Source organism: Camelus dromedarius, chromosome 7 (assembly GCF_036321535.1).
Source record: "Camelus dromedarius isolate mCamDro1 chromosome 7, mCamDro1.pat, whole genome shotgun sequence".
In the NCBI taxonomy this organism is placed as follows: domain Eukaryota; kingdom Metazoa; phylum Chordata; class Mammalia; order Artiodactyla; family Camelidae; genus Camelus; species Camelus dromedarius.
In genome coordinates this window covers 11249813-11393669 of record NC_087442.1, presented here as the reverse complement: position 1 = coordinate 11393669, position 143857 = coordinate 11249813, and the positions used below count along the sequence as shown (strand labels likewise).

Genomic DNA, 143857 nt, shown 5'->3' with positions numbered 1-143857 from the left:
TCAAGACTTTACTGGGGAGATTCTGCCGTATGAAAAGATCATTGTTCACCCAAACTTCACTGTTACTTCTCCTAAAAATGATCTTATGCTGATCAAGTTGTCTGTTCCTCTTCACCTTCTTTTCCATCAGCATTTTCAGTTGCCTACTGTCAAGACAGAGAATGTTAGAAATTGCCTGGTTTACACCTGCTTAGAGAATGAAGGATCTTTTGTTGAGTGACTGCCAAAAAGAAGAGTTAGCTGCCTCCTTAGGTATATTCACATCTTCAGGATCTCTGAGGAACTAGGGAAAGGAATTGGAATTTATTTCTAAGCACATGTGTAAAGCTAGAAAGAGAGCAACAAATTCGGAGCTTCAGAGTGCTTTGGGAATCAAATCTTAAATCAAAGTGTTACATATATCTATCACATGGGCACACAGTGCAGAAATCTGGGATTCAGGGACTTATGTTTGAGTTTTGGTTCTGCCATTTATTCTAGGGTTATTGACAAATTCTTTAACTTCTTTGAATCTTAATTTGCAAATTGATGAAAATTATATTTTTCCTTTATCTACCTATCACCTTACAGCGATATGGTTATCAATTACGGTGATATGGTTATCAATTACAGCACGATGATAACAGCTACCATTTGTTGAGCACTAGTTATGTCCCAGGCACTTAGCATCCTATATAGGTCATTCAGTTGTCATCATACATCAAGTAGATAAGTTTTCTTAGGATTAATTATTTTTTAAAAATTTATTTTATTATTTTTTCATGGGGGGAGGTAATTAGGTTTATTTATTTAGTTAGTTTTAGAGGAGGTACTGGGGATTGAAACCAGGACCTTGTGTATGCTAAGCATGTGCTCTACCACTTGAGCTATACTCTCCCGTCTAAGTTTTCTTAGGATTTATCTTATAAATGGGGAAACCAAGACTCAGGGAGATTAACTAATTGTCCAAGGTCACAAACTTGATGATGGCAGAGCTTGGATTCAGATCTTGTTTGATGTGTGGAGTGTCTTGGTTGGTACCACTCTGTGATGCTGATCATCTTTCAAAGATGATAAGTGAGCAGGAGGATATGTTTAATCCATGGTATATTCCATCAGTTCTTCCTCTGAAGCCCATTTTAACTGAAAAGAGGCCGTGAAGGAGAGAAAGGCAAGATGCCTTATGAAAATGCAAATTGGAATGAAAGTCTCCTTTCTTTCTCATACTTAGGAAATTCAAGAAGTAACCTGTATAATTTTCAGAAAAATTATTGGGTGAAAAAAATTACTGGGTGAAAAGTTTCTTTAAGACATGTTCTGTATAGGAAGCATAGCACAAATCTGAGATAAATGCCAAGTAAACTTCTTATCTCATTTGCCTATAAGCTCAAACCCTCTTTGCCTTTGTGTCTCCATTACCTCTCATCCTTCATTGAGGGTCTATATTTTGCAGTCAGGCTAAAAGCACAGAGAGCTGAAGAAAGATGACTCTGTCTCATCCACCCTGTTAGAGATGAGAGAAACAGATTTTTTAGATTTTTATATCTTCCAGCTACTGTTCTGAAATTTTTGTCTAGGGATGATTGGGAGGTAGGGGTAGTCAGTGCAGTGCAAGAAGCTTTCACACTATTATATCTGGGGCCCTTTTGCAGGTCAAATATACTAGCGTTCATTTTTGTTCAAGTGTTAAGGAATTCCCAGGTGGGAGGGAAGTTCTGATCCCTCTGCTCTGTCTGGCAGGCGGTCACAGCTGCACCACTCATATGTGGCAGCGAATTACATGGAGTTATGTCTGGGCAACCGGATGTGTTCTGAGAGATCGTGTTGTTGTCTTCACTGACATCCACAGCTACATGCCATGGATCAAGAACATTATTTCTATAAAATAAGCTGATAGAGAACTCCACTGACACCCTTACATCCCAGCTGATCCATGGCAACCACACTGAGTATTTCAGTCTCAGTTTTTCCTGGGATTTAGGCTTGATTGGAGTTTCGAAAGAGATCATTAATGACTCCTGGGTGTTGGCTATCCTCTCGTTTCTCTAACTGCTTCTTTGCTTATCCCCAGCTCATGAGTAAGTGTTTATAATAATGAAAACATGAATGCTGGTCTTAAGAAGTAGAGTTCACCCAGGAAGCTTTTTGGATTCTACCAACTCAGACACTTCTGTTAAAATACTCACTGTTTTATCCTGAGAACACAGAAAACAAGTAGAAATGATGGGCAGTAACTATCAGGAGTCTATTTGGGCTATAAGTGCAACCACATAACTGAGCAGTAACTGGCTGAAATGATTTAGCAATTCTTCTAATGACCAAGTGTCTCCTGGGTGAATGAGTGTGTGTGTGTGTGTGTGTGTGTGTATCTATGGGGGTTGTGGTTAATGTTTCCATTGGCTACTTAAAAGATCTATAGAATTCAAATTTTGCTTAGGTTGTCTGAGGCCACCAAAAGGTCAGTATAATTTTTGGATTAAGGATTTCTGTATTTTGAGGTACAGCTGTAATGCATATTACAGATATTGAAGATTTCATGAATGGTAGGGTGGGTTTTTTCCAATACACTTTCCTTCCAGTTTACTGATTTTTTATTTGCTTAAAATCACACATACTTTCTTAAAGGGGGACAAAGTGATAGAGTTCATGAGGATTTTGCTTGGGAGTGTTCATCCATGACCCTGAATGTACCTTCTAGGCCATGCAGGGATTCATGGGCACACACTTCCATCCAAAAGCACACCCAAAAGACACTTGTTTGTCATTCCAAAAATGTGTTCTCCACATATGAAGGTTCATTAATCCATGATAGATTAAACTGATTTTGAACCAAAACCTGTTAATTTTCATATAGAATATTGAGCATTCAAGAAATTTCAGAGTATCTGAAATGTAAAATGCAATTTTGTTTTGTCCAGTGCTGTGAAGTACTGGAATTCATTTGTTCAAACTGCTATACAATTGATATAAACCACTGACTTTCACAAAGCTTCACAAAATCAAAACCATCCTTCCTTTTGAGACTGTTATGGGGATCAGATATAATGTGATGAATGCTCAATGTGCTTAGGAGGGGTTCAAGAATTGGCCACAATTAATAATTTTAACAGTTTCCACGTGTTTCACCCTTTTGTTGACTTAATTCCTACTCCGAGTTGTTGGAGATACTCTCCATCCTTACACCATATTCCAGATGGTGTATTGTCCTGAGCAAATAGCAGCCTGAACTTTTCATTGGTAATATCTTCCCAACAACCTACCCATACTTCTGTCCTCACTTTTCCGGTCACACACACCTGACTGCCTTCCTCCGTCTGCGGTTGTTCTAGATTGAATCAGGCGCTTTAATTCTAAGCCTTCTGATTGATTGGGTCACCAATTCTTCAACTACTGGGCATTTTTACTTCTTCATATCATCTGGATTTGAGTTTTCCTGGTATGAATTCCCTTCTGTCCATCTCATCTCACTCCCTGCTATAAAAAGGAAAGGATAAATCATCCCCTCATTTATCTAATTATCCATCTATCTATCTATCTACCTATCTAAACTATGATTGGACTGTTAATGACTCTACTAATTTTTGGAGAATGTCAATATCTTTCTAATTATCCTGTCAATTTCTCCTAAACTCAAATCCTGTAGATAATTGACTCCAAAGCCTTTTCTTTTCTATCCCACATTTTAACTTGGTTTACCAGTAACTTCACGAAGCCTGTGCTCTGTCTTCTCTCACAATCACATCCACCTCCCTCTACCTGACATACCCATCAATCACTGTTGCATTCCCTTTCTGGTTCCTTTTTCTCATAAGCATGGGTTGGGGCTGATACTCCATGCCTATCTCTTTAGCTTAAGTCCATTGCATTGAAACGGATCTCTGGTACAAAACAACAAATTGCAGTATGGTAAGTGGAGAACACAACACACAATGGGAACATGAAGGCTTGCCCTGTTTGGTCAGGTGGACGGTTCCCCTCTGCACTCTGGTTCCCATCTTGTCTCCAACCATCTGATTCAATCATATGTGACCTTCAGCTCAGGAGAGAGATCATTTTTTGGGGGGTCTGTAGCTTTATTTATAGATTACTTCAATGATCCTTTCTAAACTCGAATGTAAATGTTATATATTTGGCTTCTATTTACCCCTAATTTATTCTATTTTATTTATTCATCTCAGACCTATTCCAGCTTCCTGGAGAGTTCAAAAATCTGATTGTGGGTCTTCATTTCTGATGGTTCCCTCGGTAAACTACTCTAATCTCATCGTGTTTATCGCCACATAGTTGCCTACTTTTACATACTTCTAACATCACATCTTTTCTTCCCCAGTTCACCTCCTTCTTTGGAAATATGTAGGGGATAGATATACAGTAGACTGTGGTTTGATTCTTAGCCTAGAATTGACAAACTGTGAATTTAGAAAATCATTGGGCTTTGGTTTTTAGATTCATTTTATATACAAAACAAGAGTTAAACTTGATGCCCTCACTAGTGGACACTGTGATTGCCTCCCCAGCATCCATTCTACCTCTCCTCTGTTATGTTACAGTCATCCTCTAGAGGTGTGTCCTGCTTGTCCTAAGCTTACCAGTGAAGTCCCTGTTTCTGGTTCAGGGGTGGATATATGACACAATTTGTCATATTGAACGTCAACCCCTCTATTTATGTTCAGTGTTGAGATAACCCTGTAATAGCTATGTTGCGACATTGCTCTGGGCAGTGTGGCATGTGTTTGAGAATCAAAATTGCTGCTGTCATTTTGCAACCATCAGGAAAGCAACCTAAGGATGAAGGAGTCAAAACAAGAGAATCGTCCAGAAACATAGCTGAAGTCCCAACAAAACCATGCCAGAATGTAGGTCTTCTCTCTAGATATTTTTAGTTATCATCTACTAAATTCCTTTCAATGTGTTTAAGTCAGTTTGAGTTGGGCTTTCCATTGCTACAGTTAAAAACATCTCAAATGATATAGTTTCCAAAATCCCTTCTGTCTCTGCATCAAGCTAGACTTACTGTGTGTGAGGTGCTTTCTATGTTTATTCTTATTTTCATGGGATATTTGTGAGGTCATTTTAATGGACACAAATCTGCAACTCATAAGATCTTAACTGCCTCTTTCCAAAGGCATTGACAGCCTCCTGGATCATACTGCTGTCACCTTTCCTGGGCTCTTTCCAAGCTGGCTGGAGGCCACAGGAAGCTCTCATGTCCAGAAGCTGATCCTATCCAGGCCAAGTTGCCACACTACTTTAAAATTTGTATGAAAAGTCACACTTTCAGACCTTGCTTTAGGCTTCCTGAGTGATTGTCAAGGGCAAGCTGGTACCATCGTGAGTTCTGAATAGTTATATCCTGGGGCGTGAACCTTGACCAATGAGAAATGAGATGCGGGGTGGGGGAAACCATACAATTAATACCATGTTCTCTCCCTGCTATGGGCTGCCCTGAGCTGTGGTTTTGTCTTTCACATCTTCCTATAGGTTTGCTTCATTTCTCTCCTTGCCTCACTTCTGCTTACTCTTCGCCCTTACTTTCCTGGGTTTGTAACTTTCAAATAGTGTCAGTTCTTTAATCCTTGCCTCTACTTTCAAAAGGACCATCTTTATTCTAATAAAGCAACAAACAGTTCAGGGTTACTTTGTTCAAAATTAGTCAGCAGCAGCTCTTGGATTTGGGCTCACGACAAGCCAGATTATCGTAAATGTTTCTAAACGTTTACTTTTTGGTCTGTACTTTTCTTGTCACAGAACAGTAACAAACAGTTTAGGGACCAGACCCATCCATGGACCACACTTTACATCGTCCTGTTTATACTAGCACGATGAAATCTTCTGAGTGAGTCTCAAGTTACATTCTTTTTGCTGTCTTTACCCCCTGCCTCCTTCCCACAACACTCGCGGCTAGTGGACTTGAGTGGTTGGGAAGATGTCAGAGGGACTTATATAATCCACTCATTTATGCATTAAGTAATTCACACGACATTGCATTCCTTATTTGGAGATGGAATTAATGCTTTAGGACCCTGGAACATTTCCCAAGAGTTTGGTATGACATGTTTGATGGGAGAAAAATCAGCATTTGTTTCCTAGGCTTTTAGATGTCTATAGGTATCTAAATCTATCTATATATAATATAGATATATAATATAACATATAATATTATAGATATCTATAATATCCATAAATATTTTAGATTATCATTTCACTTAGGCTCCGTCCTGTCTTCCTGAATTGAGGCCCAAAGCTCTACCACTCAAAATACTTTTAAGTTTATTAGACATGAGAGGAAGTTCATTTGTAAGGGAAATAGACGATGTTAGGGGTTGATATGAAGCTGTATAATCAGATAAATCTAGTTTCAGAAACCAGCCTCACTATTAATTAGCTATGTGTTTGGGGAAAATTTTTTAAACCCTTGGAACCTCAGTTTTGTCATTCCAACAAAGAGGGATAATAATAATAATTGTTCACTGTAAGGGCTTAGGCTATGGAGTCAGGCTGCTGGTGTTTGCATCCTGACTCCAAAGCCTATTTACAACTAATAAGAATCCTGGGTGTGTTACATAACCTCTATTTCATTTTCCATATCTGTTTTTTTTTCTGGGTTGTTTTATAATATACTAAAACTCCTCACTCTTTACAAACATATAAGGGAAAAAAAAATCTCCCTGGAGTCTCAGTACCAGGAATTGTTCTGTGTCTCAGAGCAACAGATCTGCTTTTTTTGCCTTTTGGACACTGGCAATCATGTAGAGTGATCATTCTTGGCTGGTGAAAAGTTCCAAACTGAGTTTGCAGCCCACTACTGGCAGGTGGACGGGGACTGGTGTACTGTGTACACCCCCGGCTTCTGGTTTTATCTTCATTTCCTGTTGTATAGTGTCCCCACTTATCCGATGTATTTTCTTATAAGCAATTTTATATTCCTTTTGGGAAGAGGGTATAAATAAATATACAAATACGTAATAATGTTAAGTGCCTCCTACAGAATTATGCCCAACAGATGAGTTCCCCTGGTCTTTGCCTAGTGCTGAGCTTTATTGAGAATATTAGATCTCGGCAGCCTTGCCTGTGTTCTGCACTGATGGAGTGCGGTGAATGGAGCTGTAATAGAACAGCCTCTGTTGAATCCCCCTTTCCCTTTGCTGCCCGTTTTAAGTGAGAGGTGGGCTCCAGCATGGTTTTGAGGAGGACCGGCCCACTTTGACCTGGGCCGCAATTCTGAGGACACAGTACGTGTATCCTTTGGAATGTGATGAGGGGTGTGGGCAGACCCAGTTCAGATCATACCACTAGTTACTCTGAGGCTTAACATTTTATTTGCTGAATTTCATGACTGAGATCTGTAAATTTCTGTAACTCTGAATCTTTGGTCTCTCTTAACACAAATATGTCATCAGCTTTAATAATCCCATAAGGTAAAAATTCTACATGGTGGCAACTTCTGGTAATTGTGCCAAGTTTCTTTGTGAGAAATAAGAAACCTTGTGGGGGCTGTCAGAATAATATAAGAGAGCTCGTGGTATTCTTTTTTTTTTTTTGATTAAAGAATAGTTGATTTGAAATATTATATGTTTCAGGTGTACAACTTAATGATTCATAGTTTTTAAAGATTATACCTCATTTATAGCTATTATAAAATATTGGCTATATTCCCTGTTCTATACAATATATCCTTGTAGCTTATTTATTTTATATGTAGTTAAAGTTGCCTCTTAATCCTCCACCCTTATCTTCCCTCTTCCCCTTCCCTCTCCCCACTGGTAATCACTAGTTTGTTCTCCATATCTGTGAGTCTGTTTCTTTTTTGTTATATTCACCAGTTTGTTTTATTTTTTAGATTCCACATGTAAGTGATAACAGAACAGTTGTCTTTCTTTGTATGACTTATTTCACTTAGCATGATACCCTCCAGGTCCATCCATGTTGCTGTAAAGGGCAAAATTTCATTCTTTTTTTGGCTAAGTAGTATTCCATTGTGTATGTGTCTGTGTGTATCTATCTATCTATCTGTCTGTCTGCTGTATCTATCTATCTATCTACCTACCTACCTACCTCACACCTTCTTTGTTCATCTGTTGATAGACACTTCGGTTGCATCCATATCTTGGCTATTGAAATAATGCTGCTCTGAACATTGGGGTGCAGGTATCTTTTGGATTAGTGTTTTCATTTTCTTTGAATATATACCCAGGTGTGGAATTGCTGAATCACGTGGCCTTTAGTTTTAGTTTTTTGAGGAATCTACGTCTTGTTTTCCACAGTGGCTGGAAATTACATTTCTACCAACCATGTACAAAGTTTTCCTTACCTATTAAAACAGAGGTGATACTATTACTACCACATAAATAGTTGTGGATTATAAATTATATAATATATATCTAATTCTTTGAAGAGGGCATAGTACTTAGTAAGATCTCAATAAATATTAGCTACTACTTTAGTAATAGAATTGTAGTGGTTGAATGAGATAACCTATATAAAGCGTCTGATCCATAATAATATGCTGTAAATTGAAATCATTACTCTCTTTTCTTAGATCCCTAAGAAGCCCATCACCTCTTTTTGAAGACCACAATATATGCATACATATATCAAAGAGCATTTTGGAGTAGGCATAGTTTTTCTAGAAATGAGCACCTGGGGAATTCCTTATTTATTCATACATTTATTCCTCTTTTAACGAAAACTTAATACATGCAATGTGTTAAATACTGCATCAGACTCTGTGAAGACCTGAACTAAGAGCCACATAACTGGGATAAAGCATATCCACAAATAACTATGGTGCAGTGCTGAACCCTCTAAGTACTAGAGGAGAGTTACAGAGCACATGGGAAATTCCAAGGAGGAAGAGATCACATCTGGATGGAAGAACAGGTTACTTGAAAGGGTAATCATTTGAACTAGTCCTTAAAGTATGTGTACAATATTAATAGACAAAGATGGGAAGAGAATGTTAGCAGATGGACAGATCTGTAAATTATGGGTCCCATGAAAGTGTGGGTGCTTGCTGTTGGCTGTGTAGGAATTTGGAGCAGAGCGAGAGGGACAAAGTGAATGGCTGTTTTATTGCTCAAAATAGGAAAGGGAAAGAAGGTGATCGAGCAGCAAAAAGGAAAGAAAGGTGCTTGAGCAAGGAAGAGGCCCTCGAGTGGGGAGCCATCAATTAAGATGGCCAGTAGAGACAGCTCCAGCTGAGGCTTGGACCATGCGGACTTTTATGGGAGGCTTCTGCCATCATGTCCTTTTTCCTGGTGTGCTGAACCCAATTGCCTTATTTTCTGTCCTTGTATGGGCTTTTCTGGTTGTCGTCATGGCAATCGTCAACTGTCATGGTGCTGGTAGGTGTGTCATTTAGCATGCTAATACGTTATAATGGGCGTATAATGAGACTCAAGGTCCACTGAAAGTCAAATCCTCCACCATCTTGGGCTTCTTTGGTTCTAACCAGTTTTATTTCTTCTTTTTGCATTTGCCTCCTGAGATTTAGATAAGGGTGACCGGTTTCTATTCAAGGGAGGGGCAAGGGTATGATCCTGCAGGCAACAGCCTTAGTAACAAAAAAGGAAAGTTGCTTTTAACCAGAATGCCAGCAATTTGGTGGACCCAGTGTTCCCCCCAAAAAACTATCTCTGAAGATTCTGCTCAGCCATAAACTAGAGGGAAGGTTAAGGAGGCTGCCTGAAGCCTATAACCTATGAAAGAAAAGTAGGGGACAGAAAGGATGAAAGGATTTATATCAGGGAGGGCTCACAGTGTCCTGCTCCCTTTCAAGAAGGCTCTTCAAGAGTTAGAATCAGCATGAACAGAAAAGTCTGAATTCAGAGAGATAGGAACAGCGTTTGGTAAGTAAGAATTTGGTAAACAGTAAGTACTCCAGGATCGGAGCGGTATGGGGTAAGTGAACACAGATTAGCAGACTATAGCTGGAACGGTGGGTTGTGCATAGTGTGGTAGATAATTATTAGGATAGTTACATTTATTCTCTGCCTCATTGGCTCCTAGGAGGAGAGATTGTCCCTAAGCCCTCCTAACGACTTGCCCTACTTCCTCCCCTACTCCTCCTAATGGAAAGTGGAGGGATCTTTCCACTTGATGAGTTCAGAGACCAAATTCAGCCTATTTTTAACTTTCTATGGCTTCTCTGAGAGCCAACAACCTACAAGAAGCCTGGCAGCTCCATGCTGTGAGCATGCAGGGCCTGAGAAGGGGTGGGGGGTGGGGGGAAGCCTGCATTTTTTTTTTTTCTCCCTGACTGAGGTTCATTGATCCCGCCTGAGTCTTATATTTCAGCCAACTTTTATTAGTGATAGGCTACTGTATATTTACTTATGTTTACACGTTTATCTCCATCAACCTCTCTTCCTTTTATGTGTGCTCTTTGTTAGGTCATAAGACATAACCCAAAAGTATCAATCTCCTATTAATATAGAACAGAATGCACTTTAAAGTTTATCTCCAAATGCCACAGGATACCAGGTGGAAATACCTTTACTCCACCCACTCCCTCTGTGAGCATCCATCAAATGGATTGGTCATCAGAGAAAGCAGTTTTGTTCTGTTCTGCCTCAGTCTTCCCAAAAATCATTTTTGCCAATCTGAGAGATTAGAAATGATATTTCATTGTAATTTTAAGATCAATTTCTCATAATGAGTGAAGTTGAACATCATATGTGTAAGGGCCATTTGTGTATTTTCTCTGAGGACTGTTTATTTATATTTTTGCTTTTTCCCTTTAGGTTTTTGATCCTTTTTCTTGATTTTAAAAGCTTTCCATATATTAAGGAGACTAGCTTTTTAATCTGTGATAGAATTTACCAATATTTTCTCCAAATTTGTCTTCTGTCTTCGATTTTACTTAAGGTCAGTTTGATAGGCAAAAGTTAAGCTTTAAAAAATTTTTATGTAGTCAAATTTAGCTATCATTTCTTTTATGCTTCTGGATTTTGTATCGTATTGAGAAGATCTTTCCATACTCCCAAATTATAAAGGAAATTTTTCTTTTTGCTTTTTCTTGTTTTCACTTTCAAATCTTACTTTTAGTTTTCCTATCTATTTGGAGTTTACTCTGGAATAAGATGCATGGATAAAATTCACTTAGCATTTATTATATGTCAGAATGAAGCAATTTCTACAAGGATATCTTTGAGTCTTATCAGAGTTTGTAGCTTTTAAAGGATCATCCAGGGCAATTCATTATTCACAAGATATCCTCTACAAAACAGTATTTTGTACTAATGAACACTTATCTAGGAATCAGGAGACTTTGGTCAGTAAACTTGTTTTGCTAGTAAATTACATGTGACCTTGACTTAAGTCATTTTGTTGCTGGTGGATCCAACCGGTGTTCCAGGTTCTTGTCCCGTCCCAGAAAGAATTCAGAGACAAGACTTAGAGGTTAAAAAAAAGTAAAGTGAGGATTAATTAAAGAGTGGATAGTACACTCTCAAGGGGAGAGCGGGCAGCTCAGGTGAGCGGCTGCCCTGAGTTTCTTTGGCAAGTTAGTTACATAGGGTGTAAAAATGAATGGGCGGAATATTCATTGAGGAGGGCAGGGCTTGGGGTCGTATTTCCTGATTGTCATCCCAACTCCACCTTCCCAAAGGGAGGAGGGATTGTTGTCCTTATTTAGTCTGGATCAGAAGTGTCCTGGCGTCGGTGAATGATGGGTACTTCTGACCTACAAGGCTAATTTTATTGAAATGAGGGCATAATGAGCAAAAGGTTATATTAGAACACTGAAAACTCCTGCCTTTTCTGACCTTTCTTTGTTGGTCTCCAGGCCAAAAGGTGTGGCTCCTTATCAGCCCAAAGATTCCTGCTTTTCTTTCTCTGCCCAGGGACCCCTGGTGCTTATGTATGTTTCCTGCATTTGGCTTGTGCCCCTCCTTTCTGCCCAATTCCTGCTGTTTGCTCTACGTCCCCCTTTCTCTGTCATATCTAGCTATCTGTCTGCTCTAACAATTTGACCTCATATTAGATATTAGCCACCTTAATCTTCAAAGATTTTCTTAATTTATATGTATTACCTATTGGTCAAAATTAAAATACTCCTTTAGGAGAAAGGCAGCGTTCTTACAATTTATTATGATAGTAATGAGTAACTCAATTGGACCAGAAATTAAAGTATATTGAATGTATGTAGGTTGAACAAAAGTCATACATTTTTGCACCGAACTAATAAAGGCTCTTCATCAGAAAGTTTAAAATAAATGTAAAATTAAAAAGTTTATTGCTATCTGTTTATAAGAATAGCAAAGCTTATTAAACAAAAACTAAAAGATAAAGAAGAAAGGAAACAATAAAGATCACTCATAGCATAAAAAATAGTACAAGAGAAAACATTTAACAAAAACAAAAGAATGTAATCTTGGGAGAGGGAGTTTGTAAACATAACACAAATTCGAAAGAAAAGATTGAAAAATAATACGGTGTCATTCAAAAAAAAAATGGCAAAGCATGATCACAATTAGAAGGGAAACAGCAAACTAAGAACGATATTGTTGCCAAAAGATTGGCCCCTGTCCCAGACGAGCCGAATAACCCAGAGACAAGGTCTTGGAGCTTAGAAGAAAAGAGGCTATTTTATTGCTTTGCTGGGCAAAGGGGGCTCACAGCAGGCTAGTGCCTTCACAACTGTGAACCCACCTTGGAGATAGGGTGGGGTGGTTATATAGTCAGAGCTCAAACAATAAAGCATCGATAACAATCAACAAAATCATTTTCTCATCAGAAGACTTAGAATGGCATCATGATGCCTCCAGGCAACCAATTCTATAGAGGCCAGTAGTTAGATCTCTTTATCTCTTACGCACTCAAGGTGTGGTCTTCTTGGTAATTCAGGCTATTTTGTAAGGTTACAGTCCTGTGACCTCCTTGGAGAAGGACTCAGAGACCAAACTTGATTATTACTTTGAATTACTGGAATAAAGTAGAAATAGTAAGATCAATAGCTTTAGTTTTAACAGTGGGCCTGGAACTGTGAGTAGCAACTGGTCAGTCAGGTCAGTTGACCGTTTTAAGGGCGAGCATAAGAATAAGCAATCTGTTAGCCTAAGTGTTGCTGGAAGATCAGTGCCTGTCCCTGATGAGCCCAATAACCCAGAGACAAGGTCTTGGAGCTTAGAAGAAAAGAGGCAGCTTTATTAATTTACCAGGCAAAGGGGGCTCACAGCAGGCCAGTGCCTTCAAAACTATGAATCCGTCTTTAGGGTTGGGGCTTAGTGATTATATAGTGAACAAACTGGAGAGTAAAAGGGGATATCAATCAACAAGAGTCTCTGGTGAAGCTTCTTCCTAAATCTTGGCAAGTCTGTCCAGCATCATGGGACCACCTGGTGGTCTGGAGGGTCAGCAGCCTGTGACCTTCTTTATCTGATCAGGCTCATTAGGTGCCAGGAGGGACTACAGAGGGTCTGGTTCCTCTCCTGAGGTTGTCACCCGGTAACTCTCTAGGGGAATGACTCAGAATCCAAACATGATTATAAATTTCAATTGCCAGAGTGAGGTAAAGCAAACAGGAAAGTTAATAACTCTAACTCTAATTGTAACAGTGGGCCTGGGGCTGGGGGCAGTGTCTGGTTAGTCAGATTTGCTGACCGTTTTAAAAGCAAACGGCAAGTATAAGGTCAGGAATTAGTTAGCCTAAGCACAGCCATTTTATTTTTTCTCTTTCATAAGTGTGGCCATTTTATTAATCCTCCTTCAATATTGCAAATACATATAGAGTAAAAGAGGATATTTATTATATAAAAATCTATTAAAAATCATAAGATAAAAGCCAAAAAACTGAAACAGCAGGACCCTGCGGGGTCCTCTCTGGTACAAATCCTTTCTGTGTCCCAGGTTTCTTATTTGTAAGAAGAAGGCTGCATTCAGCCTCTTTGACCTTTCCTGAGTTCCAAAGGGCAGATTCAAACAGTTGCTAATCAGGGACAGGAGGGAATGCAGAAATGAGGGAGGAAGAGTTAAGACACAATAATGTAGCCTCAAGGCAGCATCCTGGTTCCTCCTCAGGAATATACATCACAATATTTTTGAGTTCTTCTGCAGGAACTAAGGCCCCCACCCGGGTGGAGGATGGCTACTTCATGCTGAACACAGATTCCTGGAACACCGCCCTCTTACCTCACCGCCAACGAATCAGAAGAAAGTCACATACCTTGTGCCCTCACCCCAAGTTTTGCCTATAAAAACTTTTCTCCAAAATCAGACAGTTTGGGTTTTTCCGAGCACGGTCCACCCATCCTCCTGGCTTGGCCCTGCGACAAACTTTTCTCTGCCCTGAATTCTGACGTATCGGTTTGTTTCACCTCACAGTGCGCCAGTTACAGGAAAATCTATTCTGTTAGAAAACTAATAGAAAAACAGCAAGTATGTGAGGAGGCAGTTTTCAGAGAAATATGTACAAATGATTTTAAAATCAGTGAAAATATACCTAACCTCACTTATACTTAAAGAAAAGCAAAAATATATAATCGAGCCCTTAATACACGCCAGGGACTGTGAATATAACAGTGAGAAAAAAGAAAATGGAATCTTTCCTGATTTCTCCCCGTGATAAGGAGTGAAAGACCAACATTAATCATTAACAGAATGGGTCAGAGGAAGCCTTCCTGAGTAAGTGACCTTTGAGTAGAGGCTGAAGAATATAAAAGTTAACTAAAAAATCTGAATGGGAAGGGAAAAACATTTAAGATAAAGGAAATAGCATGTTCAAAGGCCCGGAGTCAGGCAGAGGAAGCAAAACTTGGTCAATGAGCTGAGAGAAAATCAGGGTATCTGGAGGAGAGAGAGCAAAAGAAGTGGGAGTATGAGATGGGAAAGAAGTGGATGGGGGCCATATTACCATGTAACACTGAAGGGCTTGCTAGGGATAGGAGAGTTACCCTAAGAGCAATGAAACGTGTTGGAAGAGTTTTAAGCAGGGGAGTAAGATGTTCCAATTTGGCTTTTAGAAAGGTTACTGACCACCTTATACCTACTGGGATCGCTACACAGGAAATAAGTGTTGAGAAGGATGCAGAGAAATTGGAAGCCTTGCATACTGTAGACGGGAATGTAAAATGGTGCAACCTATGGGAAACAATATGGTGGTTCTGTTAATGAAGATCGGCCCCATCCCTGATGAGCCAAATAACCCAGAGACAAGGTCTTGGAGCTTAGAAGAAAAGAGGCTATTTTATTGCTTTGCTGGGCAAAGGGGGCTCACAGCAGGCTAGTGCCTTCACAACTGTGAACCCACCTTGGAGATAGGGTGGGGTGGTTATATAGTCAGAGCTCAAACAATAAAGCATCGATAACAATCAACAAAATCATTTTCTCATCAGAAGACTTAGAATGGCATCATGATGCCTCCAGGCAACCAATTCTATAGAGGCCAGTAGTTAGATCTCTTTATCTCTTAAGCACTCAAGGTGTGGTCTTGGTAATTCAGGCTATTTTGTAAGGTTACAGTCCTGTGACCTCCTTGGAGAAGGACTCAGAGACCAAACTTGATTATTACTTTGAATTACTGGAATAAAGTAGAAATAGTAAGATCAATAGCTTTAGTTTTAACAATGGGCCTGGAACTGTGAGTAGCAACTGGTCAGTCAGGTCAGTTGACCGTTTTAAGGGTGAGCATAAGAATAAGCAATCTGTTAGCCTAAGTGCAACCACTTTATTAATCCTCCTTCAGTTCCTCAAGAAATTAAAAATAGAATTACCATATAATCCAGCAATTCCACTTACAGGTATATGCTCAAAGGAATTGAGAGCAGAATTTCAAAGATATATTTATATATCCATATTTATAGCAGCATTATTCACAATAGCCAACAAGTAGAAGCAACCCAAGTACACGCTGATGGATGAATGGACAAATGGGATATATATGTACACACGTATATATGTTATATATGAATGTTATTCACCCTTTAAAATGAAAGAAAATTTGACACATGCTACAACATGGATGAAACTTGAGGATATTATACTAAATTAAATAAGTCCATCACCAAAAGACAAATACTGTATGAGTCCACTTACATGAGAGTAGTCAAATTCATAGAGTAAGAAAGTAGAATTGTGGTTGTCAGGGCCTGGAGGGAGGGGAATCGGGAGTTATCTCATGGGTGCGGAGTATCAGTTCTGCAAGACGAAAAGTGTTCTGGAGATTGGTTGCATAACATTGTGAATGTGCTTAACAGTACTGAACTGTACATTTAAAAATTATTAAGATGGTACATTTAAGTATATTTTACCACATTAAAAAAAATCATGAAGTTGCTTTGTGCAGAATGAAATGGAAGGAGTTGAAAATGGACATGAGAGACCATTTGAGGAATTTCTGTTAAATTTCAGCCCTGAATAAAGGTAGAAGACAGTGTTTACCAGCTTTAGAGATCTTATTTTTCCCTGACCCATGATCATTTTTCCTCTCTCATCCTGGACAGTCTCCTCTCTATATTTGGGAGAAAAACAGGGGACCATGAATTCATTAAGTCAGGGAAAGAATCAGTTATAGACTTAAGAACAATAGATTCCTTTTTCTAATGATCTGATGTGGCCTTGAATTTAGGATCTAGGATTGAATTAAAGGAATCAAGGCTCTAGGACTGATTTAAGGAAGTTGGTTCTGAAAAAGGAGTTCTGAGAGAAAAGATCTTGGTCTATGATCTTTGGATTTCTTCATTTGCCAGCAACCTTCCTTTCACATTCGTGCTCCCCGCCCACCTCTCCCTCACCCCGGGTCTGTTGTCACATGATCCAGCACAGCTGCTTCAAGGCTAACAGGCAGGTATTAATTAGCACAGACTTCCTGGATGGCTGTCAGCATGGTTCCATGGAATAAGGACCTCTGGGATGTGTCCTTCTTTCCAAGGCAGTCTGCAATTCCTGATTTCTAGGATCTGCATAGTTAACACTGAAATGGAAACATATACCTGTAGGCTTTGGGGATAGACTCAATATATTTCATTCCAAGAGATTATAAATTGATGCAATTTTTTGGAAGGCAATTTTATAAGAGATCGGAAAATGTAACATAATTTTAAAAATTATACATGTATTTTAAAAAGTATAGAGGCTTGTATGCAAGAATTATATTGCAGTATTGTTGGTAATGATCAAAAATTGAAAACAACTCAGTGTCCATCAGTAAGGAAATGGTTAAACAGTGATTACATATTCATAAGGAGAATATGAAGAAATTATTGAAAAGACAGTAGACCTAGATGTGCTACAGTATATTACATGGCAAAAAGGCAAGTTTCAGGACAGTGTATATGATGAAATACTACTTGGAAAAAAGTATATGGTTATACATCCAGTCTATGCATAGATAATTTCTGTATGGATACATGAGAGATTAATAAAAGTATTTAGCTCTCAGATGGAACATCTCTAGAGAGATATTTGATTTTTAACTTTATTTTCTTTTATACAGTTTGAATTTTTGACATGAACTTTTGTTGGTTTTTAATATATCAATAATTATCCAAAAGCAAAGATAAGCATATTTGTCATTTTTGTAATTTTCAGTCCCTGCATTTTGACCCTTCACCCTTTACCTCTCACAGCAACCAGCTTAGGGAGGTGACCCCATAGTTTTTGAAGACCTAAAAGGGAAATGTATGACTGAAAAGCCAGTTGGAATGCATGAATGTTGTTGGACAGACTGGAAAGGGCAGTAGCATTAGCAGACCATGGGGTTGGATAGGTGGCGGATCTTCTATTTCTTTCTTACCAAAGTTCCCGTATCTATGGCCAGAGGATATCTCTGGTAGAGGAAGTGCCAAGATCATCTGGGAAATATGGATCTCATGAGGGCTTCAAGATAAAGGGAAAATTTTTTGACAGAAGCCTGTTTGCTATTGGTCCTCCCTCCCTCTCCTCCCCACCCTCCCTTCTCTTCCTTGTTTAATACTCCTCATCTCAAGATCTTTTTCTTTTCTCGCTCTCTCTCTCTCTCTTTTTTAACTGTGGTAAGTACATATAACATTTACCATTTTAATACCAATTTGCCATCTTAAGTGTAAAATTCAGTACAGTTAATTACATTAATTACTTTCACAATGTTGTGCAATCATTACCACTGTTTTCAAAACTGTTTCATCACACCAAACAGAAACTACTCATTAAGCAATAACTCTCCATTCTTTCCTACCCCCAGCCCCTGGTAACCTCTAATCTATTTTCTGTCTCTGAATTTACCTGTTCTTGCTATTTTGTATAAATGGAATTATACGGTATTTGTCCTTTTTGTTTGACTTATTTCACTTAGCATAGTATTTTCAAGTTCATCCATATTGTAGGCTTTATCAGAACTTCATTCCTTTTTATGGCTCAATAAAATTCCACTGTATGGATATACCACATTTTGATTATCCATTCACTTGTTGATGGACATTTAGTTTTTTTCCACCTTTTGATTATTGTGACCAATGCTGCAGTGAACATTGGCATACAAATAAGTGTTTGAGTCCCTGTTTTCAATTCTTTTCGGTATATGCCTACAAGTAGAATTTCTGGGTCATATGGCAATCCTATGTTTAACTTTTTAAGAAACTGCTAAATTGTTTTCCACAGCAGCTGGACCATTTTACATTCCCATCAACAATGTATGAAGGTTCCAATTTCTCCATATCCTTGCAAACACTTGTTATTTTCTCTTTGTTTTTAATTGTAGCCATCCTACCTAGTAGGTGTGAAGTGATTTCTCACTGAGGTTGTGATTTACATTTCCCTAATGACTGGTGGTGTTGTGCATCTTTTCATGTTCCTATTGGCCATTTATATATATCTTCTTTGATGAGATGTCTATTCAAACTTTTGGCCCATTTTTTGATTGATTTGCTTGTCTCTTTGTGGGTTGAGTTGTAGGAATTCTTTCTATATTCTGGTTAGTAAACTCTTAGCAAATATTTGCAAATTTTTTAGCCTCTCATGTAAGTTGTCTTTTCACTTTCTTGATTGTATCCTCTGATGAGCAAACATTTTTTATTTTGATGAACTTTAATGTATCTTGTTTTGTTTTGTTTGTCATGCTTTTGGTGTCATATCTAAGAATTCACTGTCAAATTCAAGGTTATAAAGATTTACTCCTATGTTTTCTTCTAAGATTTTTATGGTTTAGCTCTTATATTTAGGTCATAGATCCATTTTCAGTTAATTTTTGTAAATGACATGAGGTAAGGGTCCAACTTGATTCTTTGCCATGTGAAAACTTAGTGTCTCAGCACCACTTGTTATAGAAATTATTCTTTCTACATTAATGTTTTTGGCACCCTTGTTGAAAGTCAATTGACCATATGAGTTTATTTCTGAACTCTCAATTCTATTCTATTGGGCATGCATCTATCCTTTTGCCTGTGCCCCGCTGTTTTAATTATTGCAGCTTTGTGGTAAGTTCTGAAACTGAGAGGTATGAGTCCTTTAACATTGTTCTTCTTTTTCAGTATTGTTTTGGCTATTCAGGATGCCTTGCAATTCCATATGAATTTGATGATCAGCTTTCCCATTTCTGCAAAAAAAGCTGTTGGAATTTTGATAGGGGTTGCTTTGCATCTGTAGGTTACTTTGGCTAGAATTGCCAACTTAATAGTATTATGTCTTTAAATTCATGAACATAGATAGTATGTTACTTCTATTAATTTAGGTCTGTTCATGTCTATGTAAGGAATTTTCAGAATGATCTAAAAAAAGATATGACCATGAACAGTAGTGACACACAACAAAATTTACTGGTCAGTGCTTAGACAGGATTTCCATTAGGGGCAAGTCCCTCATAGCGTTTATTTGCTCTAGTAGCTTTCTTGTGGATTCTTTGGAATCTATATATAGGTTTTTCTCTTTATAAGATTTTGTCATCTGTATATTTTCTATGTATAGAATTATGCCATCTGTGAATATAGTTTTACTTTTTCTTTTCTAATTTGGATGTCTTTGAGCTCCTTCCTTCCTTCTTTCTCTCCTATCTTCCCTCCCTTTCTTTTACTTTTTCTTTTTCTCCTAATTTTTCTCACTAGAACTTCCAGTACAATGTTGAATAGCAGTAGTCATTCTTGTCTTATTCCTGATATTAGTGGAGAAGCTTTCCATTTTTCACCATTGAGTATGATGTTAGCTTTGAGATTTTGTTTTACATGTGTGTGAATACTTCTAAGCATGTTGAGGAAGTTCCCTTCTGTTCCTAGTTTTCTGTTTTTATCATGAAAGGATGTTGAATTTTATTAAATGCCTTTTCTATATTCAGATGGTGATGTGGTTCTTTTCATTTTATAATGTACTATATTAAAATCTTTGATTTTCTTATGTTGAAACACTTTTGCATTCCTGGAATAAAGACCTCATGATCCTGGTGTATAATCCTTTCAGATGCTGCTGGATTCTGTTTGCTGGTATTTTATTGAAGGTTTTTGCATCTATATCATAAAGGATATTAATCTTTTCTTTTCTTATGATAGCTTTGCATGGCTTTGGTATTAGGATAATGCTGGCCTTGTAGAATGAATTAGGAAGTTTCCTCTTTAATTTTTTGAAGGCGTTTGTGAAGGATTGGTGTTAATTCTTCTATAAATGTTTGATAAAATTCACCAGTGACACCATTTGGTTCTGGACTTTTTTGGGGAGATTTTGGTTACAAGTTTAATCTCTTTACTTGTTATAGGTTTGTTCAGATTTTCTGTTTTGTAATGAATCACTCTTGGTAGATTATGTGTTTCTAGGAATTTATTTATTTCATCCAACTTATCCAGTGTGTTGGATACAATTGTTCATAGTGTTTTCTTATAATCATTTTTATTTCTATAAAATAGATAATGATGTCTCCATTTTTTTCTGAGTTTAGTTATTTGAGTCTTTTTTTCTTAGTCTAACTGAAGCTTGTCATTTTGTTAATTTTATCAAATAACTAACTTTTGATTTTGTTGATTTGCTCTATTGTTTTTCTATCCTCCTTTTAATTTATTTCTAGTCTAATTTTTATTTCCTTTCTTCTCTTAGTTTAGGATTTAGTTTTCTCATCTTTTTCTAATTCCTTAAGGTGTAAAGTTAGGCTATTTGAGATCTTTCTACTTTTTAAAATGTGGTCATTTACAGTTATAAATTTCTCTGCTGCATCACATATGGTATGGTATATTGTATTTTTATTTTTATTTATCTCTCAGTATTTCCTACTTTCTTTTTTGACTCATTGGTTAAGTATGTATTGTTTAATTTCTATATATTTATAAATTTTCCAATTTTATTTCTGTTATTGATTTTTAATTTCATTCACTGTAGTCAGAAAATATACTTCATATGATTCCAATCTTTTTAACTTTGTTTCGACTTGTGGCCTAACCTATGACCTATCTTGGAGAATGTTCCATGTGCACTTGAGAAGAATGTGTATTCTGTGTTTGTTGAGTAGAATGAACTATGTCTGTTAGATCTAGTTTATCCTGTTGTTCAAGCTTCTATTTCCTAGTTAATCTTCTGTTTAGATGTTTTGTCTGTTATTTAAAGTGAACATTGAAGTCTCCAACTGTCGTAGTTCTCTCATTCTGTCAATGTTTGCGTCACATATTGTGGGACTTGTTGTTGGAGCAGATATTTTTTATAGCTGTTATATTTTCTTGCTCAATTGACCTTTTTAAACATATATTTTGTTTCTTATAACAGTTTTTGACTTAAAGTCCATTTTGTCTGATATTAGTATAGCCACCCAACTCTCTTTTGGTTAGTATTTGTATGGAGTGTTTTCTTCATTCTATTCTCTCTCAACTTATTTGTGTCTTTGGATCTAAAGTGAGTTTCATATAGACAGTATATAAGTGGATGATTTTTTAAAACAATTCTGCCAGTCTTTGACTTTTGATTAAAGAGTTTAATCGTTTACATTTAAATTACTGATAAGGAAGGACTTACTTCTGGCATTTTGCTGTTTGTTTTCTCTATGTCATATGTTTTTCTTTCATTTCTTCATTACTCCATTTCCTTCCATTACTTCCTTCTTTATTGTTTAGGTGATTTTTTTTTTATATTGAACTCTTTGATTCCCTTCTTGTTTCTTTTTGTATATATATTTTTATACATTTTAGATATTTAGATATTTTTAGATGTTTTAGACATTTTCTTTCTCGTTACCTTGGGGGTTATATTTAATATCCTAAATTATAACAATATAGTTTGAATTGATGCCAACTTAACTTGAATACAATACAAAAACTCTGTTCTATATAGCATCATTCTCCCTTCCCTTCTTTTATGTTGTTACATCTTTGCACATTATATGTCCAATATATAGATAGATTTAATTTTAATTATTTTTATACATTTATCTTTTAAATTACATAGAAAATAAATGGGAGTTAGAGAAAGACAAAAAATGCAATAAAACTGGCTTTACATTAGCCTATGTAGTTGCCTTTAGTAGCGATATTTATAGCTTCATAGGGCTTCAAGTTACTGTCTAGTGAGTGACCTTTTATTTCAACACAAAAGACAAAAAAATGCTTTCAGCTTTTATCTGAGGTTTTCTTCATCTCTCTTTCATTTTTGGAGGAAAGTTTTGCTGGATGCAGAATTTTTGGTTATGTTTCCCCCCCCCCCAACACTTTAAATATGCCACCTCACTGCCCTCTATGCTACATAATTTTTGATGAAAAATTGATTGTTAATCTCATGAGGAGTCCTTGCATGTGACAAGGTGCTTCTCTCTTACTGTTTTTACTATCATCTCTTTGTGTTTGTCTTTTTACTGATTATAACGTGCCTGGATCTCTCTCTGAGTTTATTCTACCTAAAGTAAACAGTTCAGATCTTGTCAGGTCTTTTATGAACATGCATCTTGCCCTCTACTTGTGTGTGGTCTTCTAAATTCCCCAGTATACGAAGTGCTCTATTTTCCTCTATTTTCTCAAAGAAACTTTCCCCAACTTTCCCTCTGAGGCTTTAGATAGTCTATTGTGTGTCTCAGCAATAATCTTTTGCTCCTGGTGGCTGCAGGTTTTTTGTAGGCAAAAACTGGTGTGAGCGATGCCCACTGCTTTTTTAGCCTGAGTGAAATTTGTGTTGGGTGAAACTCACAAGCAGCCACGTTAATCCTTCAGGTAGCCCCTGACAGATGAGAACAGACATGCATAATACTTTGTAAATAAGGTCTGTTCTCCTTCCTCTAAAACCAGAGACTAGGGTCCCACACTGAGAACATAGACTGTCATTTTCAAGATTGCTGCTGAGCTGGGGAGAATGTGAACAAGGGTAAATAAAAATACCACAAAGCTTTCCTAACATTTTTAAGTTGCCTTTTTCTTGAATCAGTATTTCTTTGGTTGCTATAAGTCTTTTTTTTAATTAAAAAAATTTCTTTAGGAGGGGAGGTATTTGGTTTATTTATTTATTTTTGGGGGAGGTACCGGAGATTGAACCCAGGACTTCGTGCAAGCTAAGCATGGGCTCTACTTCTTGAGCTATACCCTTCCCCCAACTATAAGCCATTGAATGTATTCCAGAGTTCTTACAGTTAGATCTTCTTGTTTTGTAATGTTTCTCTGGAGGGACAGGAGCTTGGAGCTGCATAGTCCACCATGCTGCTCAGGTCACTTGCCCATCCCTGGTCCGTGGGCTTTCGATGTGTATCTTGGAATTGTTTTTGGTGCCTTCTCCTTGGTATCTTAGGCTCTATGAGGTAAATGGAATTAGAGAGAGACACAGAAAAGGACAGGAAGTTGTTTTGAACTGTTTTGTGGTAAAAACAGGACTTGGGACCTGGGAGGAAGACAGCCTGGGTGCTGAGAGACTCTTGACAAGTGGGATTTCAAGTTTGACCACTAAAAAAAAAAAACTTTTAAGAGTTCTAAAATTTGATTAGCCTCAGGAGAGAAGGGCTGAAAGTTTCTCTGGCTTTCCCTTGACTGCATCCCTAGGGTTTCCCTGAACTTGGACAGATTTAGTTCCTCAGTAAGTCTCCCTGGGGACGCACGAAAGAGGAAGAAGAAGGGAGAAAGTCCCCAGGGCACTATCACTACTGGACTTTCCCTAATTGCTGGTGTGAGCGGTTCTCTCCTGCACTGAGAGTGAAGACGGCAGCAGCTTGCTCTGGCCCACGGAGCACGCTCAGCGCTAGTCAGACAGGAGGCAGCCTGGGCCGAGGCCTGGGGAGCCATAGAGCTTTCCAGGCCAGTGCCCTCCTCTGGAAGTGGGTAGCTTTCAGGAGTTCCCCTCTGTGAAGGAGAGAGTAGGAGGGGATCAGGACAGGAAGTTGTGGGCCTGGCTGATGTCTCGAACAAGGACGCCTACAGCCTGAAGGATGGGCTCATCTCCAAACTCCCCTGCACAGCAGAGAGCAGATTCAGCCCTTCCCTGACTCAATGTCAGACGTACGCACAGCTCCTTGCTATGGTTAGGAGACTCCTCTCTTCTTTCTTTTCATTTGGTCCTGGCTAAACAGAAATTGTGGAAGGCAGACTACTGAGTTCTCCCAGCAGATCTACCCTTGTTACCCAACTGCCTTTCATAAGGGATCTTGAGAGAGAACTGCATGTTGACAGGGCAGTGTTTCAGTGAAGACAGAAGGTGGTTTGCTTCAAAATTGGCCAAATCCAGGACTAGGTAAGCTTTGTCCATAGATTTTTTCCCTTTATTGATTGAGTCACTGATCATTCGTTCAAAAATATTCAACAAGTATCAGAAACAGTAAACATGTAGGACAAAATTTCTGCTTTCATTATAAAATAGAGATTGAAAGTAAACAAAAAGTAAGCATAATTTTCGATGATGAGAGCTGAGAAGATAAATAGATCCTAGTGAGGTGATAGAAAGCAAAGCATGGTATGTTCTCTTCAGATGATGAAGGAGGGCTCCCGGAGCTGGGCACTTGAGCAAAGGCATGAAGGAAATGAGGGATGGAGCCCAGATCCTACGAGTTTCAGGTCCTTGGGTCTATTTCATGTCGGTGACAGCTAAATTACTACTTTTCTATATGATTTTGGAGGAAAAACTTGATTGTAGAAGGAACATTGGCTCTGGGGAGACTTTCTGAACGTTCTGTTAAACTGAGCCTGTGACCACTTCTATGTAGGGCCTGGGCTGGACCAAGAGTTCACATCTGGTGGCCTTAACTCCCTGCTGGATCTAGGGTTTTGAGCTGTCATGAAGGCAGGGGATGTTGAAATTGAACCTTTAGTCTGTTGTCTCCCAGTCCCAGCGTGAGGGTCCCAGCAGGAGGTCGATGTGGGATAGGTGGAGATTGAGGCTGGGAACTCCTCCCGTGCCCTCCTCTACACACTCCTCCTGTGAATCTGGTGATTAGTGGTATCAGAGTCTGGGAGAGAGAGGATTCTGACTGACTAAGCCCAGCTGCTGGTTAGTCTGCGTTTTATTAGAAGACACATTCACTGAGGAGCAAAGCAAAGCAGACTTTCACTTCCAAGAATACAGTGGAAGAAAGTGGTAATTCAGCTAGGCAACTAGCTGACCAGAAGACTGAGGAAGACTCTGTCCTTGCCCTCAGTCTCTTACAGAAAATCCTCAAAGCGATTCCTACCTCCATGCCCACAGTGATGCCAATGATGATAGACATGAAGGAGAAGCTTTAAAACAAATATAGTGCAAAGGGACTCAATGTCATTAAAAAGTAAACACAGAACCAGCTCTGGGTAGGACTGGGCAGGAAAGCCCTTCTATCCTGGAGCAGACTCAGAGGACAGAAGGCATGTGGTGGAGCAGGGAGTTTCATTCCAGATGGAAAGGAGGTAGTGGTCAAAAGGAGCACCCTGTTGTCAGGAGGTGGACTGGGTGCCTCTTCAAGACCAGAGTGGGAGGCAGGGTGACCTGTGGATTGAGAGATGCGGGTCATGCATGCTGGACTGGGGGCTGGCTGTCTCGCCTATGGCATAGCTTTGGTGACTGGGCTCATCTTGGTCAGATTCAGTGTTCTTCATATATTGTGTATATTCTAAAAAAAATAATTAGCCCTGACCATGTTGGGGGAACAGGAGAGCATGAACCCTTCCTGGTCATGTTCTGGAGGCTGTCAACAGGAGGGGAGTCATTTCTCTACCCGGAACTGTTTCCACTTTTTGAGGTCAGTGGTAGTGTTATCTCTCTTTTGTTCTCTAGATTTCAGAAGGAACAAGTACTCAAAACTAAATGTTGGGGAATTACTCTGGTGCCACTGAATTTTATCTCTTAGGCTTCCCTGGCTCTCAAGAATTACGCCATGTATTGCTAGCTACCTTCATCCTTTTCTACTCAGTGACAGTAATGGGAGACACAGTCACCACTGTGATTGTCTGTGTTGATAAACGTCTGCAGTCCCCCATGTATTTCTTCCTCGGGCACCTCTCTGTCCTAGAGATCCTGATCATATCTGTTGCCGTCCCCTTGATGCTCTGGGGATTGCTGCTCCCTGGGATGCAGGCAATATCTTTGATAGCTTGTGGTGTGCAACTATATCGGTACCTTTCTTTGGGTACATTAGAGTTTGCATTACTGGGAGCGATGGCTGTGGACCGTTACGTGGCCGTGTGCAACCCTTTGAGGAACAACGTCATCATGAACAGCCGCACCTGCAACATTGTGGTGACTGTGTCGTGGGTGTTTGGGTTCCTTTTTGAAATCTGGCCAGTTTATGCCACATTTCAGCTTTTCTACTGCAAATCAAATATGGTAAACAATTTTTTCTGTGGCAGAGGGCAGTTGCTCAAATTGTCCTGCAATGATACTCTTTTCATAGAGTTTATCCTCTTCTTAATGGCTGTTTTCGTTCTTTTTGGTTCTTTGATCCCTACAATTGTCTCCTACACCTACATCATCTCCACCATCCTCAAGATCCCCTCAGCCTCTGGCCGCAGGAAAGCCTTCTCCACATGTGCCTCCCACTTCACCTGTGTGGTGGTCAGCTATGGCGGCTACTTGTTCCTCTACGTGAAGCCCAAGCAAGCCCAGGCAGCCAACTACAACGGGGTTGTTTCCCTAATGGTTTCAGTAGTGGCTCCTTTCCTCAACCCTTTCGTCTTCACCCTCCGAAACGACAAAGTCATAGAGGCACTTCGAGATGGAGTGAAGCGCTGCTGTCATCTGTTCAGGAACTAGTCTTGCCCTAAGGCATATCACTTCTTAACATCTTCTGGATTCTAGAATGATCTGAAAAGTACTTATCTCTGTGTTGCATCGTAATCGTCATCAAATAATCTGTGTGCAACAGAAGCCTTTTAAGTTACGGTAGTTTTCCAGAAATTGACACAGCATTGTAAACTGAGTATACTTCAATGCAAAAGAATGCAAATTTAAAAAAAGTAAAAGAAAGAGATGATAAGTAAGAATAAGCCCAAATACTAATGTTTATTATGTACAGATGTATGGTAGAAGATTTACATTTCAATTTTTTACTGTCTTATAAGACGATCGCTGCTTTTTTTTTTTAAGGTTATGGTATAGTTTTTAACTGTAGTTTTAATGATAGGTTGTTACTTAAAAATTCACTTTGTATATATGTATATACTTTTCTGAAGTTGTGATTCATTTCAAAATAAAACATTTAAAAATTAAATTTAAAATAAAATATGTCATATCTAGATTTTTGAATGAGAAAGGCTAAGAAAAATATTCTCTGACTCCAGAAATGAATGACTACTTGAGTCCAGGTTCTTGAATCATCGTCCTGTAAACTGCCCTGTGCTTTGTGTCCTCTGACAGCATAAAGCTTCCTGTTTCTTCTGTGGCTCAAACATACTCTTTTGATTTCCTGTCCCAGAGTCCTGCTGCCTTAGTACTTCTCTGCATATTTTCTTGGTGGCAAAGTTTAGAGAATGAACTCACTCCACAGTCTGGACTCGTTTACAGTTGCAGAGGTGACTTTCTAAAATACAGACACACCTCTAATCTGTGGACTTCCTCAGGGTGTGGGAGGAAGGGCTAAGGAAGGAGGTGTTTTCTCACCTGATAGCACCTGGGTTGTGCTGCTGCCACAGAGGATGTGGGGCCGTGGAGCTGCTGTGCCAGGAGCTGGAGTGGCAGGGACAGTGGCCTTGCTGGGTAGCTGGGCTGAGGGGAGTGCAGAGCGTGGGGGGAGAGGCAGCCTCTGTCCCTCTCTCTGCATTTCTCACATTCTTCAGTCCTTTCAAGGTTGCTGATGCCTCATCCCTGTTCCTGTCCCCTTCATTTGTTCATCCTCTCCTGGCCACTTTCCTTCCTGGGTCTCCTTCTGTGGCACCAGGTCTCCAATTCACTTCTGGGTTCTTTTCCTTCCCCCCTTACAGCCCCCAACTTCACTGTGTTATTACCCAGCTTTCCACAGAGATGTCCTTGTGTCTCCTTTCCAGCACTGCCCACCTCACTGTTCCCCTGATCAGCCGTCCACCCCTACCCTAGTCTCAATCAGTGCTTCCATTTATGTCATTAGCACAATTTTATCCACTGTGGAATTTTTGTCATAACAAAATAGTGATAACTGAATGTGCTATCGATCGGCGATGAGTTAAGTAACTTACGTTTCATCTGTGTAATGAAATATTATGCAGCTGTAAAAAGATTTAAGAAATTCTTTCTTTAGTGATTACAGATGATCTCTCAGCTATATTGTTAACTTAGAAAAGCAAAGTACATCGAATTTAGTACTCAGCCTTTTGTGTAAGAAAGGAATAGAAATGAGCATATAAATTGTTTGCTAGCATCTGCTGTGGGCGCTTCCTAAGAAACTAATAAGTGTAGGATTGCAGTGGTGAGAGTCAGCAGGCAGACTGGGGAAGCGAGCAAGACTTTTCACTGTATGCCCTTCAATATATTGTTTAAAATTATTTTTGAAACCGTGTGTATGCAATGCCTATGAAAAATAAAATAATTTCATTTCTTGCATGTGTCTTAAGGGATGTAGTAATTCAACCTCTCACCCTTTTATGTATTTATGTATTTTTTCTCTTATACAGGAATACCTGCTTGTTTATGTATATATATTTCTCTTACTGGAAGATATTTGGTAAGTGGAGTCTCCTGTTAAATCAAAACTATTGGGGATATATTTCTGGAACTTAACATAAAAGCTGGGAGCTTAAGAAGAAAATTAGGAGATGGAGGCCTGCGTAGATGTGACTATAACTTTCCTTAACCCGAGGTCTAGTTTAGTATATCTGATAAGGATTAAATGCCACTCTTAGAGGGAGAGAACAGGCTGCCCCATTCTGAGGACTCCCTCTCTAACAGTCAGAACTTACCTGTGTGTAAGGTCTACAAGCGGGGGAGACCTATCCACCCTACATGGCACCTGTTTTACCTGTGTGTGAGGACTAGGAGCCGGAGAGAACTACCCATCCTGAACTCCGCACGCCAGCGCCGTGTACCACTGTAGCTAAACGCTGGGGAGGCTCGGTGCCGAAAGTCTCTTACCACCAACTTTCAAAGGAGCAGCTCCCTGCTGTGCTGAGCATTTCTTTCCACTTCTTAGAATTAATTATAGAAATGCTTGGTTTATATGTATGATGCAAATAATAGTAGTGATATAAACAACCAGTATCTCATATTATGCATGTCAGGAGCATGTGTCACACCTGGCCCTAAGGACTTTGCTGTTGATTTCACCACTTGACATCCAAGTCCACGCCTGGACCACCAGAATTTCTGGGAAGCTACTCACTATTGGGTGAAATTTGACAATGGAATCAGAAGCCAGCAGAAACATTTTTCCCTTCTCCCTCCTGAGGAAAGTTGTGAGGCACAGTTTCTGCATCTTCTAAAGTGAGTAGTCCCAGTGATCAAGCAGTTTGTTGCGCTCGGTGGCAGCAAGCTTGATCATGCACAGTTTTATTAATTTCACAGCCTTTTTTGCTTCATATCCTTTCTCACTCATGCCTGCTACCATGGACTGTATCCCTAAGGAAGTAATGCTCATGAGCCCTTGGCCCTCTGGGGAACCCAAACTAGGAAATACTGCTTACATCTGGCCCCTTCCTTCTTCCTACTAAACAAAGGAGAACTCATTTAAACCAGAAACCAGCTCCATAGGGTAACTACTATTATCACCCAAGGAACTGTGGCACAGAGACAGGAAGTGACTTTTCCAAGGTCACATAGTCAGTAGGTAGGGGCCCAGGATCCAAACCTAGGTTGTCTGGCTCCAGAGTTCATCCTCTTAACCACTGTACTAAATAGTTTACACTGCTGAACTGTGCAATGCTAATTGTTCATCTGAACTGCTTGTTATTCATTCTCATATCAGTCCGGACAGTCTAGGTTACATTATGGTAACAAACAACCTCAAAAATCTTTGTAGCTCTCCACAACAAACATTTATCTTTGTTCCCATTATTTGTCTACTATGGCTCAATTGCCCATCTCCTTTTTGTTGTCTTCATTATAATCCAGGCTGATGAGGCAGCCTCTAACTGGGACTTGGCTGGTCTGGAGATAGTGGGGAAGAGAGTATGGTAAGTTATGGTCAGATTTCATTGGCCAAAGCAAGTGACAAGGCCACGCTTGCTGTCAGCAGAATAGGAAAGGATTCTCCTCCTGCAGAGAGGAGCAGTGAATTTGTGAACTATGTATGATCTATCTAAGTATGATCTATCACAATGCTTAATTTCAACCCAGAAGTGTAAGATTATATATGTCTGAGGAAAGGTAATATTATATGTAGTAATTTATTGATTGTTATAGTATGTATCTATAATCTTATAATTAATTTTAAAAGGGAAAACATTGGATACAACATTGTTTTCAATATCAAGTATTTAAAAACGCAGTACCAGGGGAAACTGGACAGCCACATGCAATTTTGGACTCTTACCTTACACCATGTACAAAAATTAACTCAAAATAGACCAAAGAATTAGACATAGAGCTAAAATTATAAAACTTGTAGAAGAAAACATAGAGTAAAAGCTTTGTGATTTTAAATTTGTCCGTGATTTAATGGAAATGACACAAAAAACATAGATGACAAAAGGAAGAAAGATAAATTGGACTCTGTCAAAATTAAAGTCTTTTGTGCATCAAAGGACACTATCAATAGAATGAAAAAGGCAACCCACAGAATGGGGAAGAATATTTGCAAATCATATATCTGATAAGAGACTTGAATCTAGAATATAAAGAACACTTGCAACCCAATAATAAAAAGATAAACAACTCAATTTAAAAATGCATGAGGAGCCTCAATAGACATTTCTCCAAGGAAGCTAGACAAATGGCCAATAAGCACATGGGAGAATGCTTTACATCATTAGTTATCACAGAAACACAAATCAAAACCACAGTGAGATACCACTTCCCACCTAGGAGGATAGCTAGCATCAGAAAATTAGGTAATAGTAAGTGTTAGCGAGGATACGGAAAAAATTGGATCCCATGTACACCACTGATAGAACGGTACAAAGACCTGAATTAATCACATTGAATGGTTATTAAAGGGTTAGGGTTAGGGTTGGGGTAGAGTTAGAAGTTGAGAGAGATTGACTGTGAACTGTGGCTTGAGAAATAGTCAAGAACCCTATGGAGATACAAGCTCTCTGACGGCATTAGCAAAGACTAGCAAAGAACTTGAACTCTGCTGCCTCAGACTCACTGGCTGCTAGTGACGATGGTCTGAAGGGAGCTGGAGGGCCCACTGCGGGAGACTTGGGTCGCTGAATCCTAAATTACCGTCTCCATCGGAGGTGAGGGTAACGTGGAGGAGAGCTGACTTCTACTGGGTTGTTACTTGGCCTGTGCTGAGGGAAACTCAGGAAGTGAAGTCAGACTAACCAGAAGGCAAAGGCCACCAGAGGACATGGCTCCTGGAGGTGGGGGGTAGGGGTGGGGGGCAGATTGGTAACAGCAGGGAAAATGGGCCAAGGCTGTCTATACTTGATCTTTTTAGTCGTCAATCAGTACCAGTTTGTCAGTGTCTGAGGACAGAGATCAATGACTTCAGTCATGGGATCAGTAGCTCACACAGAGAGGAAGGGTCGTTGTACGTAAGCCAGAGCTGAGGAAAGCATGGTGTTCATACCCACGGGGCCACAGAATCTGAGCCACCCTCCTCTGACTTGGGCATATTTTTAGTCCCACATTGTAAATGAATCGGCAGATTCTGAGAAATTGTGTCCTGCCTACGTTCAGCTTCTAGCAAATTAAAGGGCCACTTCTTGGATGAAGATCTCGACTTCAGATCTTCCACAAGGTGCTTCCCGTATTGTTTACTGCTGTTGGGATACGTAGTAGGGGGTCTCATTTAGTGTATACAAGACTTCCGTGAGCCAGGCATTACTGCTCCATGTTAGAGGTACGGAAGTTAAGGCACAGAAAGGGTACGAAACCTATGTGGATTCACACAGCATATTAGACGCAAAGTCAAAATCCTAATCCAATGGCTTATTAAATTTCCACTGCTTTTTAAAAAATATACCCTTGCTGCCCAATAAGGCCACAATTATCTACCCTTCTAAGGACTCAGTAACCTCCCCCAGCCCACTTCCACTCCCCAGCAATGAACTTAAACCTAAATCCACATGCTCCCTCGTGCTCCCCATCTGCAGCCCCCACCCCAGCTCACTGGGCCTCTTTTCAAACTTGTGCAGAAGTACCTCCTCATCTTGGGGAAAATGTGAGCTGTCTACGAGGGCAATCACTCCATGTCTACATTTCCTGACTATAAAAGTCTGTAATTTATTCTGTCATAAAAGAGGAAGTGTGGCAACCTTAGTTCTCCCTTCTTAAAACAGAAGGATCATGGTTTTCTTTTTGTTGGCTGAACTCTGGACCTTACCTTCGCTTCAAATTCTGTTTCTTCTTTTCTTTACCTCAGATGCAGCCTTCCCCTTCCTTCACTGCAGCCCTGTTCTTTGCTGACACTGGCAGAGAGTTTGTATCTCCATGAGTTCTAATATCATTCCATCATCTGCTCCACTCAAAACAGGAATTACTTCTGTTAGCCTCCTTCGAGCAAGTTCTAACACATAATGTATTATCTCATTTTTAAACATTGCACAAGTGGCTGTGCTAATTAACCAAAAATTATGTAGCCTAGGGATATAAGAACAGAGCTTAGTGTTGTAATAAAATATAAACCTGTCAACGATTTAATTTGACATACATATAGTGATATACACAATCATTGTAGTACATTGTTGTTAGACATAAATGGTGAGCAGTTTACTTAAGTGATTATAATTTCCTTTAGTTTTATACAGTCTCCCCTTATGGTTTAATTCTTGTTACTCACAACACACAGGCATCTCTTTTTTCTTTTTCATGCACTGATGTCTTCCTGCAAGGCTGCGGCATCTTTGGGTCAGTAGGCTGTTCGCACCTGGCAGCCAAGTCTCTCTAGAACTGCAGGCAGGAATGTGTTGTGACCACTGGGGCCCCGGACACTACTCCAAATTCTTCAAATATACTCAACAGACATGGTCAGGTAATCAAAATCCATTAAAATGGAGATTTAGGCTAAGATCAAGAAAATGGTTGGCTGGGGTGTCTTCAGTACGTTGCGGAAGAACACAGATTTGGTTCCCTGAAGCTTGGTCACCCTGGCTGTCAGGCTGACTTCCAAGGGGCTTTCTGGCAGATTCCTGCCCTGCCCAGCGCCCTCTCCATTCCTGTGAGCAGTGTTCTCTCTGCTCCGAGTTCAGCTCTCAAGCCCATTCCCAGGCTTGGCCTCAGTTCAGACTGACAAGGGCCTCTGCTGTCCCTCCCCAGGCAGAGGTGGGGACACGTGAGCAGGGGTCTCTTGGGAACAGAGCTCGGTGAGCTCACCGAGCTATGTGTTAACCTCTTCCACCCTTGCTGTTCTCTAAATAATGTTCACACCCACTCGGTCTGCAGTTTCTCCCTGGGAGCCTGGTCGTGTGCTCTGAGGACAAAACAAACCCTGCCGATTGGTCAGAAGTTCTCAGTTCTATAGAAGCAGACCTCATCTGCAAACTACTGAGTTGTCTCCAAAAAACTGACCCTGTCTCCTGGAGATGGTTAGTATCCAGTCTCCCAAAGTGGAGTATAGATGCTCATTTCCCCAAACAGGCAAGGACTTCTGCTAGTAGACAGAGGGATAAAGGGATCGTTGACCAGATGACCTGTGCAGATCCAAAGGCACAGATGTGGGCCTCACAGGAAATTAGGTCTTGGAGACTTGCTGGCTCAGAATGAAGAGTTGGCCTCAGTTGTGTGCATGCAGGCATACTTGTGGGAGGGCTGGTGTTTTAGCCCCTGAGGATTCGTTAGGGAGCTCTGCCAGTGACCTGTGGATGACTGACAGAATAATTTGATGTTCTGTGCTTCCTGGACCAGTCCCAATTGCCAGTATTCTCTTTTGCTGTCTCCATAAGTATTATTTTTTGTTCTTGTCAGAGGTCACAGAGAGCTACAATCAATTGGAACTCTTCTCACAGATTGAGCGGTAGGGGATGTCACAGGACACAGCATCAAATGTCTTTGTTAGGCCGATAGTCACACAGTTGAAATTCTGAATCTGATTGGTAACACTGTTTGGGAGAAGAAAGCATGATTAAGGCCCACTGTTTCAGACCTGCCTTTTCCTGGTTCTGGTCCCCTCGTATTATCCCCAAATTCAGCCCTAAAATTGGTGCTTTCCTGTCAACTCTCCTGTGAGCTTTTATGGGCTCACAGTCTTGGATTAACTCACTCTGTGTTTGGTTAGAAACATCTCATGGGTCATCTGTCCCCTTTTCTCCTGGAAATAAGGTTTCAGTGCTCTACATACTATGTTCTCAGCAGGAGGAAAGGGGAGGAGGAGGAAAGAGATTTCTCTTCCTTCCCTAGGCACTAGCTGCCTCCTACCTCTTTTCCTGTCATCCAATCTCTTTAAGTCTGAATGAAAAGAGTCTGGTTTTATGAAAGGTCATAAGTTTGGAGTCAAGTGGACGTAGGATTGAATTGTGACTCTGCCACTTCCTGGCTTTGTGATATTCAACACATTTCTACCCTCTCATCCTCAGTCCAACTGCCTGTTAAATGGGGATTAATAAAAGCATACTGCAGGAAACGGCCCATGTAAAGCGCTTAGCTAGCGCCTAGCATTTAGCTGGCACTGAGTGAATATTAGCTTACTCCTCTCTGTGGGAAGCCTGTTGCAACTGACTTGCTTTCTGTCTCACTCAGCATCTTTATACATATGTGGGGAATGTCATGTTCTCTACCATTGCTGTGTCCATGGAATGATACATAAGACATAGCTCTTGGGAGCTGAAGTTCATAACTTTAAGGCAAAGATAAGCTGTTCATAATAACCTTTCTTTAGGTAAATAATCTGTATCTGGGGAACTTGTAAGAACTTAGTAATAAAATGTGCTCTATGGGTCAGAAGATATTTATGAGATCTATCAAGCATGGTATGTATGTGAATTTGTTTGGATCTTGACCTGAACAAAATAATTTATTGTATGAATACTCCTCTCTACTTAGAAATGTTTGATATTTTTCATAATTATAAAGTTTGCAAAAAATATGTCTCTGGAAATAGATGCGTGGGAAGAAAGAAGAACAGAACAAAGAGCCGAGTCTCAGCCTTTGTGCTTTTCCAGCGCAAACCCCGGAATCTCAGATCTGGTCTCTTGAGGCAAACCAAGTTCCCCAGAAAAATGTGGGGTGTTCACGTACTTGCCGTTAAACGGGGAGTTGTTGATCCAACGCCACTTTTTCTCTTTACCTTGGTACATTAAGCCAATAAAATACTTCTCAGCACCAGCTATGTCCTGGAGAAACTTCTAGAAGTTAAAGAATAAGTTAAATGTTCAACAGAAAGTTCTTTTCTGCTGCCTCCTTTGTGCCGATAGGCCCATGATTATATCTGATTCTGGGAAGAAGGCAGGCTGGCAGGGGACTCTGGGGCCGGCTATCACTGGCACTCACCACAAAGCCCAGAGAAGTAATTCTCAGTTCCCACACAGCAGCAGGGTCACCTGGAGGGCTTGCTAAAACGCAGATGTCTGGGCTCTGCCTTAGTAGGTCTAGTGGAGGGGACCAAGAATTCACACTCCTAAGCGATTCCCAGGTGATGCTCATGCTCTCTAGGAACCACACTTTGAAAATAAAGGGGAAGGGTACTGTATCATCTATAAAAGGGTAGTTCAAAATACATCTTTCTTTGATCTTCTCTGCCCAGGCTTGTTTTCATTGCCAGAAAATTTACATTCCAAATGAGGTTGGATCAAGTGACTTCCTTGAGTACTTGACAAGGAGAAACAGGGAGAATGAAAAGTGTGTTGTTAAAGCGGATAATGCCACGAGAAATAGTGTTTATTGAGTGTTTCCTAAATTGATGCTAATCCCGGACATCGCAGTTTCCGTATTAAATTAATGCATCACAAATCAGTCCAGCCAGAAGTCTGGGAATCTTCTAGTCTCTCCTGCAGTCTTCACATACCTCCCGTACTCAGTGGATATCCAAGCCACTTGAATGCTTTCTCCATCCCCATGGCTGTTGCCTTTATTCATCCTTTCCTAACATTCTCCTTCCCTGAAATATCTCATTTCATTCTTTTTAAAAATTAATTTCCAAGTTTACTCATTTAATAAACCCTTTTTGAGTGTCTGTTCTGTGCCGGGCATTGTATGAGGCTGAGGATATAGAAACAAGTTAGTTTCTCCTCAAAGAAGTTATGATCTAAAATGGGTTGGCAGACTATGGCTAGCAGGCCAAATCCAGACTGGAACTCATTTTTGTAAATAAGGTTTTATTGGAACATGTCCATGCCATTTTAAACATAATATCTATCGCTGCTTTTGAGCTCTCATGGTAGGGTTCGTTAGTTGTGACAGAGAACTCATAACCCAAAAAGTATAAACTATATTATCTGTTTAAAAAAAAAAGTTTGCTGATCCACGGTCTAAAACAGGGGTTCTTAACCCTTCACTCTCTTGCTGGCAGCCAGGGATGGTTTCTAAGGGGATCTATAAAGCCACTGGAATTTTATGGAAAATATTATGCTTCTGTAATATTTCTGGGAAGAGACACGTAGATTTCATCATCATTTCTAAAACGTCAGTGATCCCAACATGTTGAAGATCCACAGATCTAAAAAGATAGTTGGATGAGTTGACCAGCACCGCGGGGCATCCCAGCGCCAGATATGTTCTATGTATGGCACAGGCGGGAAGGAGGAAGCGGTCAGTTCTACATGGAGTTACAGAGCGACTGTAGATGAAGTGATACTAGAGATGAAGGTTGGGAGGTAGCTGTCGTCAGGCAAGGGCTGGGGAGGGTGTGGGTCAGGACTGGACTTCCTGGACGAGGGCGCATCAGATCACAGACAGACTGTGGAGCAGGCTGGAGCATTTGGGGAACTACAAGTGTTCAGTGTGGTTGGTGCGGAGGTAGAAGGGAGGTGGGTTGAGAGACAAGACTGGAAAGAAGGCAGAGGCCGGACAATACAAGGCCTTGTATGTCATGCTAAGGAAACTGGACGTTAACTCACGTAAAACGGCACAGACAGCTTAGAGCCTTAGAGATATTATGATGTCAGTTCTGTGGAGGACAGGTAAGATGGGGCAAAACAAGGGGCAAGAGGGGAGTTAGAAGAATTCTGAAGAAATCCAAGGGAGAGCTGAACAATTTGCTGTGGGCATAGCAAGGAAAGGACTTGGTTAGCAACTAATTTAGGAGAGAAGATAAAAGGCCAAGTCCCAGAAAACTGTCAGTGTTCAATCTTGGGCGACATGACTCCTCACGAGTATTTGGAATACAAGAGAAGGAGCAGTTACAGTGAAATACGCTTGATTCAGTTTTAAACATGGTGAGTTTGTGGTGCTTTTGAAACATCAGAGTGCAATATGATATACTGTCTGGTCCAAAGAAGGGTCACTGGGGGTGCAGACATGAGAGCCATCAGCAAGCCGTTGGTGTGGTGAGCGTTCCCCAGGGCTAGCATGAGTGTCGGTGTAATGCCGAGGATGGCACTTGACATGCACCAACACGCAAGGGTTGAGTAGAGGAAAAGAGACCCTCAACTTCCTGCCCCATTCCCTTCTTCTTCTTTTCTTTTCTTCTCTTGCTCCTGGTTTTCTACTTGAAGGTGTGTTTCCTTCCCGCTTGGGCACTAATCCCTAGAGGAGCTGTGGCGTCCTGATCCCTGCTTTTGTTGGACGCCTATTACCGAGATTCGCAGAAGAGCCTCTTACAAATTCTTCTCAGTCACAGGACCTTTTAGAGGCCGGGTGAAGGCAAAGACAGGAGAGAAGCAAAAGCACTGTGTGTAGCACAATGCCTAGCACTCAGCGAATACTTAGGGTCTAAGGAGAGAGAACTATAAACTAAATTAAATTGATTAGAGCATGGGTTTTGGACATTGGGGAACGAGAGATCACAGTTCAGTTCAATGTACTCTCATTTAGTAAGAGTCTGACCTTGATCAAATTATTTTTCTGTGCCTTAGTTTTCCTATATATGAAATATGAATAATAGTGCCTATTCAGAATTGTTATGAAGATAAAAGGAGATAATAAAATAAAGCTTTTTCCATAGTGTTAGCTATTTTTATTATCATAATTGTACACTGTCATTCCAAGTCTATGGGCTGGTTCTTTGTTTTTTGTATTACTAATTTTGTTAATTTGCAGCTTCCTTATTTACTAGGCTGACTGGGATCATATCTTAGCCACAGCTCACATCTATGAAGTATTCTGTAGTTTCTAAAAAGCTTTTATGCACCTCAGCTCATGTGGTCATTTCCTTGTACTGCCCCCAGGATACTGGTTCACTGCTGTGCCTCCTGGGAGAGACCAGAGAGTGTGGATCTCTCTGGCTCACATGAACCTGAGGACACACCTCACTGCTGTTGAGAAGAGTCTCCCACCCCCAGGCTCAGCCAGTCCCCTTTCCATTCTTCACCCCACTCGCCCCTGCTCCACAAATCAAATAGTCCCACCGACTCCACCCACTGAGGCCGGTGTAGGGCGGGCTGCTTTTCTGCACCGGTCTAATGCTCTCACCAGTTTCTCGGGCGTGTCGACAATGGCCAAAGTGGATCCTCTTGCTTTGCAGGATTCCACGCTCTTGTTCCAAGGCAATTCCGATATGGACAAGAAATAACATCTTCCTTGATGAAAATACCACCCTCTGGGGCAGGCTAAAGAAATCCAAGAAAAGAGAGTATGAGGTGAATGGTTTGGGTTGTGCACTTTGGAACTGAGTTGTAATAATACAGTGGGACATGGGTTTCTTTATAACAATTATATCAATACAGTCATCCTCAATCCAGGAAGAAATTTCACTCAGTTTAGCCTCAGTTTCCCTGTCTATACCATGAAGGGAATGAATTAGAAGGTCTTTTGGGGCCCATTGAGTAAAAAAGTTTTCACAAGAGAGGCGACAATGGGAGAAGTCTCTAAGAATTCGGTACATAAGAACTTGGAGGTGGAGAGGGGCCATCACCATGCACTTTACCTGTTCTGTAGCTCCCTGTGGGAGTGACGCTGACATTATTGCCCCCGAGAATCTGTGGGACTACAATGAAAAGACACCCGAAGGTAGCTGTATGATGAATGTAACACACAAACGTCAGAGCGACTATTCAGTCCCTGTGACCACTTGTCTCTGGACAGCGGAGTTGACAAGGGACCCTTGACCACTCTGTGTTAGAACTTTTTAAGATGTTTTCTTTCTTTGAACCTTCCATCTAACAACTATCCCTATTTGTCATGCCCGACACCCCAGGTCCTATTTTATGTCTTCCTTTGGTGCGGGAGTAGGTATGAAAAGCCAAGAGAAAGAATAAGCGAAAGGAAGGGAAATAGATGGATTTAGTCCCAGGAGGGAAAACTCTTGCTTCTGTCTTTTCTGGAAACTTTGATGTGTTATCCCCAAAGAGCTGCTTGAGGCACCTCCCCTCCAGGCTCCACACAGCATCTCTGCTGCTCTCCCCACTTCTGGTGCCCCAAACCCTACGTGAAAACTCAGAATCCTGACGGGCAGCTCTGGACTCTTCTCTCATCAGCACGTATCTGCTCCAAGGACTGGGAACTAGATTCTGGGCTAGCGGCTGGCTATTGGCAGATAAGGAAGCAGGCGAACTTTCCAGAGATTTCCTATGGGCAGAGAAGAGTCCATTTATTTCTTTAAATAGAAACAGGGGAATTGATAGGCCTCCACGAGGCCGTATTATTTGGGGGAGCACTGGCTCTCGGAGCAGGCAGCTACAGAGGCTTCAGAGGCTGCTCGTTTGTCCACTGGGGCTGGAGACCAGAGTGTGTGATTTACCCAGACCCTAGATCAGCTACTTCCAATTATATAAATAAAATGTACAAGTTAGCATTCACTTTTTGTTTTGGTTCCCAGTTCAGAGGCTGTTTGTAATATATTGTAACCTGATTTTCATTAGAAACTACTTGGGAATTATAACTGAAAACAGAACTTCATAAATATTTCATGAGCATTTCCTCTATGTGGCTCGCTGTACTGAGTCCTGCAAGTTGAAACAAGGATGAAGAAGAAACTATCTTTCTAATAAAGATGTATATAGTAATAGGTGTCTTAAGAGAAAGAGAGCGAGAGAGAGGGAGAGGTCCTAGGCAAAGCTTCAAGAGGACGTGGGTTCAATAGGAAAAGCCATGTCTCACTCATGTCTGTATCCTCCATAGCCTGTGACGTCATGCCGTGCTTTCTAGATGATTGTTGACTGACATCTGTTTTTATTTATCTTCTGTGTTTTGTCTAGCGTACTGCTTGGCACACAAAAAGATGCCGCATACAGTTTTTGATTTTGTTTTTTTGTGGGACATGGTTTTCTTTATAACAATTCTTTAAGTGACAGAATTTATAAAGTACTTTTACATTACATTACAGTATTTATATACAAATCATCCTCAGACCCAGGAGAAAAACTGAGGGTCTGAAATTTCACCAAGTCTAGGCTTGGTTTTTCATCTATAAAAGTAAGAGGATTCATTAGAAAATCTTTTTTTCCCCACTGGATATGCTGCGTTTATTTTATTTATTCATTTTCTCCAGGTTTATTGAGATATAATTGTCATTTAACATTGTGTAAGTTTAAAATATACAACGTATGATTTGATACATTGAAGATTTACTCTCTTAGCAACTTTCAAGTATATAATACAATGTAGTTAACTATAGTTGCCATGCTGTACATCAGATTTTCAGAACTTAGTCATCATATAGCAATTAGCAGATCTTTATGAACCCTTCCTGTGAAAGCATTACTAGGGAAAGGACGCTTTGAGAAAAGTCTTTAAGAAAGTTCAGCACAAAAGAAGGTGGAGAGGAGATTATTGTCATGCACATTACCTGTTCCATAGCTCTGTGTAGGAACGAGGCTGACATGTGTAGGAACGAGGCTGACATGTGTAGGAATGAGGTTGACATCTGTAGGAATGAGGCTGACATGTGTAGGAACGAGGTTAACATCTGTAGGAACGACGTTGACATTATTTTCGCCAAAAATCTGTGGGACTGCAAAGAAAATCAGCTGTTGGCTCAGCCCCAAAGGTGGCTGCACAATGAATGTAACAGACATCACCGTGGGGCGGTGGAGGCTCTGTGACTCTCAGCGTGACATGTGAACTCCCTGACTCAGGTCAGTGAAGATGTGCACATGTTTTCCATGAATGTATTCACACATCCACATTCATATTTTCTCCCTCCTCTCTTACGTGATAGGAATTGTACCTTTAGATTGGGTCATAAGGAAGCCATCTCTTACCCAACTGAATCACATTTCCTTCCTCATTTACTTTTCCCTTCTGACTTCTGAAGCTGGAGGAGATTCCACTTGCTGCAATTGCAGTAAAACCCTTTGATATGAGGCTTCTTTCTTCTGAACATTTGGATGAATTAGTTTCCGTTTTACTTAAAGGAAAATTTCTCCCTGGATAAAATCCCATTGCCTTTAATGTAGCTCTTCCCACAACTTACTATTTGGTTGGACTGGATCTGTATTTTCAAATCTTAGCGACAACAACAAGCACCGCTGAGTACTTCAGTTCAGATTACCCAGCTGATACCCTAGTCGCAAAAGCGTCGCGCAGGGCTCTGACCATCAGACACTGGTCTGTTCTACATCTCCCGTGTAGACCAAGGAACGCGGCCCGTTGTGTGTCGGGGAGTGAGAAAGGCATTGTCAGTCGCCCTCTGGTGGAAAGACTTGGCCATTTAATCTTTGTATTCAACCCTACATTCTGAGGGACCAAAGACCAAGACATAATACTCACAGTAAAGCAGAAATAAGGTCATTCCAACAACTTTAAGCACCCCTACGATAAGTGTCGAGATGATCATGTGCCAGTTCATGATGAAGGAGATGAGGAGGCCTGTGGGCACGAGAGCATAGTATCACCGTTGACAGTCGGGGACGAGACTCCTTTCCACCAGAGCACATCACAGAGTCTTTCTCTGAGCACCCTTAGGGGGGGCTTGGAAGCCAGGCACGCCATTGATAGGTGCAAGGAGGAGACTCAGCACATGGCTAGAAGACAGGTAGGATCTTGTGCTGGCTGGGAGCCTTTGACCTCGGCAGGCTGCCTCTCTTTTACCATCCTTAGCTCTCGGCCCTGGCCCTGGTCCCATGTGTGACCTCCTAAACTCTGTCTAATGAAACAAGTCCTCTCCTGGACTTTGAGAACCCTTAACCTTGAAAGGACCTTTGCTCTCTAGGGCTTTCACTTGTAGTCTTGGCCATACTGACTTCAGCTTTCAGAAGCCTCCTTCTTCAAAGATTATACCAGGAGTCTGACAGACAGGGCAGGTATCCCTGTGGTCCCAGGCATTGGGGAAGAGCCAACAGTCTGTCCAGAAGGGACAGACACACACTCACCCGTTCTCTCCCTGGAAGGCCGGGCTGGCTTGCAGGTGGGGATCTTCCCAGTGGCCTTATGCTTGGTATGGTGTGGGGAGGCCCCTTCTCCTGAGAATACGCTCCTTCTGCTCAGGCAGTGTCCTTCCTCCCTCATACAGCCTCTGTCTTGTCAGCATCTCTGAGCAAACTCTTGTTCCTGTTCATTGCTCTTGGCACAGGGAGCGGGCGGGGCAAGGAGGGGAAGGGAGCCTATAGCCTCTTCAAGGGGAAGGTTCCTGCCAGAGGGATTCTAATATAAGGGAATTGTTTTAGGAGAATTTAGAAAACAAAATACCTCAACACAGGCTTATCCTTTCTCTGTATCTGAATCTCCCTGAAATATAGTGGAAAGAAAATATAGTAAAATGTTAACAAATCTGAGTGTAGGATTTCTGGAAATTATTTGTACCTTCCTCACAATGTTTCTGCAAATCTGAAATTGTCAATATGAACATTTTAAAGAAAGAAATCCATCTGAAGTCACTACTATTAGCAGGTCTCATGTGTCCACTGGTTCCTTCACTGTCATACAGCTCTGCTCAGTCCCCTTTGTCATGGACCCCCTCCTCTCTGTCCCAACTGCTCACCTTGCAGATTGTATGCCACATGAGAATGGTGACTGTTCAGTCCATCTTGAACACGACACTCTGCTGGATACAGGGGGCAGGGTGAGGGTGAACAATACTCAAGTCTTATTATCAAGGAATTTTTATTGCATATTACATTAAAAGCTTTCCTTTTTATTAGGTTTTCCCTGCGGTAAAAGCTACATGTGCTCATTAAAAAAAATGGTTAGAAAATATTGGCAAGGAAAATTGAGAAAATAAAAGAGATTTATATAAATTCACACATTTAGCCATAGTCACTGTGAATACTTCTAGGTGTATATGCTTTCTAATGAGTAGGTAGGTAAGAAGGTAGATAGATAGATAGATAGATAGATAGATAGATAGATAGATAAATAGATAGATGATAGGTAAGTAATATAGATAGATACTGGGTCATTTAGAAAAATAGGATCATATTATATATATATTATTTTGTAATCTATGCAGTATGCATTAAACTAGCACCATATTAGAGATAGCCCTCCAAGTCAAAATATAGGTTTTGATAATATATTATTACATATACACACATACACTTTGTTCAACAGCTGGGCAACTGTGAGTCTTCTAGTAAAGCATAGTGAGGAAGAACAAAGTCTTAAAGTTAGTCCTGGGCTTGATTCCTGGCTCTGCTGTTTACTAACTTGATGTCTTTGAGTTACTTCATCTCTACAAGCTCATAAATAGGAGAAATTATAGTAAATATCTCAAAGGCTTATTGTGGGAATTAGCAAGAAAATTCTTATAATTTTATTAGCAGGATACCTGGCATCTTGACTATAAATTCTTAGTACTCTAGCCATTTTTCTGGCACCCCAAATGTACAGGGAACACCCGAGCAGAAGCATCTCTGTACTCACCCTAAATAACTTCCTTAGGCTAGGTACTTGGAAGTCAGAACTCCTCCCAACCCCCACTCTCTCCATACTGGGAGCCCTCAGAGAGCCTCTGTGGTCTCTGGATTATGGGCCCAACTGATAGGAAGCTTAGTAAGAGGAAGGGGTCTACCCTTCTCTCTAGTTTGAAAACTCAGCACCTTTCAGGAGAATTTTGCAGGGCTATGTGCTCGTCTTATGCCCCCTCAGTAGAAAAATGACACCAGTATATAGTAGTCCATCATTACATTCTGGGTTATTCAACCTAGACAGCACCTTCTTAAGAGTTTATCTCATGATTCTTTCTCTCAGCTCCTCATTTCTTTTCTGCTTAAATGGAAAAAATACTCTCTCATGTCCCTTTAGAGGGAGGTTGCAAACTGGTGGCCCATAGATGGCAGCTATATTTTGTTTGAGCTGTGAAACAGAAAGAAGTCTGAATCAACATTTTGAAGTTTTGGACATTTCAATAGATATCAAGGTATCTAGAAGATCTGACACTAACTACTGAGAGCACCTTCCCGCAGGGCAGTGTAGGGTGGAGCTGGGGTCAGGGCTTACCCGGTCTCTCTCCAGTTGCGCCATCTTGCTGGAAGGAATCCAGTCCCCAGCTATCATCATGACTACACTACTATGATCTTGTCTTAGAGCAAGAGTTGTTCAAAGTCATGCCTCTATTAAAAGAGGAAAAACAAAAGGTGGAATGAAGAGTCTACATGCTTCCAGAAGAATGGGACAGAACATCTTTTCTTGCAAAAAGTAAACAATATTTTATGTATTGAAAATGCAAAATGAGTCTTTGCCAAGAAATAAAACTTGAGACATAATTAGGAAACACATTAAACAACTGCTGCATAGCAAAGAAACATGATGACAGCTCGATTAACTGAGAGAAAGAACTAGAATTTCCACAATTAATTCCTGAATGCAAATAAAATAGCTTTTGTAAATGCTTTTGTGAAAACAGTGGCCCTAAAATCCTTCACACACGATGAATTTCTGAAAGATTGTCTATGGAGTGAAGGAGAAGTTATGTGACTTCAACAGAATCAAACATTCACGAATATGTTACAGCTAGAAATACTGTTGCTTAGAATACTGGAGACGGCTGAGAACTTGCTGGAGAGGAATTAAACACTCTGTGGGGTTTTATAACTGCAGCGGATGAAAACAAGGGTATAAATAATAATTCCAAGTAACTAGCGATATTTACTGGTGGTATTGATTGCAAAGTTTATGCAACAAATGAATTTATTAAAATGTCACCCATGATATCTACAACATCAAGAAACAATCTCTGTGTACTAAGAAAAGTAGTAGAAAGTTCTAATTAGTAAGCATGACTGGGGGAAATTCTGTGATGGCATTTTCAAACCACTGTGGCAACATTTCACAATGGCAAAGAACTGCTCATTGCATCACTCACCAGGAAACCTACTGTGCTAAAATATTCAGGGATGTGGTAATTAAAGCTGTATGCCAGACATGCTTGAAAGGTCTGGAACTACAGAAAAACCAGGACTTTGCGTGAATGGATTCAAGCACGGTGGTGTGTTGTGCTTCATGCATCTAAGAAACTTAAGAAATTAACAAAGGAACACATACTGAGATTTATAGTATCCATATTTCATTGACTCTGAGAAACACGTTGTTTTTCACATTATGACATCTCTGGATTTAGGATGTATGATAGTTGATAAGGAAGCACTGTTTAATTGGCAACTTTTATTTATTTATTTATTTATTTACATTTTTAAAATTGAGTTATAGTCATTGTACAATGTTGTGTCAATTTCTAGTGTAGAGCACAATTTTTCAGTTATACATGAACATACATATATTCATTGTCACATTCTTTTTCGCTGTGAGCTACCGCAAGATCTTGTATATATTTCCCTGTGCTATACAGTATAATCTTGTTTATCTATTCTACATATGCCTGTCAGTATCTACAAATTTCAAACTTTTAATTTTTCTTCCTTAGTGGTGTGTAAAATAAGACTGTGTATTACAACTGATGCCACTTTATATTCTTTGAAATCTGATGGTAAGAAAATACTGCAGATTTAAGCCATCAAAGTTTTTAGCTTTGATAAAAAAATTAATCATTCTACAAATATAACTTACCAAAATTGACTCAAGAAATAGAAAACCGGAGGTATCCTTGCTAACAGATGGCCTTAAGATTTTGAAAAGTTGTAAAGCATAGGCTGCAAGAAAAAATTTTTTTTCTTAATGTAGCAATTTCTTCATTAAGATTAAATTTGAAATAACTTTTGAGGAATACTATTCCTTGGCTTTAGAAAACCTTTTGAATTGTCCAGATACACAATTTTAAAAGTAAGACCTGCATATTTTGTGGCAGTAGCTGGTGCAAATAGTGAATTAACTGCAATGGAGGTATATTAAGACACAAATTTCATCATTTTTGTTCGGTGATAGATACTGTGTGTAATTCTGCCAAAGTTAAATCTCAGAGACCTCCTTTTCAATGAAGAAATATATTTTTCCTCTATATGTTTTTATAGGATTGTGGCTTATAAACTAGTGGTTTACAAGCTCAAATACCTGTAAGTACTTGACAGTTAATATAATGAGTGAAGTTAACCAGATATAAGAAAAACACCTGCTAGAACTATATGGCACTTTATTTTTCCTGAACTGAACATGTAACACAAATGTATGATATTGGAGACAATATTTTAAATTCATTGAAAAAATACAAGTTAAAAATTAGAAATGTTTAATGTTACATGTCTTTGATTTGGAACTAAAAACTTAATACTTTTTCTTCTGTGGATTGCAATTTCAAGTTAATATTGTGCATTGAGATGTAAAGTGTAGAATTTATCCCTGAATTCTTTTAACGAGGAGCCATATTTAATTGCATTTTGCCTCATAATGGAAAATAGTTCTTTTGAAGTGTAGGTCTTTTAAATATGAATAGAATATCTGTCCAATAATTTTGAAATTGGAGAACATACGTTGGAAATTAATCTTTTATTTTATAACCTTAGAAATTTATTTCATGTCATCTGTTTCATTTATGAAAACTAAATTTGGCATAGAAAGTGAACGAGGTTATTTAGTGCTAAATACATATTCCAAAATCAGACTTTTTATAGGACACAGTGACTCTTAATTATACAGTTGTGTATCTCCATATGAATGCCCCAGGGAAGGCATATTCAAAGTGCCTAGATGTCATGTACTGTCGAGTCTTCGATGCAGTCTTTTAAAACTATATCATATAGTATTTCAGGTGTACAAAAAAGAATAAAGAATAATATAATAAACACCCATCTCCTAATCCAAGAAATGAAACATTGCAGGATAACTGAAACTCCTTCGTACTGCTCACCAATCACACCCTCCTCTTCTACCAGCAGTAACCACTCTCCTGAACTTGTTGTCATTCTTGCACATTTCTTTGTACTTTATCACACACTTACGTAACTCTACATAATAAGTGGTGAGGTCCTGTAAGTATTTAGGGCCTACATAAATGCTGTCATGCTGTATGAATTGTCCTAAAACCTGCTTTTATCACTCAACACCATGTTTGGGAAGTCATCCATGTTCAGTTCCACGGCTGTGTAGCATACCACTGCATGAATATATCACAGTTTATTTACCCATTCGTCTATTAATAGACATTTTGGTTTCAAATTTAGTCAGTGTTGACACCATCAGGCATTGTGACCCCAGAACACATATGCATGACCACTGAACGCACTGTTCACTGACTGACTACACTATGAGTTTTCGCTCTGTAAGCTCGTATCCTAGAAACAAAGGGTAATGGGGAAAAACATCTGTACCCGAGTACCTGATATTCAAAGTCACTGCTCAGAGATCCAAATGGACAATAAAAGATACAAATTAATGAAGTAGAAAAACCCAGGTTTATTCCAAGCTAAACTCTGTGTATAAACAATTGCTCAAATCCATAGAGTGTTTAGATAAGCCTATAGGTACTCAGTAACTTCTCCTCCAGGGAGCCCACCAGTTATTTCAATAATCAGTCTGAAGCTGAAATGTTTGGGGCTGATACTGGAAGTCCTTAAATTTTATAGATGGGTGATTAGGCTTCTTGTGCTTCTTCTGGGACACGTGCATGTGCCTGCGTGCCTCCTGTTATGAAGGTTTCCATTGCCCTTCTGCCCAAACTGGAAGATGCCAGAGAACTCCAATTGTGCCTACACTTGGGAGGTGCCAGTCCAACAAGACAGTGAAGTAGGTAGACTATGTTATCCCTAATTCTTTTCCAGTCTCCCCTACCCCTCCTTTTGGCATGGATACCCCTCAGATACCCACAGAAAGTTTGCTGAATGTTTAGAAGGAGAGATTATCTGGGATGAGAGAGATTTGGGTCGTTGTCCCCAAATAATTACACACAAGCTGTTTATATTTAGGGCCTTCTTTGTATAGAGAGCTTAGGGTTGACTTTAAAAGCATGATACCATCTCAGGCAGTATTTAAGTGAATAGTACCAATAATAAATAAACTTTTATTTAAAGTTAATCATAAACAGGTTAAATTAAATATTCCTTGCAAACAAACTAGATCAAGTAGAATCAAATCTATTATGAAAGAGGCCCTAACAATAACCCACTCCTTGGATTTTCCTGTGATTATTCATCTTTTTTGGATTACTAAAGTTAATCCTTCTTTATTTGGATTTCCCATTGAGTCTGAGCTGTGCCATTCTGAGAATAATGCTTTTTTTCCTTCTCCTGGTCCACAACTAACTTGAAATGGTTGTATCTTCATTGTGTCTGCTTATGGACTTTCTGGTTCCATTTATGGGTTTTGTATTACTCATTGTATCATAGGTCTTTTGGTTCCAAGTGTAAGAACTTTAATTCAAACACATTTAGGCAAAAGTGATATGTATTGGTTCATAACATATGATAAAGTATTGTTTAAAGAAACCAAAGCAGGGCAAGCATACAGCTGGACCCATGGAACATCAGGAACCAAATAAAACTAGGTCTTGCCTTGTCTCTGCTCATTTCTGCTTGTGCTATGAAATATGGCAGGAAACATAGCCATGAAAAGCTGCTGTGCTTCATGTCTTAAATGATTTTGTTGGGGGGGGGGCTCAAGTTAGAAAATCCCAAAGGTAGACATTGGTGGGTCTAGAAAAGACCTATCAAGTATGGTCAGGGGCAGGATCATAGTAACCATCCTGACTGGAGCATGAGGAGGAGCAGAGACCCCTAAGTAGTGGAGGTGGTTGTTTTCAGAAGAGAGAATCTGCCTGGAAGATGCGTGTGTGCACACTCACACACATACACACACACACACACATTTGGCCTATTCCAACCATCCTCGTTACCTCTTGCCTGCTTGCTCCTGCCAGAACTTCATGGCCTCCAACCTTCCCAACACTTTCCCTCTACCTTTACAACCCAACTCAAAATCTACATTTTCCAGACTAGCTTTCTTTTGATGACCATAAATCTATTTCTAGTTGTTTCCTCTAATCTGAATTTTAGTTCTTTGTTTCCAAGACTCTGCCGGTGTTTTCCAACTAGAGGATGTGATATCAACCCAACTGCATTAAGTTCCAAACCACATTTACCATCTTTCACAAACTCAGTCCAACTTCCTTTCTCAACTTCTTTATTTTTGTTAGTCATTATGTCACATTACAACACACTCACACACTGAGAGCCTCCTTGATTCTTCCTTCTCTGTCAAACACCGTATAAAGACATGAGTTAATGATGATGGTTTTTTCCAAGAGGTCTGTCGTATCTGTTTCACCTTCTCCATTCCTATTACCCCCATCCTACTCTCAATCTTTCACTGCAGTTGGAGAGCAAGTGACTCAAAACCTTTGCCTCCTCCCCTTCAAATCAATATTATAAACCACTGTCAGACAAAACTTTATAAAACCACTGCTATGATCATGCCACTTCCCTATTTAAGGTTGTATTATAACCATTAACATGAAAAAACCTCAGCTCTTGAGCTTGGCTCTACAGTCTGACCTTGACCTACCTGTACAGAACATACTAGAGGGAAACACACTGAGAAATTTTTATGAAGAAAACTTTAAAGAGGCTCAGCTGAAAGCAAAGACATGTTTTGAACGGCACTTCAGTCCACCTCAGAGCATTCTCACGTGGACTGATTTGGTCTCAGACAGAAGGGTGATCCTGGCAGAGGGCCACCTATACAAAATTCAAGGAGTCTAAGAGACTGAATTACGTTAATGCAAAGGACTTAATCAGTGGAGGCATAGTCACAGATGGGCTCCTTGAAGAATTTAGTACTAATTGCTTTATTGAAACAAGGGTCAAGATGAGACTAGCAGTGTATGAGTTTGTGTTCAGGAGCATGGTCTAGCCTCAGTCTCAGATGATGGGTAAATTGCGAGAATAAATAATCTCTGATGTCACCAAAGGTCAAGAATTCAGTTATAAATCCAAGCTATGGTCTCATGAAGAATGGGATCATTGCAAAAATTAAGAATTTAACTGTAACTCGGTTAAAATTAGGCTTCCCCTCTAGGTAAAGGTTAAAGGTCATAGGCAGATTCCCTCCATGGAAATACGCAGGAGGAAAAATCAAAAGATATAAAGAAAATAATACTTTTTAAAAATGTTAAAAATAAGGAAAATAAGACTCCAGGGATCTCACACTAGCCTCCTGCCCCATTTGTGGTTGGACACCAACCGGTGTCACAAAGGCTTTTGGGGTATAACTTGTAAAATGTAGTGATGGAATGAGGGAGGTAGATGAAAGGGAGGCGGTTGCACCTCTTGGGGGCCTTGTAAACATATCCTGTGATTTTCTGGCAGGGTGAAAGCATGCGGAAGATGCCTGCGGGTTGCTTTCCCTAGGGGAAGTGCTTAGTGCTGGTCCAGAATCATAGGGGTGTGTGAGACTGCTTTTGGGAGAGGATTCCAACCCTCCACCTCTTTTCCTTCTGTTACATTTCCCTTAATCCTGTAAAATAAATTCTTGTTCTATTATCCTGCAGTATTTCTTAAACCACTATTTAACACACATCATTTTGCTTTATATTACATCTAATAATAAATGCATCTATCCTTGCAGTAGTTAAAAAGTTTCTTAAGGGCAGTATTCAGAGGACTCATATGAAGAAATAATGGCCTATAATTTCTCAAATGAAAAATGTTAACTTAGAGAACCAAGAAAATCAGCAAACTCCAGATAGGATAGATGCAAAGAAACTCACAACTGGGTACATCAGGGTCAAATTTCTGAAAAGGAAATTAAACATCTTAAAAACAGCTATTGGAAACAAGCATATCACATGTCTGTTAATCCACTGGTCTGCGCCCTCAGTCATTCTCACAGTACCTGAATCAAGAAAAGTAAGCCACTGAAAGATCAAGTGGAACACAAGCATCAGAAGAGACCCTCAGGCAAATTATGGCTTTACTCTCACCAGCAACAGAGCAGTCTACCACATATGAAGTAAGAATATTGAAAAGCTTCTGCACAGCAAAGGAAACAAACAAAACGAAAAGGCACCCTAGCAACTGGGAGAAAATATTTGCAAACTCTTTATCTGGTAAGGGGGCTACTATCCCAAATATGCAAGGAATTCATGCAACTAAATATCAAAAAACCAAACAATTGAATTAAAAAATGGGCAGAGAACTTGAATAGACAGTTTTCCAAAGAAGACACTCAGGTGGCCAACAAGTGCATGAGATGGTACTCAAAATTACTAAACATTAGGGAAATGCAAATCAAAACCACAATGAGATATTACCTGACACCTGTTAGAATGACTATCATCAAAATGACAAGAGATAAACACAAAGGAAGATAGGGAGAAAAAAATGCCTTTGCACACTGTTGGTGGGAACGCACATTGGTGCAGCCACTATGGAAAACAGTATGGAGGTTCCTCAAAAAATTAAAAATAGAACTACCAGATGATCCAGCAATCCTACTTCTTGGTATATATTTTGAATAAAACTTAATCAGTATCTCAAGAAGTTACTCCTGTGTTCTCCTATGTTCATTGCAGCATTATTCACAATAGCCAACATGTGGAAACAACCTAAGTGTCCCTTGATAGATGAATGCATAAGGAAGATGTATGTAGGTGTATATATTAATTATATATATAATATACTATATAATAAATAGAATATTATTCAGCTATGAGAAAGAAGGAAATCATGCCATTTGCCATTTGCAACAATATAGATGAGTGTGGGGGACATAATGCTAAGTGAAATAAGCCAGACAGAGAAAAAACAAATACTTTATTGTCTCACTTACGTTTGAAATCTAAAATCATCAAACTCATAGAATGTAGAATGGTGGTTGCCAGGGGCTGGGGTATGAGAGAAATGGGGAGATGTTGGTCAAAGGGTACAGACTCTCAGTTATAAGATGAGTAAGTTCCTGGATCTGATGTACAGCATGGTGGCTGTAGTCAGCAATACTGTATTGTATAGTTAGAAGTTGTTAAGAGAGTAGAGATTTAGTGCTCTCACTGTAACTATAACAACAACAACAAAGTGGTAATTATGTGAGGTAAAGAATGTGTTAACTAACCTTATTGGGGTAAGCATTTTGCAATATATATGTGTATCAAATCATCACATTGGACACCATAAACTTATACACATTCTATGTTCATTATATCTCAATAAAGCTGGGGGAAATGCAATATATTGAAATATGCGAGATATGGCAAAAATGTGTTTAGCAGGAAACTTAAAGCTTAAAGTTTTAAATGTTTATATTAGAACAGAGAAAAAAGTTAAAATTAGTGATCTAATTCTCTGCCTTAAGAAGCTAAATCAGGAAGAGAAATTAAACTTGAGAAAGTAGAAGGAAGGAAATAATAAATAATAAAAAAAGAAGTAGAAGAAAATAAAAGAAGTAGAGGAAATAAAATGAAACCAAATGCTGATTTCTTTATCAACAAATTGATAAATCTCTAGCTAGAATGATGATTTAAAAAGAGATAACAAAAGTTATCTAAACCGGGAATGAAAGAGGAAATAGCAAAGCAGATACTACAGACATTAAAATGACAATAAAGGGATATTATGATCAAATTTATGGCAATACTTTTACAAACTTAAATGAAATAGACAAATTCCTTTAAAAGCATGACTTACCAAAATAGACACAAAAGAAATAGACAATCTTAATAACACTATATCTATTAAATAAATTATAATTACAATGATTAAAAAACCCTTCTTGAATAGGAAACATTAGGCACAGATGACTTCTATGATAAATGGTATTAAATATTTAAGGAAGGAGTCATACCAATTTTACAGAGTCTTAAAGAAAATAAAGACAGAGGAAACATTTCCCGATGTATGTTATGAGGCCAAAATAACCCTGATATAAAACTTAACAAAGATTAAAAAAAAAAAAAGAAAAATAGAAGTTAGTATTGCTCATGAACATAGATGCAAAGATTCTTAACAATACGTTATTCAAGTCAACTAGAGCAACGTACGAAATAATGCATTATGACTAAGTGGAACTTATTCTAGGAATTTAAGACTGATTTAACATTCAAAAATTATTCAGTATAAATCACTATGTTAGCAAAATAGAGAAGAGAAACCATACACTCATCTCAATAAGCACAGAAAAAGCTTTTAATAAAATTCTGCCTCCACTGATAAAAATTCTCAGCACAGGAGGAATAAAAATGGCCTTTCTTAATCTGGTAAAGGATGCTCCTTTAAGAGATCTACAACTAATATTGTACTTGGTGATGAAACGATGTTTTCCTTCTAAGATCAAGAATGAGGTAGGATGTTGACTCACTTTATTTCTAATCAAGATTATACTGAAGATCCCAGCCAGTGAAGTAAGTTAAATAAAATAAGTAAAGGGCATCAACATTGAGAAGGAAGATGTAAATTGTCTTTATTTGCTAATGATGTGATTGTTTAAGTATAAAATTTCAAAGAATCTGCAACCAACTATTATAATTAATTTAGGAAAGTGATAAGATACATGGTGAATGTACAAAATGTTATAAACTAGCAGCAAATAATTGAACAATAAGATTTTAAATATTTTATGTACAGTAACATTCTAAAATATTAAATACTTAGGGATGATTTTATTAAAAGACATGCAAGACCTCTACACTAAAAATTATAAAATATTGCTGAAATTAAAGACAAATAAATGAAGAGATATATCACATTCATAGTTTGTCAGGCTGAATATTTTTAGGGTATATAAGATACATGCATATGTATACTTTAAGAACAGATACACACATAAATGCCACAAATCAATAAACTTCTACAAAGAAATAATAAAAAGTCAATTCGATATTAAAAGGTGGCACACAAATAAAATAGTTACTTTATAGTAGAAGATATACAGATGGCCATGAGGCACATGAGAGTATGTTTCATATCACAGTTGTCAGGAAAATGCAAATTAAAACCACAATGAGAAACTGATCACTGCTACTAGATTGGCCAAACAGACTGACAAATACCAAATGTTGGTGAAAATTGGCACAACTCTCCTACACTGTTGATGGGAGCATAAAATGTCTAGAGTCACTCCGAAAAACTCTGTAAGAGTTTCTTGTAAAGTTAAATGTACATCGACTTCATGCAACAAGAATTCTACTGTGTCAGTATGACACAGCAATTTTAGGTATTTGTCTAAAAGAAATGAAAGCTATGACCACAAAAAAATGGGTTCAAGAATGTTTATTCACAGTAGTTCCAAACTGTAAACAACACAAATATTCATCAAAAGTGGATAAACAAGTTAGGACTCACACACTATTAAGGATGAATCTCAAAAGCATTATGTTGAGTAAAAGTAGTAGAAACAAGAGTCCATACCATGTGATTCCATACAAAAGGAGGCAAACTCATCTATGGAAAGAAATAATCTAGAAATGAAATGAGTACAGTGGTTGCCCATGGTGGGTGGAGATTTACTGGAAGAGGAATACTGGAACCTTCTGTGCTGATGGACACATTATATATCATATTTGGGATGTTAGTTTTATATGTGTGTGTGTGTGTGTGTGTGTGTGTGTATGTGTATATATAATATATATATCAAACCTTACCAAGTTATACATTTAACATCTGTGCATTTTGCTGTATGTAAATTTTGCCAAAAAGTGAAAAAAAATTCTGGAAACAAATACTGAACTCTAGTTAATTTTGCTTTTTGTAGTGTTATATATAGGATAGCAATTCTCAAACCACTTTCTCTGTATTCTAGGCATAAGCAAATATATTGAGCATAAATGGAGCATGTTGCTCATGGTTAGAAAAGGGAGTTACAAATATATAAAAAGAGAAGACTAAAGTGAATCCTATATATTTGGATTGGAATTAAGGGGGCAGAGAGGCGAGAGAAATGGGGCAAAATGTAAAAACTGAGTAAATCTGGATAAAGGGTACTTGGAAATTCTTGCAACTTTTCTATAAATTTGAAATTATGTCAAAGAAAATGGTAAAAACACAGCTGTGGAGAGCAGTCAGATGTAATGGAGACCTATCTAGAGAGCGTTAATGCAAAAAGAAAAAGAAAAAGAAGAGATGTCCTTTACTACTTTCTTTTATGGACCTATTTCTCCAAGTACTTTAGGGGAAGATGGAATGAAAAGGTCTGACAATACAGTTCAGTCACAGGGTCACATCATCCAACTCAAGGAAAAGGGCGTCTGGAACAGCGGTCCTCAGCATTGACTGCGCCCTGGAATCCCCTGGGGAGCTTTAAAAAGTATTCTGCATAGGCTCTACCTGTAGAGATTCTATTTAACCAGCTTAGTATGTGGCCTGGGCACAGAGATTTTAAAAGCCCCTGGTGATTCTAATGTGCAGCCAAGAGTGGGGACCACTGCCTTTCTTTTCCTTTTTAAAAAACACCTTTATTGTGGTATGGTTCCTGTACAGTAAACTACACATATTTCAGAGGTACAATCTGATGAATTGTGATAGATGTGTACACCCATGAAACCACTACCACAATCAAGATACCTAACATTTCCATCGCTCCCCAAGAGGTGCCGTTTTTGAATTCCCAATTTATCCCTCCCCACCCCTTTTCCCACTGGTAATCATAAGTTTGCTCTCTATGTCTGTGAATCTGTTTTGTTTATAAGTTCATTTGTCATTTGTGTCCCCTCTTTTTTTTTTTTTTTTTTTTTTTTTAGATTCCACATATAAGTGATACCATCTGGCATTTTTCTTTCTCTTTCTGGCTTGCTTCACTTACAGTCACCATCTCCAGGGGACCATTGCCTTGGAGGGAAACCTAGGACACCTCTGGTGTCCACCAAGGAGGGTAAACCAGGTAAGTTGCAGATTTTGTAGCCTTTGTAGATGGCAAAAAGAGTAGTTTGGAAAAACTGAGAGGAGGAATTGGATTTATCAAGAACAGCTCCAAGGAGGAGGAGGCGGTGTTCTGGCAGCACCCACAGCTGGCAGGACCAGGGGCCGCTGCGGTGCTGGGATGCCTCTGAAGCGCAGTCAGATCTCTGCCTAGGACATCTTTTTCTGAGCCTTTTATGATCCGATTTGAGGAAAGCCTTCCCGGCCAGGTTCCTGCGCAGGCAGACAGAGAATTCTGGTCTCTACAAACATATCTTTTAGCGAAGCTATTTTGGCAGGTTCTCCAACTAGACTGACCAATGCCCAGTGCGAGGCAGAGTGCTGTGGTCAAGAGCGGACGCAGGAGAGCCAGAGGCACACGTCGGCTCTGGCATCCACGGCCCCCTGAGCAAAGGGCCGCCTCTCTTTTTCTCCCTCTGCAGAGCAAGTTGAAGGTACAAGTCCAAATCCATGTGTTTTCAGACAAAGTCCGCCATCCTCCAGTTCCTCTAGGAGTTTAATGTTGTACCCCTTGGGGCTGAAGCAATGACATCATCATTGTTCTTCCAAGTTTGTCTTTCGGATCTTATGTTTCCATGAGAACTGTGACGTTTGAGGAGGGTTATATAACTGCCATCATAGTGACTGTGTTCAAATATTATGCTGGCCCCTGTTGGAAGAAATAGCAGTCGTGGGAAGAGTCAACCGTGCTATTGTGGGATCTAGAGATTCTTTCATAGGAGGTGGTTTCTCAGGGTTTGGCTCACACCATCACTAATAAGCTATGGTGTACCAAGCTCCCACCCTGGGAGCTTCACCCCTCTACTTTGCTCATTTGTCAAGACGGACCTAGGCAGGATGCCTTGCTGCTTGCTGAGACCCGTATAGAACTTTAATTACCTTATTCTATGATGAGTGAGGCCACTGATGTAAAGTGGAGAGACTCTCAGTTTTACAGAAGAGATTGGAAGAGGTTTCTAAACCTTTATGAACAATCAGAGGCGTGTTCAAGAAGCCCCTGTGCCATATCCGCTCTCAGCACAGAGTCTGCATCCCGCGAGCAGCCCCGTGGCCCGCCCTGACCTTTCGGCTGCTCTGAGCCCACAGCGCAATGCTCTCCAGGGCTCTCCTCAGCTTGGTGTTGCTTGAGATCAGGATGACGGCATGTCCCGAGGGGCAGGCTGCCAGGATGCCTACGCAGACCATCACCCCAACCTTGCTGTGCCACAGCATCAGCAACGGCACGGAGAGGTGGGCGGCGCAGAGTGACAGCAGATACAGGCAGAGGAAGGAGATGAGAGATCGGAGAGCTTTGATATGGGCCTCCAGGCTGAGGTCCCGAGAGTCTTCGGTTTGTTCCCTCATCGTCCTCATGTGCCTTCCCAGGGAGACAATCAGCACCCCAGAAGAAACCAGAAAAATTAGGAAAGAAGGGATGGACCCCACACTGCAGAAGATGAAGGAATGGAAGAAACTAAGTTTTGCAATTTGCGGATCGAACTCTGTACTGTTATTTACGAAAGACATAACTGTGACTGAGAAGTGAGATCTCCTGAAAAAGTCCCCCAGACAGAGAGCGGCGCAGACGCAGGTGAAGGTAATGGCGCCCAGGAGCATCTGGGGCATCTTCCTGGGGACCCAGCTCGCCAAGCAGAGCGGGAAGGCGGGAGAGAAACGGGCGATCTTGGTGCAGTAGAGGAGGCTAAGGCAGGTGGTGAGCCAGAGGCCAGCCTGGTTCACGATCATCCAGAGCAGGATGATGGTTTGGTAGCTGACGCTCAGCGGGTCTTTCATCCGCTGGAAACAGGCCAGCTGAACGGCGTCCAGAAACAGCAGCCCATGCAGGAGCAGCCGGGTGAGGCTGAGGCTCAGAAGGATGAGATCACAGCTGCTCAGTGGCTGCCTCCTCACCACGTCCCAAAAATTCACCAAGAAGATGAAGGCATTGACCAGGATCCCTACTGCAAACTCCAGGACTGAAAGGAACAGAAAAGCATTCTTGACTTTGTAGGACACAGTCACGATGGAAGCCGGGGTCAACATGGTGTCTCTTCTTACTTGGCTGATTCAAGACTCACACGCCACGCAGCAGAGAAGGGTAAGGGTAAGTTCTGAGCCAAGGCCTCTCCTTCACGAGGCAGACGGCTCTTGCTCTGGATCTATCCCAAAGTGAGTGCATACAAAGTTCTGACAGCAAACTTAGAGGGATGTTGTTGCTTGAGAGTATCTCTTAGATGCACACAAGGCTCATGGAAAGAGCAGAAGAATGATGGTTCTATCTCTTGGGTGATGCAGAAGCTTTTAATAAACCCATCTATTTCTGTCCCACAGCCTCCCCAGAGGGCCATGGCATGGCATCGGGGATGCAAACAAGACAGGGTCTCAATTTCCCAAGCCCAGTTTTGCATGCCCATCTGGACCTACACGGATGGAGGGGAGAGTAGGATTTGCTTATGGGTTTTAAGGAAACTGGCAGCAGGCAAAGTGTATCTTTGCAGTGAACTAAGGTTTGAAATGGTGCCTCTTTCCGTTTGCCTGCCTTCACTCACGCCTGAGGCAGGCCTCTTACCATAGACTATTTTTTTTTATATGGACAAGTGCATGCTTCCTCCGCTGGTACTGGCGTATGAGTGGTACAACTGCCATCAGCAAAGATTCCTTCCCACCGTCATTATCACGCTGGTATCATGCTTGGCAAGAGGAGTGTTAGCATGAGTAAGGCCAGATTCTTGCTATGGAGGGAGGGGAAGGGGGATATCTGGCCTGGGTGATTGCAGAAGCCTTTCAGCTGCTCTCTCTGCTTCCCACCTCCACTCCTGTACCCGACTTTGTACAATGCAACAACAGTGATCCTGTGAACATATAACTAAGATCATGGCATTGCTCTGTTCAGACCTTTCTGGGGCCTCCCACCTCCCTCACCATATCAACTATGTTTTCACAGTGGCCCAGAGGTCCTGCATACATAGTCAGCGCCTCTGTCCTTTCTCAGGTATCTTCTGTGGTACTTACCTCCTCCCTCACTTCACTCCAATTGACCACATGGTCTCCTTCCTGCTCTGCAAACTCGCCAGGCCCCCTCCCACCTCAGGATCATTGTGCCGGCAGTCCCCACTGTCTGAACGCTTCCCCCACGTGCTCCAGGGTCTCACTTTCTTCTCAAAACTGCCCTTCTCAGCAGTCACCTTGTCAGAGAGACCATCCCTGACCATCCTCTGAATGGCATCCCTTGCCCACATCTTGTGTGCTCCCTCTCATACCTAACCTGTTGTACCCTCCTGCCCATATTCAATTATTTATTGCTTGTATCCACCCCCCACTAAAAATGTAAGCTTCATGAAGGCACATCCAGGTACTCAGTACATATTCTTGAATGAATTAACTTTTCACAAGTGGACCATTTAGTAGTTTGTAACATGCCCATGGATTATATATAGGGCTTTTTTTTTTTTTTTTTTAACATTTTAGGATTCAATTCTAATGTTCTTGGCTCTAATTTCTGAAGCCTAGCTTCCTCCCCTGTGAAACGTTCCCAAATCTGGGGTGAGCTCCGGCTTTCCGGAGATGAGCATCTCTGATTCTCCTTGATCTCTCATGGAGTAAGGACTGATTTCACATCCACTTGTGCGAGCTCTGTGAAGACTCAGGCTAGTTCCTCAGTGGAGATGGGAGAACTGATCATTCAGAGACTGGGTGTTGTTTCAGAACATTCCCTCTGATCTGGTGCTTCTTTTTCACTCTTACAAACACGTTAACTTTTCCAGGTCTTTTATTATTGCCCTCCATTCACTCACTCTATTTTTGGAATGAATGGAGATGAAAGGGAAGGAGACGGGGTACAGCTGGGCCGCTGCCTGTGGTGTGACGACATTTCCTCGAAGGGGTGGCGCTTGCCCACCTCTGTCCGTGTGCTTTTGCTCAGCCTCTGACTTTGCTGGCTTTTTCTCTAACTCTGTGGCCTCACTCTGTGGGTTCGTCACCAGTTGTGGGTTCTGGCCAGCAGAAGTCCCACCGAGACGGAATGAATTACTGAAGACTCTGGGGAAAAGTCAAGAGAGCGAGAGGGAGTCGGTAGCCAACTGCACGAGCCTCTCAAATCTCACATATTTGTTGAGTACAGTCGAAGCAGGAATTTAGGGAAGGACAGGGTGGGATCACAATGAGTACAAAGGCTTTGTTTATTGTTGGTGTTTGGCTCAAGGTCAGAAGACCCTATTTGGTGAATCATAATCGTGTTGAGCCTTTCAGCTTATCAGGGTGGAACGTATGAGAATCAGCTGCTTGACAAGATTTTCTTGGACTCAGGCTGTGCCTGTCTTAGGTTGCCCCCTCAGGGGATCTCACCCATCATTGGCTAACCAGCCTTCTCACCTCTGAGTCTGCAGCTTTTTACCATTCCAGCCCAAGGCTCTTTTGGGGATAGAAGACTAATGGCAGGCACGCCCAGCGTTTATAGCCGGGGGCCTGGGTCATTGCTAAAACCTCAAGGCAGTTACTAAGCACATCTTCTTTAAGGCGATAAGTGGCTGGGATCTGTTACAATTTGTTAACCCAATCATGGGGTCCCACATCACTCTGGGCCATCTGCGCCCTCTGTGTGTGCTCACAGGTCTGGGGGACACCCTAGAGGATGGGCTCTGTGGGGAGTCTGGGCTCTGGAACCAGGCTCTTTTGGGGTAAGGCTGGCTCTGTGGCTCCTATTGGTGTGACCTTAGCAAAGGGTTGAACCTTCTTTATCCATCTTATATGAAAGGGAGATGATCAAAGTAACACCTCCTTCACAGAACGGGAGGGTTACCGGAACTGACACATGTAGCATGATTGGAGTTGTGCTTCCAATCAATAAATGTCAGCTGGAGAACATACCATAAGATCCAGCAACACCTCTTCTGGGTGTATATCCAAAGCAAATGAAAAAAGATATCAAAGATCTATCCGTGCTCCCATGCTCATGGCAGCATTATCCACAGCAGCCAAGATACGGCAACAAACCACGTGTCCGTCAACGGATGAATGGATACAGTGGACTTCATTCAGCCATGAGAAAGGAGGAAATCCTGCCGTTTGTGACAACATGGATGGACCATGAGGCCGTTATGCTAAGTGAAATAAGCCCGACAGAGACAGACAAATGCTGTGTGGTATCACTTATACTGTATGTGGTGTATGGGGGGGGAAAAGTCAAACTCATAGAAATGGAGAGTAAAAAAGAGATAGCCAATGGTTGGGGTGGGGTGGGAGAAATGAGAGGAGGTTGGTACGAACTTAAAGCTCTAAGATGAATAGGGTCTGAGGATCTGATGTATAATACAGTGACTAGAGTTGGTAACACTACATTAGATAAATAAAATTCGCTTAGAGAGTAAAACTTAAAATGTTCTCACCAAATACACACACACACACACATATATATAAATATATGTATATATAAGAGAAATGAATGTGTTAAATAGATGAGAGGCATCCTTTTATAATGTATACATATATGAAATCATCAGAATGTACACTTTAAACATCTTATAGTTTTATTTATCAATTATATCTCAGGAAAGCTGGAAAAAGGGAGCTGTCCAGAGAGGCCTTCCTGGAGGTGGTGTTGAGGGTGAGACTTCAAGAATGAGTAAGAAGCGATGTACTGTACAACAGATGGAGTCATCTCAGGAAGTAATAGTCACCCTAAAATTTAAAGACAAAATGAGTAACCATCTAATCTAACAGAAGTTAGCAAATATCAGTGTGCATTAGATACATTTAGCTGCAACCCATCTTAAAAGTATGGGAACATGATTATCAGAAGACTTATATTTGGATAATCTGCAGTTTGTTTAAAATGATAAGCCTTGGTATAAGTAGTATTTTGGGATCATAATGTACAAAATGATTAGAGATATGAGACTGTATAATCATGATAGGTAAATGGGTACATAGATAAATAGATAGAAAACATGATGAAATATTTTCCTATACCTCAGTCCTCTCACTACCTCGTTAAGAAAATGCCATAAGGATCACATTAGTGACAAGACACTGATGTAAAAAGGTTACAAAATCCTCATAGGCAGAGATACAGAGGAGACATCTCAACCCCCTACAGAGGCTGACGAAATGAACTGTCTTTACTGTCAGAAAACCATGATGCCCCCATACACAGACACACAGACACACACACGGACACACAAGCATACACACACGGACACAAAGACACACAAATTTGGGAGTCTTGGGAGAGAAGAGTTGGTTTTTGTTTGTTTTTTTTGCAGAGGATTCAGGAAGCCTAAGAGTTAGGAGGGAACGGCATGGCTATCCCCCCTCAGCCTCCGGAGGAGCGGGCAGTGCTGCACTGAGAACTGAAATCTGAAGGTTATGTTCGCACAGAGGGGCAGGTTCTGAAGGCAGGAGGCTGGCTGAAGGGCCTTGCGCCAGCTCGCAGGAGAAAACCATCACACCACTGAGAGGTTAGAGGGTCAGGACAGGGAGACTGGTACTGTTACCCCAAAAGATAAAAACCCTGATTCTTGTCATACCCGAAGGATAAGTTGACAGTGGGGAGATGGTGCACCGTGTAGCGAAATATTTTAAAAGATCTACTTTAAAAAAGGTAAAGTACACCCCCAAGAGGGGAAGGCGGGCTGATCCAAGTGAGGGAACGCGGCGGCTTTTAATCTCCCCTTCTCTTAGACCCTCGCTTAGAGGTGGTCTCCTGATTGATTGACGGCTCGTGTCCCTGGGGTGCTGAGTCATGTTCGGCCCCTTTGCGCATGTCATTACCCATGATGCACACAGAGAAACCCATGGGTGGCGGGCGGGGTGCTAAACCGCAATAGTAATTAGAATACAATGAACACTGGCCGTGTCTGCTTAAGTCCTTTCTGCTACTGCGCAGTCGTGGCTGTCGGGTTCTAACCGCTTCTCACTGGCGCTCATTTAGAGGAAGTAGAAGTCCCTTTATGCTGGAGGCGGGCACAACGCCATCTTCCAGACCATCCTTCTCCTGCACCTGTCTGCCCAGAGCCCCCACTTATCTGTCTGTCTGACAGTACCTCGGTCCCCTGGGAGTTAGGGGCTGAAGCAGATGCACTGTCCTGGGACACAGTGAGATGATCCTGGAGGTCAGTAGGGGTGCTGGGCTGGTTTGCGGGCTGCTCTTCCAGGCTGGAAAAGGAGGTGGGATGTGCCCTGTGGGTGGACATTGAAAGAAGCTGCAGTGACCTCAGGAAGAGGTGGCTGTCCTTTGAGATGAGGTTAGCATAGAATCAAGCACTACCAAAGAAAACCCTGAGTACCGCATCCCATGAAACTGCTTCATGAACCAAGGTCACCAGCGTTGGGCTCAAGCAGACAGACAGGAGGTACATCCTCTGCCCTCACAGGCTGCGGCCACTGCCACCAGCACTAGCATCAAGGCCAGCAGAGAGGTGATTATAGATGGACAACCAGGCGATGTTTACTTACATCGACTCCTACCTCCCTGTCCCTTCCTGCCTGCGGTGGGAGAGGAAACCAAGTATTGACAACGGGCGGCACTGGCCGTTGGGTAAGAAAGCTCTGAAATTAAGATCATAAACAAGAGGGTGGCAGAAACTTTAATAACTTGATTCGGTTACAGAAAGCACTGAATTGGTTTAATTTTGAAACTGGTAAGGGGTCAAATTTGCTGTGGGTAGATTGGGTTCATGGTCAAGAAAGTATGTACTTTTTATTTTTTGAAACTGAAGTATAATCAGCTTATAATATTAGTTTCAAGTGTACAACATAATGATTTGATATTTTTATAGTTTATACTCTATATAAAATTATGAAACATTGGCTGTATTCCCTGTGCTGTACTTTACATCCTTGTATCTTATTTTATACCTAGTAGTTTGTAGCTCTTAATCCAATACCCCTATCTTGCCCCTCCCCCAGCCCCTTTCCCTTCTGGTAACCACTAGTTTGTTCTCTGTATCTGTGAGTCTGTTTCTGTTTTGTTATGTTCATTCATTTGTCTTATTTTTGAGATTCTACATATAAGTGAGAACATACAGTATTTGTCTTTCTCTGACTTATTTCACCAAGCATAATACCCTCCAGGTCCATCCATGTTGTTGTAAATGGAAAAATTTCACTTTATGGCTGAGTAGTATTTCATTACATATGTATGAATATATCTAAACATTTTTTTTTGTCTATTCATATATTGATGGGCACTTAGGTTGCTTCCATATCTTGGCTACTGTGAGAAAGCGTGTATATTTTGGGGGGGAGGGTATAGCTCAGTGGCAGAGTACACGCCTAGCATGCACGAAGTCCTGGGTTCAATCCCCAAGACCTCTGTTTAAAAAAATAAACAAATAAATAAATCTAAAGTTACCTACCCCCCCTTAAGAAAAAAAAAAGTATGTACATTTTTGAGAACAAAGTGAGCTTCCTGTTTGAACATCACTGAGCTGAGATTCCTCAGTCCCTGCCCTGGGTGCAACCTTCCCCTCCCTCACCTACCTAGAGAGGCAAAGCAGAAGGGTGCAGGTGGAGAGAGGGCAGGGAAGTCCCATGAGGCCTTGAGAAGGTAAGACAAGCCAGCCTGGCCTGGGAGAAATGGCAGTTTTTATGTGAAAGAGCATATTCCTTGGGGAAAGAGACAATTTAGAGGGGAAAACACAGTAACCGACTTGAGACAACAGAGTTACTTGAAAGGAACCCTTTAATGTCAATGGCACAGGCAGCTGACAGGAAACGGGCAACTGGGATGGTGTTGTTTGAAGTAAGCCCCTTGGTAAGGGAGAGCTCTCGAGATAGGACTTGGCCCCCAGGAAGGTGCTGGGGCAGGAAGGGGCCCTGCATTCTGGTGGGTGAGAGGCTGCGCTGTGGCAGGAGGTGAGGCTGGAGGGGCTGGGCTTCTGGCCAAGACAGTTGTTTCACCTCTGTGTGAATTATAGTACAAACTGATCTGCGATTGGCTTTTTCTCATCCTCCACCTGCCCCATTCTGACCTGGGGACTGGCTTCAGTTCTTATCCTGCGGGTAGGTAGATATAGAGGGCTGTGGAGAACAGGTCATTGGCTCTCAGGAAGCATGGAGCCTGAGGATGAGTCTTGTGTATCCAATCTCCTCAGATTATCCTAACCTGGAGGGTCCTGTAATTACTGCCATTTTCCCAAAAGTTCAAACCGGCTTGGGATGCTAGCATTATTCAACAGCTGCCACCAGGTGGCGGCAGATTACTGATCACTGTGAGGTTTGGACTCCCTGAACTGCCCACCGTGCAGGCTCACATCAGCCTTTTATTTAATCTTACAAAGATGTGGCCCTGTCTGCTACAGAATTGAAATTTTAGACTCCGATTATTACGTTATGGTAGAATGAATCTCCTTTAATCTGACAGTTGCCCTGTGAAGAGTGTAGTGATACTTCCATTTTACTGATGACAGTGTGGAGTTCCAGGAGGGTTAAATATCTCAGCTAAGGTAACGAAATTACCCAGGAGTTAGGATGCTGATGCTTTTAGATGGCATGTAGCCAAGAGCCCCAGTAATTCCCAAATCCAGCTCTGCCAATCACTCCTATTACATGAGAGGAACAGCAGGGAAATGGGGTGTAGGGTGTGTGTTACTTTATTAAGAGCTAGACCAGCATCTCAAGGCTCCCAAGGCAGGGCTCTGGGACAGGTTGGTTTGCAGCACATGGTAGACCTCGGCAGAGTCCACACATTCAGCCTGCTGTTCTGTTCGTGGTGGTTATTGCTAATAGCCTATCACTTCTCTCCTTTTTATTGCTGGTAGGACTCCTGTGTTATTGGGTATGCCAATATTAACTAAAAATAAACTGCATTTCCTATCTTTCTTTTAAATAAGAGTGGCTGGTGATACACAAGAAGATGACATTGGGTGGGATTTCTTAGAAAGCCCTGGCCGCCATTTCTTCCTTCTGTGCTTGAACTTGGGTGTTACTGTTGGAGCTCCAGCCACAAGGGAAAAGCCAGGAGCATCTCACAGTCCTCACCATGAAGGTTCTGAGTTCTTGAAATGACACCAGCAACTACTCTGCTCCAGGCTTCTCGTTATGTGAGAAAGGTAACCTCTTTCTGTCTTTAAGTCACGATGCTTGGGTGCTGTGACTGGAAGCTGAATGCAGTGACTGGTAACTTGCCTGCAGGAAGGGCCTGAATCTGTTTGCCCATCTGAGCACGTGCAGCTGGGAAGTGGAATGAGAGAAGGGCAGCCTGCTCTCTGTCTAGGTTTGATCGTCTCGAAGAGGCAGAAAACAGGAAGTGCAAGAGAGGAAACGGAAGGAAGAATGTCTCTGCTTCCTGCATGTAAAGTGTATTTTGTCCAATCAGAATTGTCAAAAGGAGGAGGGCAGAGAGGTGATGCAATAAGGAGATGAGGTCGAAGATGGTCTCACAGCTCTTATTTCTGCTTCTGTGTCTTTAAATTTTGCTCTTGCTGCTAGCTGATCCGGCTACCAGTTCTCTGTGTGCTCATTCAGAACCCAAGTTGCCTAGTGATCACACAGCCGGCTGTGGCTGGAGACGCCAGTTATTTAGGGATCTGCTGTCTTTGAGTGAGGTGCCCAATGCCCACCCAGTCAGCTTTGGTGCCGGCATGGGATAATCTTGTGATTCAGGACATACACAGATCACTCTTCCTGGCAGGGACCTGCGGGGAGGGATTTCATTAGAAGGTGCTCTGGGCCTCTCTTAGCTTCATTTTGTCCGCTAATACAATCCATGGAAGAGGAGGTTGTAAGAGCTGATAGATCTGTAAGACATTGGATGATAACCAGTCCTGTTCTGTTTCTCCCTAATGTGAAAAAGAGAACATTGAGCCACGGTGACACTTGAGGGTTCACTGTCTAGTGGAGGGAGACAGGGGAGAGGGTGCGGACACGGTGATTCCCAGAGAGCGGAACAGGGTGGGGAGCGTGAGGGGGAGAGAGGCTGAGCTGAGAAGAGGGTGGCAGCGATGGGCAGAGCTGTGCCTGGCTGTGAGACACTGTCGGCACCCGGAGGACATTTCCTGTGGAATTCTCACGTTTTCCCCTGGAGTGGGGCCCTGGGGTGCGGACTTACCAGGGGCTCATCACAGAGGAAAATTTCTGTAAAATTTACTGTTTTATGTTTAAAAAAAAAAATCATGTCTGCTGTTACTTTATAGTGCCACTTTTTTTATAATTCAAAATATGCCTGTTCTCCAAGGATCTTTGACTAAAATCGAATTTTCAAAAAGATGTGTTATGTACCTCTCAGTATTTCACCACATTCCCCTGATTACATGTATCCTGATCTAAAAAGTATGATTCTGTGGGGAGGCCAAATAATTCAGAGACTTGGTGGGGACTTGGAGGTCCTACAATCCCAAGTGGGTGTAGAAACCAGCAAAATACTGAAGACAGAGGGTATCATGTTGCCTGTAGGTGGGACTGGAGTGGTTAGAGATTTTTGGTGAAGATATTTATCCTGGACAGAGAGAGACAATGAGAAGCTGTCATAGCAGGGCTGGCAGAGATTATGGAAACTCACAGAACCTGGCTGCAAGAGAGGATGATGATGGTGGTGGTGATGGTGATGGTAATGGAGGTGGTGATGGTGATGGTGGTGAAGGTGGTGGTGATGGTGGTGGTGGTGATGGTGGTGATGGTGGTGGTGGTGGTGATGGTGGTGGTGGTGGTGATGGTGAAGGTGGTGGTGGTGGGTTAATAGTAGAAGTGGTGGTGGTAGTAATAGCAGAAGTATTCTGGTGAAGAAACAGGAGAATTACATGAAATTCTGTTGTGCATTTGTCTACATAGAAATAGGAAGCTAACTAGCCTCTTTACTTTTTCTTCTTTGGCTTTGAATAATCTCTTACTTCTGCTACTTTCTATGTGTCTATTCTGTTCTCTGGGGCAAACAGGTATTTTCAGTAAAACTTTAATTTCTCCTCTCAGTAATGTGACATGATTATACAGGCTTAGTGCCCAATGCAATACGATTCAGACTCTGCGTCTCAAATCCTAATTTCTGGGGGAGAGAATCCAGTTGGGCCAGGTTGGGTCAGCTGTCCAGTGCTGGTCCAGGCAGCTGTGACCACTGAGTTGGGGCTATGTCGGGCTCCCTTCCAGGAGTGGCAGGTGTTCCCTGGACATGGGGAAGGGGAGTCATGGAGGAAAGGATGGGAATTTCTAGGACAAGATTTGGATCTAAGGAGAAGTAGCCATCTGTGAAGGGAGGATGGTAGAATTCAATAACTGACAGGATCTGAGGTATCCCACTTCGGGGTATGTAGTGGAGAGCAAATTTGAATTTGTGAAGTGAATGAACAAATATTTAATCTGAGATTTCTGGATTTACTGACTTCAGACTCAGTGAACATTGGATTACTGGATTGAGACTAAATCAGCACATGTCCGCCTCTGCCACTCTTGGAGTGACCTTTAGCAAGACATTTTTGTTAGTTTCTGTTTCCTCACTATACATGGGGATTAAAAATACCTGCCTTATCTCTTTGTTGTGATCAAGGAGATAATACAGATTAAAGTGCTCTGAGAACTGCAAGGCGTTATACAAATATCAAGTTTTATTATTACCACGTGAACACTAGGTGATGTGTTATTCCTAACAACCCTCTCCTTGGACTCACACCTGCGTCTGCATGTGTTCCCATCTGGGGAGGGGGGAGTGTGTGTGGTGAAAGGAAGGGATGAAAGGCTGCATAGAACTGCTGAATAATAGATGTTTCACAAGAGAAGGAAATGCTGTAAGTTCAGTCCAAGTGGCTTTTATTCTAACCTTCCTCTGAGTGTTCTGGGCAGAGAGAAACTACTCCTACTCGAAGCAGCTCCGCCCTTCCCAGACAGCCTCTGATGTGAAGAGCTTCTTTTTGGAACAAAAGAAGGCAAACTAGCTTGGTTGCAATAAAGACAAAGAGGTACAATGTATACAATTTTGAAGGCTGTGGGGACTGTGAGAGGTGATTTATGACCAGGACGGGTGTAGATGTCATGTGTGTGTCAGGGAGGAGAGGACAGGGGGAGAGAGGAGAGAGGGAGGAAGAGAGAAGGTTAAAGTTAATGCAAAAGCGAGTGTGGACCTACTGCATTCAGAATCTTGACTGAGGTGAGAAGGAGATGTTGGCAGAGTTGAAGGCGCCCTGGGATGGGAGTCCAGGGTCTGGGCTCCAGTCATGGCTGTGACAGATGCATCCTGATCATAATCGCACCTGACACTTACTGAATATTTATTACATGACGCCAAGTCCTCGTGTTACAGGGCTGACTCTTTATAATTTGATTGCATGGGTACCATTTGGATCCTCATCTGAGTGAAGGGAACTGAAGCTTACTTGGCTGTACTTCCCCAGCCGGTAAGCAGACCAGGGCTGCGGATTCAGATCAGCCCAACTTCAGATCTGGACCTTTGAGTCACTATACTCATGTGAACCTCACAGGACTCCCGGGTCCCAGCTCCCTTATCTGTAACATGAAGGGTGTATGTGGTCGTCTTAAAAGTGCCTTCTGGGTAATCCTGGCAGTCTGCAGGGGCGCTGATGCAGAGGGGACATTTGGGTGGCAGTTCCGCCCTTGCTGCTGGGTTGAGCCCTTGTGAATATCGATGAGGTCACGTGGGCAAAAGGCCTTGGTGCCCAGCAGGCCTCCGCACACGTCAGTCTTCCTTTCCCTCCTCTTGTGGCTCTAAATTCTTTGTCTTCGCGATGCCAAAGAAGCGTGGCAGACACGTGGTTCCCCGCGTCTGGCCTGCAGGTTTATCGCTCCCGACATTTCTGGTGGTCAATGAAAAGAGACAAGTAAGGACAGGGGAGTGAGCTTTTCAAAAAGACAAATTCATTCCATTTTAATGGTCTGTGTCCACAATGAAATAATGATAATAGATGATGACTTTTGTTCTGTTTTTCCAGGTGATAGTTTATAAATTTAAGTCCCTTGGCCTAAATTTTTCCTGAATTTTCCTTGGTCCATCAAAGCAAATGACCAGGAATAACAGTAGTTGAGCAGAGCGTTAAAAACTCTCTGTGGTAAAAAAAAAAAAAAAAAAAAGTGGTTTCTAAAAAATTTCCGTTATGTCACAGAGACTTTTGTAAATTTAAAATAAAAATAAATTACTAGAAAAATAGAATTTAAAACCATACGTAAAAACACCAGCTCCATTTTCAATCATTAGGGTCAACAGAAATAAATTACTCTGACCAGTGGCGATCGAAGCTTCTAAACACTTCTCTGGTATTTATTTCCTCAGGACAGGCAACAGTGGGTCCGTGGGTCCCCGGGTCCCCAGGATCACTTGGAGTGACACACAGGCGAGGACACTGCCCTACTTGGAGGGAGGGTCTGCCTTGCGATAGGGCAGGATTCTTAACCTGGGGTACGTGCGTGTAATTCAGAGAGCAGGTGAACTTGAAAAGGGAAAATATTTATTTTTTTCTTTGCTGAAACCTAAATGAAATGTAGCATGTCTTTTACATATAAAGTTAGACCACAAATCACAGTAGCGTTTGCAGTACCTGAGACTTTGTTTCCAAGAGAGGTCACGTTTACTTTGGTATCACATGCTGAAGATAATCTCAAAATACTGTTTACATTGTTTTGAAACTGCAGTAGCTTGTTAGACCTGCTGTTAGAACTGTTAGTTAATATGTCATTAAAGAGGGGTTACGGCACTGCAATTAAAACCATTTCTGGTCATTCTAATTCGATGGAATTGGTTTCTTTTGTATCCTTATATATTTTATCTCATGTGTTTAAAAGCGAAATTCTAAGACAGGCCCATAGGGGGCACCAGACTGCCAGAGGGTCTCTGTACTGCAAAAAAGCTGAAAGATGCCTCTTCGAGAGGCAAGAAAAGAAGAAAGCTATCTTGAAAACATTTTCAGATCTATTTCTATCAAACACAGATCCGCAGATGAGATTAGGGGACACTGGGAGAGAAGGGGCTCTTCTGGGGTACCGGGGCCGTTCATTTTTTGCTCTTCATCGCCTGCGCTTTGAGTCAGCCCCTGTTCTTTCACCAGGCACCCCGAGCGTCCTCACTGCTGCGTGAGCTCTTGGTGTCCGAGGGGTCCGGGCGGTCACTTCTTGCTCCGAGGTCTTAGGGATGTTCTCCTCTGAGGAAGCCTTTGATTACTAATTAACTAGCAAATCTGATCCTGAGAAAAACTGGGCGGTCATTTGCATTTGAAATCCATTAACATCCACACAGTAACTGGTTACCAGGGCCTTGGCTGCTTTCTGTGCACTGTGCTCTTCTGTTCTGACTGTCAGCTCACCCTTCGGAGAGGGAGCAGCGGGAGGTAATGAGGTATGTTTTTAAACTGGCTACAGAGTCTCGTGTGTGATCTCCTGCAGTCAAATGCCTCTATTAATTTGTTAAAAAAGACAAAAATCGGCATCAACATCAAACCACTATCTTATACAAACACACACACTGAATACAAATCGATTCCATCCTGTGTGTTCCTCTGGCCCTGGGCTGGGTCTCCCAGCCCTATTGTAGCTAAACCTGTGTGTTTGTGTGTGTCTGTGTGAGGTATATTGAATGATTTAATGTTTGGGGTAAAGTAATTGGTAGTAATTATTTCTGATTTTCTAGATGAGGTGGGTAAGTGACGAGAAGGAGTTAGAATTTGGGAATTAGATGAGGGCATTTTGGGGACATTCCTTCTAAAAGGATGTGGCGTGGTGATGGAGAAGTGGTGTTTAGAGAATCCATCTGAGCCTGGAAATTGAGAAATCTGTTACTACCCCTGTGAGTTTGGTGCATTTTGAATCAAATAAAGAATTATCATGGAGAAGAGTCTAAACGTGTGTTTGTGCGAGTGAGTGAAGTATTAGGGTGTGTACACGTCTTGGTGTGCAGTGGGGAATGGGAAGCTGTTGGATTGTGGCTGGTTCCAGAGATGGGCCAGCAATAACAAAGTAAGAAAGGTCAGGTCCTCATTGGTTGTTAAGAGTCTAGCTAGACGCACGTGGGCATTTCTTTTCTGCCGAGCCACTGAGGTGGGAGGGAAGAGTTACTGTCGGAGAAACAGGGGGAGACCAAGGTCAATCCCACGGGTCTCACTAGAAAGGGCTACCCGCGGGTTCCTGATAGAGGGTCTGCATGGTGACTTTCATGCGCTGGAAGGACCTCCCAATCTCCAAGCTGCACGTTGCTCTGACTCATGGTGTGGAGCAGGGTGTGGGGTGTGGTGGGCAGGAAAGAGGGAGAGGGAGGGGTCTTTGGTTTGCTGTGCTGGGTGGGGCCAGCTGACCTGGAGGGCCTTCTTTCCTGTACCCCCAACTTAAGACGGCTCTTCGGTGTCTCATCAGGCTTCCACAGGAGCCAATAATTTTTATATCGGGCATCCCTCACAAATGATTTCGGTGGGCTAATAAAGTTGCTTTACAAACTGCTGCATGTGCCTGGAACAATAAGGACTAGATGGACCCAAGAGGAGAAATATTCCATTTAAACTTTTCCAAATCTGTGGAATGTGATGGAGAAGACAAGCCTTTGCACCCCCGGGTGCTGGGGTCATAGTAGATCATCGCCGTCTTCTACAGATGTTCCCTCTGTGGTTCAGGTGGGAACATGAGGCCCAGAGAGGTTAAGCAGTTTTCCCAAGATCACACAGCTGAGTAGGATCGAGCTGGCTTTTAGATTTTTGCACTTTGGATGTGACCAGACTTGGGGGAGGAAAGGCTGTTAGCTACTTTTTTCCCTTCCCATTCTCTAAATATCTAGGTGACAAGGTACCAAGCCAGTAAATTTTGCCCAGAAGTTTTGAGGAATGGCCATGACTTGCTGAGTCCTCCTTATAAGTTATTTTCAGTCTCTGTAAAACTAACCCTCTCTTTTCCACCAGAGCTCTTGCCTTGTGTTATCAAAAGATTTTTAAAAGAAAGGCTTAGATCGCCATATGCAAATCAGAAACTGGCTATAATTCAGAAAAAATGAAAGTTGACTATCTAGTTTTTCCAAATACATCTAGATAGTCATTTCAGTAATTTGGGCTCCACCTGTCTACTTTGCCTAATAATTATAACAGTGCCAGGAATATGAGCTTTGGCTATTATTTTGATAACCATTTTCATTCAAGAGGAAAAAGTTACTGTGGGAGTCTGCATGATGAATGTACAGAAATAATTTGCAGTTTTTCAGTGGGATTTTCCCTGCTCAGCCTAATTGTAATCGCCAACCCCCACCCTCACGATCCTCATCTTCCCTCCTGCCCAAACCTTATTTTTCTCCACAGCACTTATCAAAGTCTATCTTACTGTATGTACATTTATTTCTCTTTTTCTTCTACCCACAGGAATGTAAGTCCCATGAGGGCAAGAATTTTTACCTTTTTATTTGTTGTTGCATAACCAGCTCCTAGAGGAGTGCCTGGTACATTGTAGGAGTTTAATCAATAATTGATGAGTGAGTAATAAACCGCAGTCAGCTCTCCTGATCCTCCGAAGACAGAGGAGTGATAAGCGTGCAAAATAAGGTGCAATGCCAGCTCCTTCTCTTGGCTGTCACAGGGAAGTTAGAACCGTCCTGTGGGCTGTAAACTTAAAGTGAACTGACTACTATAGAAGCTTACAAAACTGCTTTAAAATCCCCCAGGTGCTGTGGAGACTGAAATGTTGCAGGGTTGTTAGGTTTTCTTTCCATAAGCCTCCTAACCCCCTGGTTGTCTTCTACAGGCATCTCCCATATGTCCTGTCTGCTGTTAATTTAGAAACCTTTATCATCATGAGTGTATACATTTTCTGCATTTGCATCACATGTGGAAATTGGCTTTGGATTCAGACTGCCTGGTCCTGGGGTCTGGCCTTTATTCCCTAGATGCCAATAATACGTGCCCATTGGTGACAACCAAAAAGGCCTCCAGACATTTCCAAATGTCCCCTGAAGAGCAAAATAACTCCCTCCTGTCTCACCACTGAGAACCAGTGCCTTGGGTAGATTCCCCAAAATGCTCGTGGCCTTTCCAACACTATCTGACAAGAGAGACTGTGGCAGAGCAGAAGTTGCAGTGAGAAGGTGACAAAAGTCTTTCTCAATTGTAGTTAAAGTATTTTACTTGCAAATTTCACAAAACCCCATAAAGGCACTGTTGGGTACTCCCCAGGACCTGGGAGAGGCCTGTAAAAGTGAAGGGTTAGCAAGCCTCTGGGGGAAAAAAAGTGTCAACACAATGACAATGGTATGACATTTGTAGCTAGTGCCATAGTCCAGGGTGGTTCTTGCCTTGAAAGAGACAGTTTTTCATGCAAATTCATTATTTGGCCTCTCTGAGGCTCAGTTAGGCTCTGAGGCTCATTTGTATAAAGGTCCCAGCTTATGGGGTGGCTGTGAGGATGAAATGAAATAAGGCATGTGAGTGCTTCACCCAGTGGCACGCACGTCCTAAGTACTTGGCAATGACCCAGATGCTGTTTGATAAAAGCACAGCCTCACAGAAGGCCTGAGTGGAGTACACCGTGGGCATTGTGGCCTAGAATGCAGTGGTTCAAAGTTCTGGCTGTGGGGTCCACAGGGCAGGTGTTCAAATTGTAGCCCGTCTCCTTATCAGCTTTGTGACATCAGGTAGGTTATCTGACCTTGCTGAATCTTAACTTCTTCAAAGTGCAGATGGAAGTGGCAACTCGCTTCGGGTTCTGAGAATCGCAGGCAACAGATTACGTAAACCTCTTGGCACGTTACTCAGTTATTACCAGTATTATGAAAATCGCACAGTTTATGTTTCTCATATGAAACAAAATATCCGAAGATTGATGACAGGTTGCCAAGTAAATTTTTTTAAACTTTTTTTTTCTTTTAAAAGCAGTTAAAGCTATTGAAATTACTTCCTTATTCTGTTTGCCTTTTGCCATTTTCTGAATCTTGATTTTTTTCTAAATTGCATTTCTAATTGAAATGGTAGGTTTCACCATTGAGATCTATAATTTGGGAAGTAAGTTCAATCAGATGTTGCTGATGAGAGGTTGTTTTTCTTTCCCCTTAAGGTTTAAGGAAATGTTTCTCTTCTATAGCTAGAAAATAGTTATTATTGTTCCATAGAGCAGGTAACCATGTTTGAATATATGATGCAAATGGATTTTTAATGAGACAAACAGATTTTTTTAAAATGCATATGATATTTCTTCAAAAGTCTTATTTACATGCATATTAATTACCTATTGCTGCATAACAAATTACCCCTAAATTTAACAGCTTGAAACAGTAAATATTCATTATCTCACAGTTTTTTATGGGTTAGGAAAACTTAACTAGGTGGTTCTGGTTCAACGTGTCTCATGAGGTTGCAGCCAAGAGGTTGCCTGGGGCTGCCATCATGTGAAGGCTTGCCTGGGGCTGGAGGATCTGCTTCTGAGATGCCTGACCTACATGGCTGCTGGCAGAATTTCCTTGCTGGCTGTTGGATCTTTCTCTGGGCTGGCTTGAGTGTCATTATGACATGGCAGCTGGTTTCTGCAGGAAGTGATCCAAGAGAAAGAGGAAGGAAGAAACTGTAATACCTTTTATATCCTAGTCTTGCAAGTTACACACCATCCTCTTTGCCATATTCTGTTTGCTGGAAGTGAGTCCCCAAGTCTAGCCCACTCTTAGGAGGTGAAGGATGGAGGGCTTGGTTTCATCTCTTGGAGGGAAGACTATCGAAGAGTTGGTGGAACTTTGAAAAAAAAAAACCCCACCATATCACGATTTTGAATAATACTGAATTTAATTTTCACATTTTACTCAGTCCTTTGTGGGTATCTGCACCCCTCGCAGTCTGTTCCATGTCACGCTACAGTGAAAAACCTGTATCTGTACATACGTTGCTTCCCACATGTGCAGATGTATCGATGGGCTAAGTTTCTATAAATGGACTTTCAGTTGATGGGTGTTAATAACTTTAACAGCTTTTGCCAAATCTTCATGGAGCATATGGTGTTTACAGTTTGACTAGCAAGTTGCGGGTGACTTTTTCTTTGCGGCATCCAACAAAATATGTTTACAAACATTTGGAAAATTTTCAAATATTAGTATTAAAGAGCAAGCTCCTGCTTCACAACTATGAGCAGCCTCCAAAGAGGAGTCACGGTCACTTCCATAGGCATTCTGATAACCCTCTCCTTGCTGGTGAACATGAGATCGCTCTTTGCCCCACTAGTTAATTTAATTATATCAGGCTTGGAAGCTTGTTCATCTTTATGACATTTTACTTGCAAGAGTAGTATTATGGAATATCTTATAAAAGCCTTTGGGAACGTGAGGTATTGGGGACAGGACAGGTAAGAAAGATTAGAGTTGAGTATTTAAGAAAAACCAAGGCAGCCCTTGTAGAGAAAGGTACAACCCCATTTCCTTTTGCGTGGGAAGAGGGCATTCTGATGACAAGCAGCAGTTTCTCTTCAGTGTCTGAAAAGCCATTCCTCTTGTCATTTCATCCTTGGGCAAAGGACTGAGGAAGGCTCCTGCCCGGGGAGAATGTGCAGGTTGCCTGAGGACATCTTGATTGGATGCAGAGTGAGGTGTCAAGAAAATATCAAACAATTAAGTTGAGCTGAGTATTTAAGTGTATCAAACTGGGGCCCGAGGGAAGAGAAGAGGGGGTGTGCCTTTTGAGTAAAGACAGTGTGATTCACCAGCGGGCCTGGGAGAGGCGCCACAGGCCCGCCGGGGAACACATTGGACCTTGGAAGGGCAAGATTGCTCCTTCCGCTTCCTCCGAGCTTGCTGCACCTGGGAATCAGCTAACACGTGAGTCACCTGACACACGGGGCCGAAAGCACTTAGCAGGTAGGAGTTGGTGTCAGAACCAGTTCATGAGGACAGCAGCCGAGAGTGTGCGTCTTCCATGTGGCAAAGCACCCGGTGGGGTGCGGTGTGCGCTTGCCGAGAGGGAATGTGCTGTTGCTCAGGACCAACTATTTTCTCTATGGTGGATAATAATACAGGGATATGCGGTGCTTTATTATTCAAAGTGTTTTTATGTGTTTCTCACAATAAGGAGATGAGGGGAGACAATAATAACGATAGGTATTATCAGTTCCATTTTTACGAATAAGAGACCCGAGACGCCAGAGTGTTTCGTATGCTCTTTTGGCGACCACAGCAGGCAGTGGCAGGGCTGAGAATCGAACTCAGATCTTCTCTTGCTGTGTCTACCATGCTCTGATCTGAGAGAGAACTTGGGGACGAGGTGGAGAAGGAAAATGCCAATGACGTGTTTAGCACAGGGATCTTTTGCGGGAGAGAGGAGTAAAGAAGCAATTTGGGTGAGTCGCAGAAAAATTCAGCCTGGGGGGATGGGGGTGTGTGGTGGAGCTGGGGACAGCTGTGCCCAGAAGCACCACCAGGCCCTGAGCTAGGAGGAGGAGGAGGGTGCAGAGGGCAGGAGAGGGATGTGGACCTGTGTTCAGCTGTGGTTGGACTTACCAACTGGATGTGGAGTGCTGTTCTCCAGAAAGTACGTTTAGTATATGTTCTATTTATAAAGAGGTGGTTTTCAGCTATTTCTTTCTATGATGCAGCTCACATGAAGGCTGTTACTCACTCATATGAGCAATAGTTGCAGCAGTCATGTGGAGAGGATGATGGCTGTATATTCTAAAAATCCTCCCTGGAGATAGCGAGGTACCACTACTTCATACTTCAAAGATGATTGATTTAAAGAAATCTTGGATCCTTTTGTAAAATAAATACCCTCTAACTTATTTTTTAAGTCTACATTTTCTTGTTTCTCTTTCATTTGGACCCCTGTGGTTAGTGATGAGGTTCCCGGGATGAAGGCACACTGTTTCCCATTCCATCCTCCTCTTAACTTTTGGGGAAGAGAGATGAGGACCCCACAGCGTATGTGTGGCACAGAGGATCTTGAGCTGGTGTTTCCACTCAGCCTTGCTCCCAAATTGGCAAATACTCATTCAGAGCACCTACCAGGTGGCAGTTCTAATAAACCGGTGTTCTTCCCAACACTGTTCACATCAGGCACACGAAGAAAATGAAGGTGGCGTCACTTGGCTAATTGAAAGGGATCTGGATTTCCAGAGGAGGCAGCTCCCAGCAGAAGAATGGCCCTGGACTCTCTGCCCTGGCCCCACCCAGGTGCCCGGAGAGCGAAGGGAATTGGTATCTCAGGCTCACAGGCCGAGAGGGATAACTCAGGGAGGGGTAAGACACTCTTACTCCCTGCCCTCCAGGAGCCTAAGAGTTAGTAGGGAAGACAGATTCTCCTTAGAGTTACAAATGTAGAGACAAAATAGGGTTTTCGGGAGCAAGAGATGGAGGAGGGTTATGAATTTTCCATCCTGGAGGAGATGCTATTTGACCCGAATGAACACAATTCTGATAAATAGAGGAGGTGGGGTTGGGGAAGGTATGGGCCAAGAAGCTGAATTTCAGCTCCAGCATTTCTCTGTGACTACTGGCCAGCCTTACACCTTTCTGACCTCTGTTTTCTCACTTACAAAGGAGAAATGAGTGACATCTGCCTTTCAGAGTTAGAAAGATGACCAATCAAGTCTCGAAAATACACGGCATGTAGAAGACCGAAAATTTAGCTGTAATGGTTATTAAGAGTCACATTGGAGATGACACCATTTAGTCTCGTAAACAGTGGAACTGTTTTAAACCTGTGAGGCCTCCAACCTGGGGGCCTCATTCCCGTAGATCATTCTGCTCCTTTCTCTCTCGTTTCTCTCCTTCCTTTAATTTACACTTTTCATTATGTCTGATTCTAGTTACTGCTACTGTCCTGGGGACTTAAGGAGATACCGGAAGCTAGTTAGATCAATGAAACTCACTGTAGGTATCATTCTAACCCCACCACCCAACTCGACGATGGATTTGCTTACTTCTTTGTTGTAAGATTTTTTATAGCTCAGTGAGAAGTTTTTCCCTGCCTCCGGTTTATGTATTGATTATGACTTGCTGTAGGTTTCACTCCCCATTGAGTGTACGTTTCTGTGTTAAAAGTATGGCTCCACATGGCTTCTCATGCTTTTGGAGAAGTGCTGTATTCGTGTCCACATTCTTGCACAAAATGTGAAAGTCAGAGTGTGCCCTTACCTAAGAGGCAGTGAGGTCATGAGCAGGATCTCTAATTGTCCCAATGACTTGTCCTGGGCTTTGGGTGAATGTTATTTAAGCAAACAGCAAACTCCGTCCTTTCATCTGTGTGATGGCAAAATTAGCCTGGCCGTCCTTAGGGCTCAGCATTGTTGAGACGATGGAATGCAGTCAGCGGAGGAGGCATGAAATGTCCAGCTTTCCCTTTCAGAGACAGTCAGTGTTATCTGAAAAGTGCTGCTTGAGTTTGGCACAAGTGGCCAGTGGATGTGTTTTAGTTAATGTCTGAGAGAGAATGTAGAATGTCAGTTTGCATTCTAAAGTCGACAGTGCTGGGGTCAGAGGAAGGAGGTGCTAGACGCAGTAGTATCCGCGGCGGCCAGAGGAGGGACGTGAAGTGAGTGATGGGGGTTTGTTTACTCACTAGCAGTGGAGGGTAGTGCCACAGCTCCGCCCGGGATCGAACTGATCTGAACAAAGGACAAAGTCCTAAGGCGGAAGCGCTGAGGAAGACTTCTAGAAAGGACTGCATGTGAGGCATAATCCTCATTTGAATCTATGCATGGAGGTTAACTAAGTGTCAGGAAAAAAACCTTAAATGTGGTCCGTGCCTTCCTGGTCAGAGACTAAGGGAGCCTAGACAGAGGTCCAGGTGACACTGACAGTCGGAGTGGTCCCTGCTTTAATAGCTGTCAGTTCTTCCTCTCTTCGGTCCTGCTCCTGTGTAGATTGTAATACCCTTAGGTACATGGGATTTTATTTCTTCATTCGGACACATGGTATGTTGCTATGGCCCTTATTTAGACAAATGATACCGATCTTCATCCCCTCTGAGCAGCTGGGTTGCTCTTTGGGATCTCTGGGTTTCCCTGTAACTTTTCATATTATGGAAAGATGGAATAAATGAGGGTGACTTGGCCTGACTTTCTTACTAGTGAGAAGATACTTCAGAGCCTAATTTATGGTGGACCTTTGAATATAAAAGATACAGTTTTAAGGTTTTGAACTCTATGAATTTTCACTGAAGAGCCAAATTTTGACTTCATAGACTTTAAATGGAGCTTCCCAACCAGACGAGCTTCGTGTGTTTGATCGCAGCGTCGTAGACTTGAAGAACACACGGGACTCCTAGTGCGGTGCGGAGGGACTGCCGCTTGTTTGTCAGGGAGCCAACTTGTGAACCTCTAATACGTAGGTTCACTGTTTCTGAAACATGATTGCATATCAGAACCATCTGTGGAGCTTTTAAAAAAAATAATCAGGTGTCCAGGCCTTAACCCCCAAGATTCTGATTCAGTAGGTTTGGGGCAGAGGCAGGTGTGGAGTGTCTGATTTAAACTTCTTGAAAATTTTCTAATCCCTAGCTAGGATTCATAACAAGCCTAAAAGAACTAGATGTGTAGTTTCTGTATTTTTTTGAAATTGAAAATCCTCAAGGACCCCTTGGGGACTCCAAAGGCAGCCCTGGTCAAGATGATCAATAAAGTTCCCTCAGTTCTAGAATTCTAGGCTTAATGTCACGAATTCTATCCAGACTCTGCTTTCTAAATACTATTTCCGCTGAAAAGAACCAGAACTCCATAGAGATGTTTGATTCAAGACTAGGCGCAGATTTACAAAAAGACCCTAGGTTATCATGTTAAACCAGAAAGCAGGGAAACGACCAAAGTCTACCAAGAAAGCAACTTGAAGAAACTCTCACTGGGGGAAGATGGGACGATATGAATATTACGAATACAAATAACAATATCAGTAGATTAACACAGACAAAACGTATTTAAATTTGTGAGTTCATAAAGATCCTGGACCAGAAAAATCTCACTCGTCCCTCTTGGAGGACGCTAGGGGAGCACCTCCTTATTTTGAAAACCAGTAAATAAAAAGTCAAACATTTTTCCTACCTTTCCTATACAAACTATTCCTTTATGAAGCAAATAATAGATGAAGGGAAGTTTCTTTCTATAGGAATATTTCATTTAATACGTAAACAAAGAGTGATAGAACTACAGTGTCACTACGTAACAACTCCTAATGAAATAATGGATCTAAGAAATGCTCACCCATGGCTGTGAACATTAAAACAAAAAAAGGAGGAGCTGGTAGATTTTATGTCTCTCCTGCTAGAAGACGCTGGACCATCTATGCACCCTTCTTGCTAAAAAACCCAAACCTGTATTTGTCAGGACTCTGGATCTAATAATTTACAGCAAATACAAGGATGAAGAAACATACTAGCATTCATAGAGATGCAGTCCAACAAAATCCAGATTGTGAGGGAATCTTCAGAACAAGCCCTCTTGGTTAAAAAAGACTTAATAGACACAAACCAATTAGTAATATGTAAATCTTACTTGTAACCTTATGAGAGTAGAACAAACAAACTATAAAATACTTATCAGACAATGAGGGAAATTTCAACATTGACAAGATATTTGATGATTAAAGAATTATTTAAAAATACTTTTGAGTGTGATAATAACATTTTTCTTGACTTTTGTGAAATTTTTGATAAAAAAAATGCTTAACCATTTTCAGATGAAAAGATCAAATCTGAGAATTGCTTTGGAATAATCCAAGGTTAGGGAGAGAAGTGACTAAGACCAGATCAAATGAGATTGGCCATATGTTGATAATTTTTTAATGTAGTTGATGGGTACATGGACATTTGTTTTGTTATTCATTCTACTTCTGTATACATTTGAGTATTTCTGTTAAATAGTTCTGCTAATTATATGGTAAATAAAACTCAAATCTAAAATTGTTTTCCCCTTTTTTGTAGATGGCAAGAAAGAAGTTGAAACGTTTCACTACTTTGGAGCTTATGCTCAGCACCCTTCTGCTTGTGGTGTTTCTCATCACTATTCCTCTGTTTGTGCTTTCAGCCAGAGATTCTTTGAAATCAGAAGGTAACAAGGAGCTCGGGTGCTCCCCTTCTATATGTTGCTCTTATCAGAGTAAAAACCTCATAAATGGCAGGGAAGTGATGCTTTCATGTTCACTGGTGTGAGCGCGCGCGTGTGTGTGTGTGTGTGTGTGTAGGGGGGATGTTGTATGTGTGTTGGGGTGCACTTACCTAACACTGTGACAGCACAGTAAATACTCATTGTAGGTCTGAGTCTGACACTTTTGTTTCCCAACTAGCACAGTGCACAATTCCGCAATAGGCACTTGAAATATATCTGCTGAATTTCATTGAGTAATTATAATTTTTTAACAATAATAATTAACAATACCCTTATAGGAAACATAGTAAAGTATTTTAGGACAAAGTTTGGTTCTTTAAAAAAAAAAACAGCTACCTGAGTTTTTTTCTTTTAATTAGAAGTTTATTGAATGGTTTTATTCTAAAGAGGGGCTGGATTGTGCTGTGTTATCCACGACTTCTTACCTGGGTCTCATCTCAGAGCACCTTCCTAAGTGCAGCAGGAAATGAGGGGCCGTTTGTCGCCAGAGGAAAACCTTTGCCCCTCCCACCTCATTCACAGCCACGCCATTTCTACTTTCATGGGAAGGTAGATTAAATAATCTCAAAGGCTGTTCAACTCTTAAAATTTTATGATCCTGAAGATGGAACTAAAACCCTTATTCAGAAACTGGCACAAATACGGAGTTCTTTTAATTTCCCAGTTTTGAATTGGAAACCCTAGTGAAAAGAAAACTAACTAAAAGCTCCCTTGTTCTGTCTTAATATTGCTATTGGCTGGTTGTAGTGTGTCTTAAAGAAATCTCACTTCTTTATTTTAGAATGCAATCAATGTGCCTTATTTATTTTACTGATTTTTAAATCTGAATCAAGACCCTGGCAAATATTGTAGCTGCCAGTCTCTAGATTGGTGGTGTCCCTTTACATTTTTGTCATAGGAGACTTTACCTTTACATAGGAATGCCACCAGTCAGAAGTGTTCCTTGTCAAGGGATGGCCTGTTGACTGAGCAAGCTGAATTGAGGTTACTCTGATTAGGGTGGTAACATTCACAACAACAACATAGAATGTACAGGTTCTCATCCTATTTGCAAATATATTGGAAATAAAGGACCAGAGTGTACAGACTTCTCTGTAAAGGGCCAGATACTTAATACTTTAGATTTTATGGGCCACACATTCTCTGTCCTAACCACTTAATTCTGCCTACGATGGACAAAAGCAGCTATAGACAATACATAAAACAACAACAACAAAAACTGGATGTGGCTGTGTGCCAGAAATATTTTCTTTACAAGTCAGGCTGTGACCTAATTTGGCCCTCAGGCAGTACTTTGCCGACCCCTGGACTTGAACAGGTAGATTGGTTCCCACCTTGATGAGTTTCCAGTGCGCTTGTAGGTACTGTTTCACAGGTGGGCCTTGGTGGTCGAAGGAGACGATGCAGGTGTACATAGAGGTGAACACAGTCATCAGGAACAAAATGAGGCTTTACAAGGTGAATGTGTACATTTCATGGTCATAGAGTGAAGCCCAGTCAGTCATGGAATCAATGTACTTGGAGGTGTTGCAAACTATGGGGATATCAGATGCCTGTGATGGTAAATCTGTCTGATGGTCATTTTGTGTTTGCTTTTGGGATAATCCGCAGATCCTGGGACGGCAGTTACTCCAGATCCTGGGACAACAGTTACCCCAGATTCGGGGATGAGTTCCACCCCTGATTCTGCTGAGTGCCCAGTGGTAAACGAATTGGAACGGATAAACTGCATCCCCGACCAGTCCCCAACAAAGGTTTGAGTTATGGACCTTGTTTTCATTTAAGAGTTAATGCTGTTGGATAGGGTTTTAGTTTTTTTTTCTTCTTTTCCTATTTGTAGCCCCCAGAGAGTTCTCTGTTGTTTGCATTGCAATTAGGAAAAGTAATCCTGTATTCATGCTATATGACAGTGCAGCTTTGAGAGAGGAAAAGCTGGGAAATTCTGTTGAATTTTGAACAGATACAGCAAATAAAAGTACGGGCTGCCAGCTAAATTTGAATTTCAGAGAAAGAAAGAATGTATGTCCCCATGTAAGGGACATACTTACACTAAAAATGTATTTGTCTTTTATCTACTTGGTTACTAGTTCTGTCTGACTCTTACTGACTCTGTTTCTTTCTCTCTTTCTCTCTCTGTCTCTCTTTCTCCTTTCACAACTCCAAAAGGTTATCTAGGATCTATGATAAAAGGTCATTCATAGTCATAAAACAGTATTTAAAATAAGGACAAAGTTTGAAGAGCCAAGTTTTGAAGGAAGAGGTAATAAATACCAGATTAAAGATAGCACACTCATCAGAGTTTACTTCAGGACAGAGCTTCCTGATCATCAGCTGAAGTCCAGCTGAATGTTATGATTATAAAGTGCATTGCATGCACCGTGTCAGTCACATTTTATGTTGAGAATGAATAAAAACCAAATGTAGCTCTCCGAGTGAAGTCCACTGACGTGCAGTGGCAGATCTGAATCGGACACAGAAAAGGTGCCTGCTGTGTGTGCCTCTTGGTCGTGTGGCTGTCTCACGTGTGTCACTGCAGCCATCCTGCTGATAGTGGGCTGGGATGATCCGTGACGTTCTTTTTTATTTAATTTATTTTTTGTTGAAGTATAGTCAGTTACAAGGTATCAGTTTCTACTGTACAGCATAATGTCTCAGCCATGCATATATAGACATATATTCATTTTCATATTCTTTTTCATTAAAGGTTACCACAAGATACTGAATATAGTTCCCTATGCTAGAAAGAGGAAATTTGCTTTTTCATCTGTGATGTTCTTGAGAGCTACTATTTTGGTTTCTCTAAAGGTCCTAATACCAAAAGACATTTTTTCTCTTCTTTTTTTTTTTTTCTTTCATATTTTTGGAGGCTAGAAGCCCAAAATCAAGGGGTTGGCAGGGTTGTTTCCTGGGAGGCTCTGAGGAAGAACCTGTTCCATGCCTGTCTCCCAGCTTATGGTGATGGCCAGATCTTGGCATTCCTTGCCTTGTATCTGCATCGCTCCATTCTCTGCTTCCAACTTCACATGGCATCCTCCCCGTATGTATGTGTCTGCATGTGTGTGTGTGTGTGTCTGAGTGTCTGTGTGTTTGTGTGTGTCTGTGACCAAATTTCCCATTTTTATAAGGACTCGGATCATATTGGATTAAGGGCCCACCCAACTCAGTATGATCTTACCTTAGCTAATCACATCTGCAACCATCCTATTTCCAAATAAGACCATGTTCTGAGGTCCTGAGAATTAGGACTGCAACGTACCTTTTCTGGGGACACAATTCAGCCCATACGTGGGCAGAGTCACAGAATGGGAACTATGGAAAGTGGAAATTGTTACAACTTGAGCCTCCGGTACTGATGAAAATGGCACGGATGCTGAGTTTGAGAGAACTAAGACAGCAAAGGAACAACAGATGATTGAGCAACCGTCGTGATGGCCTTGGGCTGTAGGGAAGCTGGAAGTTAAGGCAGAAAAAAGAACCAGAGCCAGGTAAGTAGCGAGGAGTAGAAGAAATGCCTGGGAGCTGCAGTTAGGAGCAGGGTGATAGGACAAAACTAGTTAGGAAGGCCAGAGGCTCTGTTGAAGGCAAGAGAGAGCATCAGTAAAGTAAAGAAGTAGGGATCAGGAAGTCCCCAGGACGGGACAAAGCAGTGCCCTGCACAGAAGGGCAGAAGCCTGGACAGCAAGCCTGCTGACGTAGGAAGGAGTCCCAGGTAGACCGATTCGGCCCCCTCCATCTGGCATCTTGCCCTGACCGAAACGAATGTAGGTTTCTCTTGGAGTGATGAAGAGACATGCCTGCTTGCAGTAGGAAGAGATGGGTCTGAACAGAAAAGGTAGATTCCAATTTTGGAAGACCTTGGGTTTCAGTTGGGGAGATTGGCTTTTTATGTGACACACAGCAGTGACGAGCAACCACTTAGGGCTGAATGAGATCATGTCTCTAAGGAGAGAGAGAATAAAAGACTTAGAAAGCAAGGAAAAAGAAGATAGAAGAGAGAAAGAAAAAAGAGGCACTTCAGTATGGGGCCAAATGTCACAACGTTCGGTATTTTAGATGATAGGTTCAATGCAGAGGGGACAAGCTAAGGAAATGAATACCTGGGCATCAAATAGGAAGTCATAAATTATAAAAGAAATACCACGTGGATCACATAGTAGAAGAGATTATTGTCAAGGAGAAGGTGACAGTGTGGAATTAATGACAAGTAGGATTTTGACAGAGTTGGGAGGATTGACAAGTGATTTCAAGATACAGAGATAATGCAAACGAAGAGAAAAAAGAGGAAATTGCGGGCACATACACGGCATATTGAATGGTCCCCTATGGCCAAAATACAGGATGGATGCTGGAGAGAATACACTGTTGAAGGTTGTAAGGCAGACTGGAGCTTGATGACAGAGGACCATTAGTGAGCTGTTTGTCATGGGAATGGGGACTTGTGGTCTAGATGTGTTGTACCTAAGCAAGACGATGGACACACTACATCTGCAGAAGGTTGAGTCACCACTTACTTGTCCCTGTCATTCTGTGCTAGGGAACCCATTGCTCAGAACGCTACCTGGAAGACTGATGTATCCTCTGTCTGTTCACTGTCCTACAACACCCCCCTTGTGACTGGCTCTGTGAGCTTCAGGAGTCATTACTGCCTCAGTAAAGTTTCTCCGGTGTTTTATTATAAGAAGACCCTTTAATAAATGCTGTGGTATCAAGACTGTAGTTCAGTAAACAACCTTTGCCTTTTTCTACATGTTATAACCCAACTTAATTGATCTGTGACCTTGGCAGCTCCTCACTGGCCTGCTTTTCTTTAGCTCTGCCAGGGAGAAATACTCTGGGAGTACTTTCAATGGTCTGTGTTTTCATAGACGCTATAGCTTGGTATTTTGTTGTGTGTTTTAAGTATCCTGGGGGCTATATGCTGATCCAAACTGTTGTTGAGAGCCTGAATCTGCAGATAATTGTCCAAGGGAAGCCTATGGCCATGTGGGGGAGGGGAGTGGGAAGAAGTTGTGAACTTGGCACCAGGTGAGGCAGAATGTTCTGCTGTCGAGGCTGCTGCTGCATCACTTTATCATTCCTCTCTCCTTCTCTCCTCCAGGATTACTTACAAAGAACTAACAGTATACATCTCCCTTCAGATAATTCTTTGTTGTGAATCCCAGCGTTTCTTAACCCAGTCACGGGAGGGAATCCTGTGTCCAGAACAGGATAAAGTACTCTGTCAGCCCACCCTGAGTGCTCTTAGGAGGCTTTTTTTTGGGAGAGAATGAGCTCCAGGAATCCTTTTCATGGGTCTCAGAGAAAAAGACAGCTCAGTTATCTGAACCCCTAGTGCCGGTCCTTAGTTCTGGGCTTACCGCTGGTGGCAGGGCGTCTTCCCTCGGACGTGCACAGTCACATCCCTGAGCTCATCACCCTCTCACCCATCCTGCTTCCCCATCTCTACTACAGATTTCTGTTAGCAGTTCTATTATACGTCTAGTCTCTGAGGCAGAAGCAGCAGAACTTTCACTTGGGTCTTCCTTTCAGTCCTTTTGGCTATGTATTTTAAAGCGTTTTCTTTAACAACATTTTCTGGAAAAAGCACTTCATTTCCGTTCTCACTGCCATCGCACTAACCCATCATTACTTCATGCTTGGGTTACTCGTAGCCTGCTAATACCTTCTGAATTCCGTTCTCGCCGCCTATTCCATTACACGTGTGACTGAAGCTGCTCTCTTGAATGTCCTACTTTCATTATATTTCTACCTAACTTGGGTGTCTGCAGCATCTAGTACTGTGTATTGAGTGATGTTCAAACACTTCCATCATCTAAGACCCTATTTAACCTTCTTTGTGCCTCTAGAGCTACAGTTAGACCATCAGCCCCTGCAGATTGTAGAAACAGCTTCCTGCACTTAACCTATTCGTTCTGAAAGAGCTTATCACTTCCCACGTCCTTGATGAAACTTTTACCCATAGTTCCAGAATCCAGAGCTGGAAGATGCCATTGATGGCAGGGGGCAGAAATATTTAGTGTAAATTCCAGATATCCAGCTCAGGAAAGAGATGGTAGATAGTCATTTAAACTATTTGATTTTCAGGATTAGAATGTACTGCATAAAATGGGAGGGCAGGTTTACATGCTTAAAATAAATCTGCATGCCCTAAGGAATGATTTAAGCTGAGAACAGTTTACAATTATGTGTTTCCTATTAATAATAATAATACCAATGGTAATCTTTATGATGGTATTTGAGAAGTTACCTTATTTCTTATTCAGAAACTTTGTCATTTTTGATAATAAGCACAATTGGTACTTACCTATTTATTATTTATTTATTGGCTGATGACATCTTTTTTCCAAATTCCATTTTCACACCAGTGTGTTTAATGGATCGAGTTGTATGATGTATCAGCAAGTGTATTGCGTTTTGTCAAGGTCGTTACAAGTCTCCATCCTCAAAGTTACTCTGTGTTCACACAGCATTAGTTAAGAGCCCTTTTATTGTCCTGGGAAGAGCGGCGAGCTGAGAAGTCCTGAATACAGACTTAAGTTTGTGTTTTATGCCTTGAATTAGTAGTGTAGCCATTGGGCAGCCGCATCTTAGGGGAGCCAGGGTATTAGCGTCTAGTCCTGGCTTTGTTTCTGAAAAACTCTGTGACTTGATCACTAAGTCACGTTTTCTTGCAGACTGTCAAATCCTTATCAGTGAAATAGGACAGTGTGCTCATAGAAATTTATTCATTAACAAATAACTACTGAACAAGTGCCAAGAACTCTGCTAAACTCTGTGGTTAACAAGGTTTGACGGTGGTGGCCTTTCTTTCTTTCTTTTTTTTTTTTTAATAGTTATCTTTTTCTTCCTTTTTTTTTTTTTTTTTTCTGGGAGGGAGGTAATTAAGTTTATGTTTATTTTTAGGAGAGGTCCTGGGGATTGACCCAGGTCCTTGTGCATGTTAAGCCCGCACTCTACCACTGAGCTATACTCTCCCCCAAGATAGTAGCCTTTTGACACAACGTTGTAAACTGACTATACTTCAATTAAAAAAAATTTTTTTTTTAATAATAGCCTCTGAGGTCCTGGCAGATGTTCTCTGAATATTCACTGTAGCATAATTTTGAGGACTAGGAAATCTGGATCCTAAGAACTGCAGAGATGGTATTTTCCTTTGAAAGTCTTTGCTATCAGGCTTCCCTTCAGGATGGAAGAAAGTGGCCAAGTTAAGTTTCCAAGCCTGATTCAAAGGGCGTGTATTATACAATAGTCCATAATTTCATTCATTCACTCACTTGTTCAAATTTGCTGAACATAAAAATAGCTAGGTAGTGTTTTAATGAGGAGAAGGTGATTTGGAAGTTTTTTTTTTTTTAAATCATCAGGTGTTTTTCAGCTTCTAAAATTGTGGCCACTATTTGAAAAAGGGCTGCCTTTTCTCATTCCACTTACTGCCCTTGTATCAACACTTTCTGATTCTATGTTTTTGTTCAGAGCATCAAGTTCTCCTGGCATTTTAGAAAATGACACCTTTATCTGTAACAACAGGGGGCAGAAGAGATATAGAAATGGATAGTGAAAAAATGTATTTATATTTGGATTCAGGATCTAGTTCATTTGAATGAGTGCATGCAATACTTTTAGGCTTCCCTGCAGGTCAGTGATAGAGCTGTCCTGAGAAGAGTCGGGCAGCTGTGAACCCAGCTGCTTCACCTGCTCCACACTCCCTCCAGTTGGACTAAAACACCAGCCTGATTAAAGAGCTCAAGTCCTTTGCTTTCTTAGAGCATAGACCCCCCCCCCCATTTATTCACTCTTACACAATGAATTCCCCAAACTTAGTGGCTTAAAACAACCATCATTTTGTAATATCTCCTGATTTTATGGGTCAGAGATGTGGGCAGGGTTCAGCTGGGTGGTTCTTCTGTTCCATGTGGTGTTGACTAGGATGACTTGGTGGTATAGAGTTGGTGGCTGACCCGGTCTGGAGGGTCTGAGATGGCTTCACTCACAGGCCTTCACTCACCTTGGTGAAGAAGGCTACAGGCTGACCTCACCAGCGCCCCCTCCCTTTCCATGTGGTCTCAGAGTCCCTCTCGGTGGTCTCTTTGGCAGGGCAGTTGGACTTCTTCCACGGTAGCTCAGGGCTGCAAGAGACAGAGATGAAGCTGTCAGTCCTCTAAAGACAAGGCCGCGAACCTATGTGGCATCACTTCGTTGCACTCTGTTGCTCAGATCAGTCAGATGCCAGCCCAGATTCAACGGGAAGAGTGACAGACCACACCTCCTGAGGGAGGATGTGTCAGAGAACTTGCAGCCCTTTGAAGCAGCCACTTGGAAATGCTGATTTTGCTCAGAGTGGGTGTTAGTAAACAAAAACTGGAGAGCCACTGGACGGTACAGAACGGAACAAGATGCAGGCGCACAGGGTTAGAGGAGCCAGCACCGGGGATAGGATGGTTGGCAGGGCTGAATGAACAAGGCCCAGTGCAGACCTGCTCCCTCCAGGGGCAGGAGATGGCTAATGCTGCCTGGCTCAGGCTGGCTCTCAGGGCACCCGGGGCCCTTCCTTTTCCCTGTTCACCTTTGCCCTTACAACTTTGCCTTCCATCTTTTATAGATGCTGCAGTTGCTGAGGTCCTGATATATATTTTTTAATCTTAGATCTGCTGCTTCCTAATGACACAATAATGCACACATTCCGAGGCATGTGTAACCTTAGCAGAAAATTATTTTCAGCTCACTTTGGTTTGTACATGTTTCTTGTTTGTGTTATTCTGGATTCTAATTCTTACTTATTATTGTACTTGTTGCAAGTATCTTCCTCTGTTATGAGGCTTCACCTATTTTACACTGTCTTGGTGAACAGAAGCTGTATATTTCAGTGAAATCAAGCTTTTTCCCCCTTATATTACATTTCTGTATTTCTACATTACACCATATCTCAAAAACTTTCTATATTACACTTCTATTTTACATCATATCTCAAAAACAATTCCAGGGAGATTAAGGTTTAAATGTTAAAAAAAGGAAAAAATTACAACTTTAAGAAGAAAATAAAAGATCTAATATAATAATAATTAACTTATTTGGTCTAAATTTATTTCTATACATTTTCTTGGATTTCTACTTCTGTGTCTCCTTAATAATGGATATTTACTTAAAGTGTATTTGTCAGATGTTACTATAGCTACATTGGCCTTGGGTTAACATTCTTCTCACATACCTGTTTTCCCTACTTTTAGTGATTTTGTGAGCTTAAATTTTGGGTATGCCGCCTAGAAGCAGCTTCAGCTCAATTTATTTCTGTAATTGCAATCTGATTATTCTTGAGTCTTTTAAATTAAGTGTTTGAGCCATATGATAATTAACATGAAAAAATTTTTTCTAAGGTCTCATTTTGTGTTTTCCATGTGTTCTGTTTTTTATGTACTGCTCCACCACCCCCTCCCATATACATGTTTTCTTTCCTTATTTCTTGCATTGGTATTTTTTCCCCTCAATACTGTATTGGAAATTATACACTCTATATTATATTTGTCATTTCTTCATAAATTGTAATTTTCACGCCCAACTTATGGGGCATTTCGTGTGTAGGATCTGATTCTTTTTGTGTGCCTTCGATCCTATTCATGTCATTTTTCATCATTTCTCTCTACAACTCTTCTCTGGGGTCTCACATACTCTTTACTCTCTTGTCTTTATGCCCCGTGTTCTGCTCCCCCTCCCCGCCTTGTAACTGCTGAGCTCCACTGCAGAGCCTGGGGTTTCCAAGTGGCCAAAAGACTCTTCCCTCTTCCTGTTGCTGTGGCCACTCTTTGATCTTTGCCCTTTCCAGTTCAATGAAGAAGTTATTAAGCTCTGCAGAGCATACAAAAACCATGCTGTTTAACACTCTTCACCACTTTTCTCTTTTCCTGTTATACTGAAGTTTCATCTGAGTGAGTTTTGAAAGGAAAAAACAAAAACTGCTGATGGAGTTGAGTTCACAGTGAAGCTTGATTCCATAGCGATATAAACCAGATGGGCACCATATTTCCATCCTTAATATTGGTTATTAGCATAAAAATTAGCATTTGATTAAATCTTATTGTTTCCTATATCTAAGCAATTTTTTTTGTCTTGTGTTTGCAAAGCATTGCCTTGTCTTCCTGAAAATCTGCTCAGCAGATACTCAACCCAGACTATAAATGGAAAGCAAGAGAACTAAGTTTTGGTCTTTGTCTTTTCAATAACTAACAAAGTGACCTTTGGCAGATCACTTCACCCCTGTAAACCCTTACCTCTGTGGCCCGAGCTTCTTCATTTGTAAAATAATGTAGCAGGAAGTGTTAGTTATCTAGCTGTGTAACAAATTATCCCAAAACTTAATGACTTAATACAACCAACATTATTTTCTCACGGTCTCTACAGTCAGAAATCTGGCCTTGCTGGATTCGGGTGCTCTTGGCTTACAGTCTTTCGGAAGGCTGCAATCAAGGTGTCTGCTGGAATTGTGGGATCATCCTTAGCAAGTTCATTTATTGTAATTATTAGCAGAATTCAGCTGCTCAAGGATTATCAGACTGAGGGCCTCAGATCCTTGCTGGCTATTGGCCAGAGACCAGCCTCACTTCCTCACCATGTGGATCATTCTGCAATCCAATATCTCACTTCTCCCAGAGCGAAGGCTCCAACAAAGCACGTGAAAGAGGGCAAGCAAGACAGGAGACGCTCTCTCTGTGATCTAATCTTGGGAGCCACAACCCATTAATTTTGCTCTCGTGTTCTATTAGTTACACTCAGGAGTGGTTTCTTTGTACTTATTTTGTATATAACCTGATTGCTTCTCCCAAATTAGTTGCTTTGAGAAAGAGATTGTGTTCATTTTAGTCTCCACTTGACTCAGTCATTAATTGTAGTATAAGGCAGGTACCTTTCTCAAGTAAGAATTAGAATCTATTTGTGTTTCAAGAAACTATTACTTTCTGCCTTGGGAGGAGTTGAGAAAATATATATATATACATATATATATTATATATATGTGTGTATATATATAAAATATATGAATTACAAGCACACATAGGGAATATACATGTTTAAAAGTCAAAACAAAGTTTGTTTGATTTCAAAGCTTACAAAAAAGTTGATTGCAAAGTCTTTTTTTTTTTTAAGCCAAAACCAATATTAATGAAGCTCTGTTTGTACTTTTGGGTTACTGGTGATATTACTATATTGTATCTTAGAATATCTAAATAAATTATCAGTTTTATTGTGACAACAGGTATAGAATACATTGGGGTCCCTATATTGTTATGTGATAAGGGTAACAAGGAAGGACTTAGGCCAGAAAAATTAGTTTTGAGTGCAAGCTCTGCATTGACTGGGGTACAGCACAATTTCTCTAAATCTCAGTTCCCTTATTTGTAAAATGAGGTTAATGATACCGCAAGCTCAAATTGTATTTTTCAATGATAGTATTTGACAGATAAAAGGAGTTACTCTGACTAATCTCTGATTTTAGGCCACATGTGACCAGCGTGGCTGCTGCTGGAAACCTCAGGGAACCATAAGTGTGCCCTGGTGCTACTACTCTCAGAGTCACGGCTATCGAGTGGAGGGCGACCTTGTGAAGACAAGTGCAGGTGAGCAGACGTGGCCCTGAGGGAGGAGGTTGGCTCTGTGGACTGCAGACGAGAGCTGGAGCAGCAGGCAGGACATTGCTCCTCAGCAAGTTCTCGAATCTACTTTGGCATCAAGGAGAAAAATCACTCTCTTCTTGGGACCAGCCCCTTGGACATAAAGCTTAATTTTATGTGGCTATTGTTTGCAAACTTACACAGCCAATTATGAAAACCCTTTGCCTCTGCAAACTAGGATTCACAGCCCAGTTGGACAGGTTGCCTTCTCCGTCTCTGTTTGGGAGTGATGTCAGCAACGTGCTTCTCACAGCGGAATACCAGACGTCTAACCGCTTCCACTTTAAGGTTGTAGTTGGTTTATTTTTTAAAGTCTTTTTTGGGAGGTTCCTGTTCCCTACCTGATGACTGCAGTTCCTGGAGAGTAGAAGAATTTGCTAACGGAGGTGTTTTTCTCTCCTGCCACTGTTCTTACTTACCACCCGAATGTTGAAGGCATCTATAGCCTTCTTTCAGTGTGATCACTCCTTAAATATACATTATAGAGTCCTCTGGTGAGCTGTGGCTTTCATTTATTTTTCCTTGGTACTGTGTGAAATGCAGTAGGGAGGGGGAAAAAAAAGAATTATCACAGCTTTGAAAATTCTAGAGATAATCCACCTCTGCAGACTTCCAGTGTATATTTCTACCCAAAGATTAACTTACACCCAAGTGGGAAACGTCTGCATGTGGTGACATCAGGTGTACATCTACCTCAGACATAATGTCATCTGGTGCCCAAGTTGCGGGACCATGAGCACAGATGTTGGGAAGCACTGGTGTTGGTAGGGATGTTCCTATTTTAGAAAAAATAGAGAAGTTTTCATTTTCACTTTCTCTCCTAATCTCTCTGGACAGTTAACTGACCAAAACAAGGACCGATACGAAGTGCCCCATGAACATGTGCAGCCCTTCCAAGGAAGTGCTGCTTCTCCCTTGACCTATGACGTGGAGGTCTCCAAGCAGCCATTTAGCATCAAAGTGCTCAGAAGGAGCAACAGTCGGGTCCTGTACGTTTTGAAAACGTGCCTGGGGATCAGAGCATGAAGGCGATGGGAGAGGGAGGTCTGCAAGCCTGAAGAAGGGGTCATTTCAAAAATATTCGTGAAGATTATGTGCCCACTGTTGGGGACAAGAAAATCCACCTCCAGATACATCCTCTTTTTTTGCTGTCCTTCCTTCTTTCTTCTTTCCTCCTCACCTCCTCCTCCTCCTCCTTCTCTGCCTCCTCCTTCCTCTTTTTCATTACTAAGCACTTTTTATAGGCCAGGCCCTGGGCTGTGTCCTTTTTCTCTTTCTTCCTTCTGTTTGATCATTTTCCCTCCTTATTTTCCCTTTCTTTCCTCCATCCATCTAACACATATCCACCAGAAATTATGGAACATCTACGATAAAGTAAGAATGGTATTCTGGTCATGTGATGTAGTATCAAGGGTGCAAAGCTAGGAAATGTGCCAAATGGTATCTGCCCTCAAGAAGTCCTGATGTCTTGATGTCCATGGAAGAATGTCATAGGAGGGCAAATGGCGCCAATTAAACAGAGGGTACTGAGTCACTGAGATATAAGAAATACTCCTAAGCAGTAGTAGTCGTAGTTCCTCTCCCCTGCACTTGCCCACCTGTTCCTGTGTTTCCACCCGTGTCTAGGTTTGACTCAAGCATCGGGCCCCTCCTGTTTGCGGATCAGTTCCTGCAGCTGTCCACCCGACTGCCCAGTGCTAACGTGTACGGCCTGGGAGAGCACGTGCACCAGCAGTACCGCCATGATATGAACTGGAGGACCTGGCCCATATTTGCCAGGGACACAGCCCCCACTGGGGTAAGCTTTCAGGAAGGCCCCTCCCCGCTGGCTGTCAGAGCCTCATTCTTGAAGGTCACTCCTAGCAGGACAGTATATCGGGGAAGAGTAGGACGCTAGGGTGAGGCTGTCTGGGTCTGAATTCAGGCGCTGCTACTCACCAGCCATGTGGTTCCGGGCAGGTTACCTCTCTGTGTCTTTAGTTCCTCGTCTGTAAAATGGGGGAATATCCTTACCTCATAGGGTTGTGATGGCAGTGACATGAGCTGATACACGTAGAGTCTCTCGAAGAGTGTCTGCCACATAGAAAGTGCTCAATAAATGCCAACTACTTTTCATGATTTTTTTTTTCTTTTGAGTAACTAACAAGTTGTGGAGAAAACATTGCTAATATTGACTGCACAATAGTTGATTATGATCTCTGTGTTTTAGGTTGACCTTTATAAATCACCAGTTTACCAGGTTTGTCAGCAAAATAGGAGAACATGTCAACTAAAATTCTGATTTAATCATTCTTTGTGTGAAGAACGTTAGGGGCAGTTAAAGAATAGAAGGGATAGCGCTCTGTTATTGTTGTTATTGTTTTATTTTATTTTACTTTTTCTCTTTTTGTTTTTTGTTTTGATTTGTTAAAACTGTTAAAACTGCTAAAACCCAAAGCAGAGGTATTTTCAAGACTCAGCAATACTACATGCGAGTCTCATTCGGCAACTTTCCTGATAAGCAGAACTAGTGACCAGATGAAAGGAGATTATAGGAATAATTTATCAAGTGAGTTTTTAATATACGTTATTTCTATTTACCAAAAGAACTCTGAAAAAAGAAGTCTAATACATGCCATTTAACACTGAGGAAACTGAGGTTTAGGAAAGCCAAATAAATAGTCCAATGTAAAAATAAAATAAGTTTGTAAGGAACAGAAACAGGATCTAATCCCTGGCTCACACTCCTTCTTAGATACCATATGCTGGTTCAGAAAAACAGGAAAGGAGTGGAGTGAGAGCAGCTCACATGGAATAGCTGGTGATGACTGTGTAATGAGGAGCCATAGATCCTCACGCCCAGAGTGGGCGGCATGGGCACCGCTGTGTGAGAACTGTGGGCTCTCAGCATCCTTTTCTAACTACTAAACTAGAATCCACATCTCTATGAGGTTCCTATGTAATTTGTATATGCACCAAATTTTGAGAAATGCTGTCCCTGAGCAGTGGTTCTCAAACATGACTACACGTTGGAATCACCTGGGGAAATTTAACAAACTGTCAGTGCCCACTTCTCTCCCCAGGGATTGTGTTTTAATCGGGGTGGGATGCAGCACAGGTTGAGAACTACTGTTCTGAAGCCCAGAAGACCAGCTGAAGTTCTAATACATGCTGCTGTAAAGACTAGATGACCAGGTATCTCAAGTGCAGCGCCATCGAGGTGCAAATTAGGAAGGTGCCTCATTTATACTAAGGTTTGGTGGAGCTTTGCAGATGGTTAGGTCAGGCTTCTTTGAGACAAGTTCAAGACAAGCCTCTGAGAGAAGAGCTTTTTTGGACTACAGTTTCAAACCTCCTGTTCACCCGCGTCCTAACATATCCCAAGCTCTCACATTTCTGTTAGACCCATGATCATATCTGGCTCATTCTGTCAGAAAATACTAATTCATTTGATTAACATCAATGAAATATAGCCCTTATGTTAACAGTTTGTGTCTTCTTTGACCATGAGTTCCTTGTCAATTACTCACATGATTAACACCGATTTCCTAAGCTATTTCTGGCCATGTGGGGTTTGGACTATTAGATTGTAGATTTTTGGTTCTTAATTGTCTTTCTGCAGGATGGAACTAACTTGTATGGTGCACAGACATTCTTCCTGTGCCTTGAAGATGCTAGTGGATTGTCCTTTGGAGTGTTTCTGATGAACAGCAATGCCATGGGTAAAAAACTAAAGGAATATTCATGAAAAATGTGTACGAGAACAATTTTCAGTCCCTTTCTTACAGCGTAATGATAAAAGGAACAGAGCCCTTTAGGAATGAACCATAGCTTAGGGCCTTGTATGTTCTCTGTTGCTTGGGTTACATTCCTGCAGTAATGATGGGATGTTGGGTGGGCACAGCGTGTTCTGTAGTAGTGAATGTCACCGAAGAAAAATTTTCCTCTACCCTCTTAGGTTTGGTATTTGGGAGCCTGTGAACAAAAGGCAGATTAGCAAGAGAAAAGACGGAGTTTATTTACATGTGCAACAGGCACACACACAGGAGTGCTCAGTGAAGAGTAACTCAAAGGGTGGTTAGAATTTGGGGCTTATTTTGCGTCCTAATGGGGAGGCAGAGAAAGGCACTTAGGATGAAACAAATGACTTCTTAGAAGAGGTGGGAGGAATAAGGGCATTTCATGAGAAAACAGATGACTTTTTGGAAAGATCCGTGAGCCCTTAGGAGGATAATTGGGAGACCAGATATTCTTGTGACTGTGTCTGGTTGGGCGTGGTGTCAATTTATTGTCTCCAAGAAGATTAGTTTTGCTTCAGGGGTGGGAGTTTATGGCAGTTGAGTTCTGATGGGAGACTCTGCTTTTAGGCTCATAAGGGATTTCAGATTTCAAATGTCTTCAGCTTACAATAATTTTTATGCCATGATGGCTTATTCTGGACCCTTTCATGAAACTGATTGCTTTTTCACGAAATCCTGACACAGCAGTTGAGACACTCCAGTCACAAGTTACTGAAATTTGTCAGAGAACAAATGCTTGACTCTCTTGTGCTGGGAGGGTGGACTTTGGCCATCAGAGTCTGTCCCTTGGTATACAAAATCTGAGGCATTAGAATCATTTCATTAAAGTTCAGATGATTGGGGGTCCTCCGGTCTAAAACTTGGTCATTATTACTCTAGAATAAATTCTAATGTTTATTTTCTTCATTTTTAATCTTTCAAGAGGTCGCCCTCCAGCCTACCCCAGCTCTCACTTACCGTACCATTGGGGGCATTCTCGACTTCTATGTGTTCTTGGGAAGCACTCCAGAGCAAGTTGTCCAGGAGTACCTAGAGGTAAACTTACAGTATCAAGGAAGCCCTAAACAGCACAAAGAAAAGTAAATTTAACATGCAAGTGTGACTCGTAAAAATGTGCTATTCTAAGCAGCTGTTATAAGCGTGCTATTAACAAATTGACCCTACCCTCAATGATTCACAGAAAGATGCTAAGAAAAGAGACTAGCATTCTATTGTTAATGAGATAGTGTGGGAAAGTGGGATATGCTTTGTGCCCCTAAACTAAAGCTTAGAAAAAGCTTTATTTTTAATAGATCACTTGCTAACTTTCACTCTGCGTAATTCTTTCAGCTCATTGGACGGCCAGCCCTCCCCTCATACTGGGCACTTGGGTTTCATCTCAGTCGTTATGATTATGGGACCTTAGATAACATGAAAGAAGTCGTGGACAGAAACCGTGCAGCGCAGCTCCCTTACGTAAGTAAGGCTTCAAAAAATCCTCCAAAAAAATAAAAGAATTTCTTGGTTTTACTGAGAATACTGCCTATTCCCAGTATAAGCAGCTGTGCTTAAGCAGGCAATAAGAGCGACTTCTCACACTGTCTCATCTTGAGTTTTTAAAAATATATATCAAAATACTTGTATATATTCAGAATGCTAGACTTTTTTGTTGGGCCAACCATTCCTTCAAGAAACTGGTCCTTTTTAGTCGGAAACTGTACTCAGAGACCACAGTTATGGGGTTCCGAGGCAATCTGGTTTTGTCTCTATTTTTCTTATTACATGTTTTATTAGTAAAAATTTCTTATGCTTACTGTGTTGATTATATTTTATATAATGCATTTTTATTTGAGTTCTCAAAACATTTCTTTCCCTAGTTTAGGTGAACAAAAGGATACAGTACAAACATGTAATAAAATATTTTTATATTTTAAGTGGCTAAATTTAAAAGTGTCTATTATACAATGGGCAGTGAGGTTTTACAAGAGCTGCAGACAGAAAAGCCCAATGGTGTCTGGAATAGTCCTTTCTCTCCCCTACCCCGTGCCCTTGCAGGCAGACACTTAGGTCCTAGAGCAAGAGTCAGTTTGATTTTGGACTCCCTTATTTTCATACAAGTAAAATTAGGAAAGAATAAATGCCAAAGAAGGCGTGAAGGAGAAAAGCAGCAAAACAAAATGTGGGGAAGTAAACTGAGGGAGAAGACGTGGAGAGAATCCTTTCTCCCCTTTGCCTTGTGGATGGGGTAGGATTTGGGTCATGGATATGTTTTGATGACCTTAGCGATTTTTCCTAATTGCTGTGGTTTGTTTGGTAGATTGGATTGTAATGCCGGAAGGCCAGGCAGCAAGGTAGGGTGATGCGGTCCATCTGGTTCCAGGGGTGGGGTCATAACCTGTAGACGCTGTGTGTTCTTCCAGGATGTTCAGCATGCTGATATTGACTACATGGATGCGAGGAAGGACTTCACTTATGACCCAGTAAATTTTAAGGGCTTCCCTGAGTTTGCGAAGGAGTTACACAGTAATGGACAGAAACTGGTCATCATTGTGGTATGTGCCACCCCTCTTCCCCCCAGATCAGGTACTTGTTCTTCCTTGTCATTACACCCGCCTCCCTCTCCCTCATCCCTTAATTCCTAATCTCCTTCCAGTGCCTCTTGCTGAAAGCTAGGTCCTTCACTGTATTTTTTCCCCTTCTTAGGATCCAGCCATCTCCAACAACTCTTCCCTAAGCAGTCCCTATGGCCCATATGACAGGGGTTCCGATGTGAAGATCTGGGTGAATGCATCAGATGGAGTCACTCCACTCATTGGGGAGGTAACTCCATGGGGAAGCTGGGGGCTGGTGGATGGGCTGTGGCAGTGTGTGTGTGTGTGTGTGTGTAATTACATTTTCAGATGCCTTATATGTGCTGGGTATCAGCTTGCCCTTGTTCTTTCACCCCCAGATGCCTACCAGCCATCCTAGCCTTTACTTTGCCTTCACAGCAGAGGGCCTTTAAACAATAGCCTGCATGCCGACCGCCCACCTCCTCTCCCCCCATTCCCTCTCCCACGGCCTGCAGTCTCCGTCTTCCCCCATCACTCCACGATGCTGCTCTGACACCCGGCACCAGTTACCTCCTAACTGGCAAGTCCAGTGGGACGGTTTCTTTCCTCTTCTTACTCAGTTTCTCCGCAGTATTTGACAAGTCTGACTACTTCTTTCTCAAACTTATTTCTCTCTGTTTTCCATGGAGATGTTACCTGCTGGTTCACTGCTAATACCTCTGCTGACCTGAGTGCGCAGTGTCCTCAAGTGACCGTTTGACTCCTCCTGACATTCGTTCTGAGTGTTTGCACCACTTCACGTTCCTAAGCAAAGAGGATCTGCGCCTGGGCACCGCTGCTGCCGTGGTCGTGTTGGGAATTTCTTCGCAAAGTGCTCTGTTTCTCTCAGTATTTATTTAACTTCCTCCGATTGATGGTTTTCTTTTCCTCCTGCAGGTCTGGCCTGGAAAAACTGTATTTCCTGATTTCACTAATCCCCAGTGTACTGCTTGGTGGACAAATGAATTTGAGCTTTTCCACAATCAAGTGGAGTTTAATGGAATCTGGATTGTGAGTTCTTAACATTCTGATTACTGGGTGACTGGGTAGATCTCTATCATTGAGTCATGGAGCATGTGGGGGAAGGGGGGTTGAGGAAAGCAAATACAGCAATAATTCTAAGTATTCCCTCTCTTACTATTCAAATAATCCTACCAAAACATGTAGCTTAGAATTAAAATCAGATTGTATCTGCAGATCTCGATACTAACTACCATTATGTAAAATAAACAACAAGTTTATACTGTATAGCACAGGGAACTATATTCAATATCTTATAGTAACCTATAATGAAAAAGAATATGAAAACAAATATATGTATGTATGTGTATGACTGAAACATTATGCTGTAAACCAGAAATGGATGCAACATTGTAAACTGACTATACTTCAATTAAACACACACACACACACACACACACACACACACACACACACACACACACACACACACACACACACACACACACACACACACACACACACACACACACACACACACACACACACACACACACACACACACACACACACACACACACACACACACACCCCAGTTGTTAGAAGTGGAAGTGAACTTGTAAATCTGGTTTTTTCCTGAGTCTAGCTCTCCTTTTACAAATGAATGAGCTGAAGTGAAAATAGATCATGTACTCCTTATGTTGTCACAAAGTACATGAATTGTTCAGTTGCCAGTTCAGGGCTCTTCCACCTGCACGTGTTGGACAAACTGATCAGAGCCCAAGTACTCAGGTGCATGACAAAGTTGTGGCCACAGTGAGGACAAATGTCTCACATGGTGTCAAATGAAAACAAACGCAAAGCATCAGGTGTTCAGCACAATTTAGGGAGCTCTAGGGTTGAACTTCTTTTCTATTTATAGAAGGAAGGTAGAACATTCAAACAGTATGAAGAGCTAAAAAGATGAGGAGCCCTGAAATGGTATCAGCCAGACATCTGCTGTCAGCGTTTTGGTTTGCATCTTCCCAGAGCCCTTGCAGGCCGTTGGGGCACGCTTGCCCTCACCCTCTCTGCGTATGCTTGCGCACGTGTGTGCATTTGCGCGTGGGTGCACTCATAGCTATGCTTGGATATTTAGAGAATGTTACAAGTTGATATATAGGGGATCATATAAATTGGAAATTTTTCTCACCTGATGTCTTTGGAAATTTTTCATTTTCAATAATGATAGACATATATCATTTTGAAGGGATTTTAAGACCCTTCTCCAAAAAACCTTCGATGGGTAGATAAGACAGGGCAGGAACACCTGTTTCTCACCATTACATAAGAACCTCTTGAAAAAAAGAAATACCTGTCGTTATTTTTCTGAGTCCTCAAAAAAAAAAAAAAAAAGACACCATCAGTACAACATACGAAGACACGTTACTTTTCCTTAATAGTTTCTGCCCTTCGTCTTGCAGGATATGAATGAAGTTGCCAACTTCGTTGATGGTTCGGTTTCAGGATGCTCCACAAGCAATCTAAATTATCCCCCTTTCACTCCCAGTAAGTGCTGGTGGCTAATCTGATTGAAATGGCAATGCATAGCTGGTATTTTGAACTCCTAAGGATGGATATGAACATCCTAGGCTCTCGTTGACTGATCCCTCCTTTGTCCCAGGAGTCCTGGATGGGTACCTGTTCCGCAAGAGCCTCTGCATGGATGCAGTGCAGCACTGGGGCAAGCATTACGATGTCCACAGTCTGTATGGCTACTCCATGGCCATTGCCACCTCAGAGTAAGGCCATTGCTGCTACAGACCTAATACGTGATCAGACTGTTAGTCTTGCTAGATGCCAGATGCCAATGTATTATTTTTAAGAACTTGGCAAGATAAGTATGGTTGTTATTACGGAGTGAAGGAAGAAAATCCTGGGCACATAGGGAAGAAAGGCTCCAATCAATACTTGTGGAATGTATATAATGAAAGAATGAATGAATAAATGAAAGAATGGAAGGTTAGAAGAAAAAAAGAGAAGTAACTTGACCAAGGTCAAACAGCTAATAAATTGTAAAAGCAAAGTTTGGACTCATTTCTGCATGAGTCCGAGGCCCGTGTATTTTCCTCCGCCATATTGTGTAGACCAGAGTATGGAGGGTTGAGTAACTTGTAGACCTCATGTGCTTTGGGGTTTTAGGTACTGGCTCAATATCCTTCTCCTGTGCTGTGTCTACCTTTATGTGAATGAAAATTCTATAGCGAGGAAAAAGTATTGAGAATTTACTCTACTTCCTGCAACTGTGGCAGCAAGAAGCCAGACCAAAACCACACTCGATCATTAGCAAAGTCATGGGTGTAATTTTAGCCTTCTTGAAAGTTGTTGAAAAAAATCATAGAACAAAAGTTTTTAGGTCTATATATAGACATAATTTTAAAAAAAAGATGATTACATTTACTTTAAAATATGTACATACATATATAATTTTAAAATGTCTTTTCTTATTACAATATATGACCAGTGTTTCTACTTTAAAACAATACAAGTTCCAAAAGGCTGTTCACAAATTCATTTTTGTGAAACCACATGATGTGTAAGACTAATGTATATACATCTATGTAAAGCTAAATTTCACCTTCATTCCGTAAAGATTGTATACTTCTAGTTGCTAGCTTCAAGACTGCTTTTGAAACTTTTGGAAATCATAGAGTTAATGATGTACATAAAATGACTAAAGCAAAAGAAGGCAAAACAAAATATAAACACACTCAGTAGTGCAGTCTGCCCCCAATAGCAGCTGAAAGGGAGAACACTAGAAGAGAAAAGCGGGGTGTTAACTTTTGAGCTCCTCAACGTTGTCACTGCATCCCCTGGGCTGAGACACGCTAAGGTTGCACATTGACTCCCTAAGTCTCCTTCCTTTTCTAGAGCTGTCAAGACTGTGTTCCCTAACAAGAGAAGCTTCATTTTAACCCGTTCTACCTTTGCGGGGTCTGGCAAGTTTGCAGCCCACTGGTTAGGAGACAACGCGGCCACCTGGAGCGACCTCCAGTGGTCCATCCCTGCCATGCTCGAGTTCAACCTTTTTGGTATCCCAATGGTGAGTCCACATCCTGAGCTCTCTTATGAACCTCAGTCCCCAGAAAGCCTCATTCTAGAAAGTTTCCAAACGATGAGGCTCCCCTCTCCAGCCCTCCATGGCCCAGGGATTTAGCGTCTAGAGATAATGTGCTTCGTACACATCAGTCCAGCCCTGGTACCTCGACGGTCTTTCCTGTACCACCTCATGAGGATAGAAAGTACAACCTTGAAGTGGTATCGCTGGAATATTTCCTGCTCAAATATAACATGCAGACAGAAAAAGTGCACGTATCCTTGAGTATACAGTTGATGAATACTGAGCACATCTGTGTATCCAGAACCCAGATGAGGAAACATAATATTGCCAGCACCATAGGGATGGCTTTGGCATCTTCTAGTTCAGTTCAGTGTATCTATTTATTGAGCTCCTACTGTGTGCAGGCTGTTGAGTTGGGTATGCATGGTGAGGGTGGAGAGAATCATAAATATAGTAACAGAAACACCTCCTCCCCCCCCTCAAAGTTTCTGTATGTACATAATTATGGCAAGCTAGGATAAAAGTGCCAGCAGGAACATAGAAAGTAAATGTTTAAAGAGGTCCTGAGTGAGGGACTCAGCAACTCTGACAAGCTTACGGGGAGCAAAGGGAGTCACAGACGGAGAAGAGTAACTTCATGGAAAAGACGGCACTTCAGTTTAACCTTGAAAGTGGGTGTATTTTGTCAGACTGATGGGGGGAGGTCACTTTACGATTGAGAAATAAACCTGAGCAAGACCAGCAAGGGAGAAAATTCAGTGTGTCTGTAAGGATCAGCATGTAGGATTGGAATGAGAAATGATGCTGGGAAGGTGGGTTGGAGCCAGGTTTTGAGGCACTGATAAGGAGGAGCAGCAGAAGACCCTGATTTTTGAGAGATGAATGACCCAGCCAGATTTAGGCTTTGGAAAATTAATTCTGCTAGTGCTGTGATCAAAATGATACTATCAGCGGTATTTCTAGTTACTATCATCAAACAGCTATTGTATGTCAAGTGTCTTACTTACATTATCTCATTTCCTAAAACCCCAGGTAGCTAATTAGTGCCCACTTTAACAAAATGAGGAAACTGAGGCACAGAAAGGCATTTACTCGAAGTCACCTGGAAGTAGAGTGGACACAGAGTACAGATCGATTTGATCATGCATGTTAGCCTTCTCAGGAAGAGCTTAGTGGAGTTCAGTTGGCAGGTCTCTGGTAGAAAGCAAAGCGGGGCGTGGCGGGGTGATGGAATGAGGCACACACGCTGTCTGCGTGTCCTTCCAGGTGGGTTCTGACATATGTGGCTTTACACTGGATGCTCCTGAAGAGCTCTGCAGGAGGTGGATGCAGCTGGGAGCATTTTATCCATTTTCCAGGAATCACAATTGCCAAGGCTACAAGGTGAGTCTCCAGGAGATATGATCAAGATAAATTTGGTAAACATTGGGAATGGATTGATCTGCATCCTCGCCGAGAAATCTGTTGAGCCAGCTTCCTACCCGATGCTTCACTTGGGCTCATTGGCATCACTGATTGTAATTAACTGGGTCCTGTGATGTCCCATGAAATGTGCACCTCTTGGGGAGGAATGGACATGTTAGCTATCTTGATTGTGGTGGTGGTTTCATTGGTATATACATCTATCAAAATTCATCAAATTGTACGTCTGATAATACGTGTAGTTTACTGTACAGGGATTACACCACAATAAAGGTACTAGAAAAGATTTAAAATAATTTAAAAAGAAAAGAAAAGAAAAAAAAGAAAATGCCCTGATGCTGCAGCCTCTGCTATTCCTGCGGCAGTCAAGGACGCGGCGAGTCTGTGAAGGGTGTTTGTTTGTTTGTTCATTTGTTTGTTTTATCAAATCTCCATACACTTTACCTACATTGCTCATTTTGTGATAAGAATCGAATGAGGAAATACTTTAAAATTATTTAAATGGTGGTCTCCCGAGAGAGAAACCCTAGAGGAAATGAAAGAGGATGAGTCTCGAGGGGAAGAATGGCCACTTGCTTGGCGAAATATCTGCCTTGCCCACCTGTGCTGCGCAGAGGCAGAGTTTGCAACCCGGGGCCCAGGTCTTATGGGAAGGAGCCTGGCTGTGGTGAAGGAGATCTGAATTCCCCAGATGCTTCTGCTGTTACCAGATCACAATTACAACCGCTTGTCTCCTCCCAGGCCCAGGACCCTGCCTCCTTTGGAGCTGATTCTCTGCTGCTGAATTCCTCCAGGCACTACCTTACTGTCCGCTACACTCTGCTGCCCCACCTCTACACCCTCTTCTACCAGGCCCACAGCCGGGGGGACACGGTGGCCAGGCCCCTTCTGCACGAGTAAGTTCACCTAACCCAAAGGAGTTTTGTTAATGCAACTGGGTGACGTTGACTGTATCATCAAACATAAGAGTGAAAATTAAAACAATTCAAACTGTTACTCAGATACATTTTTTTGAATTTGAATACCCAGTTGCTAACTTGTAAGGCTATTGCTGCCTAGTACTGTTTCGGGTGTATTTCAGTGTTACAGCCTGTTCCCTTTTGGGGGAGAGAACTAGACTAGGTCATGGGATCTGGGGTCTTTTCTTTGTTCCACCACCAACTAACTCTGTACCTTACACAGATCATTCAAATTCTTTCATCCTCAGTTTCTTTGGTCTTAATTTAAAGAATCTGATAACTTGAACCTGATGGTCTTTTCCGTGATGCACTATATTCAGGCTCTGGGAATGAGCCTGCCATGTACATGCTGATAAGAATATCATAGAGCACTTCCAGAATTCAGAATTTTTGTTGTCAGCCAACGAGCATCTCTAATTTGACTCTAAGAAAGAGCACTTAGGAGGCTTCCTGTGTCAAAATCCAGATACAGTTCATTTCCTTAGGTGTCTGGCATTTCAGGCCCTCAGGCATGATATTATTCTAACATATAAAATAATATGTATTCTAATTATTATTATTACTATTTTGGGTAAGTTTTTTCTATCACCTGGAATTCCATATTAAAAAGGTAGATATGCTAAAAGAGAAAAGAGTAAACTTTTAAATTGTCTGCTGTTTTTTTTTTTTTTGTTTGTTTGTCTTGTGATCGGATCCAGTTCCTTCCTGACAGTCTGCTGAAGTTTTAAAACGTATCACTGGGGAGGGTATAGCTCAGTGGTAGAGCCAATGCTTAGCATGCATGAGGTCCTGGGTTCAATCCCCAATACCTCCTCTAAACATAAATAAATAAATCCATTTACCTCCCTCTCCCCAAAAAAACTAAAAAAAAATTTTTTTAATTTAAAATGTATTATTTATTCTGCTTATTTTTTAAAGGGGGATGTGGCAATTGGAATTATAGTCTAGAACCTGCCTAGCATAGATGCTGAAATAGGGACTTCTGTCCCAGTTGGGGGAAGACTAGGAGGGCACATGGGCTGGGGAGAGTGGATCTGCCTGCAGGAGTAGGGAGGTGGGGGGTGAAGAGGTATCACAGAATAACTGAAGGGGGGTCTCCAAGCAGGGAGCTTGCATGTTTTGGACAGGCTGGTGGGAGGGCTGCCAGGAAGCAGTGGTCCAAGTGGCAGCGAACATCTCTCTGGTCTCTAGGTTCTATGCGGACAGCAACACGTGGGATGTGCACCAGCAGTTTCTCTGGGGGCCCAGCCTGCTCATCACTCCAGTTCTCAATGAGGCGAGTGTCCCATGGAGACACACTGGTGGTCTTGGCTTTTGTCCCTGCTACCCTCCCATTTCTCTCCTTTATATTCCAAACCCATTTCCCACATCTGTGGCTGGGTCAGCCTAGAAGAGATTGTGCTGGGGATTTGGGAGGTTGGGTGACTGATGTGACACATTTTTTTTTCTTGAGAGTCTTTTTTTCTTGACCAAGTTTCCAGTCAGTGTAGAAGCATCTGTGGGTGACTCCGGGTTTAAGGATGCTCCTATGTGTCATCAGATTCTCATAGCAGATCATTACTTACTCTGTGATGCGGAGGCAGGCAGAGCAGTCACCCGGCACTCACCCTGAGCTCAGGCTGATCAGGCTGTGGTTACTGCCTCTGCCGTTTCATCCCAGTGCGATCTGGGGCAAGTCATTGTGCCGGTTCCTCAGCTGTAAGCTGAGGTAATAAGAATACATATCGCTGGGGACCGTTGGGAAGATTAAATGAGGTAAACAATATAAAGCTGGAACTCTAACCACATCATGTATTTCATCATCTTTATTATTATTCCTAATATGGTTCCATCTGGGATCTTTCTTTGAGTTGCCAAATTATTGCCCTGTTGGAAGAAAATTATCATTTGATAACAGAGAAAAGAAAGACCATTTGTGCACTTTCAGTATGTGGTTAAGAAGTTCCCTAGGAAGTGCTAGGAAATCTATTTTCCCCCTTCAGAGGCTGGATCATGATGAACAATGTTTTCATTTCAGGGTGCAGAGAAAGTGACAGCGTATGTGCCTGACGCCGTCTGGTATGACTACGAGACTGTAAGTAGCTTTGACTTTTCTTAAACTCTCACAGCTGCATAGACAAGACACCTCCCTGTAGAGAGAAACATCTCTCCGTGCACTGAGGAGTGTTTCTGTAATGTCATAGCAGAGTCTTTAAAACGAGCTTAAGTCACTTGACACGAGTCATGATGAAATCTGAAAAAAGATACTTTCATATATTTTATTCATTAATAAGACAAAGACTGAAGTAGAGTGTCTCTTGGGCAAATATTGGGACTGTTGGACAGTTTGAGCTTGGACATGAGTCAAATGACGTGTTTAGAACTATTCATTCATATAATGTATGTCAACTAGCCTCAGCATGATGTCACTGCCCCCCCCCCCAAACTCCCAACTGATCATAAAACTTATTATTCTTAAATTCCTTTCCTTCCCTTGTTTGATTGCCTGACTAGACAGGCATTCAGCCAGGGGGGAAAAGGAGAGCTGCAGTTGGCTCAGCAGGTGGGTAGGAGGTGGAGGTGCTGTGGTGTCATGCCAGCGTGTTTGATTTGTCTGCTGCATCAGGGGGCCCGCGTGAGATGGAGGAAGCAGAGAGTGGAGATGGAACTTCCTGGAGACAAAATCGGGCTTCACCTTCGAGGTGGCTATATCTTCCCCACACAACAGCCGGCCACAACCACGGAGGCCAGGTACAGCATGGCTGGGAGTTTCCTTTACGGAGGAAGCTGACACACCTGGTCGTTTCTGCTCCCATCTGTTGCCCTTGTAGGAGCTGCTGAAGCATTACATGGGATGTGGGGAGGAAAGGTACTGGGGTGTGTGTGTGGCCATTGAACTCTCTCTCCTGGATTTCCCTAGGCCTCTTGTGGGGAAGCCGTGATTTGGAGCTCCATCCAAATGGATTCTGAAAGACCTTAATCCTTGTCCTTCCTTAAACCCCTTGACTTTCTCCTCAAAACATACTGAGTGCCAGGGTGGTGAACTTTCCTGGTTTTCCCAGGACCACTTCACTTTTAGCTCTGAAAGGCTCATGTCTTGGGAAACCTCGATTCCAGGCAAATGGGGTCTGTTGCTCACCCCGCCTGCCTTGATCAGACCATCGTTCCACCACACTGCGCTCTTGACTCCTCGTTCCCATTTCTGGGGAGTGCGGTCCACTGCCCACTCCCCCGTAACCTCCATTTCCCCTTCCTTTCTTCCCACTAAGCCCTTTTTTTCTTGTGATGCAGAATGGGACTCAAAAATGCCCTCTTATGCACTTCAAATCTCCTTCATGTCACTGACCTCTCCTTTAAGATTTTATGATTCTCATAGGCTCCGTCTGCACTGAAGAGGCACCCATTCCTATCTGTCTCTAAATGTCTTCGCTTATTTGCTTTTAATAGACAGGGAGCTTTGAGGAGGTTAGAAATCTGTCTTTTCTTTTTGAACCCCCCTTACTACCTTAATTTTTCGAATCTAGACTTTTATGATACTGATGGAAAATGCTTATACAGCCAACACCAGCTGGTTTCTTTTTCTCCCACTGTTCAGCTTCATGCTGTTCTGCATATGGGTACGAGAATTAGCTTTCCAAAATGAAGATCTCAACCCGCTGCTTGCCAGGTTAAAGTCCAAACTCTGTCATTAGTTCAAGGCCAATCACAGCCTGGTTTCAAGTTAACACCTGTGTCTCCAGACACACCTTAATACACACCTATAGACCAGTGATGCCAAAAATCGTGTTCTTCTCCGAGCATTGTCGTCTATCTCACTGCAGCTGGGCTTCAGCGCTTGTCCCCCTTTACCGCATTCTTTGCCTGACACAGTCTTCTTGAGCTTCCAGGTTAAACTCAGATTTCATCCGCCAGATGAAATCTTCCCCAACGATTCCAGCAGAGGGAGTGCTGCTACATCCAACTTTCTGCTCATTTTTTTTATCCTTTTTTTGCTATTCAGCTGATTTTTTTCTTTCCTCCTTAATATTGTTAAGTATTTCAATCAGAGTTATTTTATACTTTGTATCTGAAAGTTCCGTGATCTAAAATCCTCAGAAGGATCTAAATCTGTTGTCAGTTGTCTTTGCCAACTGTCTTTCATGTTGGCTTGATACCTTGTGTGTTTAGTCATTCCTTTTTTTCTTTTTCAAATGTGATCTTGAGGATCCCAGGATGGCCCTCGTTCTTGCAAAGAGGCTTAGCCTTCTCTTTGGCTGCAAGCCAGGACTGCTGTCAACTTGGGGGTCACATTAGCACCCTTCAATGATCATGTGTTTAATTTATCTGGGCCCAAGGAGTGTTTTAGTGGGTGAGTCGTTCAACGTATGTAGTGTCCTCCAACATAGCTAGGCCTCCACGCTGCAGGATGTTTTACTGTGGACTCCTAAAAGTATTTCAATTTTGTGCCACTCTTTACTCTTTCCATTTTGACTATTTGGTGAATGTGTTCAATCTTTCTTATAATATTTAAGGTCATCAGTGGAGTTGCAGTGTACTTGTTTTTGTATCTCTTAGACCTCCTAGCGATGAGAGCTACTCGGTACATGCCTGTTAAATGAAAGCAGGTGATTTTGTTGATAAGGGAACCTGGCTTGCATAGGGCAGGGTGGAAGGCTGACCTGTGACAGAATCCGATGGGGTGGACACAACAGGACCAGGAGGTTGTGTCGAGGAGTGGTGAAATCAGGAGAGATGCCACATGAAGTCCCTCTTCCTTTCTCCCTCTTTCTCTACATCCATCTATTTCAGCAGCTTTTGAGTAGTGTTTGTATTTCATAGTCTATAAAGCAGATAATTAGAATGTTAAATTTTTCTTTTGAAATTAACTAATAATAAATAGTCAAAGTCAGAAAATTGCCATTATATATCTCTATATCCTACAGTGTACATTATATATGTATATATGGAAATATGTGTGTGTATGTATATATGTGTATACATGTGTGTCTATATATATATATATATATATAAAAAATGTGATGGACTGAATTGTATCTTATTGCTTTCTCAACCTGGTTCTTAGGCAGGGAAAAGAATATATCCCTCCGACTGTAGTTAATGCTTCTCCTGCATGTATCATCTCTAAATGATTAGACTGAGCCAGTTACAATCCAGGGTTTCTTCTTCTAATAGCCTGTATTCAAAATAGTAGTTGCATCAGCAGCTTTGATTGTAGCAATTGCAATGATTCTGGTGCTTAAATTCTTGCCTCCTACATAGATGTTTATGGCTGACGTTTGGTTACTTCTGTCTCCTGTGACATTACTAATTCTAGAAAATGATGCCCATGTTGATTTTGCCTTTGTGCCCAAAGAAAGCGCAGCCATCTGCTGCTGGTAACCTTTCCCATGTGAAATCTGGTAGAATCTTTCACAGCTCATTTAGCAAAATTCTTTTGAGTCCCAAGTCTTCGCCTCTTACATAAATCTTATTTCCCACAGTCGAAGGAACCCTCTTGGTCTTATCATTGCCCTAGATGAGAATAAAGAAGCAAAAGGCGAACTTTTCTGGGATGATGGGGAAACGAAAGGTGAGCACTGTTATGACAATGTCGCTGTTTCCCAAACCTGCGTCTTTGGTTACTCCTGCTGGTCATGCAGCTGTGCGGGAAGTCTCACCAGGCACTGGAGCATTAATCACTCGAGAGAAGAACTTTGGTCTTGGTTGTGCTGTTCAAGAGTAGTGGTAGATGGACCACAGACGGAAGGAAAACACAACTCTACCTCTTAGAATTCTCCCACTGGCCAGCTCTATGTGTAGGCTCTCATTTGATTGTCAACGGGCACCTGTAAGAGATGTTTTCAAGATTGTTTCTGCCATTCAATGCACATGCCTCCCCTCCAAATACTTATGAACAGAATGAATGATATGTAAAACATACCCATGCCAGTGGGGCGGTGAGAATCCGCTTTTCAAGTAGGCCTGTATCTAGCCATGCTTCTGAACACATTTTTTTTTTTTCTGTATCCAATATACTAACAATTCTTGTGGCTCAAGCTTAGGAAATAGATTCACTTGAGGACTATGCCTTGGAAGCACTTGGAAGGGAACTTTTCAAGGTTAAGGTCAGAAGGAAAAGGGAAAACAGTGGCTTGGCCTTGTCATTGTCAACATGTAGTTTCAAGCAGCACCAGTAGGAAAGCCATCCTTCTGGAGTGGGTAGGCTGGAGTCTGACCTGTTCGTCTCTCGCTTTCAGATACTGTGGCCAATAAAGCTTATCTCTTATGTGAGTTTTCCGTCACCCAAGTGAGTAGTATATTTTTATGCATCTTAAGTGCGGGCTTTTGTATGACCATCAGTTCTTTGTGTTTGTGTCTGTGTGTAATTATATTTGTAGCTTCATTTATGACAACAGGCTGACACATTTCAGTTTATGACTTTAATGCCCAATAATTGAATCATCCATGTTGGTAAAAAGTGGCAATGATATGGATAAATCAAAGCAGTCTGTCTTTTTAAATGAAGTTTTAAAAAATGTTCTCTGTGTGTGTGTGCTTCTGTCTCTCTTCTTCCCCACCCCTCAGGGGAAAAATAAGTTTGTACTTCTTGGGCACACGTTAGCAGAGACAGCCAAGAGGCATTCAGAGCAGTTTTGGGTATCTGGTCTCTGATGGGATGTTTGGGTGACCTGAGAATCTGTGTATTCTACACCGACCTTTGTGCTTCGTTGTTTTGCAGAACCGCTTGGATGTGAAAATTTTGCAGTCAACCTACACAGACCCCAATAATTTAGTATTTAAAGAGATTAAAATCCTTGGGACCCAGGAACCTACCAACATTACAGTGAAACACAATGGTGTCCACCCAAGTCATGTTTCTCCTAATGTCACTTATGATTCTGCCCTACAGGTAAAACTCCATTTTGGAAATAGTTTATCAAGAATTTTTTACAGCTTAAGGTGGTCCTTCTTGCCAAGGTTGCATGGGTTTCTGAAGGACCAGAGTACATTCTGAAGACTGGAGCGGGGAAATTGGAGGGTTAGGGCAGAAAAAAAATGAGGAGTTGGTCAGAGCTAGAAAGAATAAGTGAGCTGCTGAGAGACCGGGATGAAGTAAAATGGACTTTTTATCTTTATTCCCTTATCTGCTCCTCAGTCTGCTGTCCCCTCTGACCAGGACAGAAGAGGAGTGAAGTCAGAATTAGAGGAAAACTGGGTCTGAGAGCTGCTGACTGATGCTAGAAGGGTTGAGGTGGGAGGTGGGATTCCTATTAGTTAGAATTTTGAGATGCGCTTTTTTTTAAACTGTATTGAGCTATACAGATTCTCACTCCAACACATACATTTTTAGGAAGTATTTTAAGTCAAAGAACTTGGTAAACTTAGCTAATGGCTACTTACTTGGTTCAATGATAATGATAAAATGATTTTTCATCACTTTGAATGAAACTTGATGTTCCTGATCAGTTGTAATCAGTTCCTCTGAAATTTCAGCGTCAGGCAGAATCCTTTCTCCAAACACTCCTTATTACACAGACGTTGAATGATCTGAGTTTGGAAGCTGCTGGGTTAGCATGGTTGGTGAGGGACCTTCCATATTTGGAGAAAATAAGTAAATTTAGTCTTCTACTATAGTGATAAATCGGTGGCATTTGACATTTTGTCCTGACAACATACACTGAGGATGCATACATTACAAAGTGAGAAATAAAGTATTATATAGCTGGTTATGTGCACAGCAAAGTGCAAGCTAGGATGCATATAAAAAATAAACTAACTAAATGTTTGATAAGTAAATTAATTAATATACAATCAAAGGAACTCCTTTATTGTTTGAATTTAGGTGTTGGGAAAACACAGTTTATACACATGAAACTATTTGGGAGGGGATAGGCAACCCAGCCTTACAAATAGAAAATGTTAACTCATATTCTGTCCAGTTTAATGTTGACAAGCTTAATGGAGTAATTGAGTGAAGCCTTGGGAGACATCAGGGCATTGTACCTTGAAAGATGATGCATCTGGTAGAGATTTGTTCAGTTGCAAGTGACAGGAAACTCAGCAGAACGGTGGTTTCAACAAATTGTGGTTTTTTTTTTCCTTATGCAATAGGAGGTTAGGAAGTGGTCAGTTGCTGGCATTGCTTCAGTGACTCAAGATCATCAGGGCTGAAGTCTTTTCTTCTCTTGTGATTACAAGTGGTGGCTTAATCCTCATCGCTATGGCTTTGTTAGAAAAAGTGAAAATAAAAAAAGAAGAAACTGGAAGAAAAAGGGGAAGGGAGGGGCAGACCCTTAAATCAAGAAAGAAACACTTGGTATGACTGAGACATTGTGCTATGCACCAGAAATTGGCAAAACATTGTAAACTGACTATACTTCAATTAAAAAAAAAAAAAAAAGAACGAAACACGAAACACTTGGCTGGCAACTCCCAGCAGACTTATTTAACCTATTAATGGCCACAGCTATGTTACATGGGTTAAAAATAGTTCTTAATTGGGAACTTAAGTGTTTTAAACTGAAATAGTGAGTAAGAAGGGAATTTTATATGGGCAGGCAGCTAGCAGTCTAGTCCAAAAACGGGCACCATTTTCCTAGAAAGGGCATTTCCTAGAGAAAGCACTCAAGGTTGAGGTGTCAGAATAAGTCAGTCTCAGTTCTGAGAACAGCCTTGTCAGTCTGTATTGTGTAACTAGAACAGGGAGGATCCACTTTTGGAAGGAGACTAGTTTGGACAGATTAACTGTGGTCAGATTTTGGAGGGTTTTAGGTACTAGAAATAAGAAGGATCTGATCTAATTCTCAAAGGGTCTCATACTGATCCTTGAATCAACATATGCCATTGTAAGAATATTGTTCTGAGGTGGGGTTTGTAGTCCAGAGAAGTATAATATGACGTAGACTGGGGAGATACTGGAAGAAGGGTGAGCATCCTTAGAATGAGATTTTATAACTCTAGACAAATGAGAACTTTCTCTATAGAAATTACTAATTAAAGAAGAGATGAACACAGAAAAATATGAAATATTTGTTGGGTTTAAAATTTATTTTTATTTTTATTTATTTTTATTGAAGTACAGTCAGTTTACAATGTGTCGATTTCTGGGGTACACCACATTGCTTCAGTCATACATGAATACATATATATATTCATTTTCATATTCTGAAATATTTGAATTAGTGAATGGGACTCAAGAAAGTTTCAAGTTTTGAGACTTTGGGTTTAAAGAAATGAAGAGGCTGGGACATTAGAAATGGAAGGAAATGGAATGAACTTGCCAGCTGACCAGTTTTGCAGTTGATGAAACTGAAACCCAAGGAATTGAAGTAATTTGTCTGAGTTTCCACAGTGGAATGGCAGTGAGAACCCTGGCCCCATGATTCTCATTTCTGTGTTCTTGCCCCGAGTCCAGACAGTGAGGGAACACTGGTTTCGGGAATGGGGGGCAAGAAGACGATCTCGGTTTGGGATGAGACCATGTGCTTGTGTGTGCTGTGCTGTATGGGGAGTGCAGAGGTGAGCCACCCTGAAAAAATAAGGAGGAGGAAGTGAAGTTAGGGGAGAAAAGAAAGAAAAAGAAAAGCTAGGGAAGGAAAAGAAATCACCTTCTGTGATTACTGAAGGTTTTACTTGACTTGATTCTTTTCAAAATGTTATGTACAAGGTAGAATGATGACATTTGCCCTGTGGTCACTGGTTGGATCCTGCCCCCTTCTCTCTTCATGTGAACTCCAGTGCTGTGTGACTCGAATTGTTGAGTGTCTGGTCTGATTTCTATTTTCTTTCTTAAATGAAGTTTCAGATCTTGCAAGGCCTTTGTTCCAAGGATAAATTTCCTTGATAAGCTGCCTCATTCTTCCAGGTGGCCCTCATCACAGGAATTGACCTTGTCCTGGGAGAAGCATACACGGTGGAGTGGGATGTGAAGATAAGGGATGCAGAAAAAATAGACTGTTACCCTGATGAGAATGGTGCTTCTGCGGAAAACTGTGCTGCCCGCGGCTGTGTCTGGGAGGTAACCATGCTGACGGTGTTAATGTACAGTAAAACCCTCTACACTTAATCTACAATTTCCCGAGCATAGCATCAGTACCTGTATCACTGCTTAAAATCCACAGAAAGAAAGGACTTCCAAAGCAGCCTGAGTTTTTATCTGGATGTGAAGAATAGGTAGGGACAGGAGTGGGATTTTGTTTTAAACAAGTATTTTGCATGGGGACCAGAAATTTAAACTAATGTCACTGCCAAAGACTGTGTAAGAAAGTGAGTGATTTTATCTTCATCTCCCTGCAAAGTGCCTTTCCTAGCCCCTTTGTATTTGATAATCCTAGGACCCATGCTGAGCTGGATTTGTTTTACTTTTCAGGAATCCAGTTCTCCTGGAGTCCCTTTCTGCTATTTCATCAATGATCTGTACTCTGTTGGTGATATTCAGTATGACTCCCATGGGGCCACAGCTGTCATCTCCTTGAAGTCTTCCCCTTATGCCTACACATTGCCCTCGACACCTGTGAGCTCCCTCCGTCTGGATGTGACCTACCATAAGGATAACATGCTGCAGTTTAAGGTACGTGTTTACAGTATGTATACTAAGTACTGACTCAGCTCTTCTCAGTTCCGTTACTTTTTGCTAGTCAGGGTTACAGAACCCAGAGTTAAGTATGCTCTTCTGGGTGAACCATGCTGCAGTACACTAGGTCATTATCCTCAGAGTAATCGGAAACCACTGATGGGACAGTGAGAGCCGTTCTGAATCACCTAGTGCGTTTGAAGTAAATGAACTTGCCCAAGTTTCCAGCTTTAACTCTATCCTCCTCACCTCCTGATTATACAGTAGCTCTCTCCAGAATATTGGCCTCTTTTAGTTCTCTATGCCTTTGCATTTATATCTCTGCCAGAAATGACTTGGTTTTCTCTCTGTGCTTGTTTAATGGCTTCAAAGCTTCAAGACTCATCCTTTTCCCCCATGAAAGCATCTCAGTCTTCCAGAAACATTGTTAGGCACTTCCTTCCCTGTATCTCACAACCCTTCTCTGTAGCCCTGCACTAGTACAATTCACCCAGTGTTGTGGGCACCTCTCTTCACCTCCATTAATTTGTGACTTTCTTAAAGGCAATGCTGTGTCTCAGTTTAGTAATCCTAGTGTCTAGTACAGTATGAGACAAGAAGATAGTAGGCACTCAGTGAATCAATTCAGACCCCGTTTTTAGCATGAACATCTATGATTATTTTAATCAAATAGAGTTCATGATTTTGGGGGGCATTGTTTTTCAACTCAGAAAAGTTTTCAGGTATTCACATACACTCATCCACCTACATACAAAGTAATAAAGAATATAGTCATAACTTCTAGTCTGATTTTCCAAGGTAGAAATAATACCGATGGAATGTGTTACTATAATAGAGGCTTATAAATGAGAGATGACAGACTTAGATCAAAATGATAAATTTGATGTTAATCTTTGATTTGTTACTTAAATTCCCAGGATCGTGAGCTTAAAGAAGACAAAGAAATACAGCATTCAGACCCTTTTGTCAAAGAGTCTAAGGGTATAGGTTTCAAGAGTACTCAACTTGCCTGAAATCTGTTTCCTCTGGCCCTAGATTTATGATCCCGACAACAACCGGTATGAAGTCCCAATCCCTCTCAACATCCCCGAGGTTCCATCCAGCACCCCTGAGAGTCGACTCTATGAGGTCCTCATTAAGAAGAACCCATTTGGGATTGAAGTTCGTCGGAAGAGTACGGGCACTGTAATGTAAATGGCTCCTGGTCTGCTTTGGAATTGATGATTACCTGTATGTTCGTTGCCAGGTCTATTGTCCTTGGAGGCAGTCCTGCTCAAAGCAACACACTGTCCCCTTCTGGTTTCACGAATAAGTTATTTCCTTCAGATCTGTTTTCAGGAGAAACCTTTAGTGCCCTGGGAGTAATTACTGAAGCAGCTGCAGGTACCTAGGGATTCATTCAACAAATGTTTACAGGATGCCTTCTCTATATCAGTTGGTTATAGAAGATAAGATCTCTCTTCATGATAAAAAATAATAAGTAAATAACAAAAATAATTGAAGTGAAAATATGAGGTGGTTTAGATAGTGCCAACCGCCATGTAGGAAAACGAACAAGGAAATTGAGAATCAAGGGGAATCTGTGGTCAGAGTAAGTCTCTCCAAGGAGGTGACATTTGAATTAGGAGCATGAGCCACTCATGTGGAGATCTGGGGGAAGAGGAAGAACACTTTGGACAGATTGAGTAGTCTGTGCGCAGGCCAGGCAACAGGCACAAGCTTGCCATACTAAGGAGAAGAAAGTCCTGTGTGGTTGGAGCAGTGTCACAAGTAAGGCTGTGAGTGGTGGGAGGTGAGGCTGGGGTTTAGGTGGCTTCAGATCAGGAATGGCCTTGAAGACTTCATCAAATGTTTTGATGAGGAATCACTGAAGAATTGTTAACAAGGGTGTGGCATTTTGTGAGATGCTTCAAAAATATATCACTCTGGATGGTTTGTGGAAAATGGACCACAGTGGGGACAAGAGTGGAAACTAGGGCTGCTGTGAGGTGGTGGGGACCGAGATGGTGACAGTGACTGGGTCTGGCAACTGGAGGGACACCTGAAAGGAGGCAGTGATAGAGGAAAACAGAAGAGGGAAGCTGGCTCCTGGGCTTTTAGCCAGGACGTCGATGATTATTTAGCTTGTATAGACTTGATATTTTGTTTGGGAGGTTCTCAGGGTTCTGGGTCAGGAAAGAAAGCAAGAGTTCAATCTTCCTGAGAAATCAGCTGTTTGAAGCCAGAACAGCCCATTTCTTCTGCAAACTCGCCCTTTTGTGTTGCAGCTGGGACTCTCAGCTCCTTGGCTTCACGTTCAACGACATGTTCATCCGCATCTCCACGCGCCTCCCCTCCCAGTACCTCTATGGCTTTGGGGAAACCGAGCACACGGCCTTTCGAAGAGACTTGAACTGGAACACGTGGGGCATGTTTTCCAGAGACCAGCCCCCAGGGGTAAGGGCAGAGCCTTTGGGAACGTGTGCCTGTGTCTCTGTCGGCCCACACTGTGGACACTACATGTGTCATCCTTCCAGACTCAACTTGGATAGTCACATTCTGCTTTTAGGCAAATGGGCCAATTCTCAGGCTTCTTTGTTTTTCGTGTGTTTAATTTATTTCATGGAGAAGTCTAGACATACCATTTCAATCAATTTTTGTTGAGTTTCTTTCTCAGCCACAGTATCTTTAAACCTCTCCTCTCCCTGTGACTCTCCCAGTACAAGAAGAATTCCTACGGTGTCCACCCCTACTACATGGCACTGGAGGAGGACGGCAGTGCCCACGGAGTGCTCCTGCTAAACAGCAATGCCATGGGTGAGATGATGGCAGCCTAGCCCCTTATTTTGGTGAATCAGTCATTCTGGAGGAACTTTAGAATGTGTTTGACCAAGTTGCCCCCAAAGACAAAATTATTATCTTGTGGACAGTGTTTTGTTTTGCTTTTTTCCCTTTGTTTTGTTTAGTCTTTCTATTTATTTCAGTCCAGTAACATGTAGTAGCAAGGATTAACTCAACTTCTATTTGGCAAAAACCATGTAGAAGGGATAACAAAACCAAGTATCCGGAGGTCAGCCAGTAGGAGCCATTCATATGACTTGAATTAGTGATGAAGCCATGAATCAGAGCACTCACTCTGAGGGTACGAGGGTGTGAAGAAAATTGGTACAGTGTATTGGAAAGGAGGTGGAAAATCAGGAGGTGGAGTTAAAAAGCATGCATGTAAAAACTGGTGAAATCTGAATAAGGCCTACACCTGAGTCAATAGTATTAAATCAGTGTCAGTTTCCTGGTTTTGACGACATACAGTGTAAGATATTATCACTAGGGGAAGCTGGGTGAAGTGTGCAAGACAACTCTCAGGACTATATTTGCAACTTCTTGTAAGTCTTAAACTATTCTAAAATAAAATTGCTATTAATTTGAAAGAGCAGAATGGCAAAACATATAATAGGATAATAAGCACACCAAAGGGAAAAAAAATCCAGGCATGGGACCCTGCAGACTTTCACTCACCTTTTAAAATTCTGTGTAGCTATGGTACAAAACACCTTCCCTCAATACTCTACAGTAAGGAGGCAAAGGAAGAGGGAGAATGTGTGAATTTCAGGGGGTAATTTCTCACTTGGAGGTTTCCAGATTGACTGGCATTTTCCTCCATTTCCAGATGTGACATTCCAGCCCTTGCCTGCTTTGACGTACCGTACCACAGGAGGAGTTCTGGACTTCTATGTGGTGTTGGGGCCAACTCCAGAGCTTGTCACCCAGCAGTACACTGAGGTAGGAGAGAATTTAATTGGTTAGTAAGTATTTATACAGCACTTTCTGTAGTTCTTAGATGGTAACTAGAATTGTTGGTCTTTCTGGAAGATGAGTAGGTTATAGAATAAGGAACAATAAATACATCCCAGTAACCATTTAATTTGTAGCCTGTCAAAGCATTGCAGAGTAGAAGTAGCCATGGTGCCACTGGTGATAGTTGACGGTGGCGATGGTAGTAATGGTAGTGGTGGTGATGGTGGTAGTGATGATGATGGTGATGGTGGTGGTGGTGATGGTGGTGGTGATGATTGTGGTGGTGGTGGTGATGGTGGTGGTGGTAGTGATGATGATGGTGATGGTGGTGGTGGTAATTGTGGTCCTAGTGGTCATGACAGTTGTTTTGTCAGCAGCAACAAACACTGATATAAAACTTAGTATGTGTCACTGATCTATTACTTCCTGCATGTCAGAGTACTTTATACACTCATTCAGTCTTCACAAAAACACTGAAATGAATACATTATTATTTTCAATTTACAAGTGAAGAGCAGATGTATAAGAGGTTATTTCACTTTTGCCTAGAGTCACATAGTCAGCAGAGATTGGAGCCTATATGGTAGCCCGTGTTTTGCGTCTGGATTCTGTGTTCTTAACCAGTAAGCTGGACTACCACTAGGAATCAGAGTAAAAAATCAGACTGAAAAATCAGATTTTTAAAAACTCCCAGGGAAAACGATTAAGCCTAGCAGGAAGCTTTATCCAAGTTATCCCCGTGGCTCTGCATCCTCTTAGTTTCTGTCTGGATTTGAATTTGGTGATTATCTAAGTGGGGACACTGGAAATACAGTCTTATCACTTTGTGTACGACTTCAATCCAGATTCTCCTTTTTAAGAATTAAATTCTGTTTATTTTCTAGTTGATTGGTCGGCCAGTGATGGTTCCTTACTGGTCCTTGGGGTTTCAGCTGTGTCGCTATGGATACCAGAACGACGCTGAGATTGCCAGCTTGTATGATGACATGGTGGCTGCCCAGATCCCCTATGTACGTTGTCAGTCTTGGGGGTACTTGGCCCCAGAGCCAAACCTTGTTGTCTGTATATCTGGATTAGTTTGCCTGATTTTTATCGGGTTTTATAAAATTACGAAGTACTTTCTCATGCAATAGCACACTCAGCCTCACTCCTACACAGTAATACAAGGTGGGGTGGGGAGGTCATTGTGCCTAACTTGAAGAGTCACAGTGATTTGCCAAAGGAGGTGGAGGAGGACATGGGGCCAGCTCCAAGGCTCTTTCTGCAAGATCATACTTTCGTTTCTTTCACGTGACTTCACAACATTTAGTCGAAAACATCTTTGGTACCATAAGAATAAAAGGTTACCCAAACAGTAGTTTTGCATAATTAAAAGAATTTGACCCCAATTCAGGCAGACCAGAGTGTGTATAGATATAAACTCAGTTCCAGCGCTTTGCCAGTGCTGCAGCCCAGTGTTCCCACAGCTTTGAGCTAATTCCTGGCTGAATGCAGGAACCAGGGACTGGTTTCCAGAGGAAATACATATGGAAACGAACTCTGCCTTCACTTGAAGACAAGGGGGGTCTACTAATCAAAGCATGGGGCCCACAAACCACTTACATATTTAATTTTATTCTACTTATTTTTCCTTTGTTTACAATTGTTCCTGTTACTGGAAAGTGTAGTGTGCAATATTTTATTCTTAATAAGAAAGCTAAGGGGAGGGTGCAGCTCAGTGGTAGAGTACGTGTTTAGCATGAGCCAGGTCCTGGGTTCAGTCCCAGTACCTCCATTAATGAATAAATAAGCAAGCCTAATCATCTCCCCTCCCCCCTAAAAATTTAAAGGAAAAATAAGAAAGCTGTGTCTGATAACCCCCAGGATTGGTGATTGCAAAGCACTATAGATATTTTTGTTTGTTTTGTTTTTAGCAGATTTACTGTCCATGTTGTATTTGTACCAGTTAGTTTCCATTATGCTATTTTCTCTGAACAAGAACCACTGATACCAGGGGCACCCGCTTCGGGGAGGTAACCACAGTCACTCCATATACTGGCCCTTTACAAAGCACTTTCTCATCTGCTGTTTTCGTTTATCTCCACAGCCCTGCTAACTAGGCATCATCATCCTGTTTTTTGCTAGTATAGTTTTTTCCCTGTTCTATGACTGAAAATGAGAAATTAGGCGAATTTTTCAGAACCTATTACCTAACAAACAAGAGAGGTGGCACTTGAAAGAATCACAAAGACACCTGAAATTCACCATTCGTCAGTGGTGCGTTGTCCCATCTGGAACCTGGACTTTTGCAAGTGTCCTTTGTCCTCCTCCAGGATGTGCAGTACGCCGACATCGACTACATGGAGCGGCAGCTGGACTTCACCCTCGGCCCCGAATTTGCTGGGCTCCCAGCTCTGATTACACGCATCCAGGCTGACGGGATGCGGGTCATCCTCATCCTGGTCAGTCCCTACGGGAGCGGGTGCAGTCTGTTGGGAAGAGAGAGTGGGCTTTGGTGGAGAAAGCTTTATGCTGTGTTTCCTTCCCTGCTCTGAGTGGAGGAATTGAAGTTCAATAAGGAAAGTGCATCTCCCCAGATTCACAGAAGCCCTACAGCTCAGGTGGAAGCCGATGCCTTCCCTTCTGAGGAATTCTCCTTTCTCCTGTCCTTGTCATTCTCTGGCCTTGGTTTTCTCTCCTGACCTGTGCTTGAACTTCAGGACCCAGCCATCTCTGGCAACGAGACAAAGCCCTATCCTGCCTTCACGCGGGGTGTGGAGGAAGATGTCTTCATCAAAGACCCAAGCGATGGAAGCATTGTCTGGGGAAAGGTACGCTCTGAGCGTGACCCCCTAATCCCCAGCCCGGGGGTGGTAACTGTCGGTGTGTTTCTACGTGTTTTTTTGCCTTTTCCATTTGGACTCCGAGGTCAGAAGTTCTCATTTTCTCAATCAGTATTTGTCAACACTGTTAAGGAGTTTTTAAAGAATGTGTGTTGCCTTGTGGGATCCACTTTTCTCTACGCTGATCCTACAAGAAAATCAAAGTATTACTACCTCTGGGACATGGTTTATAGCTTCTTAGAAAATGCTATATAAGAGAAATTATCTAGTGCATTGCTTTGAACATTTTTCTCTTCACAGGTCTGGCCTGATTTTCCTAATGTTGTTGTAAACTCGTCTCTAGACTGGGACACTCAGCTGGAGGTAAAGGGCCCTTTGTGGATGTTGGGGGAAGTCAGGGTTGCCGAAGGTGCAACCATACTTAGGATGCTGGACATCTCTGTCTCATGGGCATGGGCGAGGAGGGGGAATTCACTTAGGGAACATGTCCTGTGTGTCCGTCTGTGTGCCAGTCACTTTACATGTAATATTTTACCCCAGTCGGGAGGTAGGCGTTTATTATCCTTTGCATAACTAAGACCCAGAGGGCTGAAATTACTTACGTGACAGAGTGGTGATTGCAAATCCAGGGCTGTCAGATTCCACACATCCGTGAAATTCCCACTGGATGGTACCTCTGAGAAACACTGTCTTTTAACTGAATTAGTATATTTACTGTTTTTATTGTTGGTTTTGCAGTTGTTGTCTTGAGTATTCCTTTTACACAGAGTCTCCCACCCGTGTCTGTAGTGGTTGAGTCATTTTCTCTGTACATCTCTTTTTCATGAACAGGCTCCTCCATCTTCACTCTTTTAAATTGCTGCCATCCTTCTTGGGTTTCTCAACTTTGCTCATATCTCCCAGTTTCCAGCCATATTTAAACCTTGCTCTCTGCTGGGGACAGATTCTTATTTGTAATAGATCTCAGATAAGACTCCAAGGGAGAGGACCTAGCTTCCTGTTGTCTCTGTTACTCCTCACCGAAGATCCCTTGAAGTTTGGTGGTCTAGGCAGCCCACATGGACACAGGAATCTGCAAAAGAAGTTCAGGGCCATGGCTCCTTGAGTTTTATTTACTTATTTTCATATTTTCCCCAAGCGTAACTTGGGGAAATAATAATTGACAAGTAAAATTGTGTATCTTTAAAGTATACAATGTGATAATTTGATATACATATATATCATGAAATAATGACCAGAATCAGGTTAATTAATGCGTCCATAGGCTCAAGTAGTTACCATTTGTGTATATATATGGTAAGAATGCTTATAATCTATTGTCTTAGCAGTAAACCTTTAAGTACACATATAGTATTATTAACTATAGTCACCATGCCGTACATTAGATCCCAGAAACTTGTTCATCTTACAAACGAAGGCTTGCAACCTTTGACCAGCACCTCCCCATTTCCCCCATCCTATGGTAATCACCCTTCTACTGTCTGTTTCTATGAGTTCAACTATTTTTTGTTTGTTTGTATAGATTCCATGCATGAGTGAGATTATATAGTATTTTTCTTTCTCTGTCTGGCTTATTTCACTTAGGTTTATCCATGTTGTTGCAAATGGCAGAATTTCCTTAATTCTCATGGCTGATTAATATTCTATTGTATGTATACACACCACATGTTCTTTATTCATTCATCTGTGGACAGACACTTAGGTTGTTTCCACGTTTTGGCTATTGTGAGTAAGGCTGCAATGAACATGGGTGTGCAGATATCTCTTCAGGGTATTAATTTTGTTTCCTTCAGGATATATATCCAGAAGTGGGACTTCTGGATCATATGGTAGTTCTATTTTTAGTTTTTGAGGAAACTCCATACTGTTTTCCATAATGGCTTTACCAATTTTCATTCCCACCAACAGTGCACAAGGGTTTCCTTTTCTCCATGTCCTTACCAACACCTGTTGTCTCTTGTCTTTTTCATAAAAGCTATCCTGACAAGTGTGAGATGACATCTCGCTGTGGTTTTGACTTGCCTTTCCCTGATGACTAGCGGCGCTGAATACCTTTTCATGAACCTGTTGGCCATTTGTGTGTCTTCTTTGGTAATATGTCTATTCAGGACCTTTTCCATTTTTAAAACCCTTCGTTGCTCTGCTGTTGAGTTGTGTAAGTTTCTTAATGTATTTTGGATATTAACTCCCATCAGGTATTTGATTTGCAAATATTTTCTCCCATTTCACAGGTTGCCTTTGCATTTTGTTGATGTGTTTCTTTTACTGCGGAGAAGCCCTTCAGTTTGATGTGGTCCCAGTTGTGTGTTTTTGCTTTCGTTGCTTGTGCTTCTGGTAGCAAATTCAAAAGACTCGTCACCAAGACTGATGTCAAGGAGCTTTTTTCCTGTGTTTTCTTCTAGGAGTTTTATGGTTTCAGGTCTTACATTTAAGCCTTTAATTCATTTCGAGTTATTTTTGTGAGCAGTGTAAGATAGGAGTCCAGTTTCATTCTTCTGCATGTGGATATCCAGGTTTTCTAACACGGCTTACAGAAGACTGTCCTTTCTCTTCTTGTGTTTTTGGCACCCTTCTCAAAGATTAATTGACTGTATACGTGTAGGCTTATTTCTGGGCTTTCTGTTCTGTCCCATTGGTCTGCGTGTCTGTTTTTATGCCAGAACCATGACTTTTAAATCATTATGCTGGGGAAGGACCACTTCAGCAATCAAGAGGTTGGCTCCTACTGTATGAGCCCCACAGTACATCAGCCACTAGAGGCAATACTGCCACCTTGAGGGCATCTGGATTCTGTGGGGCAGTTTTAATCATCACAAGGAGCACTGCGTGACATCTAGTGGGCAGTGGGCAGTGACCAGGGATGCACGTCGTTCTGATTGCAGGGAATTTTCCACCAAGCATTCTCCTGCCCCAAATGCCCGTTGTGCCTCTGATGAGAAATAGGAGGTTCTCTAGGGGGTTGCAGTGTCTATTAGGTAGCACATAAGACATTCTCAGTAGAGAGGATAATTATAACTAGTTATGTTTATAAGGCTCAGTTAATGAGGTTGGTGGGCATGAGGCTACTGATGCCCAGGCCTGGGTGAGGGGAGTGTAACACCAACCAACCAGCCAACCAGCCAAGAACAGGAAGCCTGTGAAAAGCAGATTTCTGGATCTGAAGCTCAGAGGTTTAATGCATTAGGTCTGGGGTGGAGTCTAGGAATTGCATTTTGGTAACACACGATGGATTGTGACAAGTAATCCTGGGGCCAGACATGTAGGTGGGCACGTCACGAGTTGAGGACCAGGGAAAGTGAGGGCAGAAGCAGTAAGACAAGAAAAGAATACGGACAGGAGCGAGGCAGAGCCAGAACCTTGGAGGACAGCGGAACACTTTTTATTTCATGGATGCGAGTCAGAGCACCTCGTAGTGAGGTTAATAAACCAACGTTTATCAAGTTTCCCACTTGGATCTCCTTTGGGATTCAGTTATTACTCCAACGTGGTTGTGTTGACCCTGGTTATTCTAGTCCTCCATTTCCCTCCTCTGCACCATGTTTCTGACCTTGCCTGAGCCGGAGCTCTCTGTTTCTGGTGAAAGGTTCTATTTTGCTGGTTCCATGTTTCTACCTACATTTTCCAACAAAAAGGCATCCTTGGCATGCCCCCCGTTCCCGAGATGCTCAGTGATGTGGTTTACTACCCTCTAAATTCTCTGTGAGCTGGATCCCTGTGCACTGATCCATTTCTGTTTTTGCTTTGTGTCCCTTTTGGCTTTTTATCTAGACATACGGGTTTCCACTTACCTCTTGTGTATTGTGTCTGGAACTGGGGATTCCCTCGACCAAGCCCTCTTTCTGTTGTTCCTTCCTCGCACCCTTGTCACTGGCATTATTTAGCCTTTTAACTCTTAAAATGCGCTGATGGACATAGAGGAACCTGTTTACTGAGACGTACAAAGGACCGTAAAGTCCCATAACAGGCGACATAGGCTGTGTAGAAATTGACGACTATGTGCTGTTGCTGAGTGACATGAATTCACAATTATGCTCTGCGCATTTATCTTAGGTTCTAAGCTAAGCCCTGTGGGGGAATACAAAGTCCTTTCCAACCTGTTGACATCGCATCTGATGCCTGCCCCTCTCAGGCTGCAGTCTCCCTGGCTTGTGCTTTGTCTCTGAGGAGTGCTTAGAAATTGCCGGGCAGAGGTTGAGGAGTGGTGGGTATCTAACAGGTGAAAAAGTGGATTCAGTGTGTTGATGGCTACCATTCACGTTGCTACAAAAAGGAAAACAGTCCATGGACGTTTTCCAAGTGACAATTTGTGCTCATTTCTTTTCTTTACCCTCATTGTATTTTGCATAAGTCAAGAACATTACTTACACTCCATTTGGATTGACTATCGCCACGTAGTACAAGGCTTCGCATGAGATTAAGCTTTCAGGAGATGCCTCTTTTCTGCCTAACATATTTGTTTGGGACAAATAAATAATATTTAATTTTTCCAGCTATACCGAGCTTATGTGGCCTTCCCGGACTTTCTCCGTAATTCAACTATCACGTGGTGGAAGAGGGAGTTGAGAGAACTCTACACCAATCCACGGAATCCAGAGACGAGCTTGAAGTTTGATGGCATGTGGATTGTAAGTGTGTGTGTTGGTGTCGGTGTACACGTGGATGGGTGTGCTTCTGTCCTGGGGTGTCTATGCTTATGTATCAGTGACCTTTAATCAGAAGGGATTAGAATCATCCAGGAAGGACTTTGGACGTGTCAGACTGCATTTCCTCCAATCAGGAGTGGAACAGTCAGACCCTCCCCAGACCTTGTACCTTGTCTCAAGTTCTTACTGTAAAATTCCAAGGTGATTTCCAGAAAGTCTTTGGAACTGAGCCTGCCTCACACCCTGAGTGAGAATTTTTTCAAATCCTCTAGCCAGTCATTCAGAAGGGCTTAATTGATCTTTTCAGTCAGTTCTCAGCTGGACTTGATGAATCTCCCTGGGCTGGTGTCTGTGGGATTACTGGATGGTGACCAATTTATCTATGAGTTGATGGGACAGTAATAATTTTACACAGTAAGAACTATCTGTGTCTGACATTTCTAGGACATGAATGAGCCGGCCAGCTTTGTGAATGGGGCGGTTCCCCCAGGCTGCAAGAACGCCACTCTGAACCACCCACCCTACATGCCGCGTAAGGACCCTGGGCCTCCTCCGCTGGCAGCGCCGTGGCTACAAGGCGTGGGCCCCGCCGGAGCCCAGCAGCCGGGGGTTTGTCCTGATGCTCAGGGACATCCTTACTGATGCTCTGGTTTTTTGTGGGGGACAGAGACAAACACCATTCAAGAACTTTCCCCAATTGGGTATATACAAGTTTTCGGCCCCTTTGGGTGAATTTCTTGAATTCTTTTCAGAAAACACTTAACATTGGTGATGTCTCCAAAGGATTCTGCAGCTAAGTTTTTAAGTTCTTCAGGCTCATGTTAATTCCTCCCCAGAAATTTGCTGTGCCACCGAGTGGGTGGAAAGTAACGGCCTCCCCTGGTCATGGAGTCAGTGGACTTTGGTGCTATGCTTGTGTTCACATCTTGGCTCCAGAAATTATCGTCTCTGAGTTGTGTGACCTTCAGCAGATAATTGGTGTTTCCAACTTGGTTTTTTTTTTTTAACTGTAAAAGGAGAATAATGATATCACTTTCACAGAATGAGGATAAGCATTACATAGAATAATGTACATGTTAAAAGCCTAGGTTGGAGCCTGTCACGTGGTAAGTGTTTGGCAACTGTGAGTTCTTCCTCCTGCTTTCTCCTGGGTACCCTCTGGGGCACTTGATGTTGAAAAGACCTGCGGGTGCCTTGGGAGCTCAGAGACGAGCCTATTTCCATGCCCCGGGGAAGGAGAGGTCAACTTGACCTCATGCAGGGGTCAAGTCACCCTTAAGATCCAGAGTCTAATCTTTTGAAGAGAGATCAGAGATACACAGGGTGGGAAGGGAGCTCCCACATCACTAGGTTTTTTTCTTCAGATTTGGAGTCCAGGGACAAGGGCCTGAGCAGCAAGACCCTGTGCATGGAGAGCCAGCAGATCCTGCCTGACGGCTCCCCGGTGCGGCACTACGACGTGCACAGCCTGTACGGCTGGGCCCAGACCAGACCCACGTACGAGTGAGTCGTCACCTCCCTTCTGTCCTGACAACCTCCAGGGACAGCCAGTGGCTGATGAAGCTACCCTGCTCGGCCTTTCATCCCTTCTTCCAAGGGCTCAGATTTTAATTATAACTTTAAAGCAATTCTTATTTATTAAACACTCATGAGCGCGGAGCCAGACCCTGTGATCATAGCTAGGAGGACAGCTGTAAGTAAAGCACGGTCCTGCCCGTGAGAGACTAAGGATCCTAGTGGAGGGTAGACTCACGGAGGCTCGGACAGTCATCACACAGGGCACACGATGCTGTGATAGCTTTACTTACGATAAGGAAACACAGAGGACTGGATAGCTCTTTCCCGTATTTCAAAAGTGACTCATCTCTACTGGGGTTTTTTTTTTTTCTGGTCATTCTTGTTGAATAGCCAGCTGGTATTCTACTGAATTTGCACTGTCCCATTTTTTGTGCTCAGTCAATGATTAATAAGAATTATCCTAAAGAAAGCCTCGTAAAGGAATTTACTTTCTCCTTTCCCAAATATGTAAAACTAAATGTTGAGTAAATAAATAGCAGGATTTAGTGATTACTTTTCTTTTTAGTAGAAGTGCTGGGGATAGAACCCAGGACCTCATGCACACTAAGCATGCGCTCTACCAGAGCTATTACCCACTCCCTCTTTTCTTAATGGAAGTTATTACTTATCATTTTAGGTGACGCAGTGAGGTTTTTACATTGTGAAGTTTTTCTTTGATGAAACATTGTAAGACACTGTGTAAAGACACAACTTTTGGTATCATCTCCATCATCTGGAGTCAGTCAGTGAGGACCTCATTACAGCTCAGAGTCCCATGTTCCCTTCTTGACACAGGAAATGTGTTGTCACCTGGCTAGGCTCAGGGGCTCTGGGAGGAGAAACTCTATGGCCTTTCCTCTCCTGCTCTGCCCTCCATCACCTCTTTGTTCCCTCCCAACCAGAGCTGTGCAGGAGGTGACGGGAGAGCGAGGCATTGTCGTCACTCGCTCCACTTTCCCCTCTTCTGGCCGCTGGGGAGGACACTGGCTGGGAGACAACACGGCCGCGTGGGACCAGCTGAGGAAATCTATCATTGGTGTGTGGGCTGCTGGCGGGGGAAGGAGTGGGATCCTCGATAAAGGATTCTCCCAGGAGGGAAGGGGAGGCAGGTCACGAGTGCCTTGGCTGACACAGCTGTGGTTCTCCTTGCAGGCATGATGGAGTTCAGCCTCTTTGGCATACCCTATGTGAGTGCCCTTTTGATCACCCCTGATCACCAAGCAGACGATGGCATCTTTCAGAAATCATCAACAGGCCCGTTGCTTTCTGTCTTTTGTTTCAGACAGGAGCAGATATTTGCGGGTTCTTTCAAGATGCCGAATATGAAATGTGTGCTCGCTGGATGCAGCTGGGGGCCTTCTACCCCTATTCGAGGAACCATAACACCATTGGGACCAGGGTAGGGCATTGAGCTCAGAGCTCAAAAGTTTTGTGTCACCAGGAAAATTCTGAATGACAAGTAACGTAGTCTGTATTCCCCAAGGACACCTTCAAAACCATTAAACCCTCATGTTTCTCCTTTTTAATTTGCTATACTTGTATATTGCAAAATGACTACCACAGTGGGGTCAGTTAACACCTCCATCACCTCACATCATTACCATTCCTTTTTCTGTGGTGAGAACATTTAATATCTACACCCTTAGCAACTTTCAAGTTTATAAACTACAGACACCATGCTATATATTAGATCACCAGAACATATTTAATTTATAACAAGAAGTTTTTACTCTTTGACAACATCTGCTCACGTCCCTCACCTCCCAGCCTCTGATAACCAACATTTTATTCTCTGTTCCTGTCAGTTAATTTTTTTTTAGATTCCACATGTAAGTGATATCACACAGTAACTGTCTTTCTCTGTCTGACGTGCTTCATTTAGCATATTGCCATCAAAATCATCCCTGTTGTTGCCGATGGCAGGATTCCCTTCTTTCTCATGGCTGAATAGTATTCCTTATTTTTTTTTTGAATATGACACCAAAAGCACAAACAACAAAAGCAAAATTAAATAAGTGGGACTATATCACACTAAAAATGAAAAGACAGCCTGCAAAATGGGAGAAAATATTTATAAACCATATACTGATTAAGAGTTAATATCCAAAGGAATATAAGGCATTCATACAACTCAATAGCACAAAAACAAACAATCTGATTTAAACATGGGCAGAGAAACTGATAGACATTTTTCCAAAGAAGATATACAAATAGCCAACAGGTACATGAAAAAATCCTCACGTTTCCCACGCCCAGTGTTCTTTAGATTATTCTTTTGGTTTGGGCATTGTACCAGATATATCCCCCCCTCCCCAGAATGTCTTATGGGGAATTTTTTCACCTGTTCTGGGGAAGTTTCTGTGGCTCCTTTCGGTCTACTAGAAATATTTTCTGAATCTCATCTGTGGTCATCGTTGGTTTGGCTATGTGTGATCTTCATTTGGAGTGAATGTGACCTCCTCCCAAGTCCCCTGGACCCCCTAAGGTGAGCCCTGAACGCTCTTATTTTCTCCTTAGAGGCAAGACCCTGTGTCCTGGAATGCTACCTTTGTGACTCTGTCCAGAAGCGTCCTGCGGACCAGATACACCCTGTTGCCTTATCTCTACACCCTGATGCACGTGGCCCACGTGGAGGGCAGCACCGTCGTGCGGCCTCTTCTCCATGAGTGAGTGTCTAGCTGGGATCCCAGTGACTGAGGGGTAATTCCATTCTGTGTGGGGGAAGTTGAAGAAAGTAATTCTTCCAAATTAGGTTAAAGGCATGCTTGCCTTTGCCGAAAGCTCTGTAGGTGTGGACTGTACGTTATGATTCCTTTTAGCATGCTGGCAGTCACACTTTAGCTCTTTGACAAAAGGCTACTGATTTTTTTTAAATTTCAGAATGATATACAATACAGCCCAGAATAAGTTCTTTCTAGTTTGGGCATGTAAAGACCTACCTATCTTCTGTAATAGCTCAGGTCAAAAAAGAAGGCATTCCAGGGGGATATCTGAGGCATGAAGGCCACTCTTGCATTAAAATGTGCTGTGGTTAAGAAACACGGAGCTGCTGATAGATGAGAGTATGTCTGAATCCCACCGTTCCGTGGGTTTGAAGAGCATGATGTGTAGAAAGTGAGTGTGGATCTGGTTCAGGTAGACCTAGGGAGAGAGTAAAGGGTGGCACAGCGTGCAGCTGAACCTCCAACTTGGGTCTGAGCTTGAGCAGTTTCTTCTAGGTCTTGACCTGGGGTCCTGTTGGGGTCCCCACTGTGGTACCTTGCTTTGCCTCTCCAGGTTTGTGGCAGACCGGGTGACCTGGGATGTAGACGGTCAGTTCCTGCTGGGCCCAGCCTTCCTGGTCAGCCCTGTCCTGCAGCCTGTGAGTATGGCGGCCTCTGATGACTAGAGGGTCCCAGCTGTGAGGCGGGTGAATAGTCAAGGAGAAGAGGCCTAGTCTGAGGGGTCCTGAGATGTGATTTCTTATCCTGCCTCTGTCTCTTGCTCTCCCTCTGAGCTGACGGCCGTCACTTAGGTAGTCTGGGCCTCAACTCTCTCATCTTGATAATCAGCATAACAGATTCTGATTCATTGGATAATCAAGAAGGAAAAAAATCCTATGATATATTTGCAGATACAATCATTTCTTCACTCCCTGAAATAGGCGTATGAATGAGTCGGGTGAGGGCAGTACTATAAGGAAAGCCTTTCAATCCTCTATTACCATTAAAACAAAACTTTGCAGAAGGATTGTCTGTAGCAATGTGTCTAATCTGGTTGCTGCTGACAAGCCCTTCCCTTCTGTAAGAGGTCCTCAGGCAGCCATTTCTTCACTTCCTTTCCCATGATTAGGAGTCTGATTAAAATATCAGGTGATTGGGTCCACCCCAAGTTATTGCACTAATCGTGATTTCTCAGGTATTGGCTCCATAAACCTACAAAATGGTTTTCTGCCCCAGGTGCAACCTCAGTTTGTCTTTTTAGAGAGGGAATGGGGTAAGTCTACAAACAAATGGTGATTTTTCCTCCCCCAGAGTCCCAGATTCCAAAGGGTTTTACAGAAGCCACAATTTTTGGTTAGGCAGATCTTCCCAGTTGGAGAAGAGGGCAGGGAGGGAAGCCTTCCCCAACACTGCTGATGGGGTGAGGGCTGGTAGTGGGGAGAAGCGGAGAGAGAGAGAGAGAGGGGAAGGGAGGCAGGCAGTGGGTCCAAAGCCATCACTATTGTTTTGATCTCTTTACTGTGCAAATTGGTTACTGGGCCCAGATTGCCTCGCCTACTCGCCTGCCTTGTTTTCTGTTGGCTTTTAGGGTGCCGCAGACGTCACTGCATACTTCCCCAGAGCCCGCTGGTATGATTACTACACGGTGAGTTTTCCTGATTGTTTATGTACAACCTGGGGAAATGGTAGCACGCACAGACTTTAGAATCTGACAAACCTCAGGTCCAGTTCTGGCCCTGTAACCCTCGCCCTGTGATCTTGGACGGGTCACTTCTAACCTTGGAGCCTCTGTGTTTTCACCTCCGAGTGTGGGAAGCCCACCTTCCTCACAGAAGTGTTGTGAAATGCATCGAAGCGGCTCCTGCAGTGCCTGGCTTTTCCTGGATCTTCTTTGTGTGTTCGTTTTTAACCCTTCCTTGTACCACCACTCTTCACGGTGGCGTAAATGTCAGACACTGGAACACACTTGAAATTATGCTGGAAATGATGGTTTTTGTTTATATCCCCCTTGTTAGGCTGGAAGTTCCTAAATATTAGGGGCCTTTTGCTCTGTTTTTTTTTTTTTTATTAAATATGTTCTTTTATAGCATAGATATTCAAAGAAGAGTTGGTCAATGTAATTTCCTAAGGTAAGCAGGCCCCAGGCTGGGTGGAAAACGCACACCCAGGTGTAAGGCCCCGCCCTCGTGAGCCGGGGCAAGGCGAGTGCTCCGAGGAGTACGAAGGGACCGCATCCTCTCTGTCATAGCACTTTGTCCCCGGCTGGTCCCAGCCCCCGAGACTCAGTTGGGAAAACAGGCTCTTTCACAGAAGCGTCACGGCAGTGTTCTGTTGCAGGGTCCAGACAAGTCAGAGTTTGATTCTTGAGGAAGAAGCAAGGGTAGTGTTTCCTCTCCCTGTAACCAGGCTCTTCTGCTTTTCCTGAGGAGAGTGAAGCGGAGAACTGGAAATAGAGCAAAAAGATAACAGTGCTTCTTGGTCGTAATCAGTGACTGTGCAGCTGATGAAAACTCCCTTGGACAGTCACGTTAGGTTGTCTTTCTTTTTTTTCCCCTTTGTTTTGGAAAGGAAGTAATTAGGGTTTATTTATTTACTTACTTGTTTGTAGTGGAGGTGCTGGGGATCAAACCCCGGACCTCGTGCTTGCTGTGTATGCTGAGCATACTCTCCATAGGTTGTCTTTTCCTATTTCAATCGTTCTGCTTTTACATTTTATCTCATGATCATGTCTTTGTGGATATCTTAATAGGAATTTGTTAGCTAGCTCAGTCAGAAACTATTTAAAGGAAAGTTAATCAGCTTGTGACTCATGAGGGGCTGGAAATGAACTCATGAGAAGGTATCATATCATGTTTAGCCATAATGTATAGGAGAATGAAAAAAAAAACATTGAGAGAAATAAAGAATTTGGTAGGAAGGCAACTTTAATGGTTTTATGTGTGTCAGGTTTCACTTGTATGTAGGACAATCAGTGGAGGAAAAGTCCAGGATTCATAAGGTGTTGGAGTGAAATGTCATTAGAGAGCATATAATTCAGCTTCCTCATGACATCGGTAAGAAAAAGGTCCAGAGACATAGGGCTGGAATTTTTAGTAAGTCCTCTAAACTTTGTAGTCCTGAGTTAGGACCATGAAGCAGAGTTCCCCCCGGGGAATGTGGTGTCAGTCACCATCAGTGAAGGGTCAGTCCCTTCTACCACCTACCCCTAGTTTTGTACAAGTTGAGTCTGTATGAAATGAAAATCAAGGAACAAAAGTGAAGAAACGTTATGGTAGCTTTGCTCCTTACCTTTAAAGGAGCAATTCTCAAATTGGGGGGATTTGCCTACCAGCGGACGTCTGGCAATGTCTAGAGACATGTCTGGTTGGCACAGTGCACAGTGTGGTGGGAGGTAGGGGAGATGCTGCTGGCATCTAGTGGATAGACACTGGTCAACAGCCAAAGGCACAGGGCAGTCCCTACAACAAAGAGTTCTCCAGTCTGAAATGTCCCTAGTGCTGAAGTCAGAAAGCCTTCTCCAGGTTGAGAACCTGTGGAAGGGCAGTTTCTTAGGAATTGAGGTTTGAGCTGGGGGTGAGAGACACTTTTCCCGTCACACGTGAGGTGGGATAAAGATGTGAAACATAAAGGAAGGCAGAGTGAGTTAAAGAGAAGGACTTGTGAAGTAAATCAGTTCACTTTAATGATTTCAGTCAAGTCTGAGTCCAAGGTGTTAATGAAGTTAGGGTGGGGAGTGGGGCAGTGGAGGGAGATGGAGGCTGAGCAGAGGCAAAGCCAGAGAGAAGGTCTGGAAGTGCCTTTGTGGGGAGTGAATCAGGAGCCAACAAGAAAGAAAAAAGGATCGCTCAACCTCCTTGAGTGGTGCTTCTTGATGCAGAAACAGGATGTGGAGTGAGGGTAGGGGGAGAGGCAGCTAGGATCCCATGTGGTATGTATGGTAGAGGCCCCAGAAGACAAGGGGTCCTGACATGATGTCATGGCAGCAACACAAGATGCCACACAGCGTGGAGAAGTGTGGTAACAGGGTCCTGAACAGGCAGCAGGCTCAGAGGGTGGACAAGATGTCTCATCGATGCGTTGTTCGGGGAGATGTGTTCTCTCCATCATCTCTTACCTTCTTCTGACCCGCAGGGTGTGGACATTAAAGCCCGGGGAGAGTGGAAGTCCTTGCCAGCCCCTCTCGACCACATTAATCTTCATGTCCGTGGGGGCTACATCCTGCCCTGGCAAGAGCCTGCACAGAACACCCACTTAAGGTGAATGATGGGGTCAGATTTCTCCTTACATGCCAGTTAGCTCAGATCCTGGTGAAGCCCACTGGTTTGCAAGCTACATCCCAAAGATCTTCTGCTAAACATATTTATTTGTCTGCTTGTTTGTGTTTTAGCCTTTTTCAGAGTCTATGCTCTTGAAACAGTTATTAATGACTATTTTAGATCGAAGTGGGGGAGGTGACAGGTCTGATGAGTGACATTTGAGATGAAGGTGAAACAGGAGCAACCATGATTCGTGCTGGTTTTAGAAGACTATCTGGATCCTAATCCACTCTTTGCTTAAAAAAAAAAAAAAGCAAAACTTTTGCTGGAAAACTGTGTAAGCCATACTGCAACTGATGCCTGAGGCAGAGGTTCCTTATGTATAAGATTTAAAAATTCTAGACCTAAGTCTATATAGTAAATAATGACAGGTGACATCAGGTGAATGTTTGCTCTGTGCCTAGAACTGTGCTAATATGGAGAGATCTATTTGCAGATTATCTAATTTTTCTTAACAAAAGAAAAAAAATCACTATGGTGTAAGTACTGTTATCATCCCCACTTTGCAGATGAGCAAAGAGGGGCTTCAGGAGGCTAAGTGATTAACTCAGAGTCACATAGTAAGTAGGTGAGCAGGGACTAAAATCCATGCCTGTCTGATGTCAAACTCAAATTCTTGGAGTCCTACTCATGTGATCACAAAAAGTCAGCTGGAAAGTGAAGAACCCAGGATGTATGCAAACAAAACTCTCTAGACCTGTTTAAGAATTTGCTGATGAAAGATTGAAACACCCAGATTTTCCTGACAGTGGGGAAAGGAAGGAGGCCAGTGAGCTTGCGTGTGGTTTTTTGTAGAGCCCGTGGGGCTCCTGTAGGCTTGTAGAGCCTTAAAGGAAAAGTCCCCTTGAGTGATTGACTCATTCATTCCTGATATGAAGTCATGTAGCTCTCAAGACAGAAGGAGAACTGAATCACAAGTTTCTTGAATCCTAGTACCCAGGCTTTAATTTATACCAGGAAACACTTCCTTTCGTTTGTATGAAAACCCTTGGTTTGTGACTGTGGCTTTGTCTTTAGCTAATGCCCCTCTCCTCCCTCACTGCAGCCGTCAGAAGTTCCTAGGCTTCAAGGTCGCCCTGGATGATCAGGGGACGGCCGAAGGTTGTCTATTCTGGGATGACGGACAAAGCATCGGTGAGTAAGGGCTGCCTCGGATTCCTTCGTGTCAATACCCCTGGCTAGGTTCCTGGATATCTTCTAGGGCTGCTATTTCCTTTTCTGTGTTAAGACAATTTTATATTTTTTAATATAGCCATTTATTACTTTAAAATGTATAATACATATTATACAGGATCCTTATGCCTCACGTATATGAAGCTGAACTCTGAGTCTCTCACCCTTATCCAGCTGTCCTAATCCAAAGGTTCTTTGTGATCAACTGAGCTGTAAGAGGGGCAGTGCCTGCTCAGCTGTGCTATTTACTTGGGGGAATGTACCATCAGGAGTTAACAGAAATTAGTAAACTCCCAGGAGGATGTCTCAAGTACCGTTAGTCATTTCTAGACCAGTGATGTCCAGTAGAACTTTCTGCAGTGATGGAAATGTTCTCCATCCGTGTTGTCCCGTCTGGTAGCAGTTAGGCCTCGGTGGCTATTGAGCACTTGAAATGTGACCAGTGCATGTGAGAAACTGGATTTTAAAGTTGATTTAATTTGTAATTTAAATTTAAATAGTTCCATTTGGCTCGTGGCTACCGTCTTGGACAGCACAGCTCTAGAGGACAGCCCTCTGGTTCAGTGGTAGCAACTTAGAAAGAGGCAGGCACACGGGGAAGAGTGAGAAAGCCACACAGGTTGGGCGCAGGGGGACGGCGCCGGTAACAGGGCCCTGCTGCTCCACCTTTACTGGGTGTGCTGAGCTTCCGATTCTCCCTGGGCCTGTGGCATAAATTAAGGCGAAGGAACAAAGAAGTTCCTTCTTGGGAGACTGCATTTAAAAAATTTCCTAATACCTCTCAAGATAAGCTGGCCAAGACACCCATCTTGGTGTTCATGATGTGGGCGTACGTGCACGTGTGTGCGTCTATGTGTGGCTCTAGCAGAAGGAATCTGGACATTCTGAGACGTTGGGGGCAGGAGACTGTGAGAAGGAGGAGTGGATTAAGAGCAGTGTCAGAAAACTGCATCATAGGAGGTGACGCTGTTCTTCAGAGGCATCTGTATACGCCCATTTCAAACATTTGTATAAACTGACTCCTCTCACAATGTGGAACTCTGTGAAGCAGAGAAATAAAATAACAAACAAAAATCATCCCTACTTCCTCAGCCAAGGAAGCAATGAGAACTCTAGAGCGTAGCTCCGTATCATGCTTGCTTTGTTGTCTGTTTGCAGATACCTATGAAAAAGGACTCTATTACCTGGCCAACTTTTCTGTCAGCCAGGTGAGTATATGACTGATACTGTGAAGGGAGAATGGAGTTCTGGCTTCGTAGGATGCTGGAAGCCATAGGGCGTAAATTACCTGCTAGAATTCCTTCACTGTTCATCTTGCTGATTTGCATCCTTCCCCTCCTCTAGACTTCTGATAGAGATATAATGTGCTCCCAGGAAGCTTTCTGTGATTAAATTCATTTGTATTTCATCAGTAACTTATTCCAGTTCACCAAAGCACACATGGACAGACTATTTCTATGTTATCCAGCCCTCATTCTTAAGATGCCTTGGAACGGTCTGCACATTTTGTGACTTCTCCGCATGTAGAATATAAGGTTCCTGAGAGCTGAAGTTCTTTGCCTCCTTAGAGTCAGAGTGATTCTGGAGACCCTGTTGCTGCTTAAACAATGCACAGTTGGATGGTAGTCGGCAATGGGGGAGAGAATGCTGAAATCATGGTCTCACTATCCAAGGACACAAGGTGGTGACTCTAAAGCCATCTTACTTCATGATCTAGATTTGTGCCTAAAATCACACAATTGTTTCCCCCTGGTGGTTTCTTTTATCTCCAACTGACAGAATACGATGCAGAGCCATGTAATTTTCAACAAATACATCAGCGATACAAACCCTTTGAAACTGGGCTACGTTGAAATCTGGGGAGTGGGCAGCGATTCCATTTCCAGTGTCAGCATTTCTGTGAGCGGCGTGGTTGTGACCCCCAGCTTCACCTATGACTCTACAACACAGGTTTGTGATCGGTGAAAAGTCCAAATGGCGTTTTCCAGCCCTGAGACCCTGGTGCCATCCCTGCCTGCTTTCCTTCCAAGTGACACGCTCTCCTGCAAGCCCTTCTGGAGCCCCTGTGGGTTCAGTGTGTCAGGGTGGACAGCAGGGAGGTGAAGGGAGGCTTTCTGATGGGCCATTGTTTGGAATGAATGGTCTGGATCCTTGTCGTGAATGTCTTCTTGTCTGCAAACCTGTGTACCACTTTGCCTTTACCTCTGCCTCAGAGATCTTCTTCCCAAACAGCATGAACTGCCCTCTTTCATCAGCTAAAAGACACCATCAGTGAAAAGTTGCTCCATTATTTCATAAGCCACAGAGAAAGAAGAAAAAAAAAAGGATTACAAATTATGATGCAGTGCTTTTCTGTCCCTTAAAACGTCTATCTAAAAAATATAGAAAGTTTTACAAAATTTCTTTAAACAGACTTTTATCATTTAAATTTGTTAGTGATACTGCAGAGGAAAATATTGGGGGAGATCCATGGACGTTGATAAATCCACATCAAAGTAAATTAGAAGAGGTAAACTCTGAATGTGAAAAAATGTTAGAAATACCTTGACCAATTTGTATCATGAATTTTTCTTTTATTATTCAAATTTCTATGTAAGTACTTTAAATTGTTTTTTTAATTTTATTATTATAAATTAAAAGAAAATCTATATGGTATGAACTGGTTAAGGTATTTCCTCTGTACCCTCAGAGGCATTGCTGATACATCATTTCATAAAAATTCTTTCACTTCTGTCTATGGGATTTTCTCCAAAGCCACTAATATGCTTTATACAAGTTTCCATTGGAGCATTTTCTTGATTTTACTATCAACCAGGATTTATACTCCTTTCTGAAATAATTCTCAAGTGGTTGCAGTCCATCCATTCATAACACCAGTAACAGCAGTGGAGTTCACACAGGCACAAACATTGTCAGGAGTGCTGCTCGGTCCACAGTCGTTCCAGGGCTGTTGACTGCAAGACACAGTCTGATTAGATGAATGTTAAATGTGCAAAAGATCTGCACCTTGGGACTGATGCTTCCAACACCTGCCCTCATGGTAAGTGGGCCTTTCCTCGTATGCTTACCTCTTCCTTTTTCCTGAACTATTTTTCTTTCAGAATCCTTCCTGATCACAAGGCCTGAAACAAAAGTTTTCCTTCAGCTTCGTAGTTTTCATTTTCTCATGTTTGCGGTTTTCTTGTCAACCAACTTCCCCAGCTCTCCAAAGAGCTCATAAAGGCTCCGCCCAATTTTGTTGCAGATACCCGAGCCAACTAGTGCACGTGGTGAAACTTTATGGGAGAAAGACCTGAGCTGTCAGACTCTCACTATGCAATCATCAAGGCACTACGAGGGGATAGGAGAAGCAGGAAATAAGGGGAGGGGTGGAAATGAGGACATTTTCTCCAATTTGTCTGTGCCGTCGATTCTCTGCAGTCGTTGCCTGTTTCGTTATTTAGGGTCCTGTCGTCTTTTCCCTATCTCTGAATGCTTTTTGTACTCTAAGGGGTTGAGAAACTCCCTTCTCACCTGAAAAATCTGAGGGTACTCTGGAAGCTAGGTAATGACTTGCGAAAGTGTCAAGAGTGTTATGTGGACCATTGGGTTGTATCTGATTTGTTTGAGTGCAGGAAACTTCAATCACCAGATGCCCGATACTTTTTCTTTGGTTCCCAACAGGTGTTAAACATTGATGTGACCAGCAGAAACATCAGCCTGCATAATTTCACCTCCTTGACATGGAGAAGCACTCTGAGTTCCTAGAGCAGGACCCTAACCATGAATAGCTTTGAAACTACTCGTACTTCATGCTCATAAAATTATTATGTGTTGCTAATTAGTTTATACCCAGTATGGGTGAAGTGTTTTGTTAATTTTGTTTTATGCTCTGCCTGTGTTTTAGCCCTGTGGTGTAGGCAGTAGGGAGGTGTGGACGACTGTGGGTTACCATAATGTCTCTATGTGACTGGCATGGTTTGGATGGCTCTTAGTACAACATGGACTGAAGATGAACCAGGTCTATGATGAAGTATGTGTGCGTGTGTATGTGTGTAATTAGGGAATGGCCCCACAAGCTGAAGCTTGCCAGGACAGTTCAGGTCCTAGAGCCAACTAACACCTCAAGAAAGCATCCAGGAAGAACATCTGGTCCCTGTGGTTATGGGGAGACGGAATAATATGCTGAAAGCATGATATAAGGGGAAGGAAAGGCAAATTCAGGGAAGGTAAGCAGGAAAGATGATGGGGATGAAGGTGATGATGACAAGTAAGAAGATAACATAAAAATATTAGGACTAGTCGCCTCATGGGAAGGAGAAGGGAAGAGCCAACCAATCTGAAAGCAAGAGGAGGGGTTGGAGGAACTCCTTAGCTTGTGGGAATAGGGCTGGGGATGAGATTGAAGAGGGCAAAGCTGAAGGAAGGAGTTTGAATGTAAACAATAACTTATTTTTGCCAGGATGTGCTTTGAAATGTGTAAATCTTATTTCTGTATTCTGCCTAATGTATAGAACCACAGTTCACACGATGCATGCAATTTATATGCCAAAGAAAAATAAACCAAGCAGATTAACAAGGTGTTGAATTTTGTGGTAATTTGACCATGGGTAATCTCATTTCAGCATTAAGATTTCTTATTCGGCAAACTCTTGTGAACTGGTCTTGTTCTCTTTGGCATCAGAGTTCCTGCAGGCTAATCCAGCAATGGAATAATCAGATTTATGGTTACCCACCCTTTTCCTTATGCCTCTGCCATGGATTTGTGTTAAGATTTAGGTTCATGGGAGAGTGTCCTTGAACTGTTGTTGTTTTAATCATATAAGTTATTATATTTGGTAAGATATCAACTCTGGCAAAAGTAGAATTTGCAACACTATTGGTTAAAACACTAGATGGTTAAAAATTGGGATAAGGGCATCGTATACTCATATTCAACAGGGATAATTACTTTTAGTATTACTTGAAAATGAGTATATGAGAGATGAATGTGTTTACTTCCCTCTTTTTCTTTCTTTTCCTTTTTTTAAATTGAAGTGTAATTGATTTACCATATTGTGTTAGTTCATGTATACAGCAAAGTGATTCAGTTTTTTTCAGATTATTTCCTATTATAGGCTATTATAAGATATTGAATATTTTCCCTGTGTTATGCAGTAATGTGTGTCTATTAGCCCCATATGCCTAATTTATCCCCTGGCACCCCCTTTTTTTTGACACTAGGAAGCCAGATTCTACTTGTGTACTCATATGTCAGCGCCTCCATAAGGCTACCGGAAAATAGTATTGTTACATTGGCTTAGTGTTCTAATTATCAAAACAAGAGGCTTTTGGATGAGGGCTTGAGCTAACTAGGCAATGAGTGAAATATGGGGGAAAAAAAATCACAGGAATCCCTTGATCAAAAAGATGGC

General features: G+C 41.9%; 4 protein-coding genes and 1 pseudogene across 7 annotated transcripts; 3 read left to right on the top strand and 2 right to left on the bottom strand.

Moving 5' to 3' along the window:
- LOC105097338 (serine protease 58-like) overlaps window positions 1–1991 on the top strand; it is a 14284-nt pseudogene extending 12293 nt beyond the window's left edge.
- Window positions 1992–24889: 22898 nt separating this feature from the next.
- LOC105097328 (olfactory receptor 9A4) lies at window positions 24890–27271 on the top strand. Its single transcript, XM_031455506.2, has one exon. It carries the CDS (start codon window positions 26098–26100, stop codon window positions 27040–27042), a length of 945 nt encoding a protein of 314 aa, XP_031311366.1. The 5' UTR covers window positions 24890–26097; the 3' UTR covers window positions 27043–27271.
- A 5699-nt stretch (window positions 27272–32970) lies between these two features.
- CLEC5A (C-type lectin domain containing 5A) lies at window positions 32971–42871 on the bottom strand. 2 transcript variants are annotated; one of them, XM_010989858.3, is made up of 6 exons: window positions 42705–42871; window positions 42103–42201; window positions 41180–41344; window positions 38866–39002; window positions 35536–35642; window positions 32971–34400 (listed from the first exon to the last, which is right to left on the bottom strand). In XM_010989858.3, exons 1-6 carry the CDS (start codon window positions 42838–42840, stop codon window positions 34286–34288), a joined length of 759 nt encoding a protein of 252 aa, XP_010988160.2. In that variant the 5' UTR covers window positions 42841–42871; the 3' UTR covers window positions 32971–34285. The 2 variants fall into 2 exon arrangements, with proteins under 2 accessions (XP_010988160.2, XP_064343356.1); XM_064487286.1 differs by lacking the exon at window positions 41180–41344.
- A 14514-nt stretch (window positions 42872–57385) lies between these two features.
- TAS2R38 (taste 2 receptor member 38) lies at window positions 57386–58580 on the bottom strand. Its single transcript, XM_010989866.3, has one exon. It carries the CDS (start codon window positions 58578–58580, stop codon window positions 57573–57575), a length of 1008 nt encoding a protein of 335 aa, XP_010988168.2. The 3' UTR covers window positions 57386–57572.
- Window positions 58581–69282: 10702 nt separating this feature from the next.
- Window positions 69283–143024, top strand: MGAM (maltase-glucoamylase). 3 transcript variants are annotated; one of them, XM_064487284.1, is made up of 48 exons: window positions 69283–69421; window positions 82316–82442; window positions 84111–84253; window positions 93982–94102; window positions 94335–94444; window positions 94994–95145; window positions 95783–95954; window positions 97758–97857; window positions 98858–98970; window positions 99265–99390; window positions 100335–100466; window positions 100618–100734; window positions 101403–101516; window positions 102929–103013; window positions 103129–103246; window positions 104376–104547; window positions 105832–105948; window positions 106729–106883; window positions 108138–108222; window positions 108964–109020; window positions 109552–109676; window positions 112406–112494; window positions 113162–113211; window positions 113644–113814; window positions 116770–116922; window positions 117274–117474; window positions 118513–118667; window positions 119745–119913; window positions 120177–120273; window positions 121124–121236; window positions 122136–122261; window positions 123564–123692; window positions 123951–124061; window positions 124374–124436; window positions 128564–128698; window positions 129161–129248; window positions 130081–130219; window positions 131176–131309; window positions 131426–131460; window positions 131556–131672; window positions 132791–132939; window positions 133550–133634; window positions 134564–134620; window positions 137107–137231; window positions 138337–138425; window positions 139623–139672; window positions 140244–140414; window positions 142128–143024. In XM_064487284.1, the coding sequence occupies exons 2-48, from the start codon at window positions 82316–82318 to the stop codon at window positions 142209–142211; spliced, it is 5526 nt and encodes a 1841-aa protein (XP_064343354.1). In that variant the 5' UTR covers window positions 69283–69421; the 3' UTR covers window positions 142212–143024. The 3 variants fall into 3 exon arrangements, with proteins under 3 accessions (XP_064343354.1, XP_010988162.3, XP_064343355.1); XM_010989860.3 differs by lacking the exon at window positions 69283–69421 and adding an exon at window positions 71734–71805; XM_064487285.1 differs by lacking the exons at window positions 69283–69421; window positions 82316–82442; window positions 84111–84253; ... (2 more) ...; window positions 94994–95145; window positions 95783–95954 and adding an exon at window positions 96686–96704.
- Window positions 143025–143857: the final 833 nt, after the last annotated feature.

Bases quoted from the DNA above. Each gene is read 5' to 3' on its own strand.
- LOC105097328 (XM_031455506.2), top strand. From the start codon at position 26,098: ATGTTGGGGAATTACTCTGGTGCCACTGAATTTTATCTCTTAGGCTTC.
- CLEC5A (XM_010989858.3), bottom strand. From the start codon at position 42,840: ATGAGGGAGGAAGGACACTGCCTGAGCAGAAGGAGCGTATTCTCAGGA. The intron at 42,202-42,704 runs GTGAGTGTGTGT...TCGTGCCCACAG, and splicing joins GCCTTCCAGGGAGAGAACGG to GCCTCCTCATCTCCTTCATC. The intron at 39,003-41,179 runs GTAATGTGCATG...GGATTTCTTTAG, and splicing joins TACACAGAGCTATGGAACAG to CCTGCCCCAGAGGGTGGTAT.
- TAS2R38 (XM_010989866.3), bottom strand. From the start codon at position 58,580: ATGTTGACCCCGGCTTCCATCGTGACTGTGTCCTACAAAGTCAAGAAT.
- MGAM (XM_064487284.1), top strand. From the start codon at position 82,316: ATGGCAAGAAAGAAGTTGAAACGTTTCACTACTTTGGAGCTTATGCTC. The intron at 130,220-131,175 runs GTGAGTCGTCAC...CCTCCCAACCAG, and splicing joins CAGACCAGACCCACGTACGA to AGCTGTGCAGGAGGTGACGG. The intron at 131,310-131,425 runs GTGTGTGGGCTG...TTCTCCTTGCAG, and splicing joins GCTGAGGAAATCTATCATTG to GCATGATGGAGTTCAGCCTC.